Raw genomic sequence first — 142866 nt, 5'->3', positions numbered from 1 at the left:
TTATAATTAGAAGACAAAGTAAAAAGTAACACATGAATGTTCCAACATTTTAAAGAAAATTATTTAAATGTAGCTGAACTTTCAAATTTAACTCTGAATATTTGATTAAATCTTATTAAACATATTTATAAAAATTAAATTATCGCAATCCTAGTGTTTAATATCCATCTAGTTGTCAATATAAAGAATCAGTCCTGTATTATGGTTCATGCATGCTGCAGCTATATCTATGTATTTTCACTTTAAAAGTAATATGAATTGTTTGCTATTGCAAAATATCCTAGTCAGTGTGCAAGTATTGCGAATAGCACGTAGTTCTCAAGTCCCTTCAGGACTATGAGATGGAACGCAATGAGAAGCCCGAAAAGGGATGCTCAGCGCTCCTGGATAATGTACTGTGTTATGCAAGAATCTGCTGCATTCATACACTTTGAGAGGAAGGATTTGACAACTTAATTAGTTTGCCTGTTCTTACCTAGGAGCTTCCACTGCTCAAACCTTTCCAAAGCAGTTTTTGTTCCTAATATCGGCAGTAATACAACCTGTAAAACCTTGTTTTGTTTTGAAAACATAGGGCAAGAGAGGTACAGGGCATTTCTGTGAGTCCTGGGTGATGTTATCTCAAGAAGAAATGTTTAGGGTCATGGGTTGCACTGGGCCATGCTGGATCCCAAGGGCCAGAGGCACCCATATGTTTTGTTTTTGTTTTTAATATATCTTTATTGATTTCAGAGAGAGGAAGGGAGAGGGAGAGAGAGAGATAGAAACATCAATGATGAGAGTCATTGATCAGCTGCCTCCTGCACGCCCCCGACTGGGGATCGAGCCGGCAACCCGGGCATGTGCCCTGACCGGGAATCGAACCCCGGTCTCCTGGATCCTAGGTCGATGCTCAACCGCTGAGCCACGCCCGGCTGGGCACCCATATGCTCTTTAATCAATTTAGTGTGTGCGGTAAACATAGGGGCAGGTCAGGGATCTGGGCCGCCTGGGTCTCAGGGTGGTACTATCTGGAAGTTTAGGAGAAATCGTCCTTAAAAAAACCCTCTGGTGTCCCAGTTTAGAAGCAGATATTTACATGGTAGAAATCCCACTTTACTTAGCAAATTACAAATAACAGTTATGTTAAAATTTTACTTCCCATTTTGCTGTCGCTCCTTTTTTCTTTTTCTTTCTCTCTCCCCCTTACTCCCGCCCCCACGCGTGCTGCCAGCACAAACCTAAGCTGGTCTGGAATCCGTCAGTCGATCCGCATTCTGAATTTGGTGCCAGAATTCTTTCTTTCTTTCTTCTTTTGGGTTAACGGTCTTACTGAGATAGAATTCACATAGCGTATACTTTATTCATTTTAAGTGTACACATCAACTTTTTGGTATATTCACAGAGTTGTGCTGCGATCACCACAACCAACTTTAGAACATTTCATCCCCAAAAGGAAACTACATGGCCATCAGCAGACACCCCTCGTTTCCCCTCAAACTCCTCTGTCCTTCCTCTCTCCCCGCCGGCCCCAGACAACCACTACTCTATTTCTGCCTCTACGGATTTGCCTATTATGGACCTTTCATATAATTGGTATTGTACAACATGTGGTCTCTTGTAATTGGTTTCTTCCGCTTAGGTTTTCAAGGTTCGCTCATGTTGTAGCATGTATCAGGACTGCATCTCTTTTGTTGCTGAATAATATTCCATTGTATGGATATACCACATTTTATTTATCTTTTCCTCAGTTGATGGACATTTGAATTGTTTCCGTTTCTTGGCTGTCACGAGTAATGATGCTATGAACATTCATGTATAAGTGTTTGTGTGAACATATGGTTTCATTTCTCTTGGGTATATGGGTATGAGTGGAATTGTTGGGTCATATGTTAGCTCTCTGTTTAACTTTTGAGGAACTGATAGACTGTTTTCCATTTTACAATCCTACTAGGAAGGTTCCAATTTCTCGGCATCCTTGCCAACACTTGCTATTGTCTGTCTTTTTTTATTACGGCTATCCTAGTATGTGAGAAGTGGTACATCTTTGTGATTTTGCTTTGTATTTCTCTAATGACTAATGATGTTGATAGTCCTTTTTAACTGGCTATTTCTGATGAGAGAGAGAACCAAAATCTTTGTGAATGCCCTCACTCAATGTTGTGCTCATGGTGTTTAGATACAAACCAATTCATAGAACAAAAGTGTTGGAAGGGATCCTATACCCAGGCAGGCTCCTGCTTCACAACATAGCTCACTTGCAGGGCTGGCTGTTGACTCCTTCCACTGTCAGACAGTCCTGATCTTTAGCAAGATCTTTGTGTGTTTTTTAAATTTGAAATTTTTTCTTAAATTTGAAGTCTAGAAATTTTATTCTGATATATTTCCTAGCAATTTAAATATACACATTGTATTTATATTAACAGATGCTCTTAGTTTAATAAAGATTCTAGTTTTATAGATTGGCTTATAAAAGAATTATGAGCCTTAAAAATAAAATCTATATAGTATAGCTTCTTTTGAATTGCAAGAAATGCATTTTTTATTTGTTGGTTTTATTTTTGTTAACCCTCACCCGAGGATGTTTTTTCTAAGAGATGCATTTTTATTTAACTATACATGCAAAAATCTTTGGAGGCAAAAAACTAAGTAAGAAATTATAATTCCAATTTCCTGTGCTCTGGGATTAGTCTAACGCTTCTTCTATGCTCAGATCCCACTTCGTGGCTGGGCCTAGCTTTGCTCTCTAAAGCAAGGGGAGCTCTCTTTCCACCCAGCAGCCTCCTCCTTCACTGGACTCAGTCCATCTGCCTGTATTTAAAGGCAGGCCCCCCGCAGTCCACTACATTGCTGCCTTTTTCCTTTCCCTTTTGAGTTAGTGAAAAGTAGCTTGAGGCTGGTATGCAGATCTGGTCACACTTTCAGACAGCAGGGAATTAGCATGGAAATTCCAGTAGGTCAGAAGGGTACAGACCAAAACCTGGGCAGAGGGCGCATTAGCGACGAAAACATATAGTAACATCCAGAAAACATAAAATAATGAAAAACATATTTCGAAATCACCTTGCTTCGTTTTTAGTTACCATATTTATTTTTAAATTTCAAGTGACTTTTTAAAAAGGGCACGTGAGCCCTGGCTGGCATGGCTCAGTGTTGGCCAGCACACCGGAGGGTCGAGGGTTCAATTATGGTCAAGGGCACGTACCTGGGTTGCAGGTTTGATCCCTGGCCCCGCTTGGGGCATATGCGGCAGGCAACCAGTCGATGTGTGTCTCTCACATTGATGTTTTTCTCTCCCTCCCTCTTCTCTCTCCCCACCCCCTCCCTTCCACTCTCTCTCTCTCTCTAAAAAAAAAAAAGATCAATGGAAAAAATATCCTCAGGTGAGAATTAACAACGACAACAACAAAAAAGGGCATGTGAGTTTTATGTTTACTGAAAGGGAACAAAGTTTAAAAAGGTGCTGAAAATGCAGTCTATAAAGGCCTGGCCATCCTGCTCCCTATCTTAAGAAAAAGATGCGTTTAGCTCATTTCCCTCAACCTGGCACATTCTGAAGAGGCACCCGGCACTGCTGCGTGTGCGTGTGACTGTGAGAGCGTGGCCCTGTCTGTTCACCTGTCTCCCCTGGCCCCCGGAGCACCCGACCCTCCTCTGATTCCCCTGCCTCCACTTCTCAGGCCTCTAAAGAGGATCCTGTCTCCTGCTTCTGCTCAGACTCCGGAACTCTGTGGGCAAAATGTCCTAAACTAATTTCTCTTATTTCATATTCCCAGTCCCCACTCTTCCTCATGCAAGCTGATGATTTCCTCCTGAAGGCGCTGTGCCCTGCCGTCCTTTTCTCAGAGAGTCCTTCTTTTTCTTGCCTTCTGCCACCACCTTTGGAGCCTGGGCCGCTGCACAGGCCTCCCCTCTCTGCCCCACAGGCTCCAGTCTCTTTCTACTCTGTGCCATCGCCACAGGCTGCCACACTGATTTTCTGAAACCACAGACACCCCAGCCCCGTAGGCTTGGAACGGAATTAGAGGCCCCTCATGATCTGAACTTCTCACCTTTGGCAGAGGACATTTGTTTCTCTCTTGGCATGGCTCCTGCCTAGTGACCTAGCAGTTACGAGTGGCCTTCATGAGTGGGTGACTGGAACCCAGGAATGACTCATCGGATTCCTTCTGTTCCCTGGAATGCGTGGAGCTGGTGCTCTTCTCAGGGCCTTTGCACGGGGCTGTTCCCTTTGGCTGGAACACTCTTCCAGGTATTCTCCCCGGGGCTCACTCCTTTTCTCAGTCAGATCTCAGCTCTGAGAGCGCTGCCTGAGATGCCATGTTTTCTGCACCCAGAGCAGCACTGGCCCGTGGCGTGCGCTTAATAAATACTTGATGAAGCAGCTTCTATGGAAAGTACTAGGTTGCAGAAGTTCTGCTCTTCTCTGTTGGGCAAGAAAGGAACTGAGGGATGGACAACGAAAGGAGGCGCACACGAGAAGGGGGGCAGGGAGCTCCCTGCGGGGCAGAGGCAAATGTGCATCCCTGGGGAGAAAGTGGAGCCCAGGGTTCAAGGCTTGCTCTCTACTTCCTCTGATGTGGAAACACTTTCTGCTGTGATTAGAGCAAAAACCATACCTAATGCTCAGGAAAGGACATTTTTGAAGAAGCCAGGAAAGGAGACCCCCAACCCCCATCCCTCCAGCCTCTTTTCTCAGTTTCCAGTTTTCACCTCCAAAAATAAAAATAAAAAAAGGTGGATAAGTGTCAATTCCCACCATATATGAGAGAATTCCTTATACATATTATCAAAAATGGGCCCAAATTCAAGGAACACAAATTGCCTAAGTTGTCTGAAATTTTAAAAAGCACCTCCTTATGTCTAAAGAGCACATTACTTCCTAAGACATTTTGGCTACTCCCTAAGGTGTTTTGTTCACAACGGAGGGAATTATCTATCATGGTAGAAACTGACAATATATAAAAGATGCTCCCAGCTCAGAAGCCCGTTGTCAAACTGGATCTTCTGCTTCCTTTGCCAACTGAAATCAAATGAATGTGTTAGGTCATGGCATTCATATGAAATGGTTTCCACACTTGTTTTTCTTTCTCCTTTCTTACCCCCCTTTTATTACATGTAACAAATCAGACTGTAATTATGAAAGTGAGGAACTGAGGCAGTTCCCTCGAACTCTGAGACTGAGTAATGGTGTTTGTCTTGTTTGGACCTCTCGGTGACAGCCAAAGGGTGTGAATCACATGATTGTTCAGAATGTGCAATCATCCAAGACAGAAATGATATCACCAGAGTGAATTACTCCGAGACCTTGAATTCTGCAATGTAAGATTGGCCAAGTAAAATGAAAGCATTAGCTCTTAAGTAGTATCCTGTACCTAGTGACTTTGGTTTTATGCTGGAGAGGAACTTGGTGTAGTTCTTTTTCCTGGTTCAGGAAGCTGTCATACAAACTAAGTCTTCATGAATATGAAATCACTACCACCTACAATGTTTCAGTTTTTCTTTCTCAGTGTAATTACCCAGTGCTTTAGACCTCTGTACATGCTATGATTTCTCGCCTCTTTGGGTTTTGGTCTATGGTGTTTCTTCCGTCTGGCATGCCCTTCTCCTTGGCCCGCTCCTCTGATCTATCTGGTTAACTGTTCATTGTTTAAGACCATTTCAAATGACTTCTCCTATGTCAATTTTAAGTACATGTAAGTTTAGAGTTGTTATATTTCCCTGATGAATTAAAACTTACATCAAAATGCAGTGACTTGCTTTATCCCAAACTCATTTGTCTGACACTAATAATAGCTACATTAGCTTTTTTGGGGGGGCGGGGGGGATAATACTTGTCAGTTCTATATTTTTTCATACTTCTATTTTCTGCCCTTCTGCAACCTACCAGTTTAACAAGTCTCTTAGAAAAAGTATATCTGGATTTTTATTATTTTTCAATCTAATATTTTCTGTATTTTTATTAGACCAGTTTAACCCATTTACATTTGTTGTGATTACTGATATTTGGATTTATTTTTATAGTCTTATTTGGTGCTTCCTATTTGTACTGCTTTTATTCTACTTCTCCCCTCCTGCTTTTTCCAATGTTATAATGGACTAAAACTCTGTGATCCTTCCTTTTTCACAACTAAGTTTGATCTGCTCTTCTACTCATACAGGAGGACTGAACTAGCAGGTTTCTGTCTTCTTGTTTCTTAGAGTTTCTTCTTTCAACCAGGCAGATGAGAAGCTCTGGAGAATATGTATAACCACTCATTGCATCATTGAGAAAGAAGAATAGCTAAGAGGAGACCTGAAGGAAAACTTTATTTCTTAACAGTTCTCACTGGGGACTAAAGCAGCTTAACAGCCAAGTAGCTAGTTCTCAAAATGATGAGTCAGGATGGTGTGCAATGCTGCTTACAAAAAGATGGAGTCTTTGTAATGTATCTGCTTCCAGTATGAGGATGGTACCCAAGGGGCAAATCAAGGAGAAGTTGGCACACCTATACTACTACTATGTGCTGTAGTGTCCCCCTTGAAAGGCTAGCATGAGATAGGATTGGGAATGCATTTTCCTCTACAAACAGGGAATTATTTGTAGGTGATATGTACCATCAGACCCAATGCTATTAACAATGGGTAAAATAAGGCCTTTAGGACCCACCTGAGATCATAAGCTTTTAAAATAACATGTTTCCTTATGGGAAATGTGTTCTCAGTTCCAAGTAACTGATTTACAAATTAAATATTGCAACATAAGCCATTAGGAAGATGGGGCTGCAATCATTCATGTCTTCAGTGCAGAAGAAGGAAGGAAAATTCCGCAGCCTGCCCAAAGTATAGGAACAGTTGAGTACTGTGCATTTTTTCTAAACTGGACGTCAGCCAGGACAACAGATGAGCAGTTTCTTGCAAAGAGCAATACTGGCTCCTTAGTGATCACCAATGATGACATTGAATTAGGCTTGGCCCCAGATCCATCCCTGTGCTCTTGCTGGATCTGGATGCCTTATTATTCCTTGAAGAGTCTCCTTTAGAGGAGACAAGGCCACCTTCCTTCTCAGGGCTTTCTGAAAGTTTCTGAATATTGCTTAGAGGGGTTTCTGTGCCCACACCCCACCTCTACCCCCAAATCAGCCTAGCTTTAAGCAGCTCTCCAAACTGTTTGGAAGCTCTCTCTCTATCTATCTTTTTGACACTCTTGTCTCTGGTGTTTAACCATCCTGGGCATGGACCTCCCATCAATCAGTCAGTTAACAGGTAGATGCCAAGAACCTACTATTGCTCATGATTCTTCTAGGCTCTGTGGGAGTACGGAAAGGAAAAAGGCAGAGTTTCTGCTCGTAAGGAATTCACAAACTAGTTCAGGAAGCAGTATATCTTAGATCAGCAATTTTCAACCTTTTTCATCTCATGGCATGTATAAACTAATTACTAAAAATCTGCGGCACACCAAAAAATATAATTTTTGCCCATCTGACAAAAAAACAGATATAATTTAAATTTGTTTACTCTGGATGGATATTGTTGTATTGACTGTTGTCATTTTTTTATTTGATAATCCAAGGGAAAAGAGGTCAGTGCCCCTGACTAAACAGTCAGGTATTGCATGTGCTAAAAATTCTTGTGGCACAGCAGTTGAAAATTGGTCTTAGATGTTAAAACACAGGATTCAAGTCAGCCAGCCCTGCTTTGCATCCCAGGTCTACCATTTCTTAGCTACATATCCAAGCCTCAGGTTTTTCATCTGTAAATGGGGATGAATAAAGTAGCTGTCTCACAGAGCAGGGTGAAGATTGTGTTGCAAGATAAAGCACTTAGCAAGGCCTGGACATAGTAAATACTCAGTAAATGTTAGTCCTTATTATCATCACTGTTCAGAAAGTACCAGATGGGATGTAGGCTAGCCTGGGCTATGCAGAAATAAATACCTGATAACACTTTCTCAGTGCTCTCCTGTCTTCTCAGCCCCTGGGAGGAAGCAGTGCTTTGTGGGTCACAGGAACGGGTGGGGATGGGCTGGTAGGAGAGGGGCTTTGGGGCACACTGAGGAGGTGCTGTTGACTTCCTGGCAAAGGCAGTCTGCCTGTCTTGGCTCAGTTTTGCCCTGGGCACCTTATTGGGCTTGGAAACCAAACAACTGGAACTCCCTCTGCCTTTGAAGAATTTGCTAGCTTGGTGGGGCTTCAAAGCATACACACACGATGCAGCCTTAACAGAATGAAGCATCTCAATTAATAAGAACAAAACGATACGCTAAAAACTCAATATACCTATGGTAAGTATTTAGGGCAAGAAATGCTTATGGGTAAGTCTAAATTCTGGACTCTGGGCAAACTGTTCTGAATGTGCTAATACCATCCATAGCTCTGTGGTAATCACAGCAGAGAGGCCCCGTCCTTACCCCCACCCCTGGAACCCTGACTCTCTGTCCCCTGTGTATGTTTCTCTCCCCAAACTAGTCTGGACCAGCCAGGGAAACATAATTCCGAATCCTGCCCACAGCCTGTGGTGACTGTGGGTGAAGGGCCAGTGATTTCTTAGGGGAGCCCCATATTTGTTTTCATGTTTTAAAGCAGGGACTCGTGGAGTGATGAATGGTGAAAGAGCTCCCTTTAAAAGAGCGAGCTTTGCTTTAGGTGACTGCTAACTTGGGCTTCTGCCGAGGATGATGTTTACTTTGCAGGCTTAATGACAGGGCTGGTTTTCTGGGAGTGTTGCAATGAAAGAGCTTCAGACAGAGGCCTCCACGGGCCTCCTCCCTTGCAAGCGGCTCCAGCCCGGCATCGAAGAGGGCCGTTCTATTGAGCTTGGGATTTGGATGTGAGACATGCTCTTGTCAGATTTTTAACCAAATGCCTGTGTGGTTTTGCCCTCTGGGTAAATGTGTGCTCAGCAGCAACCATGTCCTCTTGACTCATTCTCTTTGAAGAAGGGAGGCAAAAACAAAACAAAAAATATGGCTGTGATTCTATATTGGCTAAAAATATCCTTATGGAACTTTTAAAAAGATTTTTAATTGATTTTTAGAGAGGAAGGGGGGAGAGAGAGAGAGAGAGAGAAACATCGATGTGAAAGCGAAACATCGATGAGCTGCCTCCTGCATGACCCCTACAGGGGATGGAGCCTGAAACCCAGGCATCAAACCAGCAACCTTTTGGTACCCAGGACGACACCCAACCAACTGAGCCACACAGGCCAGGGCCCCTTATGGAATGTGAAGGCACCATGAAATCATCTGCAGATGGGACAAGCTGAAGCCCAGAGAAGGGAAAGGCCTTGTCCAAGGTCACACAGCAAAAGGGTGGAACAGCTAAGACTGAAACCCAGGTTTTCAGCTTCTGTCTTGTTCTCTTTTCACTATTATACTCCTGTTGACAACCACGGAGAATTCTTTCTCCTTTCCATTGGACTTGTCTTCCTTTCCAAACCCCGCAAAGAGCCAAGATGATCCAGGAAATCCTAATTCACTTCCAAAGGCAGTTTGCTGCCTGTTGGCCATGCTGCATGGCTTGCTGTTTCAATGAACTTCTTCCATTACCATAGATTCTAAATAAATCCATTTAGGTATTCAGGGTTTGTAAATGTAGGCAGTCTTGCTTTCCCTTTCATCCTGTCTTCCCTGGCATTCTTTCCTCTACTTGCCTCTGTTAAGAAACTTTTTTTTTTTTCAGTTTGGAGAATTCCTCAACATTTTCTTTTTCTTTTCCAATTTTTATATTATCATTATAATGACCAATGTTATAATAATTTAAGTGTTGTAGATTTTTAAAATATATCAAGCTTTCTAATGAAGGCGAGAAGGGGAGGGTGTGGATGGGACTGGGTAGAGAGACTTTTGAAAACGTGGGCAGGGTGTTTGTGAACGTCTGGGCAGGATATTTTTACAGCATGGTGGGTGTTTTGAACTCTCTGGAAACTAACAGGCAAGCCCCACACGTACACTTGATGGAAGCCCCCCAGGCTTTGGACAACACAGCAGCGTTTCAGAAGCCTGAACTACATCCAAGGCAAATTATAGCCCACATGCTAGTGCAAATGGGGGGCAGAGAGGGTCAGAGGAAATGACACTGGCCCGGGACCCCATGGAGCCCCAAGGCCCAAGGCTGTTTCTACCACTGGCGGTAGTTCCCTTGTCTGTCAAAAGGGATATTACAGCTCCTGCCTCATGGAGTTGTCTTGGTGATGTGTGTATTTATTAGTGCCACTGTGACTGAGAGAACACCTCTTTTTAGGAGCGAACATTCTCAGATCAGCAAAACTGAGAGGGACGAAAGCGGGAAGCACCAAGCAGGATCCTTCCCAGCGTTTCCCTGTGAGCAGAGGGGGGAGGGGAGATTGAGGGAGAAAACACAGTGGAGGTGCTTTACACCCCTAAAGGTCTTGCCTGCACTCTTGTCCCACCCCCGCAGGAGGAGCATTTGCCCCAGTGATGGCCTGTCCCACGGAACTGCCCCACCTCTCAGAAAGGGAGAAAACTGACATTTATTTGAACATGTAGGTTTTCAGACAATTTCCCTAGCATTACTTTAGTTAATTCTGAAAAGAACCCCCTGACGAAGAGGCTACTAACCTCACTTTACAGATCGGGCCAAGGGACTCAGAGGGCATAAGAGTTTGCTCAAGGTCACCCATATTCACTGGCAAAGCCATGATTTGAGCTTACGCCCTCTGAGTCCAGTTTCGGAGTCTGTTTTATATTGCAGTTCCACGTTGATTACAAAACCCTGACAATGCTCAATTGCCTGTTTAGGTGTGACGGAGCCACTTGTCTCATCGCAAGGTTTCCTTAACTCCACCTGCTTCCTCCTCTCTCAGCCGATTTTGTCTGCCTCTGCCTAGAAAACTCCTTCTTGGACTTTAAGACTCGCCTCAAATGTCTCATCTCTTTGAAAGTTTTTAGATCCACCACCTTCTGGCTCCAGGTAGAATAAATGTTCTTTTATATATGTTCCATCGGACCCATATACATATGTGCATTACTAATAGAGCACTGTTAATATTCCTGCCTCCCCCGCCAGGATGTGAGCTCATCAAGGTCAGGGACTGTGTCCTATTCATTGTGGCCCAGCTGGGCCCAGGGTAGAGGGTTGGGCATGGGCGCTCAGGTCTGAGCTCCCAGGACAGTCCACCAAGGCTCTGAACCCCAGCAGTACAATCAGACAGGCCTCTGTCTCTTCCTTCCCCTGGCTGGGTGTCCGAGTGACTCATGCTTTTTCCTGGAGGCCATTAACACACCCCTGCCCAGAGGCTGGTGCTGAGCTCTACTCTGCCCCATGGCCTCTCTGATGTCACCCTGCCTGTCACCAGGCGGCCCCCACCAGCCTCCCCCAGACCCCTGATCTGCCCTGCTTCGTCTTGCCTCTGCCCTGGTGACAGCTCTCCTCCTCTCCTCATCCCACTCCTGTCCTTGTTGCATCACTCCAGGGAAAGGCAAACTGGAATCCTCTCCCAACCAAGGTTGCACTAGGCCCTGTTGTGGGCAGGATGATGGCTCCCCGAAGATATCAGGTCCTGAGCCCTGAAACCTGCAAATGTTACCGTATAAGAAAAAAGGGAAGGTGTGATTAAATTAAAGATTTTGAGATGAAGAGATTATCCTGGATTATCCAAGTAGATCCTAAATGCTACGGCAAGGGAGAAAGAGAGGGAGATCACACATGCACACACACAGAGGAGAAGGTCATGTGAAGCCAGAGGCAAAGATTGGAGTAATGCAGCCACAAACCAAGGAATGCCAATGGCCACCAGAAACCGGACAGGGCAAGGATTCTCTCTGGAGCCTCTGGAGGGAGAATGGCCCTGCCAACACCTTGATTTCAACTGAGCACTATTGATTTTGGACTTCTTGTCTCTAGAACTGTGAGAGAATACATTTCTATTGTTTTGTGTATTTTTTTTAATGAATAGTTTATTGATTTTTCAGAGAGAGGGGAAGGGTGAGGGGGAGAGAGAGAGAGAGAGAAACCTCAATGTGAGGGTGAAACATCAATTGGCTGCCTCCTACACACCCCCTACCGGGCATGTGCTCTGACTAAGAATCAAACTGGCAACTTTTTGGTGCACAGGATGACCCCCAACCACTGAGCCACACCAGCTAGGGCCATTTCTGTTGTTTTGTGGCACCAAGTTTGTCATAATTGGTTATGATAGCCACAGGAAAGTAAGCCAGGATGTGGAAAGGAGGGAGGGAAAGTCTTAGGTGTATCCGATTAAAGGCGCTCTGAGGCAGGTAGAGGCTCACTGAGCAAGGCCCACTTTCAGGTGTGTTCTCCATTCAGTCTACCCCCCAGTTTCCCTCACCTCACTCATGCATGGGCTTCTGCCCATTTTTACAATGCCAAGGACAGCTAGCACTTATGTAGTTCCAGTAGTGGGCCCACCAAACAGTGCTCTAGCGGGACACCCCTGCCCTCACTGAGTCCCAGTTGGTGGAACAGCACCAGCCCGCAGCTTGTGTCTCCAGCTCTTCCTTGCTGTCACTCGTTCATGGACTTGGCAGCGGGGCTGCAGACACCGAGTCCCTGACCTTAACCTAGTTCCGTCCTATTTGTTCTTAGCTTTGGCTATTTCCCGGTCCCGGCTCCCCTCCCATCTGCTTCTTTTGCTTTCCGTGGTTGGCGCTTGGCTCCTGCTCTACGCCTGGCCCAGCCTCGCACTTTTGGGTCAGCTGATACTGACTGCTGCACCCAGCCAGCACCCCACCGTGGACCCATCCACAATCGGTGGTTCTGTTTTCTGGCCCGGTCTCTTCACACCCTGCTTTGCCTCCTAAATGGAGCTTCACATTCATATTGTGGATGAAAAGGGTTCTATAATAAAACTGACAAGTCCAGTGACGGAAAGTGACCTCACAGGGTGATCTGGTCATAAATTCCTAACTGGGCAGGTCACGGTGGGTAGTCACACCCAGGCATATAGCTTTGTTAGTAAAGGTTTATCTTTGCCGTAAGCAAGCCCTGTCCCTCTAAGTTAACACACCTTTGAAATGCCAGAGTAACCCTCCTGTTAGACCCCTGAAGCATAACTACCCTCAAGAGAGCACATAATGTTAACTATCCTTTAATTCAATCCCCACCTTGCTTTCTCCCACCTCTACGCAATTGTCCTTACGTTCCTTCCTTAATTCCAAATGCATAAAAGAAACTGCAAATTGTCATTCACTGAAGCATTTTCCTTAGTCTGCTGAGGTCCTGCTTCCAGGCGTATTCTCTGTTTGGCTCAAATAAAACCTTATGAAAATTCTTACAGCCCTAGCCGGTTTGACTCAGTGGTTAGAGTGTTAGCCTGCAGACTGAAGGGTCTTAGGTTTGATTTCGGCCAAGGGTACAAACCCCAGTGGCGGGCTCGATCCCCGGCCCAGGTTGGGGTGCATGCGGGAGGCAACAAATATATGTATCTCTCTCACATCGATGTTTCTGTTTCTACGCCCCCCCCCCCCCCCCCCCCAGAAAAGCAATGGAAAAGATATACTTGGGCAAGGATTAAAAAAAAAATTCTTTACAGATTTGGGCGTTTTTAAGTTGACGGATCTTTGGATTTAACCATAGCTCTTGCTCTCCTGGTTCTGATCCTGAATCAAAAGATGGTAAGTAATGCTTTAGTAATTATTGACCTCCCCCCGCAACCCGGATCTAGGACAGTGGGGGCACACAGAGCAGGTTTAAGAAGGTCATAATGAACTGGACAGGGTTTCTATCTTATTGTGATCTTGAGATGAATGCCAGCCACACCAGCTGACAAACTGTCACAGTGCTTCCAAAGGAGGGAACACTTGGCTGGATTCTTATACATTGCAGTTTAGGTCAGCTTAATAATTCCACTCTGTAGACTTCAGATAATCTTAGTTCAAAACAATCTGTTTATTTTGGTGTGTCTAACACAGCGACCAGCATACACAACTCTCCCATTCATCTTTCACTCTTTCTTGTTTTCTTTCCTAGTGAAGGGTGGGAAAGAGTGAAAGTGAACATTTGAAGTCATTAAACAAAAGGACTGTGTGTCTGAGGTTTTTAATAATTAAATGTATCTCCTTTTAGAACACATGGTGCTAGGGAGCCTTGAATGTATCTTTCTGTTTATTTCTCTACAGTGCTATGTAGCAGAGGATGGGACTGTCGGGGAAGGAAAGGAGACCGGAACTCAGGCATTGACTTAGATACTTTGTAGATACTATCTCATTTAGGGCTCACAACAATCCCCAGAGTCAGGTACTATTATTTCCTTTTATAGATGAGGAAATTGAGATAAAAGTTCACAAGACTTGCCCAAGGTCATGCATTTGGGGGGATTGGGAGCTGGTGCTTGAATCCACATACTGACCTGGGTTTCTAAGAGGCATGGAATAATAAGAATGAAATGCTTTTTAGAAATCAGCTAGGAACATAACTAACACTGTGGTCCAAAACATTTGAGGCATTGTTATCTCTTTATTAGAATAAGAGCTGACACCGGCTTTAGAGACCTTGAATCTCTTAAAGGAGGCTTATAAGTATAAAAGGAACTTGGGAGGCTGCTGCCTACAAGTCTGCTTTTTAAAGACTGTCTTGCATTAATTAACATTCCCAGAGCTCTTTAAGATACACAGATAAGAGGTGTCACAGGCTTGACAAGTATGACTACAATACTGCCCCTAAAGCAAGGAAACATTCCACAGACTGCGCCAGGGCCTGTGGGTCTGCATGGTTTATCTCCCGTGCTTGGAATCCAGCATCTTCCCCTTGGAGATGCACCAACGTGAAATTCTGCAGAGAGATTGCAGTGATTAGGCACAAGGTTCTCACCCCCATTCCAGTATCTGTTACTTTCACCGGAGTGGAAAGGAATTTCATCTTCTGTCCATAGATCAGCTTTGATTAGAGAGGAAGAGAAAACCCAGGGACCTCAGGTGCCAGGGCCTGGGAGGAGGAAGACAGCGGCAGGCTGGAGTTCTACCCAATCCTGCAGTTTGCTTGGGGTTGGTCCTTGGAATAAGGCAATGTTTTAAGTCTCCAGCTAAAGGCCCAGGTACAGGCACAGATTTAGGCACTAACTGCAAACAGGGATTAGAGCCTCAGAAGCAGATGGAAACTTCCAGGGAAAGAAAACATAAGCACAAAGAATGAGCCAAGGGCAGAAAGGCATTCAGAAACTGAGGTTGAAGTGATTTCCTAGGGCAGGGAATGAAAACAGGGAGCCAGAAAAGGAGCTATGAGAAATCCACAAGAGGTGGGAAGAAAATTTAGATCCGTGTAATGTTTTTTGCTTGTCTGTGACAAGACACAGAAAATTCTCTATGTTGGTGTTTTCACCATGATAGACAGCTTTACCTTTCCCACAACACGTATTGTTTTCATTGTACATGGGGAAGCTGAGGTCCAGAGAGAAGTGATGTGTCCCAGGTCGCCCTGTTAGCAGGCAAGACGTGGGATCCAGGCTGTGACCTCACCGGCCCTTAGCTGCTTCTGATCAAGGATCTGAGGAACCAAGAAGATGAGTGAACACAGTGAAAAGAATGTGAGCTGAAGAGCCAGCAGATCTGTGTTTGCATCGGTTCCAACACTCATCTGCTATGTGGCCTTAGCCAGTATTTGACCTCAGCCTTGTTTTTTCTAATTATAGAAGAAGGTCAGAGTTCCGGCCTTGTAGAAGTCATTCATTTCACAACTTAAAATGCAGATGATGGTGATGATGAAACTCTTAATAGTTCACATTTACTGACTAATGACTATGTGCCAGACACTGGTCTAAGCACTTCCCATATATTAAGTTGTTTAATCCTTACAACAGCTCTGTTAGGATCCCCATTTTACTGATGAGGAAACTGATGCACAGAGAGGTTAAGTTGCACAAGGCCCAGGTAGTAAGTGGGAACATTACATTCAGTAGGAGAAACACAGATAACCTTCAGGAGTGGGGTGTGGGGATCCACTGTTTTGCATGGTCTCTGCCACGGTGGGAGCTCAACAGGTAATGCTGGCAATGCTCAGTTTCTTCTTCTAGATCCTGCCTGCCTTGGTCATTTCCCCCAGAGGCTTCTCCATCTCCAGTCTTGATTTCCTCTTCGCTGTTTTTCAGCTGCTGCCCTTGTGACTCAGTTCATCTCTCTTGTTGGACTCTCTTAAGGAGACTTAATCAGACCTTGACCCCATCATTCCTCCCCCCTCCTCCCACCTGACTCTCAGTTTCCTATCTTTGGCTCCTCTGGTTTCTCTATTTCCAGGCACCCCATCACTTCCCTCTCCTCGCCTCCCAGAGTCTGTTTCTGGGAAGCCACGTATACTGGCCTCAGCTCCCTAAACTTAGCTTCAGGAGCACTCAGCCCTTTGGGAAGAGGCTGAGGCTGCGGGGACAGCTTCGTGTCAGAGCAGAGGGAGGGAGGTTGGGTGTGACGGACCCGTGAGAGTCCTGTCTCGGAGCAACTCTCCCAAAGTGCCACAGAGCTGACCTGTGGGGACCTGGTGCAGGGAACAGAGGCAAAGGAATGTGCGCCTGGTCACACGCAGTCGCCAGGCCCTATTAGGCCACGTGGCTTCAAGTTTGAATTCCAGGGTCAAGCTGTCAATTCAAGGCCTTGGAAAGTAAATTGAGTCCCCACTGCTGGGCTCCTTGCTGCAGTGCAACTCCTCCATCCCCATTCTCTGAATCTGTTCTGAAAGCTACAGGTGTTCTTAGTCATTTGATGATGAAATTAAAAAAAAAAAAGTTACTCGGTTACACAGGGCAAACCTGGAGGGGTAGTGATCCAGAAAAGCCCGCACCTCCACGGCCCAAAAACAGGTTAAAAGGGTGACGGCCTTGTGCCTGCACACAGTGGAACGGCGCTGTGCTACCTGGTGTGGGAGTGAGACGCACAGGTGAGTAAGGGACAAGGTGCACACCCAGCTGCCCAGCTGGGCACCTCAGACACAGCCCGGGCCCTGAGCCTCCTCTGCGGTGCTGCTGCGCTTCGAACCCGGGGGCCCCTCCTGGAGGGGGAGCAGTGCCCCTCCCCTGCCGCCCCACAGCAGCCCTGGAAGGGGGGGGTTGGGTGAGACTTGGAGCCTTGGGCCTGGAGGAGGCAGCAACTCCCCCAAAGCTCCTTTTAGCACTGGGCTGTTCCAGTTCCCTGTAGCTTAGCAACCTGAGCCCCTGACGACTGACTTACTGAAAACAAGCTTGACTTTCTCCAAACAGGTTTTCTCCTTCCTTCCTTCCTTCCTTCCTTCCTTCCTTCCTTCCTTCCTTCCTTCCTTCCTTCCTTCCTTCCTTCCTTCCTTCCTTCCTTCCTTCCTTCCTTCCTCCTTCCTTCCTCCCTCCCTCCCTCCTTCCTCCCTCCCTCCCTCCCTCCCTTCCTTCCTTCCTTCCTTCCTCCCTCCCCTCCCCCCTCCCTTCCAAATGATCAGACCTTAACTACAGGCATGCCTTGTTTTATTGTGCTTTGCTTTATTGAATTTCACAGATATTGCTTTTTTTTTTTTTTTTTTTTTTTTTACAAAATGAAGGCAAGACCCCCCACCAGCAAAATTAGATTCGGTGGCCTGGAATGGAACCCGCAATGTCCCCGAGGCCTGCCTATATAACAAGGTCCTTGTGAGTCCCTCCCGGGGATGCTGACTTCACCTTCCTTTGCTTGTGTGAACTTCTGCCTCGACACCAGCCTTCCTCCTGGTCTTCGACCTTAGTCCCCCCTCCAGCTGTAACCAGGGTGAACTTTCTAAAGCCCAGTTATGATAAGCTTTCTCTCCTTCTTAAAGCCCTTCATAGTTCCAGGAGAAATTCTCTCACATGCCCTCCAGCACCCAGCCCTGCCTATCTGTGAAGGAGGGTGCCAGGGAAACAAGGACTGAGAGGCATGAAGGGGGAAGGGAGGGGGAAGATGGGAAGGGAGAGGAACCCGTGTGCCTGTGTTTAGCAGTGTCTGTACACATAGGGCTCAACTTTCATTTGTTGAATGAATGAAAGAATAGAGGAAGTAGAAGAGGTGGGGAGCATGGCAGTATTGGGAAAGAGCAAGGGGACCTTTGTAGCCCTCTGCTGTCACCCTGCTTCAGGGCTCCCGAACAGCTCACCTGTGACAACAGCTTTCTCACTGGGTTCCTCATCACTGCCTCAGGGGACTTTTCCAAAACCACAATCTCAATTGCTTGAGCCCCAATGCTTTCGTGGCTCCTAGACATGTAGTGATTAAGTTCTGCAGTGTCCTTGTGAGCCAAATTCACCTGCTTTCTACCAGGACTCCTCACATTGCACCTCAGGGAACTTCCAAGTCAATGGAGTAAGGGAGGCCCAATCCTAGGTGGAGTGTGACAAGCGACACCAGGCAGGTATAAATTGCAGGGTTGTTTCAGGAGATAAGGTGGAGTAGGAAGGAAGGGGGAGGTAGTGAGTGGATCAGGGAAGCCTCTAGGAGGGAAAGGGCATTTGAGGCTGCCCCGAAAGAGACAGCAGGATTTCAAGAAGTGGAGCCAGGTGTTTGAGGTGGGAGACCAGCGTAGTACTGGGGTGAAGCTGGAAGGGTAAACTGCAGTCAGAGGGGGAAGGGTACTGGATGCTGGGCTGAGGAGTTTAAATAGAAGCTTGGCAGTGGGAAGTTACCATTGAAGTTTAGGGCAGGGCAGCCTGACAGTGACAAGATTAAACTGGCTTTCAGAGAACTCAGAATGGAAGTCCCACCTAGCATGAGTTGAAGTATGGTGTACCCGAACCAGGAGACCTTCTCAAGGCCCCTGAGGCAGTCTAGTGGTGGCCTGAGCTTTTTAAAAAATATGCCTTTATTGATTTCAGAGAGGAAGGGAGAGGGAGAGAGAGAGATAGAAACACCAATGATGAGAGAGTCATTGATCGGCTGCCTCCTGCACACCCCATACTAGGGATCGAGCCCACAACCCGGGCATGTGCCCTGACCAGGAATCAAACCCCCATCTCCTGGATCCTAGGTCGATGCTCAGCTGCTGAGCCACACCAACTGGGCAATGGCCTGATCTTTTGCATTTTCCCAATGGGGACCTGGAACCACCTTGCCATCCTTCTTGCTGCGCTGACACCCACTTGCTGTGCCAGACAGGGCCCCTGATAAGGCAGCTGGGTTACAGAGGCTAGTGTGGTGCCCAGCACAGCTCCGTGGCTGTGTGCCAGGTAATCGGGGATCCTCTCACATGCCCTGACCTTATCCAGTCACTGGGGGTGGGGGTTGGAGAGGGTCAACTAGCTGCACCAGCTCTTCCCTTTCCAGGCGGACCTCCGCTTCAGAACTCAGTCTTTTTATGAGCACCTGATGGTCGAGGGGTCTCCCATCTTTCAGGTTGCTGCTCCTTTTCATTCACCACTATTTGTTTACTCTCTTGTATTAGGGACCGCCTTGAACTCAGGAATCGCATCTTTTCCAACTTTGTATGCCTCACACCACGCTTTGCACATAGCAGGCATGCAATGTTCCTGCCAAACTCAGACCCAACTAAACAAACTCTCCCTCCTCCCTGGAATTATTCGGTCCCATCCAGAGGTGCTCAGACAGATCCCTGCCCCGGGTTAACTGGCGCTACAGGATCTCATTGAGAGGAGACGGAATAATAGCCAAATAAAAACATTCCCCTGGCGTCAGCACTTTCCGGGATAGAAGAGGAATTGTTTTCCTGTGCGGGGGTTTCGTAAAGGTATGGAAAGAGTTAATTACGTCCCTGCCCAAGGGACTTGGACTTGGCCATATAAAGGCATTCCACCCAGAAGGAATGTGGGAGTCGTGCTGGGAAGCAGGTTTCTCTCTAAGCCCGAGCCAAGGCTCATGTCTGGGGCTGCACAGCCCCCCTGACACAGGGAGACACAGGTCCCCTGCCGCCACCGAGCTGGGTGTAGAGCACCCGCCTTCCTCTGCCGGGCCTATGCCTACAGTGGAGGTGCCCACGCGAGTCCAAACAGTGATGTGGCTCCTGAGTGGGGAAGACTCAAAATAGTGATAATCATTACAGCAGCTGCTGCTTGCTGAGGGCTCGCTGAGCGCAGGCCCCCTGCCAAGAGCTCTCTGTATGAGACCTCGTGTCCACTCTTTACTCTGGAGGCTGGTGGCTCTCGAGGACAGGTGTTCATGGCATCCACCTGGAATGCTGGTCCTCCTGGCCTTTGACCAGTCCTGGACCTGGTGCACGTCTCTGAGTTTTGTTCTTGGCTGAATCCCCAGGGCCAGGCACAGAGTAGGTGCTCAAGACGGAATGACATTAGTTGTCTTGCCCTTAACTTAAGCGTGAAGAAAACAGCTTGCTATCTGCCCTCAATTTCTCTGGCCCTGTGAGGGGTGGTGTCATTACCCCTTGGCTTGCTGGGTGGAAATATCTATCCTTTCTCTCCTCTTGGTTGATCAGTGTTTACTTGCTGTAAGACCTCCCTCAAATATTTTTTTTTCTGCAGAGCCTTACTAAATTCACTTGTTCAGATCTCCCTCAATATGTATGTGCATCTATTCAGACAATTGTATTTATATATATATATATATTAATCAAGATGTGTTTTTTCTTCTCTCCAAGTATTTCGCTCCCCAGCCATAACCTCCACCCCCTTCAAGCAGCCAGGTCTTCTGAACCTGTCACCTCAGGGGAGGGATACGACAGGGCAAAGGAGGAAACAAAGCTGCCTTCCTATTTTGTGGCGCTGCAAACTTTATCTTTAGGAGACAAGAGGGGACTCTGGGCATAGACAGGAGGTTTGGGGGAAACACCTGGGTAAGAGCAAAAGAGCTGAGCTTGGTGGTGAGAAGGGGCAGCCGAGAGACTGTGGCCCAGAGAAAGGGGCCCTGCCCTGTGCTTCCTGCAGCAGAGCATGGGGCAGGTGGCAAGACCTCCAGAGGGGATGGCCATGTGGGGGGCTTTGGCCCGCCTCAGAGAAGTTCCTAGACCCAGCGTGGCACAAAATAAAGGACTGAGTCCCCTGCCCTGAGCATGGAGCACCTGCTGGAGGACAGGAACAAAGAACCATGAGAGCAACCCACGTGGGGTGTGATAACTAGGCCTAAATGGGTCAGTGAAGCCCAGACCAGCCTGAGGACCAGAAGTCCTTTGGCACTTTGTAAGCCCCCCAGAACTTGTACCTCAGGGAAAAGGGAAGAGGAATCATGAAGTGACAGAACCTGGGTTTCTGCTTCCCCGAGGAGGGGGACTTGGCATCGAGATGTAGTTCTTACAGAGGACATGTATGTGGTTAAGCACTCAGGCTCTGGAGCCAGGCTGCTTGGGTTCAAATCCTGGCTCCCTCTGTGACCTTGGGCAAGTCATTCCACTTAATTTTTCTGCGCCTCAGTTTTATTGTGTGTGTGTTATTTTTTTCTTTATCTTTAAAATGCTGGCTTTAAAATGGTGGTTTATATCATTTGTAAGGCAGACCTGGGTTCCAGTCCTGGCTCAGCTACTAAGTAGCTGTGTGAGTCTGGGACAGTCACTTAACCACTTTGTGACCAAGTTTCCTCATAACAACCTTTACTTGACCTCATAGGGTTGTCATGAAGTTCACACGAGACGCATGATCTTCCTTTGATGGTGCCCTAATTGCAATTAATTTCTAAATTCTAATGCATTTTATAAATAACATTGATTATGACGATGATTCATGTGACTTGTAAGTAGATAATAAATAACTCCAGGGCAATCCTGATTTTAAGCTGTGCCAAGAAATGGATGTGCCACACCTGTGTCCCATCCTGTCCCCACCTAGCTCGGGGCCCCATCACAGAGACAGCTCAGTAAATGTCTATTATTAATGGAGATTCTTAAGGAATAGATGTAACTTGATTTACAAAGAAGCTGAAAACAGGGTTTGGTTCTGGGGGTCAGAAGACGTCATCTGGTCAAGGATTGCTTGGCAGGGGCTGATAGAATTTACAGTTTCGACTTTGCTCAACTCTGTGACTGGCCTGCAAGGAAAGGGCACAGCTAAGTGGGCCTGACCGTGGGCCGTGGTCCCAGGAACAGATCTACTGGGATCGTGGGGATTTCCCACAGTCCTCAGTTCTCATTTCCCGAGTAGTGCCAGCAGAAGCATATTGATTTTACCTGTGGATCCAAATCTCAACTTCACCCTAGACGAATGTGGCCTTGCTTGAGTTACCTAGTGAAGCCCCTTACATCTCAGTGCTATCATCTATAAATTGTAGCCAGTACTGGCCACTTTTCGGGGTTCCTGTGTGGATTAGATTTGATCCTGCATGCCCAGCCCTCTGTCCAGCACTCAGCACAGAGGAGGTACTGCCAACATTAGTTTCATCTCCTTCCCTTCCCCCTTGGGGAGCTGGCTTAGTAGGAAAAATCTAAAAGCAGGCAGCTGGAGTTTTCATCCTGCCATGAAAGGGGTGGCACACGTGGTTTGCCTCTGATGAGGGCAAGGTTTACTAGGTGCGCAGTTGCTTAAGGGACCTGAAAAGCCCTCCCCCTCCCCTGGGGTCAGGAAAGGGCAGGCTCCTGTTCTGCGTTTGAGAAGCAGGGTATTGTGTTCGGAAGACATTATACACTGTATCAATATTTGATGAGAGCTGGGAGGTGCCTTACGGTTGGCTGACCAACTCTGTTGTGTGGCTACAGGCTGTCCTGTACCTGATGTGACATGCCAAAGACCGATGCCCTCAGGGAAGGAGCAGCGCATGTCCTTTAGGGGAGAGAGCAGGGCTGATCTAGCTCCAAACTGGCTGTTCTCCTTTTCTGGCTGTCCCATGTGAGAGGAAAACACTACTAACACCTAGCAATTGTCACCCCTTATTCCGCGCCAGGCACTTATCTCTTCTAGTCCCCAGCAGGCTCCTGTTACAGGTGAGAACACTGAGGCCTGCAGAATTAAGACACCGTGCAAGGTCAAACAGTGAGTCACGACCCGAAGAGGCCAACTAACCGAAGATAAGAGGTATATGAGTCCACTTGACCTCGAGACTGGGGACTGAAACTCGAGAGACTCTTAGGGGAACAGAAAAAGGGTAGGAAGCCTTGTTCCCCAAAACCTCCGTCTTAATTCAAGAATTGTGGGATTGGCCCTCATGCCTCTTCCCACTACTACCCTTTTTCCCTGGCCCTTTAAGAGCAAATATAATGGAATAGGAGTTTTCAATTGTTTTTGTGTGAGTATGAAATAGTGTCTGAACTGCAGGCCCTCCCTGCCTGGTAGCCTAGCAGGGGGCCTCCATTCTTCCCTGGATCTGTTTCAAAGTGTCCACCTCTCTGCCAGCCCCTCTTAATTGCTGCTGCAGGTGGACTGTGGGTTCCATTGAATCTTGGATGTTCCCTCTCAGAGGCCCTCGATCTTAGCATTGCAATTTTTAGAGTTCATCCCTGGAAGTCTTTGGGACACCCAGCTTGGGCACAGCGCCCTAAACTTGCCTGGCTGGGGAGTGGGTGGAGAGTGACGGAATCACAGATTAAACAAGATCGTGTGTGCAGAAGCACTCACCACAGTGCCCGGCCCACGGCAGCTACTCCATGCATGTTATTGGAACTTCATTTAGGGTAGATTTTAGTTCTGTAAAGGCACTTAAGAATTCTTGGCTCAACCCCCACATTTTATAGTCAAAGAAATTGGGCCCAGAGAGTTAAAATAGGTTGTCCAAAGTCATACTCTGTGGGAGTGATCTGGGTGAGTTCTGAGTTCCTGCATTCAGATTTTACATAACAATAATGCCCTTAGATGCCCTCTCCTACCCTGGGACTTTACAGGACTCCCACTCTGACCCTCCTCTGGCCGTGCCTCTCCGTGTGGGTAAAGAGTCTGCCCTCTGGGTAGGCACAGGCCCTAGTGGGTGAAGTTTGGGTTGGACTCCAGCCCCTGCTTGCCCCTTGCCTGGACACCTTTGTGGTCTGAGCAATCTCTCATCTGAACATGCCCCCCTGGAGTGACTCTAATGGGAAGAATTCCAGGTTGGGGAGGAGGGGGAATTTGGGGGGCAGATGAAGCCTGTAGTTGCCCACAAATCACCTGTCGGTGTCTGTCTACTCCATCTACTCTGACAGCAGGTGCTGTAGGCTGGATTGTGTCTCACTGACTCATCGGGGCTGATTACTTGGAGTCCCTGCTAAGTGCCCCACACCCTAGGAGCACTGATGCCCAGTGTGTGAGTGCCTTTATAGTGGGCCACATTTTTAGAAACATGACCTCACTGGATCCTGTGGCAATTTGGGGAAATAGGGCAAGAAGATTATGCCCATTTTATAGATGAGAAAACTGAGACTCAAGAGAAGTGAAGTGTTATGCACACAGTCACCCAGGTAGTAAATGGCAAAGTTGAAACTGTGATCCTTCAGTTTTACTTGTTCAACAGCTATGCCATGTGGCCTTTTACCAGAACACTCACAAAATCCAGCCTTCATCTTAATTTTCTGGAATCTACAAATCTTTAAGAAGTCCTTTGTGGCTCCAAACTATGGACCACTTGCCCCACACATTCTCTCATGTCCTATCATCCATTTTGACTGTATTCACCTAATGATATGACCATCTGTTTAGTATTTAATACTTTAGGGAGACCTTTCCCCAACCATCTTGTGAGCTTGGCAGGGCATTCTGCTCATTACAGATGAGTGAATGGAGACCCAAGGAGGATGAGTTGCCAAGCTCACACACCTCGTTTGGGACCAGCATCCAGGTTGCTCGTTTTTAAGTCTGCAAGCTCTCAGCTTTGTTCATGCTGCCTCTTTCCCGGAGGGCTCAGAAGACAGAAGCAACTGCCTACAGGAAATATGTTTCACCTTCCTCCACAGACACAGTGTTCCAGGAGAACCAACGCTATGGGAACAGAACGGAGAGGGTGTGTGCATAGCCTTTCTTCTAGGCCCCCTGCGATTCTCACTAGAAGCTGACGAGCCACTGCATCTTTTCATGGTGGGTCAATCCTAATCTGGGTCCTCTTCAAAACAGACCCAAAATATTGAATCTCAGAATATCAGAGAAGAAAAGGAGCCACAGAATCCTCTGTCTAGTCTAATGCCTTCTTTTGACAGATAAGGAAATAGTTTTTGTTTTGTTTTGTTTTTTTCAGCTCTTTTGAGGTAAAATTGACAAATAAAATGGTAAGATATTAAAAGTATGCAGTGTAATGGTTTGCTATATGTATACATTGTGAAAGGATTTCCCCACTGAGTTGATTAACTCATCCCTCACCTCACGTTTATTATTTTATTGTTATTTTTGCTGAGGACTTTTAAGTTCTATTCTCTTAACAGATTTCAATTATGCAACACAGTGTTATCAGCTACAGCCACCATGTTATACATTAGATCCCCAGGCCTTATTCATCTTATAGCTAAAAGTTTTTACCCTTTTACCAACGTATCCCTATTTTCCTTACCCCCAGCCCCTGGCAACCACTTTTCTACTCCATTTTTATGAGTTAGGTGTTTAAAAAAAAATTTTTTTTTTACATTCCACATATAAATAATACCATACAGTATTTGTCTTTCTTTATCTGGCTTATTTCACTAAGTAATAATTTCCTCTATGTTCATCTATGTTGTCGTAAATGACAGGATTGCCTTCTTTTTAAAGGCCAAATAATATTCCATTATTCTAGGAGCTGAGCTGCCTTTTCTAGGCTCTGGGTCTGAACACCATTCCCTGCTTGTTTCTTGAACTCATCTTGGACCTCAAACCTTGATTTATGGGTGTCTCCATGGATGAGCACACCCCTGTGTTCTCCTGCCTGGCCTTGATCACCTGAATTTATCACCATGCCCGATAGATATTGGGGATAGGACACTAAACAAGTCAGACATGGCTCTTACTTTCAGGAATGGATGCTGGCTCCTGGCCTCTACTCTCTAGCCAGGGCTGTGCATGTTTTCCCTGTATACCTGGAACTGCTGAGCACTAGCCTTGGCTCTCTTGTGCAGATTCTGAGTCTTACATGTGTCTTCCCTTTAATCTTGTGGCAGTCTCTGCCCTTGACTAACTTTTGGGTTCATGGTAGCTGCGCATCTCCTTCCCAATGAGCTGATCCTAACTGTAATCTCTGACACGACAGCTTCCTGCCACCATGCCCACCAGAATGACCCACCTCCTTGATCTGTCCCTTCCTGGCCCACTTCATCTCAGGCAGCCCATGGCCTGGGGCTGACTCATCATCATAACAAGCCCTCAATACATATTTATAAATTGAATCACCTCCAGAGTTGGTTACAGAATTTTAGGAGCCTTGGAAAGAATCTAGAAGAGTTGGCTGTAGTCTAATGGTAGAGAATGAGAATAGGTAGTGACACCAGTTAGAATGGACAGGACCTCCCTTCCATCCCTGGTGCTCCAGAAGCTCAGAAGAAGGAGTAGTGAGTCTTATGGTGGGCACGAGTCAGGGTGAGAGGAGGGGAAACTCGCCATGCAGGACTTGTGTAGCTAGGGATAGCTGGCCTCAGGCTCAGCCATCGAGGGGCCTGGACAGCCCCAGGTTGTGGAGGTGCTGAAAACAGGTGCTACCTGGTACTGGTTGATCTAGTGAGTCTTTCCTTCACTCCATACTTCTGCATGACAGGTCTTTCCACACAGAAAGCAGAAACAAAGCTGGCCTGTGAGGCATTTTGTTTTCTTTGAATGCCTCTTTAGATTTCTGCATGGGCTGTTACTCTGGATTAGAAACCTTTGTTGGCTTCATGAACTTTCTTTCATAGCCACATAAGGTAGAGGCAGACAGTCTGCTGAGCACCAAAGCTAAAGCCCTGTGAGCAGACAACCAGACGCCGGCTGATGGGCAGCCAATGGGAATTAGTTCTGCCATCTGGCTCAACTCAGCCACCATGTCACTAACTGGAGCACACTCTGGTCCCTGCTTAGAGTGAGCTTAGAACTTTCCCAAATTCTTATTGTCTCAATGATCTCATGTCCAGGACAAGAGAAAGATTTTGCCTTCTGAAAGAGTGGTTGAGCCTTTCTGTCCTGATAGGCAGGCAGCCTCTGAGGTGGCCTCAAATGACCCCATCTCCCAGTATTCACACTTTTTTGTAATTGATTGGTTATAAAGACTGTGGCTTCTGAATTGGACATTCACTTGTCTCTCCTCTCCTCTTCTCTCCTCTCTTCTCCTCTCGGCCCCTTTCTTCCCCTCCTCCCCTCGCCTTCCCATCTTCTCTCTCTGTCTCTTTCATCATTCACACTGGGGTAAGCAAACCCCCGTGGCGTGAACAACTCTATGGAGAGACCCACCTGACATGGCAAGAAACTGAGCCCAACTTAGCCCAAAGGCCCATGAGGAACTGAAGTCTGCCAGCTTCTCTCTGGGTAAGCTTAGAAGTGAATCCTTCAACCCCAGCTGAGTCCTGAAATAACTGCAGCCCCAGCAACAGCTTAACTGCGGCATCATGAGCGCCCCTGAACCAGAACCACTCAGCTAAACTGCCCCCGATTCCCAACTCACAAAACTGAGATAACCAGTGTTTTTTGTTTTAAGTTACTAAATATTGGAGTAATTTGTTATGCAGAATAGATAATCAATACAGATCCCCCAGAGGAGCTCCAAATACATGGCTTTCATTTCTTCACTAGCTATTTATAACTTCCTTTCCATCCGTCTTCTGTCCCCGCCAAGGCTGCTGCTAGCCCATAAGATGCCCGTGTGCCAATCAAGAAGAGGGACTCGTTCCCTAAGACACTTTTCTCCCTCTGGCTGGAAAATTATCATGAACATTCACTCTGTGATGACCAGAGTGGGAGCAGTGCCTTGCCCGTGGCCTGTTTTTGTACCATGGGCAATCCACACCACTGCATGCAGTGACCCTGTCCCACTCCTGCAGAAAATTCCCCTTCCAGCATCACTCATGATTTGCTGTTTTGAAATCTGACGAACGACATTTTTTCAGTCTTCCTTTCCTTTGATCTCTCTGTTTTACTTGACACTGTGACCCCGCCCCCCCCTTACAACTCACTGTGAAGGATCGAAGGAAACAGACCGAGACAGAGTAAGGACAGAGTGGTAGCCATCGAGACGGACTGGCCATTACAACAGCCCAGCGCAGCCCAGCCCAGTGCAGCCCAGCCCAGCCCAGCCCAGCCCAGTGCAGCCCAGCCCAGCCCAGCCCAGCCCAGTGCAGCCCAGCGCAGCCCAGCCCAGCCCAGCCCAGTGCAGCCCAGCCCAGCCCAGCCCAGCCCAGCTGTGCGCGAAGCCGGTCCTTTCTGGTAATCTGCCCCAGATGTTGCCCCGGGTCTTCCTGTTCTCATTCTCGTGGTCACCTCTGGTGCCAGCTTTCTGTCTCCAAAGAGTCCTTGTTCTCTGCCCTTACCGCAGGCCTCTCCCTTCATTGCTGCCCTGGTGTTTGCCAACAGGGAATCCATCCTTTGTTCTTTATGTTTCACCCAAACCTCCCCACTCTAATCCAGTCTGGGGAAACAGAAGGAGTATGTTTTCATTTCAGAGTCCCAAGCAGTGGACTGTGAGGCCCCTCTATTCTTACAGGTTCTTTGGAGACTCTGCAGTCCTGCTAGCCCCCCCACCCCCTTCTCTCACCCCTATGTGGAGGTAGCTCTATTACCTTTCTCTTTCCTTAGCTTCTCTCCTGCCAACCTATGCCTCCAGTCATACCTGCCATCTCGAGGTTTATAAAGGTACTTTCCTAGGGGAAAAGTTTCCTCCCGGAGAGGAATTCTCTTTCCCGATATTAAGCTAAGGGTTGTTTTTTGTTTTTCACGTGCCTCAGTCAGTCCTTAGTGGCTCCGGATGGATTGGGTTAAAGGTCACCTCCCCAGATTGACTCAAAGTGGAGTGAGCAGTATTAAGACAGTGAAGATTCATTTAGGGAATCCCTCCTCTCTCCGTCTCCCTTGCCGCTTCCCCAGCATGTTACAGGTAATTTTTATTCTGTATTTCTCAGTTTCTACCACAGCTCAGAAACTGACTTTGGATTTGACGGGTTCTCCATTGTATTTCCCGCAGGCCGCCTTTTACTTTGACAAGGATCACAGTGGAATGAATGGGCGCCTGTGTTGTCCCTCACGCAGGCCCAGGCATGCTGTAATAACATTTTCTCTGACCAGCTTTGAAAAAATCCAATTTAGATGGTCACCACCTGCAGTATCAATCTTGCACTCAATGCTAATGCAGACATACCTTTGTTATCAGAACAATTTGACTAGACTTGTTGAACAATCTCTCTCTCATGGCTACTTTCCAAAGGTTTCCTAATCATGTCATAAATTCTCTCCCTTTTGGATTTTGTGACATAATGTCTTTCCTCCCTCTCAAACCAACTGTCTTTCTTTCGATGAGCTTCCTTCCTCTGCTCCTGCCGCCCACTCTGTCTTCTTCCCAGGAAGACTCATCTACTTTTGGGGTTTCAGCTATTACTTTTGAAAAAGCTACTAGATATTTCTTTTATTTATTTATTCATGCATGTATGTATTTTAAAACTATTTTAACCATTTTTAAATGTACACTTCAGTGCATGAAGTACATCCACATTGTTATGTGACCATCACTACCATCCATCTCTAGAACTTTTTCTTCTTCCCAAACTAAAGGTCTGTCCCCATGAAACACCAACTCCCCCCCCCCCCCCAGCCCCTGGGAGCCAGCATTCTACTTTCTGTCTCTGAATTTGATGGCTCTGTGTAGCTTACGTGAGTGATTGAATGATACAGTATTTGCCTATCTCAGCAGAATGTTCTCTGGGTTCATCCGTGTTGCAACACATCAGCTGTTACTTGCACGTGAGTGAACCTCAATCTGTGGCTCCAGCTCCTTACCTCTCGCTCAAGATTTGCTTTGACACCTGCAGCCCCCCTTTTGGACTCTTTAGCATGGAATCATTGTTGTCACCTCAGAGTCCACAAGGCTAAAACCATGCTCATCACCCTTCCCTCCAAGTCAGAGTTCCTCATTTCTGTCAACAAAGTAAGCTTCCCCAGTCTCTTTGCCTCTTGGGTCATTTCTACTCCTTCTTCCTTCATCTCTCTGTATCAAGTTACTCTACAGCTTATAAAGAGTTTATAGTGGCGGTGCCATCGGCAGTCCCCAGGTCTGTCTCTTGCTTCAACAGTGTTTGGACAGAACAGGCCCGGGGCACCCCTTCTTCCAGCCTCCAACCGCGCTCCAACCTTTGTCCAGTCACCACCTGGGGAGCCCCCTCGGCCGTGCTCAGCCTCTGAGACCAGCCACCACTGATTTCAGACCTTAACGCCTCGCTGCCCAACAACCACGCGCTCCCGGGTTTCAGGGTGACCCCCCCCAGGCGGAGGCGGCCGTCGAGGCCCCGCACCTACCTCTCTGGGCCGTTTCCACCGCGGCGATGTGGCTCCGGGGGCGCGGTGCTGGGCGGCTCTGAGATGTGAAACCAGCTCGTGGTCACATCATCTTCCAGGGTGACTGGGGCAAAACTCGGGGCGCCATGGAAGCCACTGCAGCGTGGGGAGGAGCCTGACCCGGCCCTTTGGGACCTGCAGGCCCGGGTTCTGCGCGCAGACCCTCAGCTCTGCGGCTCCTGGAGAACCGCGTCCTGGGCGAGCAGGTGAAACCCCTCAGGAGATGGGCGACACCTGACTCACCCGCAGCTGGCCCTGGGCTGGGCTCGGGGAGTCTCCCAAAGGCTCCCCCTCAGGCAGACCAGGAGCCTTTGGAGCCCAGAGGCAGCTGAGGGGCCCCCCTGCCTCCCCCTGGTGTCTGGCTTTTGCCTGGGCCTCCCCCCAAAACCACTAGCCATCCTTTTAACCACCCCGGAGCCCTCTCCCGTGCATCGGACCAAATGGAAACAATAAAGCTTTTGCAGAAAAAAAAAAAAAAAAGTTCTTTATTGCCTATGTAATGAAGTCCAAAGCTTTAGGTCACTCATAACCTGGTCTTGAATTAGTTGAGATTAGGCTCAGTTATATATGACAGTGGCTGAAAATGAGATTAAAGTGTACTTTCTTTCATATAATGAATTCTGGGGATAGACAGCCAAGGACTGGTACACAAAGCTGGTAGGGATCCTGGCCGTTCCTTCCAGTTTATCTCTCTATGATCTCAAGAACATCTCTACCCTCAGGGTTTAAGATGAAGATGGAGCTTCAGCGATCACATCTGCATTCCAGGCAACGGGATGGAAAAAGGGGTAAGGGGAAAGGGTAGGTGCCAATTGCCATGTAGGGAGGTTTCCTAGAAGTATCCCTAGACCATTCTCGATAACGCCTCATTGGCCAGAACTTAGTCACATGGTCATACCCAGCTGCCTGGATGAACAGAAAATATAATCTTTACTCTGGTGGCCCTACATCAAACTAAAAATTGGGAGTTCTGTCACTGAGGAAGAAGAGCATAGATACCGGGTAGAAACTAGCCGTCTCTGCTGCAGGTCTCGCCTGGGCCTCAGCATGACCTCTGCACACCTTTCTATCAACACGTCCTGCTGGAATGAGGTTACAGGACACTTGTCATCACTCCCACCCGGCTGAGAGCTCTTTAAGGCTGAGAATCTCATCAGCTTCATTTTTGGACTATGGTACTTGGTGAAGTGCATGGCAAGGGGAAGGGGCTCAACAGTGTTTGCTGAATCAACAGATACCGCGGGGAAAGTATAGGAGGGAGGGGCTCTGGGAAGTGCCCCAGCACAGGGGAGGAAGCTGCCTCGGGGTAGATGGCCCTGCTCTAGAAAAAAACCCCATAATAGTAATAAAACTCAATAATATAGAGCATCATGATGCCATTTGTGTAACCCTATGAATTAAACATGACAGATTTTCCCCCCTCGACAGACAGTGATGAGCAGGCCTAGAGCCTGCAGTCCTCCACTCCAAGCCCAGGGTCTCTTCCCTAGAAGTGGGAGGCTGGAGCAGGCTGCTGAATCACCTTACCTCCAGCACACGGAGCCCCATATTCTTCTGTTTTGTAAATGAATGAAGTCCTGGAGTCCTTTTTCAGGAGGAAGCAGCAACTCTGCAGAGGCCCCAAGAGGAACTTGAGAGCTGCCTTCCCCAGGCGGGGCTGCCCCCCATCAGGCTGCCCCTCTGGCCCCTGTCCATTGCCAGCCTTGTAGGTAAATGGGAGACCCGGAACCTGGAATCTGCAACTGCTTCCATTTCAGTAAGAAGTTTGACTTGGGGCCCATCCCACAAGGTGTGCTATTAAAGTACCATCACAGTCTCATTTGTCTGTTGTCTATTGTCCCAAATTAGGAACTCAAGGACACTATTAGAGCCAAGCCTCTGCCCAGGGTGAACAATGTCTTATATGGGATGAGAGAGTAGGGCTGATGATGTTGCTTCTCTGTCTAGTTCCATCTTGGACTCATCACAGCAAGTTTTGTAGGAGGGTGAACCTCTGGTGGGCCTTCCACTGATTTAAAGCTCTCTCGGGCAATCACTTGCATCGTGGTTCTCCAAAGGTGGTCCTGGGACCTGCAGCATCACATCACCTGGGGATTGTTAGAAATGCAAGTTCTTAGACTCCCTCCAGGCCTACTATGTTAGGTGGATCCCCTGACAAGCTCTCCAGGAGATTCTGAAAAACACTTGTCTCGCAGGCGTGCCTAGGTGAAAGTTGAAAAGGGTAGTGAGCAAGAGCTGGCAGTCTCTCTGGGCTGCAGTGACAGTCATGAGGAACCTGTCTGGGGTGTTGGCTTTGAGGAGGCACTAAGGCATTTTTCCAGTACATGTTGTTTCTTGGGAGGAGAAGGCCCATCCAGGAGGAGGAGCCATGGCCGGCCAGGAGCAATAGGTAAGGAAACAGGAGGAGGCTGGAGCAGCCAGCTGGGACAGGCCTGGGGCGGCATGCCAATGGCCAATGTGAGGCCAGGCCAGGCCAGAGCAGCTGGTCTCTCGGCCAGCTTTCTCTCATACTCTTGTGCACAGGCCAAGGATTCTGGCTGCCAGCTGAGTTAGATGTGCTATGTTAAAAATCCATACATCACTTTACAAAAAGTTATTGATGAAAAACTATTAATTGTCCAGTGCCGTGATGAAATCCTCCGTTTTACCCTGATAGTGATAAGGTAGCAGTCCTCGCAGCCACAGCCCGTTGCTGGGTCTGTACCTGTGAACAGTCGTGGCTCAGGTGGGCTGAGCTGGAAGGCATGCCGGGATCTTAGCAGGGGAGGTGGCGAGGAGGGAGGTACTGGGGGAGAGGGGTGACCCACTTGTGGAGTTGGATTCTGAGGGAGGTGGCCAAAATTTCCTGTGTCCACATCAGTAATTGGGTTTGACAAATGATGAGGGTTTGCTAGGGACCAAGTGTGGGACAGAGAAAGGGGAATCTCTGGCAAAGGTGGGTAGCCACCTGAAACATTATCAGGTTTGGAGCTGGGGGTTGGCGAGGGCAAGGCTTTATGTCAAATAAACAGGGGCTCCAGGCTAGAAACAGGAGCTCCTAGGAACTAGGGTGGGGACTGGATGGCTCAAAGAAGGTGGGTGGAGACATGGGTGTCTGTTGCAACAGATGTGTGGCCGAAAGGGTGAGAGGCTGCACACCTGCCAGGACTTGCTTTGGATGACGTCCTGCAGGAGGCAGGATGGTCAATGCCGGAGCCCAATTCCACTGCCAGGAAAGAACGTGACTTATCAGTTAGATAGTTTCCAAGGATGTCATGGATTTTCCAAGCTTTAATTACACATCTACCTTCCACACATATGGCCCTGCCCCCGCCCTCCCTGGTGGAAGTTTCTGGAGCTTTGCTGGGTTCCTGAACACAGCGGGCTGTAGAGGAAAGCACTGTGGAATCAGGCCAACAGGTTTTGAATTCTGGTTTTGCTCTGCGAATCTGGGTATTTCAGGAGTTTCTCTTCATCTTGCTGAGCTTCAGTTTCGTCATCCCTGAAGTGGGGTTCGTCACGCGGTCGCAATGTTACCGCAGCCATGAGGGTGGAGGGGCCAGGCACACCTCCGTCGTGGAGAAGGCTCTGAGTCAACGCTAGTTTCCTCTCATCTTCCCCACTCCCTCTCCCAGCCCTCGGACTGTACAGATGACTTGAGTCCCTCTGTATTTTGAAAACCCAAGTGCTTTGGGTAAACACTCATTAGCCTATCTACGTCAACTCTGTTGTAAACCGGGGCCTGGGGAGGAGGGAGTTTCTCTATATTTCTTTCACTTAGAAAGCCAGAGGCAGTTTTCTTCCTTTCTGTTTAGTAAGAGAGAATCTATGCTGGATATTCTATCCTAGAGATCAAGTTCAGTCTTCCAGGCACGGAGTCACACAGTATCCACAGCAGTTACAGGGAAGGTTCGCCTGGGACTCATCCACAACGCTGATCATGGGCAAGGAGTCTCGCTGGTTGCACACTGGGGAGAACCAGGGTGCGGTGTTTGGACAGGCCGTCTGTTCTGTGCCACCAGGTTGGAACAACCCAAAGCTCTATTTCTCTCTGTAGGAATGAATTTCAGAATTCCTGCTTCATAGCCGAGAAGTGAATTTGGATTATACCACCACAAACAACCCTGCTTGCTCTGCGTTCCCCTGTCTCCCCAACTCGCCGCCCCCCCCCCCCCCCCCCCCCCCCGCCTGGAGTTTGGGCTGTGTTTGCTGCTATTAGCAGAAGAGAGGAGGTCCACTGGACCTTCAAAATGTCATCCAGCTTCGGGCGCCTGGCACGGCAGAGCATTACAGCTGCATTTAATCTTCTGGAGGCTGGCTGCTCCAGCGTCCCGGCGCCTGTGGGCGGGTGTTTTGCTTGCTCCAACTATGCCTTTGAGCTCAAGAGTCTTCAAAAGGGAGAGTCACGTTACAAAGCCGTAGATGCTCCTAAGTGCTGTGGGTCAGAGGTCTGTGATGTGCACATGTCATCCTGGCTCAAGAATCACTTTTGAGAGTTGTTGGGTTTCCAGTTGTTTTTGCTGCACAGACTAGTGAAACGTACATGGACATTTTGGGAAGACATAGGGAAAAGAAAATGGCAGGAAAGTACAAGGGAGGCCTCTTCGGAATGATCTGGAGGGAGGAGGGGAAGGAGAAGGAGAGGGAGGTGGGCAGGAGAAAGGAGTATCAGTTCGCACAGTTGAGCAATTCAGTTCTGTGTGTGCACAGTATGTCCCTACTGTAAGCCAGGTACTAACTCCAGCACCTGCAGCCATACAGCTCACTGAGCTCTGCTGCCAACAGCAAGGCGAGGTGTCTACAGGTGTCACAGGACTGTCCAGCGCTATGGGCAACTCCCCGAATGCAGTCAGGGAAGCATCTGCCCGGGAAGGCTGGCCATGGACTTGGCCTTTTCCATTCCTTTGGAATATATCACTGTAAGCTCTTTTAGGACTTAGACTGGACCGGTGCTGTTTCACTGCCTGCCCCATCTCCAGGGGCTAGCGCAATGCTTAGCACAAGGCAGGCGCATAGCAAATGTCTGATGAATGAAGAATGAATACTTAATTTAATACTGTGAAAAACAACACCAGGCGACTGTTAGCCCAGACACGGTTCACTACACCAGTGCCCCTTAAATTTATTTTGAAAGTTGTGCTGCTGTCTTTGATGATGGAGCAAGAAGTCTAGAGCCAAGGATACAGGAGCACAGGTCACGTCTACAAGCTGGAAGAGGCCAGGAAGTGGATTCTCCCCCTAGAGCCTCCAGGAGGAATGCAGCCCTGCTCACACGCACATGCACACTCATACTCACACTACATATTAATCTCCCGAGAATCTAGTTAGAAGGTAAAATGCAGATTCTGATTCAGTGGGTCTGGGGTGGGGCCTGGCACTCTGTTCTTCAAAAAGCTCCCAGATGATACTGAGCTTCGGGCCACTCTGAGCAGCCCAAGAATCTTCATTTTTCTTAAGAGCCGCTGGTCGTTATGTACTTGACAAAGGATCCCTCTAAGCTCAGAAGTAATGCATCCTCACTGAATGGTTGTTAGAAAGCCTGAAGCTACCTCACCAGGAAGTGGAAATTTGCAGGTTGGAACTCAAAAAAAAATGTCACTCCCAGCTTTGTCTGCAGCCTGCAAGGCTCTGTCACCCGGTGACCTAGGACCAGACCAAAAGAGAAAGCATTTCCACTCCTCCCTCTGCTGGTACCCTGGGACATCCTTACAGCAGACAGGCCTGTGCTCCACAGCCTCACTGAGCACCCTTGTGACCAAAGCCTTCCAAGAGGCCAGGAAGGTGGTCACTAGGATCCCGTGGGCAGGGGAGGCCTAGGACTATTTTGTTCGGGGTCTTTGCTATGGTCGAGGCCCCTTGAGGTTCAAGGTTCTCTTTTTAGCTTGAATCTTTTTCCTGGTGATTTTGGACAGAACTTCTTCTTCTATGGAATCCAGTCCAGCTCTACACCACTACCATTGCCTCCTGCCATCGCCTCCGTCTCCACCCAAATCACTGTCGCCTCTATCATTTCTGCTGTCACCTCTCCATCATCTGTCACATCAACCTGTGGATTAAGCATCATTATCTCCATTTAGAAGTATAGGGGACAGGGAAACAAAGTTCTGTGTCTGAGGTCTCAGTGTTAGTAAGCAGCATGGCTGGGATTAAACGTCATCTGATTCCAGAGCAAGTGCTGTCCCCACTGGCCAGTGTCTCCTTTGAGAGGCTCTATATGCCTCTTCCCCTCCATTCTCTGCAGCAGGCCTGTGCGTTTCACCCTGGCAGGGAGGGCCTGCTCTGTGGAGAGATGCAGATTCATCCGACCCTGGGCACAGTGCTTACCCAGACAGGGACGAAACTCTGGTCTACCTGGGTCCAGGGGCCAACCCTCCGGTTGATGGTCTTGCTTCTGTGCCAACACAGCAGGCTGAATGGGTCACTTTGCTCCAACTCTTGATTCAATGGGGCGGAGGGGGAGTGGTCAGTGATTCACTGTCACTTTGTAACTTAAGTCTGCAAAGTCAACCTTTGAAAGACATTTATTTGTTTTTCAAAAAAAAGGGCAACAACCCCCCTCACCCTGCCCCCATCCTCAGCCTGTGATGTGGGCAAAAGACTCTAAGTATAAAATACAGATAATAATGCCTTACATTGTTATAGCAATGCACACTTTCAAAGAGCCCAGGGACTTTATTGCATCTTAATCCTCTTAATGCCTCCTTTGAAGGTAGGCAGGAAAACTGAGGCTCAGAGAGTTCAGGGGACTTGCTCAAGGTCACAGATCTAGTTCCAGAAAGCAAACTGTCTGCCCCCAATTCCGGTGTTCTTTTGGTCACATGCACATGCTGCTATGGTCCTCTGTCTTGGACACACAGGTCACCATCCAGCAGAGACTTCAGGTGGGCCACTTTGTCCAAGCTCTGGCAGATTTATTACCAGAGACTGTCATTTCTTATTTTGTTACCAAAAATTGCAACCCTTTGGAAAAACATCTGAAGATTAATCAACAAAGTGCTCTGAGAGTCAAGTTGGCATCCGAGTGAGAACAGGGCATGGAACACCCAGGGGAGGGGCAGGAATGCTTCTAGAGGGAAGGGCATAGGTACTAGAAACCAGCAGATCCAAGGTCACGCCCAGGGATAGCTGATGTGGGCAGTGGAGGGCAGGGGTGTGCTCACCCTTCCCTGGTAGGCAGTTCAGGTCTGGAAGAGCCAGGGAGGCAGGAAGTAACCAGTCAGGCCCAGAGTCTGAGTTTTAAGAACCCAGACCCAGAATTCTGGAGAATTGTTAAGGATTCAAGTCTGACAACAAACAGTCTGGGCAAAAAAAAGTGTCTAGGCAAGAGACCAAGAAAACCTGACGCTAACTCAGGCTGCATAAAGCAGAGGCTGTTCTTAGGCTTCCTGTCCAAGACAGAACTAGGTGCAAGTGTTTAGGTTGGTCTGAATCCACAGGGGAGGGCAGGCGGGCCAGTGGACCATACGGGGAGAACCAGGAGGTGCAGAGCAAGGGAGTCCCCGGCACACAAGTCTTGCACAGCTGTGTTTCCCAAGCTGACATTCCTCAGAACACTGTTCCTTACTGTGCTTCTGAGTGTGGCGGGAGGGGAGGCTGTGTGTTCAAGGATGGGAAATAGCAGATCAAATGAAGTTAAACAGGTTCCTTTATTTCAGGGGTTCTCAGCACCTTTAATATGCAAATATGCATGTGAATTTCCAGGTGAGAGCTATTGAAAGCAGTTTTCCAAACGTTTTGAGCCCAGCCCCCCTTTAGTTTACCTTGACACATATATTAACATCTTCTGGAACACAGTTTGGAAACTCAGTCCAACCCTCCCTCAGTTGGGCCAATGACCATACCCGGGACACTTTTCTGTTTCCCACACCCAGGCCCTGGTCTTTTCCCTCATCAAGAGTGTGCTGGGCCCTGGCTGGTGTCACTCAGCTGGCTAGGCATTGTTCCATTCACCGAAAGCTTTCCAGTTTGCCCTAGCTTGTTTGGCTCAGTGATTAGAGTGTCGTCCTGCAGACTGAAGTGTCCCGGGTTTGATTCTGGCCAAGGGCACCTGCCTCGGTTGCAGGCTCGATCTCCGGCCCCTGTTGGGGAGCATGCGGGAGGCAGCCAACGTGTCTCTCTCACGTCGGTGTTTCTCTCTCTCCCTTCCACTCTCTCTGAAAAGCAATGGAAAAAAATACCCTTGGGTGAGAATTCAAAATAAAAAAAGATTTGCCTGCTGCTAAAACCCCACATATACTCTAATAGAATAAATCATAGTCCCTTCCAATAATTTTTTAAAACAGAGCTTATTAACTAGAGGTGGCTGAGTTCCTCAGACCAGTTGGAAGCAGAGGAACTCATGGTGCCATCATAGCCTTGTGGGGACAGTATGATCCTTTTCAGGAGTTTTATTTTATACCACATTTGTTGGAAAATTGGCCTGATTCACTGCTGGAATCATCTGCTTTATGCGTTGGGGTTTTTCTCTACCCTGGACACTGGTCGTCATTTTGATGAAGTCCCATGATGTAATGAAAGTATAACTCTGGGCCAGTTACCTCTTCTCTGAGGCTTGGTTTTTCTCCTCTGTAAAAAGGGGATGGTAACAGGGATGTAGAAATTTTAATTATTATGCACCATAGTGTAAGCCCTCTGTCAGCTCTTATTGGTACTAGTTTTCTTTGTACAACCCTTTTCCCAATAACATTTATACTCCCAAATCAAATGCAGTCTGCTGTTACGACCGTCATAACAACACAATCTCTACTAACTCCTTGCCCTTTCCATAGTGTCCCCCTAACCCGCTGTCTCTGGCTCACCCACCCTCATTTCTTGCCCCCGATGCACACCATGCTCATTCATCTTTCCACCTAATGGAGCTTTCTCAGTCTCCACAACCGTTTGAGCCTCTAACTAAATCACCTCTCATCCTTCAGAGCACAGTTAAAGTCCCATGTCCTTTATGAAGGTTTCTGACCAAGTTAAATCCATATGAATCTCTTTTGAGTTCAAAAAGCTTCTATGGCGAGAACATGGACTGTAGCTTTCTCGGGATTTGATGGCTTCACTCATGGTGTGGCTGTGGGTGTCGTGCTAATGATACTGAACATTTTCCTACAGGTGAGGGACATGGTGTGCGAGCAATGTATGTATACCACCACCAGGTTCAAGTAGGTGCTCGCATATATTTTAAAACTGTGGCTTTTTAGCACATATTTGGTGGGAATTTGGGGTCTGGCCTGTGTCCCTCCAGAGAGGACTTCTCTTTGTTCCTGTTGCCTGGTCTCCGGTCGGGGACCACTTTTTTGTGGTGGTGGTTTAATTTTTCAGACTGGGAGCTCCTGGATTACTCAGGTAGTGTAAATTCCAACCTCAAACCAAGCAAGGGAACTCATGGTTAGGAATTCTGTGACTTTTTGGTGTGGGAGCTATTGGAGGAATGGAAATTTGAGGGCAAAGGTGGGGGTGGGGGGATGAATTCTTGGATTTAGTGGGCTCTCTTTGTTGTTACACTGGGGTAAGCCAGGAGCACAAGGTGTGATGTGGCACTTCTTTAGGACGTGTGTAATTCTGTCACTAAGTTTTTCGGTCCTTAGAAAGAAGTGGAGCAGGTATGCTGTCCTTGTTGCACAGAAACAGAATTGAAGCTAGCAGAACACTGGGACCAGACCTAGGTCCCCTGGGCAAAGAGATAAGATGGTGAACCTTCATGGGAGGAGGGCAGTCAGTTTTCATCTGTACATTATTGCCTGGTTCCCACACCTGTCTCTGGACCTCTCCACCTCCCTGAGTCTGGACCCTATCTCAACTCTCCACAGAGTAGAAAATAACTCATTTTCACGTGTAGAGTATTGTAGAGTTACAGAGCATTTTTATATACATTTCTTGTTTTCCAGCGGTGCTGAGGCAGGCAAAATGGGTCCTCTTAGTCTGCTTTTATAGCTGAGGTTGCTGAAAAACTGGGGTCAGGCTGGTGGTGGGGTTTACTCTGAAGGCCACACATTCAAATGGTATATCTGGGGTTTTGACTCACATTTTTTGTCATCCCCAGCTATGGGATCAGAGAGATACATAAAATGCAGGTGACAACGGATTTGTTTGCTTTTTATTGAGGTAAAATTTACAGGACATACAATCAGCCATTGTAAAGGGAACAGGCCAGTGGCATTTAGTGCAATCAAAATGCTCTGCAACCACCATCTCTATTTTCAACACTTTCCATCATCTCCTCCTTTCTGGGTTTTTGTGCAGAATCAAAGGAGTAATTTGGGTAAGGCATCCAGCCAGGGCCTTGCCCCTCATGGTGGGGCTTGTGCTATCAGACTCTCTAGCTCTCTCTCAGCAACCTGGTGACATAGAAAGAGCAAGTCTTTCCAAATTTAGTCCCTTGAGAAAAATCAGGTTGAGGATATGTGAAGTATTCATGTCCCGATCTTTAAATTTTTTTGAAATGACATTTCTAAATTGCCCTCTCCCAGGAAGCTTTGCCAAGGGGAACTCTTCCTCGTCTTGAGAGCAGTCGGACACGTTTACCTGCCAATGCCCCTGCGCTGAACTGCACACTGTCACGGAGCTTCTTGTTTTTTGAAGGAGTGTGTCTTCTGGGCCAGGTACCTCACAACCTCGGAGGCACCGCAGTGCTCTACGTTGTCCTGGGTGCAGAACAACGGGCAGGTATGTGCTGGATTGCACTGGGTGGTGGCCAGCCAGCTCCCAAGTTCTAGTCACCACCTGGTGATCAGTGTTCTCCCCACTTTTGAAATAGTAGGTTTGGTGACAGGACCTGTTCCTCTGGCCCTGGGCTAGAGCCTGACAGGGGTTGGTCTGGCTCTGGTCGCCATCACTTGGGCAGCTCTGGCTGCGCCAACACGAAAGGCTCTTGCTCCCACACCTGCATCGCACAGTGACGCAGGTGGAAGGCGAGAGCTCCAAGCAGGTTAACCAAGAGTAGAACAGCTTTGGCCTTTAAATTTGTCAATTCCAGGAGCATAGGCCCCAGGCCTCAATAAGTGATGATGGTCCCTTTGGCTTCTTATGTCACCAAGTGTTGAAGCAGGTGCTCTCTGTGGTGGTCAGGGGCTGCTGAGGTGGAGGGCTGGTGAGGAATGGTGTGGCCGGGGCATTTAGGATGAGCGTCCACATGGCCAGTGGGCCTACTGGCTCTACTTTGGACTTTCCAGGTCCTTAGACTTTTTCTTCTGGAACCTTCTTATACATGCTATACATGCTAACGTCGTACAAACGCCAACTAAAAAGCCACATATTGCTGCCAATGGCACAGCCCAGTTGATCGCCTTGACAGTTTTCTTGGTCTCGGTCTGTTGTTGTTGTTGTTGTTCTTTCTGCGTCTGGCTATTCTTCAGGGTGAAGAGGTAAGGGCTCTCCTGTGGAGGAGGAGAGGGTCAGGGGTTAGAGGCCTCTGCAAACCATCCATCTGCCCACCATAGGCTTGCTCTGTCCTGTCCTAGAGATGCTACCACAGCCTTGCACATGTTCCCAGCTTATCATCTGCAAAGCTCCTTCTTCTCCACTGTGCCCAGATCTCCTGGAGGACAGTAGCCAAAGTGGTCAACGCCCAGCTACAACCTCCTTGTGTGTCTCATCAGTATCTCTTTTCCCTGTCTCCCTGATTTTGAAAGATTGGGAACTGACAGGTAACCAGTGGAAGAGTCTTGGGAGCTGGCAGAGCCCCCAACTCTGGGTCACTACTGGACAAGTGTCCCCATCCTCCCATCCATGGGTGCCTGGGGAGCAGAGAAAGTCAGTGTGGAAGGACAGCTGGCTCTGCATATTATGCAACCAGAACTGAGAGGGGCCAGGAGAGGAGGTATTTGGCCGGCCTCCCTGGATTCCTTCCTCCCTTTCAGCGAACACTAACTGAGTGCTTGCAGCATGGAGCCCTGTGCTGGGGGAGCTGTGAGAGTACCTGAGGGCTAAGATGTGACATCTCTCATTGCCCAGTTAGGAGATAAGATAAGACAATCACATCACAAAGGAGCCTGTCAGTGTCTTATGAGAGATGTAAACAGGAGAGAGAGGCCAAGGCAGGTGCTTGAGAATCGTAGGGTAAGATAACAGTATCCCAGATAGGGCCTGAAGGATATGAAAATTTTCTGTAGGTGGAGACAGGGGTTGAGCCCCCAGGAGGAGCAGAGCACAGACACAGGCAATCGTGGGGCTTGTCTGGGAAGCTGCTTCATTTTTAGGAGCAGAGAGTGTCTAAGACAATTGAATAGTGTCTAGGTGCCTTCCTTCAATGGGCAGAGGGAACCAGGGAAGGGTTTCAAGTAGTCTTGACAATACTAGAGTGACTTCGAGGTAGGCTTCTCAGTGTCTGGCAGTGATTATGCGATGGATGGCGAGGGAAGAGAGGAGAGCTGGGGAGCAAGTTCGGGACTTTGTCAGTGGTCCAGGTGAAGGCAGTAAGGGCCTGGGAAAGGCAGTGTTGCCTGGCCTGGGAGAGCTCCTCCGCCTTGTTTAAGACAGAGCATGACTCAGACCCCTCAGGGTAGAGGGTGACTCAGGTTCTGGCCAGTACTGTCTGCCTCCCCTGAGTGACTCTCCCCACTGCAGTCGGGACCTGTTGCTTTCTCCCTCCCCTCACCCAGGGCTGCCCACCCTCTGAGGAGCTGGAACTCCATCAGGGGCAATGAGGAGAGGTGAGATTTGAGAACAGTAGCAGTGAATGGCCAGCACGATGCCAAAGCCACCCTGGGGATTTTTGTATCTCCAGGTGGCTATATCGCCCCCACCCCCACCTCAGGCATCTGTTCCATAACGGACGGGTGGGACCTTTACTCACAAGAGAGGCACACTTGAGTTTGGTTCGGCTGTAGGTGAAGTTGTTGGAGGTTGTCTTATTGCCCACTGGTTCCAGCTGGGGAGAGAAGAAGGAAACCCTGATTCCCTCCAAAGCTCTGGCTCACACCAGACTCCCTCCCTTTGCAAGGCTGAAACCAGCGAAGAGGCAAGACCCACAGCAGATATCAGCAGCTCCGGGGCCAGAGCTGGACCTGGCTCTCGCTCACTGAGTGGCAGGTCCATCAGAGCAGGGTGGGCCCTGAGTCTGTGTCCTGTGTTTACTGACGCCCAAGAGAGACTGACTAGTCCAGAGGTGACAGCAAGTGGAGGTCAGGGCCCAAACCTCCATTTCCTGCTTCCCCTGTGGGTGGCTGTGATCACAGACACTTTGCATTTCCAGTTTGTCAAATGGCGATGGTCATATTTACCAACTTTTTAAAGTACATGGGGCTAGTCAATTTCAGGAAAACTTCGAAGACACATTGGTTACCATGACACCATTACTACACTCGGCTTGTCAACCTTAAGAAATTGGGTTTTCTCACTTGAGCATCTTTGTATGTTTTTCCCATAGATAAAAAGGTTTACTTGAACCATTCCTGGGAGCAATTGTGGTTCAGAGAGGTTCTTTGATACTTTTGATACTGGGACCCTTTGAGAATGAGCTGGAAGCTGCTGTACCCCCTCCTCCCAGCATCTTTAGCCAGTGGCCTGTCCCCTGATTTGTGGCCAGCTCCAAGAAGGATGAACACCTATTCAGACTGTCCTGAGCATCTGGCCTCCATCATCGTTATCATCTGTGTCCTTGCCTATTCCTGACCTCATCAGTTCCTCACCCCCTAGGTACTGTCTACGAGGTAAGGGAAAGTACTCTGTGCCAGCTAATGACCACAGCTGGCTCATGATCCTGTTTTTTATTGACTTAAAGCCTTTATACCTGTTCCTTAGTAACACGGTTAGAAGAGGAAGGGCTGCTCTGACCCTGGGAGAGAAGCCATGGTGACTGGACAGAGCACAGTGGGCACATCAGCTGGGGCCCTGGCTCTGCTGATAAAGACCTGTATGAGGCTAGGCTGGCTCCCTGAAGTGTCCCAAGGTTAAGGGCAGGGCATTAAACCCTGTCCTGACAACGCCTGAGCAGGAGGCCAATTACATATGCAAGGCCAATTACATATGTTTCTATTTAGCACTATTGTAACAGAAACACTTAGTGACACATGGATGCTAAAGGCCAGGTTGGTTGGTTCCCAATGATATTCCAGGCACCAGAAACTAAGTGGTGCAGAGGAACATACTGATCATTTGGGTTTGATGATTGTATGAGTTTCTCCCTTTTTACTGATTCCTTGCTATCAGAGCATAACCTACTCTGTTTGCCATCTTTTAACTGCCCTCCCCTTGATCCCACATCCCCTCCAGCGACCTCTGCCATTACTTCTCATACTCTAGGAAGAGTTGTTTGTAGTCACTGACTGTATTTCCTGGTCTCTCCTCTTCTCTGACATCCATTCCAACCAGTCTCCGGCCTCCTCATTTGACTGGAGCTCTGGTCAGAGTAAGAGTCACCAATGGCTTCTGTATTGCCAGGTCCAATGATCACTTATTATTATTATTATTTTTGCGTTTGGCTTTTTTAGCAGCATTTGTTAAAGTTGATGCCTCCCTTTCAAACCACTCACTTCTCTGGCTCCCTGGAGAGAGTGCTCTCCTTGTTTCCCTCCTCCCCTCCCCCATCTTTCTGAGGCCAAACACACAAATGAAAAGCCAAATGACAGGACTGGGCCAGGGTACAGTGGGGTTGGGTGGGCCCCTAGACTGCCCACCCAAGGCTTCCTGTGGAAACTGGCACCAGAGTTGAGTGGTGAGGTGGGTAGGAGTCAGGAGCAGCAGGTTGGAAGGGCAGCCAGGGGAGAGGCAGACACAGTATGGGTGGTGCAGGAAATTTCACTCCTTATTAGATTGCCAAATACAAGCCAGAGGGTGGCAGAGCAGCTGCCGAATAGGTTAACTGGGGTCAAGTCCCAGGAGGCCAGCTGTGCCTGGCCTTTCTTCTTTAGGGAGGGTGGGCCTTGGAAATTTGAAAGCAGGGTGTTACTTGGTCAGATTTTCATTTCTGCAGACTACTGTGGTTGTCCTGTGGTGAGTAAATCTCAGGCAATGGTTTCCAAACCCTGTATAATAGTCACCTGGGTGCCATCCCAGACTAAGTCAGAATTTCTGGGTACGAGGCCCAGAAATTTTTGTTTTCTTTTCAGTAAACTTTTTAAATGAAGCTCACATAGCTCACATACATATAGAAACAAGTACAAATCTTAAGTGAGCAGCTGATAATTATGATGAAGCGAATATACCCATGTAAGCAGCATTCAGCTCAAGGAACAGAATATTACCAGTATCCAGGGCCCCCTTGCCACCTTCTTCAGGATAATTCACCCCCAATAAGACCACATATGAATTTGCTTGTTTTTGAAATACATATATCACTGCATGTTGTTGAAGTTTGTTTCTCATTGTTGTAAGGTATTCCATTGTATGAATGTGTGTCAGTTTGTTTATCCATTTTCCTGTTGGTGGACATTTGGGGAGGTTCCCATTTGGGGATTATGAATAGTGCTGCTGTGACAAGTCTGCATCTTGTGGTGAACCCACATGTTCCTTTCCGATGGGAATATACTAAAGAGTGGAATTGTTGGGTCACAGGGAATCCATATGTTCAAAGTGGTTGCTGGCATAAACTGATTTTAAAAGTCTCCGGCTGATTCTACTCTACAGTTAGAGCTGAGAACTACTGTTGTAAGGGCTGTAAGCTTGGAGACAGGGATGCCAATCAGGGGGCTGGGTTGTCACCCTGGGCCTGGGAAAATAGATGCAAATAGTAGTTGAAAGTGGGATTTGGCCAGGAGGGAGCAGCCAGCAGTGAAGGACTAGGCATCAGAAAAAAAGATGGAAAAACTTTCTAAGAAGACAAAAGACTAAAAAAGAAGAGAAAAACATTTCCTGGTACTGCTAATATTTCTGGCTTTGCAAGTCTCAGGAAGAAGTAGAAACTGTTCAGAGAGGAGGGGCAGGAGATGAAAAGTTTAAAGTGTGCTTGCTGCTGCAGTAGGGCACCCTGGGAGCATCAGCCAAAGCCTGCAGACACTATGTCATAGGACTCTAATTTTGAGACATGAATTCACTGGATACATATGTGCTTATCTGGTTGGGAGTGGGAAGGCCAGGTGGAGCTGTGTCCAGAACACTAGGCAATTAGACCTGGGTTCCAACCCCTGCTCTGCCACTAACTGGCTGTGTGATCCTGGGCAAATTGCTTCATGTCTCTGTGTTTTAGTTATAGAGCATTCTGGCTAAATGACCCCTCAGAGCCTATTATTTATTTTATATCGCTCTAGGGGTGAAATGCCAGTAAGAAAATACTCAAAAGTTGGCATTGTGCAATAGCTTTATATCTGAGATGGTTTTGGATGAAAACACTGGACTATATAATTATTTACCCAAGTTATATAGCATAGGATAAAATAGTCTTAGGTGATTTTAGTTCAGTTTTACTTTGCTTTTGTTGTTGCTTTTTAAATTTGAAGTATGGCTGGGACAATGATGGGTGGGGAGCCATGGGTAGCCTTGTAGCGCTATCAGGAGCGCTCTGTGACAGTGTGTACCTTTTGTTTTCACATCTAAACCCCTTCCACTTGCCTTTATGTATAAAAAGCCTCTCACTTGGGTGAATGGGGAGGACCACTGAGCTGCTTTGGAAGAGGGGGCCAGAACTACATCCTTAATTCATGCAGAAAGAGACCAATGGGCTCTGTCATTTTTGAATCATCAAGTCCCAAGAGACTCCTGGCATTAGGCAGGCTCAGAATGCCACCAGATAGAAAGACCATACCCTGATGGAAATGCTGGGAAGGAAAGGCTATGGGCTTAGCATGCTGGGCCCTTCTTGGAATCTGGATCCCACTGAGCTTCCCCTATGCACAATAGTATAGGGGTAGCTCATTCTTGGGGTAAGGGGAAGGGTTTTAAAAGGAATGAAGCTACATGACTCAGCCACTGAAGGACAACTGGACTTTGATTCATTTCTTTTGTAGATTTTTGTTTTAGACTATACAAACTTGGATTTAAAAAAACCCACTGTGTGGAGGTTGGGTGGGAGGGAGCTTGAGAATGTTTTGATTGAGGTTCAGAGTCCTGGGCTTAGAGTATGATGAAAGGGTTAGGAGTGGGCAGAATGTGACGTCAACAGGGGGAAAACAAAGGTAGAGGAAGGCTGAGTCTGCGAAGGAGGAGGCCCAGGGTGAAACCTGCTTACAGCTGTTCTGAGGAGAGGAGATGGCGTAGCTAAGGAGAAAGTCAATATTGTGAGTCAGCCGGGTAAGATAGTGGACCTCCTGGATGAGCTGACAGGTGTGGGGATGTTTGCACAGCGCTGGTTGGCAGGGACACCATGGGCCTAAGCTGCAGTAAAAGAGCAGGTGTGCAGACTGTTTAGGCACCATGGGAGAAATGAGGGAAAATGCACGAGGGGGCGGGGATTGGGTTACCCACTGAGACTAGATCAAAAGAAGCCAGTGGATTGGAAAGGCATTTCATTGCTCTGTGCAAGAGGATACAGCTATTGGGGTGGCAAGCTCTGCAAATATAGCTGATTATCCAGTCGTGAGGAGCCAGGCATAGGGTGCAGGGGGAAGGCCAGGGGTACCTGTGGCCCCTGAGCCAATATGTTCATTGCATAAGGTCCCCTTTACCACCTTAAGAAAGGGTGAGACTAGGTGGCAGCCTGGGAAAACAGGCTGGGTGGCTCTTTTCTTTTTGCCATTTTAAGAAATAATAGTCGGGAATGCGTTGAGACTGGAGTGATGGGGCTGACATTTGCTGAATGTTAATTACTGTGCTGGGTGCTGGTCACACATCACCTCAGATTTCTGAAATCTGTGTCATTTTCACTGTTTTTACAGGTGTTGATACAGATGGCCAGAGAGAGACCATTTGCCCAAGGTCACACGTCAGGGGGCTGAAGATGCTATTTTCATCCAGCCTATCTGGTTTCCAAATGATCCCCCCACGTACTGGGGCATTACTGAAAGGATCAGATCTGTCAGGACAAACAAGGTGCTCTGCCCTGTGGAGCCCTGGGGAGGACGGCGCTCCACCAGCCAGCAGGCTTTTGTCGCCCACATCCCGGGGCTGCCCCCTGCCGCGAGCCCGCCAGGCCTCGGGCGCTCACCATGTTGTTCCAGAGCGCGATGGCCATCTCCGCGTGGCCACGTTCTGAGAAGTGGAAACAGTCTTCAGAGAAGAAGGTGAGGTCAGCGGCTTCTCTCTGTGACCAAAGGCAAGGGGATTAGCTTCCTGGGACAAGGGCATTGCTACCTGCCCCACCCCCCACACACACACCTAGCAGGTGACCTGCGCAGTTCTCCTTTCACCTCTGCTCACAACTGGCCCAGATATTGATGGGGACATTCCCCAATTTTTGAATTTTAATTTTTTTAAACAGACATGAATCATAGCCACCCACAGCCCATCTTTTTCCTTCAGCATCTCTGCCCGAGTAGTTGAATAAGAATAACATTTGTAGGAAGATTTCCATTCCATCCCAGTGCAGCACATAGCAGGGCCAGGCCTCAGAAGCACGGTCAAGGCTGACTTTCCCCTTTTCTTTCCAAATGCACCTGGATTCCCCTCATACTCCAAAAATGGGGGGAGGGGAAGCAGAAAAAGCCACTTCTTAGGAGCCCTCAGAGAGGGAGGGTTAAAAAAAGCCCACATAGAGAAGAAAAGACATGGTTTAAGATATGGCCCCTTCACACGTGCCTCCCAGAAATGCCCGCAGCTTACGTGGTTCAGGGGGACGATAGTGTTTCGGAAGAAAGGCTGCACGACCACCGCGAAGTCCTCACGCTCCAGGTAATGCTGCTGGTTAGAGAGCTGGAAGATGCCGCTCTGTGGACGGGGAGAGAGGCCGCTCAGCCCCCCTGGCTGGGACAGACAGCTTCTAGTCCTGCGGCCTCGGGTGGGTCATGATGGAGGTCAACCCATCCCAGACAAAGGGGACCGAAAGGGGCTGCTCCAGGGTGCAGGCAGGACTACCACCCAATTGCACTCTGAAGTCTCTGCAAGGCTGGGTCTGGGCTGCTGAGCAGACTGCTTGGGCCAAAGGCCTCCCCTGTGCTCACTGCACGAAGAGGTGAATTAGAACACGGGCTCTAGTTCAAATGGGGAGCATTTCAATGCCAGCTCCCCTAAATACTTGTGAACTTGGGAGGGGGGATGAGCACCCATAGTCTTTGGATTTAAGTGCCAAAACGTGGACTCTAAAAGAGACAGACTAGATGTGCTTCTTCTTAAGGAGCTTCTACTCCAGCTGGGAAAGTGAGATGAGACGTGAGAAAACCACGAGAAGCAGGCGAGGTGAGGGAAGCACGGGCGGAAGGTGATGTGGGGAGATGTCCGAGGGTGAGGTTTGCTCAGGGGAAGCAGCTCAGAAGAGGTGAGACAGCCTTTCCTGAGCATGAGATGGGTAAGCCGCAGGAAGGCTCAGAGTGGGCGTGTCAGCGGAGGGGACAATAGTCAGGTGGGGCTAAGCCTTATGTTCTTAAGAAGGGAGAGAGACCCCTCCCTCCTCTGGGTAGGCGATGGCGGCCATCACATGACATCTACTCTGGCTGCTGGGTGCTGCTCGCCTGCCCGGGGCAGACCCGGGGCTGGGAGGGGGGAGTTCTCTCAGCTTCCCTCCTGAGATTCTCACTCCCTTCCCCTCGCCAGCCTGGTGCTCAGTTCACCTGGGTACATATTTCAGGGGCTGCGATCTCCCTTCAGGGAGCAGCCTTGTTCTCAGGAAAGCCCTGCTGAACACACACTGGACTTTGGAGTCCTTGCTCTGGAGTAAAGGTGCCTCCACCTGGGGCAGGAAGAGGAGGGGCGCAGGTTTACCTGAAAGTCCTTGTTCACTTTCTTCAGTTCTAGCAGCTCTGGGGGGTTCTTGGGGGAGTCTCTGAAGCAAGTGCACTCGCTCCTGTAAGGCAAGGAGTCCTATGCTATGGAGAAGCTCCTTGGGGGCAGCCTGGCTCTGGACTCTTGGGAGGCTGACCCCCCTACCCAGAGGAAGCTGCTTCTCACAGGGGCCTGGACCCTGCGCTGCCTCACATGGGAAGGTGATGACACACAGGTGCCTCCATAATATAGTCTTGCTGACTCATGGACCCAGGTCACAGAACCAAACCTAAGGTCACAAGGTCCAGCAGGTACCTGGAGTTTGAGAGAGAAGGTGGAAGAGTTGGCACCCGAGGCCTGGGTCTCTGTGTAGACAGGCTGCCCATTCCCCATACTATCTGACTGCTCCATCCCAATCTTGTGGCTTCTGGGGTTTGTCCAGGGAATGACCAGGTAGGCAGGGGGCTGGAGTTGGGGAAAGACTGCCATGATGGCTCAGTCTTTCTCTGTCATGTTCCCGAGGCCTCCCTTTTCTACCTCCAGCTGCTTGGGAGTCTCTCTCAGGGCTCCAGAGTAGGGAATCACTTGAGAAGCTAGGGTGGGTCAATCAGCTTGAGATACCTTGACAAGGTGAAATGTAAGACCAACAGATGCTAGAGGAGCCTGTCATAGCCCCTAGCCATGGGCTGCTCCACCTGGGGGACTAGGTTCCTATCAAGAATGGGAACTAGCTTGTCATCTTCCCAGCAAACCCATTTGACCCCAGATAGGACCCCTCAACCCCCTACAGAGTCTCCTCCCCAGATAGCAAAACTCTGGGAGACCCTCTGGCTGGCCTCAGAAGTTGGCAACTTCCTGCCAGGGTCACAGCTGAGCTTTAAATAAATTCTAGCCCCCAACAGAAATTCTCATCTTTCACTGGCTTTCAAGGACAGTCATATCAAGGACATTATAAAACCTACTATTTCCTGAGAGCCTGCCCCACAGTGGCCAAGTACTTGACATGCATTTCCTCTAGACCTCCCATCCACTTGGCAAGGAGATTTTACAGGTGAGGAGTAAAAGGTACAGAGACAGTTAGGTAGTTTGGGCAAGGTCCCACAGCTCCTAAATGGCAGAGCCAGGATCTGAGGCCAGATCTAGCCCATTGCCCTCTGCTGTCTCTCAAACATGGGACAACTCGCTGGAGTTGGAGTTTGGGATCATCGACAATGTCAGGAGGCTTTAAGGATCATTGGGTCTGTCTGTCTCACTTTACAGAAAAGCAAACTGGGGTCCAGAGGAATGAAGTGACTTGCATCCAGTAGGCACTCAACAATGTAGAGCCTTTCCAAAGGATTTCCCAAGTGCCTGGCTAGTTGCCTTCTACCTAGGACTGTCTGCTCTGCCTACAATGGTCTCATCATTGGCATTTGTGAGCCCTGCTTCCCCAACGTGCCCTCACCCTGGGACCAGGACCATGTACTTACTGAGCTCCCAGCGGCATTCTACATCTCCCTCCTAGGCCCTGGTGCAGGCCGGTCAGCTCCATGACCTCCACCACATTGATGAAAACCCTTGGAAGCTGTGGGGAGCAGAGAGATGGGCCTCATTAGTCTCCAGGCAGTGTGTGTGTGTGTGGGGGGGGAGGGGGGCAGAGCACTAATTACTGCTGGACTGAGCCTAAGGGATCATCTATAAGCCAATATCCCCCCTCCCCAATTTTACCAATAAAGAAATTGAGGCCCAGAAAGGAAACATGACTTGTATTAATCTCCTTGAATCTTCTCTATTCGCCCCACTTTCTACACTGAGAAACTGAGACACAGAGAAGTCACTTCCTAAAGTCACATTGCTAATAAGCCATAGCACCTGGCTGCAAACAAGGCCAATAGGCTCCAGAGACAAGCTCTTTGCCACCAACAATACAGTCTGATCCAGTTTCCCCGTAGAGGAGGTCACAGCCACATCCTCCATCCGTCCCTGTGCCTGCTCACGGCGGGCTCTGCTCAGCGTGCATCTCAGGAACACAACTTGCCTAGATGCGCCCTGGGAGCAGCCCAGTGAGCGAGCAGACAGGCAGATTACCGGCAGCAACTGGGACCTAGGACATGCGGCTGCTCTTTCCTACCTGCTCATAGAAGATGTCCAGGGCCTGTTGGATGTGCTGAACATATTCCATGACTGAGTAGTTCTTCTGTGAAGAAAGAAGGGGCTCTCCTCAGCCCCACTCTCAGAGGAGGAGAGTGGTCTGTTCCCAGCATAGGAGGGCCCTGGGGGCCTGGGATGGTGGCAGAGGGGCTATGAGGGCACTGGACGGGCTGGGAAACACAGTCCTTGTTGCTGGTGGAGAGGCTCTTGTAAGAAGTCTTCCCTAGACCCCTAGTAGATGCCATGAATCATCCCCACCTCACCCTGCTTCATGGTATCTCAAACCCACAGGCAGCCCCTGACAGTGCTGGGCCCCACCATTCCTCTAGTCCCATACGTCACCTTCTCCAACCATGGTGGTGCCCCTGATGGCCATGCTGGCCCCACTGGCCCCCTAACTCCTACAGTCCCCTGTGACTCAGCTCGAGGGACTCCTCCTCTGACCCATCTTCCAACTGGAGGCTGGTTTAGCCCCTTCCTAATTAGTCCTGAGGGTGGCAGTCAGGTCCTTTCCACACAAAAAATGTTCTTAGGACTATAAACCTGCTTACATGGGGGACAGGCATTCTGGGGCTAGTGGAGGCACTTTCCTATACCGTGTTCACAGGTGGCTCTGGGGATACTTCTGGATTCCTGGACTCCCTTGAGTCCAAGATGCAATGACATTTTAATCCCCATGAGATTGTGTTACTTCTGCCTCCAGGGTCTGCTCAGTGAGGCTGAGAACAGAGGGGAGGAGACCTGGAACAGCGAGCCCCTGTGAGGGGGAGGGGGGGATTCTCATCAAGCCTCCGGTGGCGTCTCTCTGAGCCACAAGGAATGATAAATGCTCCCCCCCATCCCCCTGTGACTGTCAAACATTCTATCACGACCTCTGAGTAATGGCCGTTGTCCTTTTCTGGCCAAATAAAATACAGGACGTCCTCAACTTAGAACAAGATGTATTCCAAAAGTTACAACTTCCCAACGTTTGTACGTCTGGACGTGTTTCCCCACGGATACAACAGGACACAACATTAGAAACAGGGTGGGTTCCCAGGCTAGCTAGCTGAGGCTGGTTAACTCACAGTGTCCCTGAAGTGCAGCAAGCTATCCTATCGGGACTGGTTCAGTTTTATCCAACCCCATTTATGACATTGTTCCAGTTCCTCCTGCACACCCTCCATCCCCAGGAAAAACCACCAACAAACAGGGCAGAGACTGCAAGCAGGTGAGGGGTGGGCCTCGCTACTTACCCACTGGTTCCAGAAAACAGTGTGTGTGTGCATGAGAGAGGCACCCCATCAGCAGTGCCTGAAGTGTGGGTGCTTCCAGACACTTCTGGAATCGGGAAACCAGTGAAGCTGGTCTCCCAGGGGCCTCTCAGCAGTAGGAAATGCCAGGCCTCATGGGGCAAGCGTGAGCCAGGGGCTGCCTGGGCAGACTTGGGCGCCTGGGAGAGCAGGCAGCCTGACTCCCCGAAAGGAGCTCAGGGCCCTGGGAACGGACAATGCTGCTGGCCAGCAACTCAGTTCTCAGGGCCCCGACGGGGCTGGTCAGGGGCCTACCGGTTTATAGCAGTGATGACACAAGTCGTTGCTCCCAATAAAGAGTGTGATCAGCTTCCAGTCTTTCTCCAGGTTGATTTTCTGAGGGGAAAGAGAACCTAGGATTAGGGCTTGGTGGGGGGTACATTCAGGTGGCGCTTCCCAGGCCAGACAGCCCCACAAGTGTCTCTCACTCTCTCTGTATCACAATGGAGAGAAGATGCCTCACCCTCATCTTGGTGCTGGAGCAGGGAGCTCAAAATGTGTGTGTGTGTGTGTGTGTGTGCGTGCGAGTGCTCACACAGTGCAAGGGCTATTTCCCTTTGAAATCCTCTCTGGAAAGCTGCAGTCCCATGTGAAGGGTGTATTAACACACCCTGAAAATGTGATCTAAAGGACTTCAAAGGAGCCAAGGGCAAAAGATGCAGCTAGAAGCAAAGCCCCAGAGCTGCCTCTGGGAGAGCTCTCCAGGTGTGGGACCAGGGAGGGGACTGGAGGGGGAAGCCTGCATGGACTGAGAGGTGGGGTGGGGGCTGGGAGGCCCTCCAAGGAGCCTGCTTTCCACTCAGCCACCACCATAATAGGAGTTCTGCCAGGAGCTGAATTTCAAGGCATAAACACAAAGCATTAAAAAAAAAAAAAAAAAAAGTACTAGTGAGAAGGTTGAGAGGGACCAGGGAGGAGGGACTGGAATGAGGAGCCTATATTTAGACGCCAGCATTCATAATAGGGCTCTGCACAACCAGCCCGGGTGAAGTGAGAAGCTGCCAGAGGCTAGTCTCTCCATCCATCTCCATCTCTCTGCCCCATCTCTCCCCTCTGCTGCCGGCCCTGGGGATGAGGGTGCCCGAGCCGGAGCCAAGGGGACAGTGGAGAGGGGGCCTTTGTGGTAAGGCCTGCTTCTTATGGCTCTTTTGGCCCCTCTTACAGACAAGCCCTGAGCAGCAGCTGCAGTGGGGCTTAGGGGCTCTGTTAGAGCCACTGTCCCCATCCCAGCCGGAGACCTGGGGGTCCTGTACTCACAGGGTCCATTTTCATTAGTTCCACTAGGGCCTTGGCCTGGGCAGGCATGTCCCTAGGCAGGAGAAGAGAAGGGGATTGTTAGAGCCGACTCAGGAGCAAGATCTCAAGCTGTAGGAGTTTGGCTGGCAAGGATGTGTTTCAGGAAGACTAATGCTATGTTAGGTTTATTCCTTCAAAATGTCCTGAAATATTTGATTCTCAAGAAATCTCAACCAAGTAATAATCAAAGGTCTGCCACGGACCTCAGAGTCACATGGATCAGGACCCTGCCAGGGGCTAACCTGCCTCCCACCTCCTTTCTGCAGGCCTGTGCTCCTGGGCCACTGGGGTGGCATCTGCTCAACCTTCCCATCAGGGAGGTTCCCTTACATTTCATCCAGCTCTTTCACTGCACGCTGAGTCTGTTCACTTCTTATTTGGCTGCCCGTTTTAAAAATAGCCTTTTGTGTATTTGAAAAAAAGCCACAGCCCTAAATTACCCCTCAGCTTTCTCCTTTCCGGGCTTCACGACTCCTTTAACCTTTACTTCTAAGTCCCGCTCTCTGTTCCTTTAGTCCTTTCATTTTTCTCTGTAATTACTCTGGATTCCCACACCGTTCTCCAGCTCCTCTTTCCCCGCTCCCATCAGAGCAGGATGGGGGGACGGAAACGGGCAGGGCTCCCTTCATCTCCCCGGCATCTGCCATGACTTAGGAAGCGAACAGTCTGGACGAGAGACCTGTGTCAGCGGAATCCTGCTCAGCAAGAAGGCTGAGCGGACTGATAACCTGCAACGGCACGGGTGCATCTCAAAAGAATTTTGCTGGGTGCGAGCGGTTAGGCAAGAAGTGTACATAGTATTTGATTCCATTTACATAAAATTCTAGAAAATCAAGACTAATCTATAGCGACAGAAAGCAGGTCACTGTTTGCCCAGTGTGGGGTAGGGGAGAGGAAGGGGCAAGGGGGAGAGATTACAAAGGTGCACAGGGGAATTTTGGGGGGTGATGGATGTGTTTATTGTCTCGATTGCAGTGATGATTTTACAGGTATATGCATGCATAAAATGCATCAAATTGCAGACTTTTAATGAGAGTGTATTGCATGTCAGTTAAACCTTTTTTTTTTTTTTTAAAGGTATGTATATGAGAAATTATGTCAGCAAAGAGATACAGCCGATAGAGGTTTCCTTGGAAGAAGTTATAGAAGCAGTTGCTGATATAGGATGGCCATTTAAAATCTGTGCATGCCCACAATGAGCCGGGCACACGGCCAAGCACACAAAACACCTTCCCTGCCCTCGCTTCTCATTGACACATCCAGGATCACACCCATGCACTACTGCTATTGATGGGTATCGGAAAGCTACAAAGAACGCCTGTGCTGGGCAAAGGTAACACAGAAGTACCTATAACCTTTTAATAGGTTCAGGATGTGATAGGGGAAATTCACGGGTGATAAGCCCACTTCCTCCTCTCTTCCCAGCCCTGTTCCTCAGGCTCAGAGCAAGTCCCACCTCCACCTTCCCTTTGAGCTCATTTATCCGCGCTCCCTCTTTCCTTTTCTATCCCAGTGCAAAGAGCCCTGCTCTTGGAGTTATGGGACCCAAGTTCTCCTTTCAGCTCTGCTACAAACTTGCTGTATGAGCTCATCACCCAAGTTACCAAATCCTCCTAGGGCTGAATTTTTCTCACCTTTTAAATTATAAGGTTGGGCTAGGTGATTTCTGGGGTCCCTTCTGCAACTGCATCTGTGCTGGGACTGCCTAGCTGTGAGGACTACACTTTTCTGTTCTCTTGGTTGTACTCCAAAGTACAAAATCATTTCAGTCCGCAATATTGCCATAAGCAACAGTTTTCCCCCAAAGTTATTTGTTGGTTTAGGCTCCTTAACTAGACAGCAAGCTCTTTGTAGGGAAGGAGTTCACCTTTTGACTCTTTTGTATCTTTTAGTAACCAACTCTGGGCTCAGCCCTTGGAAGGTGTTCAATGAATTCTTGCTTATTGGCTGACTGAAGGCAAGTTAGATGTTTAATACAAATTTGAAACTAAATACCCTAATATTGACAAGCTTTTTTTTTGCATCCATATTATATACTGTTCTGAGTGCTTTCCAGGGATTATTACCTCTTAATCTTACCACAGCCCTGAGAAGTGGGAACTATTATTATCCTTATCAACAGATAATGAAACTAAGAGTCAGACGTGCTAAGTGACTTGCCCAAGGTCACTTGGGTAGCAAGTCTGAGAGCTGAAGTCTGGACACAGATGGCCTGACCCCAGATCCCATTGTCTTAGCTGCTCAGCTGTAGTATTTATCTTTCCAATGTGGTGAACAGATCCTTATCTATACGCATTAAACACAGAGTGCAGGTAAAGGAGAGACAATTCTCCAACCTTGCTTATTAAGTCAATGGCTTAGTCTCCTTTCCCTTAACATGGGATATCAGAGATACTAACAAGAAGCTGTGTGTCTGGGTTACTTCCCCCTGACACTGATTTGTTCTGGTGGAGGCATCGAGCAGCAATAAAATAGAAAAGACAGTAAGAGAAATGAAGCGAGAAAGGGGCTTAATGTCAACAGACTGAGGAATCACCCCCTGGCTAATGAAGCCTGGGCTGTAGAATAATAATGAATTAACAATGATGATGATGATGATCCTAATGACAGCAGTTAGATGTGGACATTAGGACCCCATGAAGCCCAGGTTTTTGCAAAAGAATTCGGTTTTGTGCTTAAGATGTTGAAAAACTGACATGGCTTCCTGTGGCTCGGAGCGTGGGGCCCTCCTTACCGAGTCTGAAAGGACCGCTCCCTGTAAACACAATGAGTCAAGACAGTGTCGTTTCCTTGGTGATCTGAGTGCAGCAATCCTGCTGCAAAGCAAATACCCAGCACGTTCGGTGCAGAAAATCAATGACCTCTGCCAGGCATTTCAGCTTTAATTATCTGAGTTATTGTCAACAACAGAAATCTGAGTGAAAACAAACCAGGGCCATGCTGTTCCAGGGGCTGCACTCTTAACTCCCTAATGTCAAAATAACAGCTTTTTCAGAATTCAGCACTGGAGGATCTGAGGCGAGGGGGAGAGAGGAAGGGTGGTCACGTGCTGAGTTCCTAAGCCCCTGAGAAGTGCCCTGAAGGGGTGACCTGAACCTCCGCTGGGCAGGGAGCTGGGATCAGTGGGACAGTACTCAGGAGGGGAGGGTGGCATGCTTCCTGCTGCCCCAGGAGACAGCAGCCACACCCTGGGCAACACAAAGCCCTGATCAGCCAGGTCTGATCCTGGCTCTTTTGATAACTTTCCCTGATAAGCTTGGACCGTCTGGGAAACTTTTAAGCCTCGGTGTGTCCTCATGCTAGTGCCCATCTTGAAGGGTGTGAGGATTACATGAGATGACCCATGTGCAGGGCCAGCCTGGGGCCAGACACACAGAAGTGCTCCATGCACGGCAGTGATTACTGCTCATCTGAGGCCAGGCTCCCAGATCCCACCCTCCTCCCATTTCCCACCGTGACCTCCCAGCCCGTCCCCCCCCCCATACCCATGTCCACTTACTCAGCTTTGGCCCCTTCCACAGCAACATTCAATCCTGCTGTCTCCTTCTCTGTGCCGGTGGAGAACCCGATGATTTCAGGATTGAACATCTTGAGAATGTCTTTTAAGAGGGAGAAAGCAGACAGCACAGGTGAGTGGGAGATGGACGTGCAGTGTTGGGGTACAGGTAGAGGGCAGCACTGTTTGGGGTCTTTTCCGGGCTGGCTGACTTCCCTCCTTGCTGATAATCTTCTCTGCCACCGCTCAGGGGGCAGGCCCTGGCTCAGCGAGGGGCTGCTGTGGCCACAGTGATGGTGCCCCTTCATGTTGCTACTTACTGGGCAGTGTGGTGTGGTTCTCCAAGACCCCATCGCCTCCAATGCTGGGGAAGAGACAAACATTTGCTCAAATCCCCCCAACCTGCTGCTCCACGTGTCGTCATATTTCTGAGTCAGAAGCAGAGAGTCTGCTCCTGGTACGGGATTTCCATCGCCCTTAGGACCAGCACGAGCACCAGGGCCTCTCCTTGCATCTCAGTGCTGGGCCATGGCCTCATCTTGGGAGGGCTGAGAGGAGACACCACTCTTGCCCTGTTGGGGGAGTGTCATCCATAGAAAATAAATGGAGAACATCCTCACCTCCAAGAGAGTCCCCTCCAGGACCCGAGCTTCTCATTGGGTTTGCTTGGGCAGGCTCCCACTGCTGTCTGCGAGAGGAAAAGAGAAAGAAGGCTGCAGAGCTTGGCTGGGCCCAGATGCAGGCTGAGGGCCCTGGGAAAAGTCCCTGTGCCCTTGTGTAGCAGCTGGGACCTGGATTTACCTTTTCTGAAAATAGTACCAGCTTTTCTCCAGGCCACTTAATCTTTGAGTTGTCCTGACTCCCCAATCCTCTACATATAACCATAACCAAGTCTTAGAACCAAGGTTCTTCCTTTCCAACCTCTCTAGCTCCCAACTCTTTCTTTTTGTTCCCTTTGCCATATTCTGAGGTGAGGCTGTCATCTTGTCACCATGGACAACACTTTGACCTCCTACCTGACCCCACGGTTTCCAGTGTCAGTTCCCTTCTCACCAGCTGTCTGCTTGCTCTTCTGATCACGCCTTTTCTTCACACTTCCCCTTGACTCTGACCTTTCAGTGCGTCTCCCTTACCCACAGGGCCAAAGCCAAACCCCTTTACCAACTCCCTGAGTTCACCATAATCTGGTGTCCACTTTCCTTCCTTTGTTCACCCACTTCTGTTCTGTACACACAAACCTCCAGGTCTAAGCAAATTGATCTGAAACATGAAGGTCTTCAACTAGTGTTGAATTCATTCGCTAAGGCCTTTGTCACTTTTTGCCTCTCTATAAAACTTTCTCGAAATGCCCTAGTTCAAAAGAGAGAGAAATCCCTCTTTGAAACTTACATTAATAATATATACCATAAGTAGTGAAATGATGCAAAGATTTTTAAAAAATTAATAATATATCCCTCCTTAATAATCTTGCCTTATCCCCTCCTGGCCCCTGACCCACATATACACGCCAACAAAGCTAATCAGTGGTGAAGAGCCTGGTGTACATCCTTCCATAGCTTTCTCCACATTCATACCAACATTAAAACACATTCACACACCTATGGGGAAGTTGTTTGTTTTTACAGAAATGAACACCTGATTTTTAAAGTCCTGTATGGCATCTATATGACTATGTGGCTCCTTTTGTGTGTTTCTTATAGTCCCAGCTGAACACATTTCTTGAGGACTATGACTATACTTCTTTCCCCTCAGGATTGCTGGCAGAATGTCTTGTGCACAGCAGTAGCTAAATATTTGGCTAATATGATTCACTTAGTAAAATATCTATGTGCAGGAATTGGGCTCCCTCTTCCCCCAAAGAACACATCTTTAGATGGGGTGAGGGGTGCTGGGTGTGGGTAAGACCCACCACTCTGTGAGTCAAGTAGATGGAGATGAGTTTCCTGATAAAGGCAGGTAGACTTGGATGAGTACCACAGCACACAGACAAAATGCTTGGGGACAGTGGGGGAAGGGAGGTAGATAACTTCTACCTGGGGATAGAGGTGGTGCTTGAGTGGGACTGTGGAAGGGCGGGAGGGGGGCTTTCTAGATTGCCTGGTGATGTCTTGTGGCAGCCTGGCTATGTTTCAGTGCCTGATACAGGTAGGTTCTCACTAGTGTCAGCTAAATGCAGAGCCAGTACAGAGGAAGAGTTGATTCTGCATGGGGTTTGGCTGGTGCTCATGTCTGGCCAGTTCAGTGCTTACAGTTAGTGAGTCACCCAGGGCAGCCACCACTTTGATGTCTGATGGTCGGAGCTCATGGACTAGGATAGACAGGTAAAAAGATGGATGGTCAGGGGAGGCCTTTCTTTTAAATCATAAACTTGACTAGAAGTCTGAGATTCTGCTGTAGTCCCATAGGTCCCCATTTGCAGCCTAGGGCTTTAGCAACTTTGCCTCTTACATCTGTTTTGAGCAGGGGTGGGGAACGTCCAGCCCATGGGCCATATACAGCCAGTGAAATCATTTGGTCTGGCCCTGCCAAGGCCTCACCAAAGAGAAGCAGTTCCAGCCATCACATTAGGGGTGACTTAATTAAATGTTTGACCAAATATAGCAGGCTAATTTTTGAGCTGATAATTTTTGTATGCCCGAGAATGATGTTATAAATATCCAAAAGGCCCTTGGCAGGAAAAGGCAGAGATGACCCAAATCCCTGACTGTCCCTACCTCCCAGGGCAGGGAGGCCTGAGGGACTGCCATTGGGATTAAGTGGACATGAGAAGTGTGCTTTGTGGAGAGGCCTTGGGGCCCAGCAGGGGTTGCAGGCCAGCTATTGGTGGTTGTACCAGTTGTAGGTCTGCATTGCATGGAAATCAGCAAGGCCTACTCAAGGATCCAAGGTGTGTTTGTAGGGTCTCCTGCCACCCGGACACTTAGCAAAGCCCTTAACTGAAGAGGGGATGGCGTTTTTCACTCACCTGAGGTGGGAACCGTGGACAAATTATTTGCCGCACACAGGAAGTCACTGCCCCAGTTCTACATCAACAGGAGGAAAGACACATGCTCAACACTCACTGTGCAGGGAAGTTAGCTACAGCCCAGGAACTAGCTAAGTAACTTTTGGTGGAGGCTAAAACTATGTCACTGTAGGGGATCGTGTGAGGGTAAGACCTCTTCGTTATAGATGGACTGCAATGGAAATTAGGAGAAAATGGGTGTCTGCCCTTCCCTATGCACAAAACACATACTGGTGGGTACACACATGACACTCACACAGTCTTTCCCATCTCCACTATCTACACTCTTAAATGGAGCTGGCAGTCCTACCAAAGCAGGGGGGGAACAGTGCAGTCATTCATGCTACAGGTGGTCTCCCAGAGGACACAGACTTGGATGCCTAATGAGAGATTACAGCTGGGTTTTGGTATTGTTTTTGACATTAAGCTAATGGACACTAATTACAATGCTAGGATATTAGTTAGAATATTTTTAGGAGAGGAACATGAAATCTTTACAATTGCTTAATTCCTGGTTTCTGCATATTTTCTCTGTATGTGAGTATATCTTTTTGGATATTTAACTTAATAGCCAACCAAGTCCTTGTATATGTTAAAATTAATACCTGTAACCCTGATACTTTTCGTCAAATTCCTTCATGTCTAAAATACGGAGCACTTTGCTCTGACCGGGTAGCTCAGTTGGTTAGAGCGGCATCCTGATAGGCCAAGATTGTGGGTTTGATCCCCAGTCAGGGCACATACAAGCAGCAACCAATGAATGCATAAAAAGTGGAACAACAAATCAATCTCTCTCTCTCTCCCCCTTCTCCTCTCTCTCAAAAATCAGAAATGACCGGTACCAGCAAGCTGGGGGAGAAACAGAAGCTCTTTCCCAGAGTTGCAAACACCTGCATATCCCCAAGATGGCCTGAGGGACAAGCCCAGTGCTGAGTGCCCAGTAGGGGGCTCCACAAACAGGAGCCGACTGGTTGGCGGATCCTCCGCAGAGGTTTTGGAAGCTCTTCTGTGTTAGTCAGATAAAGATGAAGACAAGCCTTGTTAAAGCACTCCTCTCAGGAGGGAGCAAAAATGAAACTTCTTTTAAATATTATTTGCTTAATTTGATATAGTTTATTCCAAGGACTTGTTCAGTTCATCACAATGACGGATTCCTTCTTCTGTGTGGATGTGCTACTGAAGTCAAGAATATACTTGAGATTTTTCCACTCGGCTCCACCTTTCAGGAAGCCGGTGGCACCTCAGCCCCACTGTCTCCCCTTCAGCTCTGGAAAGGCTGAGTTGCCTAATCGGAAGTGTTGTTTGTACAAAGGTCAAAGAAAACTGATCCATGGGCACTTCCTCTTGCTGGTTGCTGATGTCAGGTAACCACTTGAGAACATGTTACAACAATCCTGGGACTTGTGGTTCAGGCAATTTTCTCTTTTTTGACATTCTAATTTCCAGTATGTAAAATGGGTACATTTCTGCTTAAGCTAACACTCTGAAACCTGCATTACACCTCAAGTCACTGGCAGGTGGAAATGGCTTGTCCCTGGGAGAGGCATCAGGAGTTACCTCGATGGCTGGCTTGGTGGGGTATGTGTAGTTACTGTTCTTGAGAGTTGTCAGGAAAGGAACATCCTGAGAGAGAAAAGAAACCACAGGGAGGGGTTATCTGATGATAATGAATGTTGTTTAGGAAAGAATCCTGTTCTCTAGATTTATTTAACATGACTTTTCGGCGCTCAAATAGAAAGAACTGTGTAAACATAATTTTGTTCATTCCCTAGAGGGTTTTACATATTATCTTTGGCAAGGCATACACAATGAAAGGACTAAAAAGCATTCATGTATGTTTTACTCAGGGTTCTGTGCTTCTATTTTCACCCTAGCAGCTGAACATCTACCTATTCATCAAAGTGATCTGTTTTCTTTCCTTTATAATTTCTTTAGCAAGGGATTCACATTATAGCATTTTTTTCTTTTCTAAAAAGTGTTATGATTATCAATTTATTATTTTTTTATCTTCACCCAAGGATATGTTTATGGATGTATTTTATTTTATTTTTTAACATTTGTTTATTATGAATGTCTAAAAGTGATTTTAGAGAGGGAGGAAGGGAGAGAGAAAGCAAGCGAGAGAAACATCAGTGTGAGAGATACATTGATTGGTTGCCTCCCTTCGTATGTGCCCCGACTGGAGATCGAACTCACAACCTAGTTATGTGTCCTGACTGGGAGCTGAACCCACAACCTTTTGGCCAAAGAGGGGAGACTGAGTCAAAGGGGTCAGAGGTCAGGGAGACACTGGAATTTGGCAGGGAGTGAGGCCAGAGCAGGAAAAATAAGAACAGGTCCAGGGCAGTGGCAGACAGGTGGCCTGGGTTGCCCAGAGCTTGTTTTGTTGACCATAGGCCACATGGTGTGTGCATGAGTCAGAGCGGTTTGAAGGCCTGGACTTGAGCACATCACGGAGGAGGGATTCTGTCAGTTAGTCTGACTGGCTCTCTTAGGCTCCGTTTGTAGCACCAGTGAGTAGAAGGTGAAGCCCATTAAATGCCAGTACCAGGAAGTCTGTGCAAAGATGGTGTGGCCTGCCTGGGGGTGGGGGCAGAGCCAGGACAGCCACCTGATATGAGTCAGCACCATGAGTCAGAGGCTTCGGGAAAAGGTCATGTGCATCTTGGCTGTGTCACTAGGTTTAAAGTTCCACAGTCAAGGAGTAGAGATTCTTGTTTTCTGTTCTGTGCTGCTCGAACCAAAGCAGAGTGTACAGGCAGGTCTGGGCACCCACCGAAACAGGGGCCATGTTCCAGGGAGACATATCTACTACATGAGACAGGGTTTTTAAGGCTGGCTGAGATAAATCGTTCAGGGAACAGTGGAGAAGACTCAGGGAAGGGCGGTGGTGGTGGTAGAAGGGAGGAAGACCTAACAGGCCCTGACCTCTGACATTCCATTCCATTCCAAGCCTGCTGGTTCATGACCTACTAGGCTAATTCCACAGCCTGTTAATGGGTAGCCGCTTGGCAGTTTGAAAAGCACTGCCTGGAGACTGTAGAAGTGTAAGCGGATGCTGTGGTGATGCCTTGGGAGGGATGTGGTAGAATAATTCACTTATTCTATGAGATTTACATCAATAGGACACCAAGGCCCTCCTGCTGAAATCCTAAGGTTCTATAATTCTCCGTTGTTTTATGATGCGAAGGTAAGGCCAGGTAACCTTTAACATACAAAGTGCTAAGGACCTGAACGAGGGTGGTGGCAGTGGGAATGGAAGGCAGGGGCAGGCCAGAGGGGTACTCAGAAGAATCCCATCGGATAGGGCTCCTGCCTGGGGTTCCATGCCTGTGGAACTGTGGAAATCAAATACTAGTGACAGAAATAGGAAAGCCCTAAGAATCACAGAATTTGGGAAGACAGATACTTAGTTCCTACTTTAACACTCCATACTCAAAAATTATGTTTTGAATGAAAGTTTGTTGAGTTCAAGGTGATGGTGAAGTCAGGTCATGATTAGGACATTTGAAGTCCAAAGCATTCAGAAGCTAAGTGTCTGCCACATGTAATTCAAAATACAAACACCAGTGAACAATATGTATAATGGAATCCAACAAACCCCTACTTTTCCCAAAGTAAAAGACTGGTCTCCCTCTTTCTCTGCCTCTCTGTCTCTCCCTCTCTCTTTGCATCTCTTTTTGGTTCCCCTGCTGTCTTAGTACCCTGATCATTCCTTTAAGCTGCCACCTGAGTAACCTTATACCTTCTAGGGCATCCAAGGGGAAAACAGCTCTGAAGGGTTAGAAATACAGAGGTGGAGTTTGGGGAAGAAATAAATGAAGACACAGATTGTGGAGCCTGGTGCAAAGAATTCTAACAGGAAACCCTGGAAATGGACAAATTTCAGAGTGAAGGGATGGAGAGAGAGAGAAGAGAGAACAGGGCTGAGACACAGCCGTTGGAGAACATCCACCTTTTTTTTTTTAACCCTCACCTGAGGACATTTTTTCCATTGATTTTTCAAAGAGAGTGGAAAGGGGAGAGAGAGAGAAACACCAATATGAGAGGGGCACATCAATTGGTTGCCTTCCGGGGATTGAGCCTGCAACGAGGTACATGCCTCGAACCCAGGACCCTTCAGTCCACAGGCCAACGTTCTAACCACTGAGCCAAACCGGCCGGGGCTGTCCACATTTTTGCGGCTGGAAGAAGAAAGAGGGTCATTAAAAGAGACCAGAGCCCTGGCCAGGTAGCTCAGTTGGTTAGTGCGTCATCCCCAAACATCAAGGTCGTGGGTTTGATCCCTGACCAGGGCACACACAAGAATCAACCAATGAGTGCATAAGGTAAGTGGAACAGCAAATCGATGTCTCTCTCTCTCTTCCTTTCTCTCTCCAAAAAGCTAATAAAATTTTTAAAAGAGAGACAAGAAGGGGCAGCAACTAGAAAAAATAGAAAATTAAGTGCTTTTGCATCCAGGAAACTCAGGCAGGAGGTAACTGTCACATGCTTGGATGGTGCAAGGTGGACAAGAACTTAAAAAGGCCTGTGCTGGTCTTTCAGCAGCTTTCTTCAAAGCCCGAGGAGCCACCACCCTCTGCCTGGGTTAGGGAAGGAGGGGCAGAGAGGCGATGAAGGCAGGAAGGGGACAATAGTCACAGTCCACAGAGCAGCTGCTCAAAGGTTGGCTGTAAAATCATTTGTCCAACCTGAACCGAGCTCCGCGGAGTGTTAAATGCACGACCTGGCTGGGCAGAGGGCACCCGCAGTTGACTGGGGCAGGGGTAGAGCAGCGAGGAGGCCAAGAAAGCCCCCCAGTGCTCGCATCCCCCTCGCCCGCTCCCCCCACTGGGTCCTGCCCGAGGCCTCTATGTTTAGACACGGCTGGCACTAAAATAAGCGCTGCCTGGCCCCCGTCAGCTCACACTGCCATGCTGGTGGACTTTATATAGCTCCGGCACACGGGAGGAGCAGACGGGACCTGGGGAACACAGAGCGCTAGTCGCCTGGTGTGGGAAACTGGGCTGGCGGACAGATGGAGCCTTCGCGAATGGGCCTGGGGTTGCCTGGCAACCGCTTCTTCCAGGCCGGGCTTCTGCGGGTGCAGGAGGCTGGGTTTGCTCCCCCGTGCTCACTGGTGGCTCAGTCAGGCTCTGTCCGGGAGGAGGGACAGAGCCCACCGTGGCTTGAGTGTCCTTGGAGCTGCAACCCTGTCGGGGCTCCTTGCCTGGTCCGGGGCAGAGAGTGGTACCGGTCACCTTGAGGCCCATGGCGACAGGGATCTCCTGACCCAGTGCCTAGGCTCCAACCTGGTATTTAAGGAACATCTGTGGGGAGGAAGAGCAATGACGGCTCCCCGGAATGGGTTATTACTTTTACTATCGTATGGGAAGTTGAATGGGCACATTGGCGAGCTTTCCGCGGCTGATGTTCAGCATGGCCCTATGGGCTGTAAAACTATTGAAACACTCACCTCCAGTGTGGTTACAGCCTCTGCTCTGAGTCTCCAAATGCCCCACTACAGGGGTTGTCTGGCTCCTCCCCTAGAACCCTGTTGGCCATGCTCAGGATTTAGCAATTAAACCATTACACCCGGCACAGTAGCGTCCTCTAGGCCTTTGCCCCGTCTTTTGGCCACATCTGACCTGAGTGGAGGCATCCATGGCGCACTGGTTGTTATATCATTGGACTATCTCCTTTGCTGCGAGCCCCAGGCCCAGCAACTGAGCCCTCTGCTGCCACTGGCCTCACTGCCACATCCCTTCTGCCACCACTCGTGTTCTCCTGATGAGGCCGACGGCACACAGGCTGAGCCCGGTGCGGATTGTCGTAGGGAACGTAGCACACAGGGCTCAGGGGTCCCGGAGGGCTGCCACCCCCTCTGGAGCCCTCACAGTCACACAGGGGAGCTGCAGGGCCATTCCCTGCTCGGCCTGGAGGGTGGGAGCCAGTGGTGCAGCGCAGACCCAGGAGGGAAACCCAGCATCCCAGTTTGGGTCAGGCCCTCCTGCTTTTATTGCTGCTGAGGGCCCTTGGGCCTCGGCCTTATTTGGTGAAAAAGTCATCAGACAGCGCTTTGAAGGGAGAGCTGGAGGCGGTGGGAACATGAACCTGCTCCCACCCCTGGGCCTGAAGTCAAGTTGAACACCACTTACATTTTCCTCCTTAAAAGGAGCTGAGTCCTCAGCAAGGCGACCCCACTTGCCCCCCTCCACACAGCCCCGGGCTGTCCTCTTTGACCCTATTCCTGCTGGAAGCTCCCACTGAGTCTCTACCGCCACTAAGCACAGCTTCTGGCCTGCTGGCTTCCCACTGGGCCTCCACCTGCAGCCTGGCTTTCCTGTGGGTCCCATGTGCCGCTGCTGAAAAGAGCCTCCTTGTCAACCTTCTGGCTTCCCGACCTCCCGCTCGAGCACCCACCTTTCCCACCCTGATCCTCAGCCTCTGCTTGGGCCCAGGCCCCCATCCCACTGCCTCTCCCCTTCCCATCCTCACCGACTTCCTTCCCTCCCGCAAAGTCCACCTGCTCCAGGGCCGGGCTAGCTGGGCGGGGGAGGCGCGAGGGGAGAGCTCCGGGCTCCCGGAGAGGAATGAGCGGGTCCCCCCTTATTACCTTAGTGGGGCAGGAGAGGGATATATTTGCTGCCAGGTCCAGGGTATCTGTTTTCTTTCCTAGCGGTTCGAGCTGGGTGGAGAAGAGGAGAGAGACAGGTGCGCTCGTTTGTTTCTGCGGATGTGAACATCCCCGGGCAGCATCCTGCCCTGGGAAAGCTCCCAACTCAGTTTCAGGGGTTTTGGCTTCCGCTCCTGGCTCTGCCAGTTGCCAGCTGTGGGATGTTGGGGGAGTCTCTTAGCCTCTCTAGGATTCAGCTTCCTCAGAAACTCCTAACACAGCAGGGCTGTTGGGAAGCTTCAATGAGATGACATGGCTTAAACTGCCTAGCACAGTGCCTGGCACACAGAAAATGTTGACTCTACGTGAGGGTTCTGCCTTGCACTCATGTAAAGTCCATCATCAGAGTTAAAGAGCAGAGGAGAGGATGTGGTTAATCCTGGGATCTTAAGGACTCTGTATTTTCAATTCTATAGCTGTCTACAGATGTGCCAGCCACAGCTCCTCTATATCTTGCCGGCAAAGAGCAGCCAAGAACAAGCTCCATTTTATGGGGGCTGGTGCTTTAGTCTAGACTAGAACCCCAGAGAGACAGGGGCACCCCACTTATTTTACCATATTGACCCAAAGGGCTCTGGAGAGCTGGGAGTGGAAGTTCTGATTTGGGTGGATGCAGTCTGGGGCGAAGAAAGATAAATCCGGGTGCCCATCCTGGAGGAGAGAAATAGACTTCCTCAAGATCCTGTTGGCGTAGAGGGTGGAGAGAAGAGCCACAGCTGATTGGCCCGACCCCTGGCATTGACCCCTCAACACCCTCCTCCCCTGGAGGTGCTCTGAGCCATTGGACTTCTATAGGGCCTGCTCCCCTCAAGAGGGAGATCAGAGCAATCCCACAGATCAATAGCCTTGGGTGACCCCAAGCCCCCACCCTCTTTATGGCCCCACAATTTCCCTTATTTAATAAAAAAAAGTGCCATATTTGTTTTGAGGCACACTAGTGTGATGCCCTAGCCCATGCCGTGGTTGGGGAACGAGATCTAGTCCTTAAGGAAGTCTTGGCCAACCAGATGGGAAAAGCTACTTCCTAGCCATTAACCAGATGATCCCTGTGGTCTTGGTGGGGAGAATGGAGCCAAACCTCAGGGCAGGCCTGGGCAAAGCGGGAACAAAGGCAACGTGCCACCCTCTTCTTTCTTGAGGCACTCAGGGGTGCCTGAAGCTCCCCAGGTAGGCGAGGCCCTTAGGATGGAGGCCCAGGTGGACAGAACCAAGTCCCCACCCTGGTTGATTCACAGAGCTCTCCTGCTCAGAGTAGGAGTGTCAGGCACAAAGCAAGGCCCAGGGGTGGAAACTGAACACCCAGAGCCCTCCTTCATGACTACAGTGTGGTGTGTATGTGGCAGAAAGGGAACATTCTGGAGCTGGACATGTTCAAATCTCGCCTCTCTGACCCGTAGGTCCTATGTGATTTCAGGAAGGCTGCTTTGCATTTCCGAGCCTCTGCTATATGGGGGTGATAAAACTCACCTCAAAAGGTAGTGGTGAAGATTTTATGTATGGCAAGCACAGTGCCTGGCACGCAGTAGATGCTCAGTAAAATGGGGGCAGCTTTCCCACATCAGGCTGCCTCTGAGGATGCAGCTCAGATGTTCAAGAAGGCTGCATTCACCAGACCAGCACCTGGAGAGCTGCCTGTGTCCTTCCCCCTTAAGTCATACCCTGGTGGAAGCACATGGCATTTCTGCCTTGACTTTCCTCTTCCCTGAGGGAGGGCAGGGCCATACCTGCAGGGTGGGGAGCTGGATGTTGCTGAAGAAGGGCTGCGGCACCACGGAGAAGTTCTCCCGAATGTCATAGCGGCCTGACTCCACCAGCTCACGCAAGCTGTTCTGGGGATACACCCATGGGTGCCTTTAGCACAAGCCCTAGGTAGGCCAAGAGCCCATTGGGCAAGGGTGGGAGTGGCGGGCAGAGTCCCCACCTCCCTGAGGAATGGAGGAATGCTGACTCAGCCCTTCCATTAAGCAGGAAAACACACCTGATTGCAAAGCTCTTTCCAGAGAATTGAAACAGGTTAGGTCACCTTTATGTTTTGTTTTAAGTGAACTGCAAGCTCTGAAGGGCTAGGCAGGAAGTCCCACAAGCAATAAAAACCTGGGAAGTCTCCAAAGAGCCCCCAAGCTCGAGACCTGCAACCTCCCAACCTGTTGAGGAGGTGGGAGGGGGGGCAGCTGGGCCCCCAGGATGCAGGGTACTGTCCTCTCAGGCCAAGCATTGGGGTTAAGCCACCATGGGCAGCTGGGTCAGGGGCTTTGCCACCTAGATTCCTTTGGAATGACTCCAACCAGGTGCCTGAGACACCTCCACAAGGTGGGGCAGAGGAAGGGGCCTAGATGGGGAAGTCCCCATTCAAACCCTGAACAGCTCTTCCCTCTCCTGTGTGTCTCCCCTGGGGGGCTATGGGCTAGTGTGTTCACTGAGTGGGGGGAGAGCACACCAACTGGTGCCCTTTTTGGTCTCACCTGGTAGGCTTTGGTGACGGCTTTCAATTTGGCCAGCTCTTCAGAGTTCTCCAGAGGGCTCAGAACGCAGTTACACAAAGAGCTGCACAGAGAGAGGGAGGCAGGAGGACCCGGAGCCAAAGCTCTGGTCAGGGGCTGGCTCTGCTGCAAGGGGCAGCCCTTTCGAGCCTGGACTTAGGAGCATATGTACCTGAGGCTCTGACACAGGTGCCCAGGGGCAGGTTTCAGGCCTGACTCAGGGATTGGGTAAGTGCCCAAGGGTGCATTCATGTGCACTCTCTCATGTTAGCAGAGTACAAGGCACTGGGCCTGCAGCCAATCACACTGAGCAAATGAATTTAGGCAATGAAAATGCAATGTTTAATTTTTAAAAATAAAATAAACATGCATCCTCTGGTATTGGAGCTGGTATTTGGGGGCCTCCCTTACTCATGCCCTCAGATACCTCCTCAGTTGCTGCTAGTGCCCACTGTGTCTTCTATTTTCTTATGAGTTATTTCATGCCCATAAAATATACTTCATATTCAAAGACATGTTATCTTAAAGCATTCAGGACAGTGCCTGGTTCACAGTAAGTTCCAAAAAAGTATTTGTTACATAAATAAGAGTACACATGAGGCATGAAAAATAATAAAAGACCCCCATGTACCTCTCACCCAGCTAAAGAAACAAAACTCTCCCAATTTGAAGTTCCCTCCCCAATTCACTTCTTCTGCTAAAGGTGACTAGACTGTGTGGGTCATTTATTCGCCTCTGCTTCAGTGTGACTGTCCCATGATGCCCCCTCACAGGCAGGGCCACAACATCCCTCAAGCACTAGGCTTTGCCCCAGCCCTGGCCTCTCCTCCTGAGTTCCCCCATATCACAGAGGTTCTTGCTGACACCCTGAGGTTGGATAAGGGGTGGGGCATGACTCAGACTTTCCAGAAAGGGGTGGTCTTGGCACAAGACCCCCTTTACAGACTTGGGTACATGGATAGACCAAGTCACAAACACCCCAAGGGGTTACAGCTACAGGAGCCGGACCAGGGCGGTGAACGCTCCTCCAGCTGAGGGCAGCCAGCACCCGCCTACCTGGACTGCTTCACTGGGCACTTGTTTGGGTTTCCCAGGAACGCCTGTCGTATGATAGCGGGGTTCATGAAGTCCACAAGGTTGACCAGGGTTCTGGGTACCTGAGGGCAAGGCTGCAGGTAAGAGAGGGACACCAGGGGCTCCTCCCTTCAGCTGCTTTAGGGCCCTGAGAAGTGGGAACGGGCTCTAGGGTCCCCGCAGGAGTCCAGCTCAGATGTCCCTGAGTGGTATCTGGGGAGGTATCTACACCGGGCCATCACGTAGGACCACATGGGCTGCAGTGTGAATGACACCTCCTGGAATGGGACAATATGGCAGACCCAAGTCTAAATGCTGCGAGTTCAGCTCCATTCAGCCATCAGTTAGTGAACCCAAATCTATTAGCTTTGAATTTAGTGGGATAACCCTCCATTTGCCAGGACATTAGCCCTGGATCATTTCTCTCTAGCCCAGCCTGTACTAACTGCTGAGCAGGCCCGGGACTCAGCCACCCAGGGAACCACCTGGTGGCCAGAGTATAGGATTGGCTTGCCTATGCCACATGTGGGGACAGAGCACATGGCTGGGCACAGGACCAGGGAGGGACTTGCTCTGGACACACTGTATGGCCCAGAGTGCAGTGCCCAGCCTGGGAGCCACCCAACTGCTGCCACCAGGGAATGTCCCAAGTACTGGTGGTGGGCAATTAGTGCCCACACTATCTTCCCTTCTTCAAGCCTGAGATCCTTCTGGGCTGATTCTAAATGCAACGAGGCTTCCCTGTGGGCAGGCCCCAACCTCTAGAGAGGAAAGGAGCCTTCACCTTTCCCCCATCCCCCCTCACAACCTCCAGGCTTGAGCTGTTACCACCCACCTCTCTATGTAGGATGTCCAAGGCATTGCAGAGGTGCTCATAAAAGTTAACTGCAGAATAGAGATTCTGGGAAGAGACAGGAGGGAGAGGAGGAGCTGGTTAAGAGGAGAGGGCCACAGGGCAGGCATAGGCCCCCCTCTGGCTCCAGCCCCAAGGACTTGTTCCCCCTCTGGCTTCCAGCTGTCACCAGTTCATCATGTCAGAATCTGAGGTGATCAGTTGACCACTCGCTGTTATCAAAGATGGGCCTGCAAAAGACTGGAACCTTCAGCCAGAGCTTTAGTTCAGGAGTAGAAAGTAGAGAATCCTCCTAGCTGCTTGGGGTTTTCAGTTTTTTTCTTTCTGAATTATCAGGAATTGTAAGAAAAGGGGGTAGAAGCACCATCGATCTGCCTCCTGCTACCTCACACTACCTGGGACATGGAGGTAGAGTCAGAAACCTGAGTGTCATGAGGTAAGAAGTGTGTGCATACACACATGTGCATGTGCCTGCACACAAACACAGGTGTAGTTGTACAGTCCTAGGGGTTGATTCTAGGAACTGTTCTCAAAGAGGATCTCCAAAGCCTACAGGTCGAAATCAGGAGCAATGAGCAGGCCCGGCTCGCCTCCCTTACCGAATCCGTGCAGTAGTCACATAAGTCACTGCCTCCAATCATCACCGTGATGATCTTCCAGTCCGTTTTGAAATTTACTTTCTACACAGAGGGAGGAAAATGCTTGATGGTTTCCAGCAAACAATAAAAAATACCCCAGCTCTAAGACTTCCTTGCCCATTTGAAAGAATATAATCAGAATCTCAGCTGAAAGAATTTTAGGGGTTTATTTACAGGACACAGAATCTTAGAATCAGGAGGGACTTTCAAGGTCATTGTGATCAGCAACAAACCTCTCCCCATTGACACAATCTCCTCCAGAGGGTCTTTAACAAGGGCTTCCCTACTGCTGCTTGAATGCCTCTAGTGACAAGGGGCTCACTGTTTTCATAGCAGACCAATCCATTTGGGGACTTTTGTGGAAATTAGTGTTTAAAAGTAACCATAAATCTGACTCACATCATTTTCTTTCATCCTCTGCACCAGAGTCCAGACTTGGCCTACAAGGTCCCTAAAAAGAAGAGGAAGTCAGTCCTGTTCAGGAATAGTTCCTGGATTTTTCATCCTTAAGGGCCTGTACTGGAGGTTCCCATGGCATTATCCCCACTGCATGAGCTGGCAGAGACTCTGAGGCTCAGGGACAAACAGCTCTTTGCCTGTTCTAGAGAATTATTACAACAAATAACCCTTTGAAAAGCCAGCTGTGTGTTTGTCTGAAAGCTATAATCAAAGGTACTGCCAATTATATTTGCTACTCATGATCCCCTTTCCAGAACCACTTGTGCAAAGTGTCTTAGGAGTCTATGCTAGGACACCATTCACCACCTTTGAAGGCCTGGCGTAGCTCCTGAAATCAGCTCTATGAAAGCTTTAGCATGCTTCCTCTTTTTACCCTGGCTGCTGGGAAGCTGAGAGTTGGACACTCAGGCACAATAACTATAAAAATGCTCATATTGACAGAGTTGCTTCTCCCCCGCCCCCAGTGGCTGTGATTTTCTCTTAAGTATATGTTAATTGTGTTATTTTTAAAAATAAACTTATCTAAATGCTTCTTTTAGAAAGAGGTGGAGAATGAATACATACTGCACACGGGCCTGGGTTTATAACTCATGGAAGGACTGGACCTCAGGCATCCTGAGTTCGCCATTAGTTCAGGGTCCTGTTATAGGTCTGGGTGGGATGGATCCACAGCATGGTGATCTCCTGGGACCCGACAGTGGGCCCATCTGTCCCCAGCTATTTCTATTACCCAGGCTGAGTGAACAGGTCTGGGTGCTGTGCCCATCAACCAGAAGGGTGGGGGCCTGAGCAAGAAGATGACAGTGTGACAGAGGCTCAGATGGCTGGGCCTCAACAAGGGAACCCAGGCTGCTGGGACCTCTAGGAGCAGGATGGGGGGCCTCCTTGGGTATTGGCCCTGGGAGGCTGAGCACTTCAGCTTCAGCTGTCTCCGGCTTCTCGGGCACGCTTCCTGTTCGCTCCGCAGTGAGGCTGCTGACAAGATGTGGCTTGTTGCCCCTGAGGCCTCTAAGGAAAGAGGTTCTGGCTTGTCCGTCCATTTGTTTGGCCCTGATCTTTTGGGGGGAATTGCCACTGGCCAGGCTTTGGAGACCAGTGGCACCATCATGGGAAGTTTCAAAAACTGGATAAGGCTGGTAGTTAGTCAAATGATTAGACCACGTTATGCATGAAAGTAAAGTCAGGAGTTCAGCCTTAGGGCCCCAGTCCTGTCCAAGCTCCAGCCTCGCTAGCTTAGTCACAGGGTGGCCAGGGAAAGGTGTGGCCAAGAGCCCCTCAAGTCACTACTGCAAATGCTTAAGTGTCCCCTTGGCACACGGAGGGCAGGATTACAACCTTAAAGGGAGCGCCTCCTACAGACCCCTCCCCAGATGCATACTTGGCCTTTGCTCCAGGAACAGCCTGATTGAAGAACGCTTTTGTGTCAGTGGCGTCACCTGTGCCCAGCGCGTAGCCCTTGAGATGTTGGTTAAACTTCCGAAGGATGTCTGGAAGAGGAGGGGGCGAAGGGGATAGGGAGAGCTTAGGGTGGTCAGCCAGGGATCTCTGCTGGCCTGGGGTCCCTAGAGTGGGCTGCATCACCATTCTCACGCAGCCTGGGGAGAGGCGGCATGTGTGCCCCCAACAGGAGTTGGTGCCTCTCTGAGTTGAAATGACCTGATGACAGCGTGGCCAAGGCAGCGGAGCCTCTCAGCTTTTTTTTTTTTTCCACAGTTCACAGAGAATTGTGCAGAGAATCTTTACTATCTCATCTGATCGTCTCCTCGCGCTCTGGGCCAGCTGAAGAAACCCAAGGCTCAGAATGTTTAGTGACGTGCCCTAGGTCGCCTGGCGAGCACATGGGAGGGCCAGGGCTCGACCCCAGGCCTCTGGGCTCTGGATACAGTGTTTATTCCACCCCCTTCAGTGGCCTGTCTACAGGCCTCTCCTCTCTCGTTTTGTTTAGTTTACTGAAGTATTAATTCAATGTTTAGTTATTCACAGATTATCTCCATGGAGTTAATGGAGTTCCAAGTAATGTGTTTAAAAATGATCGCAATGCATTTACATTGGCAGAGAATAACTTCTACCCAGACAGGACTCTTAGTGTATTTAGTTGTCAACAAACCTCTCCTCCCTTTTCAACGGTAGTCAGAAGGAAGATGCTATTTCCTCCTTTCTTAGCTGAGAGGCATTTCAAGAAACCTGGGGTCAGAGGCAAGGAGTGGACAGACTCAAGCCCCTGGTGGTTACGTACTCGGTAAGGTGGTCACGTACTCCAGGATGCCGTCTCCTCCTGAACTGTAGGGAGTAAGCCAGAGGGACTGAATCAGTACATAAGGGTTTTCTTTGGCACCCATACCATCAGCACCTGTAAGATGTGTCAGACCTGTCTCTTTGTGTTTGAGGGATCCTCAGAAAAATTCGAATTCCCCAATGGGTTAGTTCCCCCAAATCCAGGATTTGAAGGCAAAAGACAGCTGTTTCTTTTCTCTTCCAAATCAGGAGGGAGAGCACTTAGCCGAGTATATACTATGTGCCCAGCCAGGAACTTGACTCTCTACATTAGTTATCTCACATCTCCCCACATCTCTAAGCTTATGATGTAGATGCCACTATTTCCACTTTACAGAGTAGGAAGCTGAGGAGCATAGGGGAACACTGACTTTCTAAAGGCCACTAAAAACCATAAAGGTAACAAAAAACCAGCTTGAGCTGGAAACCTTTAGAAAATGGATACGCTCTTCTCTGTCCAGGGGTGAGGTCAATCCCACTGCCGCCCAATCCAATTTCACCTAATCTAACAGAGTGTTATGGTCCTCAGTCTAACCCTGACACACTCAAAATTTCCTTTCCTTTCATGCATTCAAATTGGATACATTTGGGGAGCAAGGAGAGAAGTATTTCTATTTTAACCAAGTCCAATGTTCAGATATACTGTATTTACTGTTATTTTCCTTCTGCATCTCCTTTCTCAAGCCCAGCATATGAGTCTAGGCCAATAGATTATGAGAGTACAGTGTTAGCATCCAGCCCATCAGTAGAGGCTTCCAAAGGACAGGCCATGGATCAAAGTCATGGCTGTTCTTTATTCAAGGAATGCTTGGAATAAGTTGACTATTTCATACCAGGGGGGTCAAGGGCTTAAGCCAAATACTCAGCAGCCCCTGGTGGTGGAGAGAGAGAAGCCAGGTAAGCTCCACCCTTCTAATCTTACTCAGGTATTTTTCTCCCACCTCCCCCAAAATGTCTCAACTTAACTTGGCCAGTGGTTGGGCATTTGTTTGAGCTCCCAATTCTTTTCCAACTCTGCACAAAGCCACTGTTTTAGCTGCTTCTGATCCTTCTTTCTTTGGACTAGAAGCACTTAATCAGAATACTCCACAATTGAAAGGAAATTATAAATCATGCACCTGCTCTAATCACTGTGTTCTAACCCTGCTTCCTTTTCTCCTTCAATAAACATGGAAACATAAACACAGAGACAGATGTAAACACATACATGTTAAGTACTTTCTACTGGAAGAGGTATCTTTGTTCTAAAATAAGTGCTGTGGCTGACCAATAGGCTATGAAAATCTCTCTCTGAGCCCATTTTAGAGTGAACATTTCCAGGAGAAAAGAGAATTACATGAATAAATATGGGACAGAAAGTTTAAGCTCTCATTTTGATCAGAACTCTGTGAAACATGAAAGAAGACAGATCCATATGAAACAGCTAGTCTACAGGAGACCTGCAGATTCATGTAATTTGTATTATACCATGAGCTCAAGATTACACCATGAGCTCAGCCGCTGGGCTTTGTTCCTTTGCTGTCACCACCGTGCAGAGAAATACAGAGTAGATGCTCAGTAACATTGGTTAAAGGAGTTTTAGTAATGCAAGATCGAACTCCTAATTAACAAGACAAAGAAATGCATTTTTTGGTAAGTAAACTTTATTTTGGTCCTCTGAATGGTGCCAAACAAGCAAACATATTTCAGCTAAAGAAAAGGCAATGCTCTGAAGTCTAGTACAGCGATTTTCAACCTTTTAACCCCGTGGCACACATAAACTACTGAAATTCTGTGGCACACCAAAAATATATTTTTTGCTGATCTGAAAAGAAAAAGTATAATTTTGATTCACAGTGGGTGGCTATTGTTCTGTTGGTTGTCTTTTTAAAAATTTTATTTGATAATCTAAGGGAAAAGAGGTCAGTGCCCTTGACTAAGTAGTCATGTACTGCATGTTTTAAAAATTCTTGTGGCACACTGGTTGAAAATCACTGGTCTAGTATGTGAACAGTTCCCAGGGGATGCTAATAGGTATATGAACAAAGAAAGTGTTCTGGGATTCAAGGAAACACTGGGTTAAACAGACACAATTTTAAAAAAAATTTCTTCATTGTAGGTATTCTCATAGCCTTTACTACGCTAACATGCATGTGAATTCCCCAGAGGAAGGATATGGTAGGTAATGTTTCCCCTCAAAATACAAAGAAGTTTGCCCTCTTCAGGAACATGGCTGTGGCTAGTGTTCCACGGAACACACTTTGAGAAACACTGTGTATTCTACCACGTGTGAAGCTGTCTCTCAGAATCTGACCCAGAGTTTCCATCCTAAACACATGGGGATCTGGGGGCAGGTGAAATGCTCTGAAACATTTAGAACAAACAGTTTAAAGCAATAACAGCCACTGAGTATACGAGGCCTTGGAATGACAACCGCAAGACAAGCATTAGGCTTTACTGGCCCTCCCGCGTAGGAGTAACCGGCGCAGACACTGGAGGCTTCCGTCGCTGCAGGGAGGACGTTTAGCAGAGGTTAGCCTGTTTGCATGTGACTCTCAGAACCTGTCCAGTTGACCTGTTTGTGAAACTGGGAGGATGCCCCCCCGCCCCCCGGACGGCCCTGCTGGGCCTTGGCCTTCGCTGGCTAAGACGAAACGCAGCTGCCACCACCTCATACTTTTTTCCCCGATTGGAATAAGCTCTGCCTCCTTTCCTCCCCTCCACGTTCCTGTTTCTCGCAGCTGCAGTAACATTTGGGGCGGGGGGGGGGGGCTCTGTCTTGCTCCAAGGCAGCCCGTTAGAGACCACCTCCGTGGCTGAGGTCTGTGGAAACCCAGGGAACCTCAGGGGCTGGGAGCCATTTCCCTAGCTCTGGGGTGCTGTCCTCCTGCTCCCCATGCCCTGGATCCTCTCTGTGGGTGGCTACAGGCTGAGTGAGGACACCTCTCTCACCCAGGAAAACCTTTCTCTCTGAGACGTCCTCAGGGTTGACCAGAGAACTGTCGCAATCCCAGTCATCCCAGTGTCCCCTCTCACTTGAACCGAAGAAACCTTCCTTTTGGATTCCCTGAAGGAAAGAGAGGCCAGCCTGCTGCCGGAGCCCAGCTTCTCGTTAGCGCTCTGCCCTCTGGCGGCCCCCTTTTTTCTAGCTGTTCTGAATTCCGAGCTAATTGCCAATTACTGCGAAGCAAGCATCCATGCGAACTTTATTAGGAAAGAAACTTCAAAAGGCCCACATCCAACCGCTCCCGTCACCTTGAGCTTTCCTTCTTCTGTGTCTGGAATGTCCTTTCTCACCCTTTCCACCTCCCTAATTGCTAATCCGTCGACCTGACCGGGGTCCCACCCTCTCGGAGAGGGGGGGGGGCGGGTCAGTGATTCCCCCTTCTGCATCCCTGCAGCACTCAGGCAACTGCTACTTCTACAGAGCACTTGCTGAACGGGCGTGAGCATCTGCTTGCGCTTCCCAGGCACCCCCTCATTCCACGTGCATTGCTTGTGATTTTGTTTTGGTTATCTCCTCCCGAAGTGTGGAGTTTTCTGTACAGATGTGAGCATACATGTAAAGGCAGAAGTGTGGCTACAGACCGACATGGGTAAATACACATAGACAGTAAACAGAGACACGGTGCACATATACACACAAATGGGTGGGTGAAGGCTCAGAGGTTTGGTGCTTTTCAGGTGCATTTCATGTTGGATTTTCTGACCCAGGCGTCTGATAAGGACCCTGGTTTGCTTTTTCTGCACTATTTAAAAAAAAAAAAAAGAGAGAAAGAAAGGTCACCAACAGTAAAAGATCTCTCCACTCACCACATGGTCACATTTTTGAAGACATACATAGGTTTTTCTTCTGAAAGCCCCTTCCAGACCTGGTCCTTGCTCTTTGGTATTTATGCGTTTACAAGAGACAGGCCCCCCCACCTAGTCTCTGGGGTGAAGATGAGATGGGAGGGGGTCAAAGGGTTAACATTACCTGTATGATAGCCCCCGATACTGAGTGGTGAGATTAGGAAGTTCGCTTGGTTTGGAGCGGATTCCACTGCCAGCCTTTGAAAACATACCAAAATCCACAGGAAAGTCAGCAAGTCAGAGAAAATGCAGGCCGTGGGTGGGCAGGGTGTCTGCAGGTGGTTCCCAGCACACTCATCGCGCATGAGCAGAACGCTGGACCGGGAGTCAGAGAACCTGGGCTCACATCCCTCGAACCACAGCTGCTTCCTGACTTCCCCGAGGACACGCCTTGCTCATCTCACAGGGTTTTTTGATGACCAAATTGAATCAGTTGTAAAAACAATTTGGAAGACTCTAAAGCGCTTTACAAGTGTGAGACCCTGTTATGTGATTACTATCAGCACCAGGCTCCTAAGTTCTTTATAAGCATTGAAGGAGGGGCTCATAGATTTGAGTGGATTGCAGTGGGCAGGCTTCTCATAAACTTTACATTTCTCTTCTCTCCCTCTGGGGCATTCTGTAAGGCAATCTCATGGCGTTAGGCATGCTGCCAGAAAGTGGTCCTCTGGGCTGGTAAAAGAACTTAGGAGCAGAGGTTTAGCCACAACTCTGGAGTCTTTGCTACTTTGTGTGCAGATACAAAGAGGAAACAGGTGGGAGGGTCTGAGCTGCTTACACAGCAGCATCCAAAGGGAAAAGAGGACCCACACAGATAGGCGTAGAAGGTTTTTTCAGTCAAAATGACATTTTTGTAATTGTTAAAAAAGTGTTGTGAGGTGTCAAAAACCTCCATTATCTGAGATAATTCAGTTCACTCCTGAAAAGACTTCTCTTTGCACACCTGAGTGAGAAAGTGGCTGCAAAACAAGCCTTTGCCATGTTCTTGGACTGACAAGGCCAGAATAGAGAGGGGGGTGATGCAGGGGTCAGGAGCGCTGCCCTGGAGTTAGGACTGGAACTGATGCAGCCACCCGCACACCACCCGGGGCCCAAGAGTCCTTACGGTCAGAGAATCCCCCAGAGCAGCCACAACTTGGATATCTGCAGGTCTCACGGCATGCACTGGAGAGACAAGTGGATACACTTGAGTCTGCGGGAAGGAAGCTGCGGTCTGAGTCTAGTGCTCCTTTAGCAAGAGCAGAAACACCGCCACAGGTGCATTTGGCTCACGCAGGACTGAGTGTCCATAGTGCCCTGGAGGCAGGGGTTATATACAGACAGACTTTCCCCATAAGGACATAATAAAGGAATCCTGGACCTATGGGGAGGGAGAGGTGCTGAGAGAGAGGGAGAAGGAAAGGGAAAGGAAGGAAGGAAGGAAGGAAGGAAGGAAGGAAGGAAGGAAGGAAGGGAGGGAGGGAGGGAGGGAGGAAGGAAGGAAGGAAGGAAGGAAGGAAGGAAGGAAGGAAGGAAGGAAGGGAGGAAGGGAGGAAGGGGGGAAAGAAGGGAGGGGGAGGGAGGGAAGGCAAGGTGGGATCCCACCACTGCAGTGCCAGCAGTCACGTGGGATACCAGCTGTGACCCAGGGCATAACCAGATGGGCGCTGGACCATTGGAGATGAAGTTCAGGGCCCAGTGTACAGACCATTTAGAGCTGGGTTCTGGATTTCCACCAAGAATCTGGAAATAGTCATATCAGACCTTTCTGTGCTCCCAAGTGTCTTCTGAAGACTCCAGGGAATTTTGCAGCCCTGCGGGCAGCAGTAACCATAGAGCCTAGAGCCCCAGGACAACACGCAGAGCTGGCTTCCTCTTGGGACTCCCTTGGTACCCCACAGCCCACCTCTGGGCCTCACTGAGGTCACATCACAGGGCTGGGTCACTGGATGGGGAGGTCACATGGCTCCTCCACTGCGTTCCCTTTAAAGGGCTGATATGGCAGGACAGTGAACAGTCCCTGGCCTGGACACCTTGGGGCCTGCTAGGTAAGATATCTCCACAGGGCAGAGGGAGACAAATCAGGGACTTGTCCCAGGAGACCACCCAGACAGGAAGCAAAGCACTGGCAATAACTGTGGCATTGAGTTACATATGAAAAATGTCGTCAGAATATTCACTGGCTCCTGGGTCTTGTGGAGAGGTCCTGGCGTATCACGGAGGGCTTACCTGAAGTGGGCTGTGTGGGTGAACTGGCCAAGTCAGTGCAGGGCAGCAGGCTCCCGTTACCCTAAGGGCATAGCATGAATCTCAGGGGTGAAAAGAACCAAAGAGGCTGCCCGAGCGTCACACACGCCGAGAGCTTTAACAAACACAGCCCCACCCCCGCCCCCACCCCAGGAGGAGCCTAGAAGCCTAGAGGGCATTTGAAGAAGCTTCCCTCGGTGATTCTGAACATGACCCACTCCCGGGATCTGCTAACCTAGTTGAGAGTTCGTTCCCTCCAACTCATTTGAGAATTGGGGCATTAACAAAACAACCCCCCCCCCACCCCCCGCTTCCACAGCAGCTCTATGGGGAGAAGAGGCTCTTCACCCAGGTCCTCGCTGAGGCCGTGATTTGACTGGCTGGGCCCATCTGGGCTGCTGTTGATGGAGCTCACTCTGCCCTCCACCCCACCCGAGGTGTAGGAGGGTGACTTTATGAAAGAGTATGAACCCCCTGTTCTCACCCAGCCCGCTGGGCTAGTCCCAGCTCAGGGGCCGCCCACTGCACTGGCTGGTGAGGTGAAAGAAAGCAACAGGAAGATACCTTCACGCTGTTCTTGAAGGTGCTCAGGTACAGCCTGTCCTGTGAGGAGAGGGGGGTGAGCAGTCGCAGTGAATCGGGCTTGCCTTCTGCGTGGCTCTCTGCTCGCCCACGCCCAAGAGGTGCTGACCTTGGCGTAAGCACTTGAAACACCTTTGCCTCCCCGCTCCACACTGCAAGCCCCGCCCTGCCATGCTGACCCTGGGGCTCCTTCCCAGGAGGCACTGGGGCCTTCTCTGCAACCCTGACTCAACCCGAACCCACAGGAACAATTAGACTAAACCCTGCCACAGCTCCCGGGAGGGTTGGCTTCTCACTTCCCACCCAGCTGGCTGGGGTGGCTGTGTCACCCCTTTCTCAACCCTGTCTCCTCCCAACAGAGCATCACTTTCTGCTAATACAAGTCCGGTCCCTACTCCCTAAGCCCCCTTGCCACCCTCTGCCCCTCCTAAGCAGTCTGAGCTCCTTTCTACCCAAGCAAGAGAAGTCAGGCCCTCTGAGGTCCTGCCTCATGCAAGCCCAGCTCAGTGGAACTCCTCTGGGAACTCCTCTGAGGAGTTCACAGAGGTGAGGGAGCAGCTGCAGAGGTCCAAGAATCTTGCAACAATATGTGAGTGAACACGGGGGCCTGGATCTGCTTTGGCTTCCTGGTTAATGTCTGCTTTTCCAGCTCCAGCTTCCAAACGACCACCCTCACCCCTGTTGGCAGATATTATTCTGGGTCTCAGTTCCTCGACCCTCCCATCGTGCCACGGAGACAGTGGCTAAAAGGAGACCGAGTGTCCTTGTGTCCCAGCCTGCTCTTGACGTTCTCCCCACCCCCTAGCCTTCCAAATGAGAGCTGGATGGAGATGTGTTCTTCTTTCCGACTGGAAAGACCTGCACGTAGCCCAGACTTGTGCTAGGGCTCATTGTGACATGAAGAGATGGAGGAGCACTATAGGGCCTCCTGGCCACCAGGGGCTGTCATCCATCACAGTCCAACCAGACAGGGTACTGTGGATGGTTAACTGGCATCAGGAATGAGTGAGTAGGTGAACAGAGCTGGGGTGAAGGTGAGATCGTGCTATGCAATGAACTGAGAAACCTTACTGAGACTTTAAAAGGCTTGAAAAGATGCTTTAGGTGGAGCCGCTGCTAGGAGGTGCTTTTCACTCTACCTGGCTCGGACATGTGATGTTGATGTCGCTTTGAAAATCATGCTGCGTTGCCTTCTGGCCGATAGGTTCCAGCTAAACCAAAGCAGAAAGATGGGGCGTGAGAAAGGTGGCAAGAATGGAAGGTCAGGCTGTGGGTCAGGGCTGGAGAGGGGAGGGAGGAACAGAGGGAAAGGGTTTATTATCATTGCTGTGCCAGGACCCCCACAGCCTGAGTGATGGGCCTCTGAGGCCCTGCAAAAGCTTTCTGGACTCTTTGTCTTTTCGGAGGGAGGAAGATTCTTCCTCCCTCGGTCATCTTACCATATTGTTCCAGAGCGCAGTGGCTGCGTGGCCGTGAGTCTTTTTGCTGAAGTGGAAACAGTCAGGAGCAAAGTAAGAGCTGTCGGGAAGCCCCTCCTGGTCCCAGGGCAGACAAGAGGGGCCAAGTTAGGAGACGTCAGATAACATAGATAATGCTCAGAAACAGCTGGGCACTCTCTGTGCTCCCCATTTATCCATGATGCTTGTCTTATTTACCTCGGTCTTTGGTATGTTCACTTTTTCAAAGAATGGCTGCACAACCACTGTAAAATCGTCCTTCGTGTCGTATCGTCTAGTGTTAACCAGCTCGTGAATCTTCTCCTGCAGGAGGCAACAGGACAGGGGTCATGGGGGCTTTGTGTCTGCTCGGCCTTTGTGGGATCCCTTTCTCTGCCATAGAATTAGACAGAGCCTGACCTTTGAGTGAAATCAATCTGCAGCAAAATCTCAACTGATCAGGAGCCAGTTAGTACTTTTTAGATCAGCCTTTATCTCAAACCCTGGCCCCAGCCTCCACTGCCATTGCACACCTTTGAGCTAGGCTGTGAGAAGAGGAACGTAAGGAAAAACCTAAGTCCATCAGTTTGATCCCCTTTAAAGCTTTTGATTTAAATTTGGGGAGAGGTACATATTTGGTTAAGTGACTGTCTGGATAATCCCTTCATTTACTTTATTTCTGTCTTACATTTGTTCAGAAAGTCAACGGTGTATCCACAATGACATATAATGCCTGTTTATATCACCTGTGCCTGCACACCCCTGTGAGACTCTCAGGTCTGTCCAGGAGGGTAATGAAGCTGGTACTCTCACAGCTTCCACTTGGGCTCAGTTCCAGGAGGACCAATTAGCTCAGTTCTGGCTCCCACTCGGCCAGATTGCCATCTTACTGCTTGCCAGGTTCTCACCATTCGGGGCCATTGCCATCTTACTGCTTGCCTGGCTGGAGAGGGAAGTCAGGTTTGCATACCTGAGGACATTAGTGTGGTCACTGCAAAGATACCTTGCACTTTCTTTGCTCAGGGCCAGCCAGAAAGAGAGCCTCTATACTGGGAATGCCTCAGTTTTGACTTCCCAGGGGAGTCTCCTTGTTACAGGCAGAGCCTTGGGTAAGCAGAAGGTGCGATGCCACTAACTAGCTGTGTGACTCTCAGCAAGATGCTTTTCCTCTCTGGATCTCTATTTCCTTATCTGTAAATGGAGGATGTTTGGCAAGACATGGACCATTCCTTTAATCCTTTCTAATGCTACTGGTTACTCCATGGACCAGACACAATGGCTCACAGTGGCACCATGCATGTAGAGAAATGAAAGAAAGTGTCTAGAATGCCTGGCACCTGGTGGTACTATGAACAATGATCGTCTCCAGGGAGAGTGAATGGGAACCATAGCTTTTGCAGAAAGTAGGGAGTGAGAGGATTCTGAGTGGGCAACGATGGCCTCAGGTGGCTGAGCTGTGAGCTCCTCCAGCATGCTCAGTTAAGGTCTCAGTGGTAACCCAGATCAGACCTGGAACAGCTGGCCAATCTAGAAAGGTTGGTGATGGCAATTCAGGCGAATAGTTCCTTTGGTCTACCCAGCATCTGAACCTGCTTCCTATGTTTGAAAAATTCTGCTGTATGAAGAGCAGCCTGCCTCTCACTGTAGAAGGTGGGGACGTGCCAAGGTCCCCAGTGGATGCTCCCACCTCGGGCTTGGGGTTGGAAACTAGTGGTAGAAAGATGAAGGCACACAAACTCCATTCTGTTGAGGGTGGCAGCTGCATCCAAAAATGGTGTCCACAGTGTCTCCCCTGGACTAGTTCTTTGGCCTAATTTTGATTCTTAAGGTTTGGCCCCTAAAATTCCATGATTCTGGTGGCTTGGCCTCTGACCCTAGCTTTCTAGCTCTTCCAGATATCCTGCTTAGAAAATTAACCTGCTTAAATTAACCAGAATGGCACAAGCTTTTGTTGCTTGCATCCAAGAACCCCACCTGGACAGGTTTGCTCTCATGGCCATAACCTTGGCTGCCTTCCCTCTCCTGGTATGGGCCATGGGGGCACAGGCATCTGCCCACAGAGAAGGCAGTGCAGCTGGGGAGTCACCCAGAGGGCTGGGCCATAGTATCAGAGCATGATAAATAGTGTCATTCTCCTGGCAGGTATGGCCCCAATACCCCTGGCAGGTATGGCTGCCCCCAAAGAGTCTGCAGAGAAGTGGTTCTGCTCTAAGGAGTCCTTAGGACTTGAAGGATGAATCCACTCTGGAAGCTGTTTGCAGTCCATTCTAGAAGGGCTGGAAGGCAACCACTGACCTCTTGAGTGACAACGCAATTCATTTGGGGGGAAACTCAAGATAGAGTCTGGGGAGTCAGCTGCTCTGGTCAAAGCTTTGATGAAGAAAGGTCTAAAGTGAACAACCCACAGGCTGGAGGATACCTACTGACTTTCTTTCTCCTCGTGCTCCCTAATAACACCTGTTCCCCTGGGAGGGAGGGCAGAAGGAATGCATGTCACCTCATGGAATCCTCAGACTCTCTTGGGTGGAAAGGGCTTCCCACTGGAGTCAGAGGCTCATACACATTCCTCATGGACAACTGGAAATATTCTTCTCTGTGTAAGGTCAGGAACTGAGACTTGGTGATGTGTGCTCAGTGACTTGACTCTATAGCTTGACTAGAATAAATGGAACCACAGTGTCTGATGCCTTGCAGGGTGTCTTCAAATTTGCAAACTGGTCAGAAGTAACCTCACACCCAGTCAGGGGTCAAAATAATGTAGGCGTGTGTTCATTTTCCACCCAGAGCAACCAAATCCCGCAGTGGCTCCCGCGCAGCCCGGGACCCTTCCCCACTCACCTGATATTTCTTATTTATTTCGATAAGTTTAGTATATTCCTCTGAGCCTTCTTTAAAGTTCAGGACACATAAACACAGATTCCTGCAGAACAGACAAAAGAGGTGCCCCACCCCACCAAAATCGCTGTCTGAGTGCATGATGCAGAAATGGTGGCTTGAGATTCAGAATCTGTTTAACTTGGAGGCATCAGGAGTCTGTGCTCGTGGGAGCCCTGGCTGGCTAACCTGTCAACTGTACCAGATGAAATGGAAGGAAATTTCCCAGACCTGGATTTGCTCCTGAAGATGAAACAGTTACTTCTGACATCTACAGGAGTGATTTTTTGGAGCTGAGTTATCTCATGACTGTCTGAGGACAGTCCAGTGCAGATAAGGCATACTTCCTTTTAAATAATGACAGTGACAACACCAATAATGATAACAGTTAAGGCACATGGAATACTTACTGTGCCAGGAGTTGTGTGGGTAGTAGCCTGCCCAGTCCTCTTTAGCTATTCTAGAAGCTGTATTATCATTACCCCCTTTTGATAGATGAGAAAACTGAGGTTCAATGTGGTCATTTTCTCAAGGTCACAGAGATCCTAAGCATAGGAGCCAGGACTTGAACTCAAGTCTGTCTCGTCTGAACCTGAGCTCTTACTTGCTGGTTAAACTGCTTCTGTGCAGCATGTAGCTCTGACCTGGATGGCCATCTTGCACATCTGGGATTTTGGTCCAGGGGAATAAGGTGATAATAGTGTGGATGGCTCAGTGTAGACTTGGTACTGCCACTGAGACAGAACAGCAGAGGCAGGGCACGCAGCACACTGGACAGGTCACAGGACAAGGCGACCTTGAGCCCGCCTAACCCACAGTCAGTGACTTGGCCATTTCAGATCTGAAAACGAAATTGGCAAATGCCTACCCTGAACCTTAACTTTCATTGTCTACAAACCCTGCAGTGATTGGCAGCAAGAGACTCTCAGTGAGCTGCTCTGAAACAGAATGAAGCATGGAACCCCGAGTGGCCCAGTGACAGGAGAAAGTGGGAGCCAGGGGATGAGTCAGCAGCTGAAAATAGCATGCCTGGCACCAGCTGCATTGATAGGCATGTGTCACCCAGCAGCCATCCTCCTGCTCTCAGCACCCTCAGGCCTCCTGAGGGGACCTGCGCAGTCTGGGCCCCCAGGTGAGGTTTGGCATGGATCTTCAGGGGAGCAGCCAAGATACCCCTTCATTTCAAAGAGCAAACCTGGCCCTTGTGAATTACTCATTCAGCCATTCAGCCCCTATGCTGTGCTAGCAGTGACTCAGACTGAGTTGAGGGCTGTGGGGAGAGGCACATGAATAATTACCATGTGATATGCTTGGGGCTATGGTGTGGGGGGCTGGTGCAGAACTGGGGGGATGGGCATAGCCACCATGACCTCAGCGAATGGTCCAGAGGAGGCCTTGCAGGAAGCCGTGCTGCGTGAAATGTTCACGCTTGGGTTAGGACACCTTATTCCTGAGTGTCATGGAGGTGTGTGATATTGAAGAGGGAGCCACCTTCGTTTGGCTCTGGAGACTGGGGATGAAGAAGGCCTCCCAGGGGCCTTCCAGGACCAGGGATCTCTGTTCTCCCAGGAATACTCCATCCTCTAGACTCTCCTGGTTCTGATTTCACCACCCTCTCCTCCATCAAGTGACAACAGCCCTACATTTGTGAATGCCCAGCTTGGAGCACCATGCCACACAGGGGTTCCCTCTGTCCTAGCAATGGGCCCCTGGGAGCTCTAAACACACTTAAAAGTAGGCCCTGCCCGGCTGGCTGTGGCTCAGCGGTTGAGCATCGACCTAGGATCCTGGAGATCGCGGCTCGATCCCCAGTCGGGGCACATGCCCGGGTTGCTGGCTCGGTCCCTGGTCAGGGGTGTGCTGGAGGCAGCTGATCCATGACTACTCTCTCATCATTGGTGTTTCTCTCTCTCATTCCCTCTCCCTTCCTCTCTCTCTGAGGTCAATAAAGACATATTTGAAAAGGGGGGGAAAAAAAGTAGGCCTAGCAGAGGCCCCTCCGTTCCTCATGCTTGGCACCTCCCTCCCTGGGGGAATGAAGGGCGTCCTGAGCTGCCATAACCGAAGCCTGTTGGGGCTGCAAATGCATACGGTGCGGGTAACAGATCCACTGCAGTCCCCAAAGCCTCCTTCGTTAGACCTCGCCAGGTTAGAAAAGGGGGCAGTCTCAGCACTCCGCACGCCTCTGCCCTTGGGTTTTCTAACTCGGCAGGGGCACTTTCTGCTGAGGGGCTGCGGCCCTCTCGGGCCCAGGAGGAGAAGCTTACATGAGGATCAGCCGTGGGCAGTAGACTCTGTTGTCGTTGTACAGCTCCTGTAGGCTGGAGATCTCCAGCACATTCACCAGGTTCACAAACGCCCGAGGAACCTGAGCAGAGACAAGGTTAGGCCCTGAGAGGACTGAGGCGGGCAGGTCCTCCTGCCAGGTGTCTGGGCATGGCCTCCCCTCTGGCCCCATCCGCTTCCTTCACCCCAGCCTCCCCTCCCACCCCACTCCCCATCGACACCTATGTGTTCTGGCTGCTGGGACCAGGACTGAGAAAAGGGTCATGCTGGTCTGCAGGCAAAGGCCACCTGATAAGGAGGCCTCAGCCAGAAGCTGGAGCCACCTCCAGGCTAGTCTGAGGCCCAGGGAGAGCTGTGGCTGAGCGGCTCAGAGGTCTGTGACCCAGTCTCTGTACCTCAGCATGGAGGAAGTCCAGGGCACGCTTAATGTGGCTGATATAGTTCTCGGGAGAATACACGTCCTGCAGGAAGAGGAAACATCTAAGACCATTTGTCACCCAATCTCTAGGCAGGCCAAGGCCACTTCTTCCCTTGGGTCCCCTTTTTCTTGTATTTCAGCCAGAATGGGCAACACTGAAACACAGGTTTGCCTTAGGGCTCCCAGCCTCCACCCCGACGCCCCCGTCCTCAGGCTTGTCATGGCTGTGACCCTTTCTTCTACATGTGGCCTTCTCCCGCATGGAGCTATGGAAAGCTCTAGACCCACTTCCTGTGAACTAGATGCAGGGCCTTAGCTAAGGCACATCCCATCTCGGGGCCCCTCTCTCATGGGGCGTTGGAGCAGAGGACCTCTAAGATCTGCAGCTTGAGCATCCCCTGGTCCTCTGCCTTGATCTCTCTGCTTAGAGCCTCACGTGCCTGGGACCCCACAGCCCAATCAGATCACTCAAGGAGACAATGGAGGGAGAGAGGGTCCTGTGCAACTCCTCTCCCCAGCATAGGCACATTCTGATGGTTAATTCTCTTGATTTTGATATTTGTGGTTCTTAAAGTTTTTTAAAGCAGTGGAACCCTTTCTGAATGAATTCTAACCAAGAGCCCTGCTCTACCAAACGAATCAAAGTTGCAGGAAGAGGGGGAGGACCCATGATCCCACCCTCCCCCCACACCTGCCCCAGCAACCCCAGGGCTCCACTGTGGGCCCCTCACATCAGAGCTTGAAAACCCCAGACCCTGGTGACTTTGATGCCAGGAAAGTAGAGGTCTGAGGGCAGGGTCACCCCTCAGGACAGGCGCTCACAGGCCACAGCAAGACTCACCACTTCCTAAATTTTGCTCAGCTGGTCCCTTTCCTGCCTGACAAATGTCCTAGACTTCAAGTGCCAGTTGGAAAGTTTCCCACTCTGTGAAACTTCTGACACTCCTCCCACCCCCACGCCAAATTCCCATGGCAATAATCCTGACTTCAGACCGCTGTGTGCATCACCAGAACCACATCATGTTATGGTGAGCTGGCTGTGTCTCCCTCCCCCGACAGGGTGAGTTTTTTGAGGACAGAGCCTGGGTTTCACTCATCTGCCTAGTTCCCAGTACCGTGGCTGGCATATAATATGTGCCCAGCAAATGACACTAGCGGTAAAAAACATCCTGTTTATCAGAAAACACTCTAAACAAAACTAAATGGAAGACAACAAATAGGCAGCCTATTTGACAAAGGGTTAGTATACTTACTATAAGGGTTTTTCATAAATCAATAATAAAAAGGTAAATACCTTAATAGAAAATGGCCAATAGGCACAATATAGAATTTATCAAAAGGAGAGATCCAAACAGGGAAATAAAAATTTATTCCTACCTAGTAAGTAAATAAATGCAAAATTTGAAAACGATATAATATAATTTTTTCATTCATCAGATTAGCATTTATTAAATAACATACATTACCAGTTGGAATGTGGGGAAATAGGCATAATTGGTATAATCATTCTGGGAGCAGTTTGGCAATATGGATCCAAAGCATTAAAAATGCGCAGAGTCACCCTGGCCGGTGTGGCTCATTTGGTTAGAGCTTTGCCCTGTGCACTGAAAGGTCGCCAGTTCAATTACCAGCCATGGCACATACCCAAGTTGTGGGTTCCACCCCGGCTGGGGTTTGTATGGGAGGCAACCGATCCATGTTTCTCTCTCACATCAATGTTTCTCTCTCCTTCCCTCTCCCTTCCTCTCTCTCTAAAATCAATAAAAACATATTTAAAAATAAATAAATAAAATGTGCAGAGTCACCAAAAAATAAGATAGATGGGTAGATATGTGTTAATACAGCACAATATTAACAACTGTAAAATCTAGGTAGTGGGTATATGGGCACTTACTACACAAGTCTTTCAGTTTCTCAGTATGTTTGGAAATTTTCATAATAAAACAATGGGGATGTATACACACTGTTTTGCTTATAAAGCTTACTGCTTAGAATATAAGGTGCCCCCCAAAATGTATACACACTTTTATAGCTGATAACTCACTTAATTTTGAAAATGAACTGTATGTTAATAAACACTGAATTTGTAATCATTCAAAGCATGCATACATTTTTTGAGACACCTTGTATATACCAGGAAACAATTGTGGATGTACATAAAGATGTTTGTTTATCCTGGTGTTATTTATAATTGGGTCTTTAGCTTATGTTGTGTATAGTAGTAATGTAAGCTAAAGACCCAATAATTGGGAACAGTTAAGTAGATTATAGCCAATCTGTATCATAGGCTACTATATAGCCATTAAGGATTATTTCATAGAAAAATAAACATTGATATAGGAATAGCTTCCCAATGTGTTGCTATCAAAAAAAAAAAAAAAAGAAAAAAAAAGCAAAAAAAAAAAGCAGGTTACCAAATAATATTTTCAGGATGATGCCATTTTTAGAAAATAATAAAGCATTTTCTCCACTTTCACAGGTAACGCTAGACATTTATCTAAGTGTTATAACAGTGGCATTTCTGGATGTTGTAATTAGGTTACAGAGAATATTTCTCTCTCTGTACTTTGATGTGTTTCCTGTGTGTATTACTTGCACAATTTAAAAAAACAGTATTTTTTTTTTTTTTTTTAAGTAAGCTGAATTGAATGTAGAAGAGACATGCCCAGCATAGGCAGGACTCAGGAAGGAGATTTGGGCTTAACACAAAGAAACACCATAAAATAATTTACACCTATTCAGGACACTAATCAGGGCTATCTTACAAATTAAAGAGCAACTGGAAATGTTCAACAACTAGATTCTACGCAAGGATTTTTGTTGTGGGTGGAGGCTGGTCAGGATGGCTTGTGGGTTTTTTTCCAACTTAGAGAATCTGGAATCCGGGAAGAAGCACCGAACCTACAGGGCAGTTGCCTGGCTCTTGGTTTCCCATCAGCCCAGAATGACTGGGCTCTGAACTTTGCCCAAGTGCCTGTGTTAGGAAATCAACTTTCCCATACAAGTGACAGCAGAAAACTAGAGATGATGAGGCAGTTGAACATTGGAGAAAGGAGCTGACTTATAATGATCTATGAAGATGTTGAGATCATTGGAATGCCATCTTGGTTTCTAGAAGGATATCAGGCTCCCTTGATAGAAAACCTAATCAGGGTTAATCTCATCGTCACTTCTGCTTGTCTGTTGAATCTCCTCCTGGAGGTGAATGCCGCCTTGGTCTTGGCATTATTCCGAGGCTGGATCCATGCCGGACCACAAGCCTCAAGTCCCAACCCAGCTGCACTGCTCCAGGAACCTAGCATGGAAATCCTTTCCTGGGGGGAGACTTGAGTTAAGGCCTGGGACCTACCATATTTTTGCAGAAATCACAGAGGTCGTTGCCTCCTATAAACACGGTTATTATCTTCCAATCTTCCTTAAAATTTATACCCTGAGATGGATAGAAAACAAACAAGTAAATGCCTTACCTCAGAGTCAAGTCAAGAAAAATACAAAGTACTGAACACTCGCAGGGATGGGTCCTCACACACCACAAGGCTTAGAGGACATTGACATTTTCTGTTCTTTTGGTTTTGGGGTCCTGAGGTCATAGATCACAGGTCATAGGTGCTAAATCACTGGAGGTTGTATTTTTTTTTAAAGGTGGACTCTATGGGCTTCCATGTGGCCCTGTCCTCCACCAAAGCTGACTGACTATGTCTCCATGGATTTCTCCTGCCCAACCCTGATCTGGGAAGTCCTACCTCAAGTGGTCCCAGGTGGCTCCTCCCCAAGACTTACCGTGTGATTCTTCATCAGGTTCACCAGCATCATGGCCTCACCAGGTAAATCCCTGCAGCAGACACAGGAAGAAGTCATTTGAGGAGCAGGTATGAAGCTGGGGCTGGTAGGGGACTTAGCAGAGAGAACAGGAATAAAATACGTAGCAGGAAAGTTGTACCTAAGGCCATGCTCCTGTCACAGAGCTGGGGGTGGGGGTGGGAGTCATGCCTACGCCTTGGGAAGAGCAGAACACTCCACATATGAGGAGGTAACTGCTAGTGGAACTGTTTCCCGACTGGTGTATTTGATGACATCCTTTCTTTCTCTCCCAAGCCAAGCTCGTTCAGGGCAAACAGGCTGCATGTGAGTGTTTCATGTCATGCATGGCTCATGCCATGACCTCAGCCTCAAGGGGCCCTCACTGACATCATTGAGTCAGACATGGAGATAAACCCCCCATCTTAGAGGGCCATTGGGAGCAGTAAGTGAGATGGGCAAAGCAGCCCATGGAGTGAGAGCCCTTACTAGTGCCAGACAGCATAGGCTTGAATCCTGGTCCCACCATGACAAGCTCTGAGACCTTGGCAAAGTTCTTGACCTTGCCCACTCTCAGCTGTTTCCTTTGTAAGACAGGGGTGGTAAGCATACCTTCTTCACAGAGTTGTTGGGCAGATTAAGTAAGGCGCCCACAAAGACACATGGTAACAGCACAGGGTAGCACCCATATTATAAAGAATCCATTGAACTACTTGTGCCATCTTTACACCATTGTCATCAGTAAAGTCCCTGGCACAGTGCCCAGCAGGAAGCGTTAGCTGCCACCCTCTTCCTCTCTTAATGATTAGCCCAGCTGGTCTGGTCGTAGTCACCATAGACTAGGTATCAGTTAGCCTGGGTGGGAACTCTGGGTAAGCCACGTAACCTCTTTGAGCCTCATCTGTACTTTTGAAGTTATCAGAGCAGTTGCTCTTTCTATGGGCCAGAGTTTTGGGATGATTCATCGACCTCTCTGAGCCTCAGGATCATCATTAAGAAAACATGAGCCCAGCCAGTGTGGCTCAGTGGTTGAGCATCAACCTAGGATCCAGGAGGTCATGGTTCGATTCCTGGTCAGGGCACACGCCTGGGTTTTAGGCTCGATCCCCAGTAGGGGGCGTGCAGGAGGCAGCCGATCAATGACTCTCATCATTGATGTTTCTCTCTCCCTCTCCCTGCCTTTCTCTGAAATCAATAGGAAGGAAGGAAAGGAGGGAAGGAGGGAGGGAGGGAGGGGGGGAGAGAGAGAGAGGGAGGGGGAGAGAGAGAGAGAGAGAGAGAGAGAGAGAGAGAAAGAGAGAGAGAGAGAGAGAGAGAGAGAGAGAAAGAAAGAGAGAGAGAAAGAAAGAAAGAAAGAAAGAAAGAAAGAAAGAAAGAAAGAAAGAAAGAAAGAAGGAAAGAAGGAAAGAAGGAAAGAAGGAAAGAAGGAAAGAAGGAAAGAAAGAAAGAAAGAAAGAAAGAAAGAAAGAAAGAAAGAAAGAAAGAAAGAAAGAAAGAAAGAAAGAAAGAAAGAAAGAAAGAAAGAGAGAAGGAAAACAGAAAACATGGGTATCTGACCGTCTGCTTTGCCCATCTCGCAGTTACTGTAAGGAACACAAGGAATTAATAGAAACAAAGGTACATGTATGAGGGGTTATTATGGAACTTGGGAGAAAGCCTGCAGGGCACAAAGCCAACAGACACGTGGTTGAGCTGACACATCTGTTCAGGCCACTTTGCCTCTCTGTGCTACAGTTCCTGTGATATGGGAATAATAATCTTTAACCCTTCCCTACAACTCAGGATGTGCTTGGACAAATGAATTACTTTCACGAAAGAGCCCTGAGGCCTCAGGGAAATCAAGGAAGAAATCCAGGACCATATGAATCATACTCCTTTTTGGTTACTTTTATGACTAAGGTTTCATTCCAGGATGCCTTCCTGACCTAGTCATGCTTAGAACTGCCTCTCCTCTTACACCACCGGCTGACATGTGCTTGGAAAAAAGCAAAATTATGTAATATTACAGTAAACCAAACATTGAAAGCAGGAAATTGGTAGTAGCCTTTCACCCCTGGGAAGGTTCACAGCCAGCCCATCTCTCAGAGGCTAAGGCTTAGAGAGGCCAGGGAGCGGGGGAGTCAGGACTCAGACTCAGGGACTACTGCTCTTCCCATGATCCAGGAAGGATGCAAAGTCTAGAGCCTGAAAAAGCTGCCTGTAAAGCATGTCTGAGGAAGGGACAGAGAAGAGGACACGAAAGATAGAGATTAGCAAGACAATAAAAACCGAGTCTCAGAGTGAGCCCTCTTCTGGCAACTGTCTTATGTGGACATGACATTCACAGACAAAAAAAGGTAATTTGCTCAAAGCATATACCTGGCACCAGAGTCAACTGTGACTAGTTCCTGGGGTGGAGTTGGGGGTGGGCTAGCAGCTTTCTGTGTCCCACAGCAAGGGAAACCCCCAAGAGAGCCCATCTAGTCCAGTCTTTGACCCTTAGACCCTCCCCTTGGACCAAACCCCCCAGCCCTCAGCCATACGTCCCAGTCTAGGCCAAGCCCCCAACCAGGTCCCCAGAGGACCTGTGCCGTTCCCCTGGGGCTCCCCTGCTCACCTAGATTGGGCTCCGGAGACAGCCTGGTTGAAGAAGGCACCAGCACTGTTTTGTTTCCCGGTGCCAACAGAGAAGCCCTTCAGGGAAGGGTTGAATTCCCGGAGGATGTCTGGAAATACAGGAAGAGACATGCTTACTATACCCCAAAGCAATGTTCAAATTCCTTTAATAAGCACCAGAGGGTCTTCAGGACCAAGCAGAGCCCCCACCCACAGCCCTTCCCCTAACTCTCCCCCCAGCATAGAAAGACTGTCCAGCAGGCTGATGCGTAACAGCCTGGACAGCATACCAGGTACTTAATGAATTATTGTTGAATAAATGTGAGTCTGAGTAGTGCTCCTCTCATGCATTTTCCTTTCCCCTCCTAAATATAGAATAATTTCATTGAGAAAATTCATGTACCATAAAATTCACCATTTTAAAGTATACCGTTCAATAGCTTTAGTATAGTCACAGAGTTGTGCATCCATCACCATAATTAACTTTAGAACATTTTCATTACCCCAAAGTGAGACCCTGTTCTAGCCACTCTCTCCATTCCCTCCAACCCATGGCAACCCTTAATTTATTTTCTCTAAATATACTTATTTTGGGCATTTCATATCAAAGGAATCATACAATACAGTATGTCTTTTGTGGCTGTCTTCTTTCAGTTAGCATAATGTTTTCAATGTCCACCCATGTTCTAGCATGTGCCAGGACTTCACACTTTTTTATGGCCAAATAATACTCATGGTACAGAGAGACCACATTTTATTTATCTATTCATCAGTTGAAGGACATCTGGATTCTTCCCATTTTTTTGGCTATTATAACTAATGTAGGTATAAACATTTATGTACAAGTTTTGCATGGATTTTTCTTGGGTGTACACCTAGGAGTAGAATTGCTGGATCATCTGTTTAACCTTTTGAGGAACTTATAGAGCTTTTTCCAATGCAGCTGTACCATTTTATGTTCCCAACAGCAGCATATGAGGGTTTCAATTTCTGCATATCCTAATACTTATTATTTGTTGTCTTTTCATTATAACCATTCTAGAGGACGTGAAATGGTATCTCATGTGGTTTGATTTGCATTAACAGTCGCTGATATTGAGTATTTTTTCAGGTGCTTATTGGCCACTTGTATACCTTTTTTTGAGAAATGTTGATTAAAATACTTTGCCCATTTAAAAAAATTGTAGCTGGCTCAGAGGTTGAGCATCAATGTATGATCCAGGAGATCTCTGTTCGATTCCCAGTCAGGGCATCGAGTTGTGGGCTCCGGGTTGTGGGTTCAATCCCCAGTTGGGGGGGTGGCGTGCAGGAGGCAGCCAATCAATGACTCTCTCATCACTGATGTTTCTATCTCTCTCTCCCCCTCTCCCTTCCTCTCTCTGAAATCAATAAAAACATATTTTTTAAAAATTGTAGTAAAATACACTTAATAAAATTTACCATCTTAACCATTTAAAAGTGTACAGTTCAGTGGTATTAAATACATTCATAGTGTCGCCTTTGCTCATTTTTAATTGGATCATCTTTTTGTTGCTGAGTTATGAGAGTTCTCTATATTTTCTAGATACAAGTTTCTTATCAAATATATAACTTGCAAATATTTCCTCCCAGTCTTTGGGTTGTCTTTTTTCTCTGAAACACAAAAGTATTTAATTTTGTCCAATATATCTATTTTTTAATTTTGTCACTTGCACTTTTGGTGTCATATCTAAGAAGGCTTTGTTTAACCTAGGATCATGAAGATTTGCTCCTTTATTTTATCCTAAGAGTTAGTTTTATCTCTTACATTTAGGTCTATGTTTCATTTTGAGTTAATTCTTGTGTATGGTGTGAGGTAGGGGTCCAACTTCATCTTTTGCATGCAGTTATCCAGTTGTCCCAGTACCATTTATTGAAAAGACTAAGTGTGTCAGGAGGGTCCACCTGAGGGGTGACACTGTCTCAGTCCTTTGCAAGTCACTTTGGTGAAAGCTCTTGAGCCTGTTGATTTTCATTTGTTACTCATGATAATAGTGTGGGAATCAGAGAGCTCAGCAAGCTATTGTATAGGCCAGGCCAGCTCACAGCCAATCAATCACACTTATAAAAGCAACCCAAACTATCTCCTAGCAAGAGGGGAGCGTATTAATAGCTCTTGTGTGTAGACCTAGAATAAAGAAGACAGGGACTACTTGTGCCACAGAACTGTACCTACTTAAATTCAACAGGATTTGCAAATAGCAAAAACAGGTAACAAATACGAAATCCAATCAGCTCTGCCTGTGCGGAGATTAAGCAATCCCTATCACCAAATTCTTAGTGAGAGCTCAAATAACTTCCTAGCTTCTAAAGATATGTTACAAAGGGGTATATTACAAGAAGAGTACGTGAGAATGGGATCAATGAAATTCCTTTCAGGTATAATTATTAGCTGTAATATTTTAAGGGGAAAGAATTCCATTTTAAGACAAGATTTTCAGAGAATCTAGTCAGGCTTTAAAAATCCTTGTCAGTGAAATAATTTAAAGAAAACTTCAAGCTCCAAATACGACTGTGTTTGCACAGCCTGAACAAAGATAACTTCTTTACTGTTGCAATGACACGTTTCCTAAAGCGACACCCAGGAAGTCAATGTCTTTGTACGCAGTGGTGCTTAATGCTGCCCAAGCCTAGATCAATGCCTCTCAGTAAGGTGCTGCTCAGAATGACAGGCATCACAGAGACGGTTTCCTTTCCTTTTTTCTTGAATCATTTCTTAATAATGACTTGCACTAAGATTTGGCTTGAGACCTCTTTTTCTCTCTTACTCTCTTTCTTGGACAAATACAATTTCTCAAAAAAGAAAAAATATCTCCCAGGCTTTTATCACTCTCAAGAAGCAAAGCAGGGCGACCACATCTGGGAAGCAGCGCCCCCTGCCGAATGCGGCTGCCTCCTGCCGCGAGGTTCCCTGACAAGCCCTCGGCCGCCGCCAGGGGGTGCTGCAGAAACGCGCGGGGTGACTGCGAGCCGGCCCAGCCCCAGGGAGTGTGTACTCACTGGGCAGGGTGATGACAGAGCTGAGATCCTCATCGCCGCCAATGCTGTGTTGTGGAAACAAAACAAACACAAACAAACAAACAAAATGAAGGTTGAAAATGCCTGCGACACCAAAACACCTCAGACACTACCAAGACTGACCTTTCTCCCTTCGAGAAACATCCTGGGGGCTTGACCCTGCCTTTTATTTATTATTTCAGTAAAAAACAAAATGAAAAAACCTTGAAAAACAAACCGGAATACAGCAACTCCTCTCCCCTCTCCCCACAAGCCTGAACATCCAAACAAGAAATGGTCATGGCTGACTTGGTTGATTTGGGGCAGGGATCCAAGTGGGCCCCCTTCCCCCCAACTTCCAAAGGAAAGTGACCTTCCTTCATGCAGGGTGCAGCCCTGCCCCAGCTGTGCGCTGCTATTATTAATACGCTGAAGACACAGTGAAAACGGTTGCCCTTGCTGTTCCTCTTGGGCCTGGACAAACCTATTCCCCAGGGGTGCCCTCTAGAGCAGCCCATCTTCCAAGCCACTTCTAAAATTCCAAGGAACTCAAAGCTGGATGGGTTTCTAGGCTGGAAACATGCACCATTCCAGAGCTCACTGGATTCCCTGCTTATCCGTGTTCCTTCTTTCTCTGCCAAGTACATCTGGGAACATTTAAAAGGCTCTCAAAGGGTCCGGGGTTTATCCCGTACAGCAGCATCACGAGGGAAAAGGCCAGGGATTCAACAGTGAGATGGTGCCAGAGCGGCCAGATCCCAGGCCGAGGAGCCACCAAACCTGCCCTCTCCACATTCAAAGCACAGAGGTCAGGTCCTGCTCGTGGGATTTGATAACAGCCAGAGCAGGAACAAGCCTGCAGGAAGCAACACGCAATGGGGGAAGCCACCAGGTTAGGTGTCAACAAGCACCTACTCTACGACTTGCTTTTCTAGCATCTTGGACAGGTTACTTGCCTTCTCTGAGCTTTGCTTTCTCAACCAAAGGCCCTTTAATAATGATGCCAGCTGCCATTGATACCTACTTTGTGTCAGGCACTGTGCTGGGGTGCTTAAACTCTCCCTAGTCCTCACGACACTGCTTACGCAGTATTATTATCCCCACTTCAGATATAAGGAGACGAGCTCAGAGAGGTTAAGAAACTTGCCCAAAGTTGCACAGAACTGGGCAGCCAGGGTTCAGACACAACTCTGGCTCCAAAGGACACCGGCTCCTTCCAAGATTACTTCCGACGGGGAGAAATGGAAGCTAGACAAGCTTTTCCAGTCCAAAGTTTTATGTAGTTTCTCCCCCAAACTCCTCCTGGTCCCAGCTCCTGTTTTGGGAAATACAGTGGTCTGGGGAAGCTGATGAATACCTTCCTTGAAGTAAACCCAGAAGTTTCTCATGAAAGGTACTAGGTGGCTCATCCCTCTGCTAGAGGAATGGTTTTCTATGATGTCCAGGGGTCCTCCCAGCCCTGCCATGAAGGGGTCTTCAGGACCTTACCACACCCTCACTCACCTCCAGGACAGGCCTCGATACTCAGTTAGGACGTCGAGGATATCCCCAGTCTTGGCCCCAGCCCCGTTACCTGCCTGAGAGGGAGAAACAAGGTGGTGAGTTTCCCTGCCTGCTGGTCAGAAGGCCCACACCTTGCTCTTGCCGGGATCGCTGGGTCACTCTCTAGAATCCGGAGTCCAGGCAGCACCCTTTTCAGAGCCCAGCGAGAGCCCCTGCTGGGAATCCTGGCCTGCCCATAGCTTGGCTCACCCTAACAAACCCTGCCGGAACCAAGATCAAGTGCCATTAGTCTAGCAAAAGTGCTTTGAAAATGAGACTGCAGTGTCCATTTTCCTAAGAACACATTTCAGACCCTGGTTCCTTCATTTTTAAAAAGGTGTAAAATCTGTCATAAAAGGAAGCACATCACGATTCTTTTATATCACTGTATCTCACACCTGGACAATTTAAAAGGTAGTCATCGCGTGGAATGCCAAGTACCTCCCTCTCAGCTGATGGAAGAGCAGGGTCTTTAAAACCACCATCTGGACCCTCTCTGCAGGTGCACATCCCTTGCCTAAAGCATGTTATTTCTGAGCTGGGCAGTGCCAAAGGGCACACTGAAGGCTGGCCTCCCAGGCAGCCTGGGGAGGAGGGTGGGCCTCCCCAAGAGCCCCCCTCAGGGTGTGATGCCTGCTCTGGTGCCCAGTTCCTCTGCCACCCGCCAGGTATGTCACACTCGAAGTGCTGCCCTTTAGGAAATCCTGAACAGCTCTGCTGATTCTCCAAGACTCCTTATGCCCAGAGGGTCTTCAAGGACCAGGCAGCGGGGGCAGGTGATACCGGCCACACCTGCAGGCAGTGGTCGGAGTAAGCGGTGCTAAGCACCAGCCTGCCCGACCTTCCCGGAGGGTTACGAGCAGGAGGGCCACAGGGGTGAAGAGTCACTGAGGGGTCAGGGAGGAGACAGCTACAGGACAGGGGTCAGTACAGGACAGAGTCAGGACCCATGGGTTCCAGTCCTGGTCCAGCAATTACAAGCTGTGTGGCTGTGGACACTGACTTTGTTTCACCCAGTTTCCCCTTTATTGGTTAAGTTTAAGGAGAGTCGGACTTCACGGGATTTTGGTGAGAATATTGAGTGAGTTAATACCCATGTGACCAGGCCACAGACACGAAAGGTGCCAGCTGCTCTTTGGGGAACATTCAGCTGGAGGCCCTGGATGCTGCTGACCAGCTGGACTCTCTGTAATGAGCCGCTATTGAATGGAAGATTCTGTCTGGGAACCTCCGGGACACCCCACCCAGGCTCTCGAAGGGCTGAGTGAGCTTTTCATGGGTCCCTCTTTGTAGGGCCTGGGTTGTCATCAGGGAGAGGCTGCAGAGAAGGGCTGGGATCATTTTTAGGAGCTCTGACTCTTCCATTGACCTGGTTTCTTCCCTGTCCCCCCATCAACACTTGCTCCAGTCTCATCACCTCTTTGCCCCTCCCTTAACTTTCCTCCATGGACAAAGCAGCACGTCCTTGAAGGAGTGCTGCTCCATGGGTGGGAGACCTAGTCCAATTCTGCTGTGTGATTGGGTGGGTCCCTTCTGTCATAGCTGCTTCCTCTGGGATCCCCCCGCTTCCTGCTCTCTCCCTTGTCCCAGTGCTGGGAGAGGAATGGTGAGCTTAGGGTGAAGGTGGGTAACGGAGAGGCCAGGGTGGGTGGGTTCCAGGGTGGGTGGGAGGGAGGCTGTGGAGGGACTGGTGATTGGGACCGGAGATGGCAGCACTGAAGAGCTAGGAGTGAGGCCTTCTCCCCCCAGGCTTGCTCATGAACCCAGATCAGCCCCCCTCCTGCCTCCTCCCTCCACAATCAGGGTAACTCACCGTGATGGAGTCGCCCAGGGCTGCGACCACTTTGATGTCTGCCACCCTCAGCCTGTGAACTGAGAACCAAGCGGGAGTGAATAGAAGATCCGGTTCCTATCTCCTCTGAACACAAATGAAGATCTCCCAGGAAAACGGATGGAAAGTCCATTTGTAACAGCAATTCAGCTTGGACAGAGATACTAAGAGCCTGTCCTCGTCATAAGATTCAGCGACAGCAGCCGTGAGCCTGACCGCCGGTCTCCTCCCTGGGGCACCTGGCCCAGGGCTTGGAGCTGGAAGGTGGGCCAGCTTTCAGAGGGGAGGCTGCTGGCCTTGAGGGAACCTGAGGCCACAGGTGAGCAGTCATCCTCAGGGCATTTAATAACCCCGGATAACGTATGCGGGGCTAGGGAAGGAATTGTGGCCGACTCACAAGCAATACTTAATCTAGTCTCGGATCTGGTCATATTTGGGATAAAGTATTGTATCATCTTGCTAAAAAGTTAGCTCAGTTTCTCTACAGTGAAAAGGGAAATGCTTTCATACCACTATTTTTAAAAATCAAGGTGAAGTTCATATAGCATAAACTTAACCATTTTAAAGTCAACAATTCAGTGGCATTTAGTGCTGTTTTCACAGTGTTGCACAACCACCACCTCTATCTAGTTCCCAAACATTTTCATTACTCTCAAAGCAGACCTGTACCCATTAAGCAGTCTCTCCCCATTTCTCCCTCCACCGCAGCTCCTGGCGACCAGTAGCCTGCTTTGTCTACAGACTTGCCTGTTCTGACACCTCACACACATGGTATCACACAACATGTAGCTTTTTGTGTCGGCTTCTTCCACTTTGCATAATGTTTTCAAGGTTTGCCCATATTACAGCACGTGTCAGTACTTCACTCTTTTTTTATGGCTGAATAATATTCTATTGTATGGGCATACCACATTTTGTTTACCCATCCGTTCATTACTTGAAGGACGTTTGGGTTGTTTCCACCTTTTGGTGATTGTGAGTAGTGCTGCTATGAACATTCATGTACAAGTATGTATCTGAATGCCTGTTTGCCATTATTTTGAGTATATACCTAGGAGTAGAATTGCTGGGTAATCATAATACTATGTTTAGCTTTTCGAAGAACCACCAAACTGTTTCCTACAGCCTGACTCTATTTTTTATCTCTCGAGTTTAAGCACATGATGTGGCTAAACAGCTGTCTACTCGTATGACAAACATATTCAAACATATTCAACACCAAGCAGTGGCTGGGTGCCCTGGGGACTACACAGTGATCAGAAATGCCCAATGCTCTCAAGAACCTCTCAGGCTAGGGAGGAACGGGAAGCACCCTTACTCATAATAACTGATAGGCTGGTAAACACCCTGAGAGGTACGCAGTGATATGAAGTTCTGGAGCCGGGGGATGATCTCCCCTGGCTGTGCGGTGGGGGTGGTTCAGAGAAGGCTTCAGGGAGAACTAAGCCCCCAGGCATGAGATGAGGTAGAGGGAGAGCCAGGGCGGTGAGGGAAGCAGAAAGGACCGATGTGGAACCGCAAAGCATGTGATGTCTCTGAAGCATAAGCAGTTGTAGAGTTTGGCTTACGTGGTGGACACAGAAGGAGACTAACAAAAATAAGGTTGAAAAGTGGCTTAGGGCCAAAGGTCTTTTATGCCTGGTGAACATGAATATTGCTTTACAGGGTGGGGCAAAAATAGGTTTACAGTTGTTCATATAGAAAATACAATAATAAATAAATAATAATACAAGAATAAACTCTCTGTTTCGCATACTAGCAACTGCAAACCTACGCTTGCCCCTCCCTGTCTATATAACTTGCATGCGTACACCTGGACTGTATTTATCTGCCCCTTCACCTTAGTCACAGGAACGTGAGTCCAGGTGCATTTTAGGGACCACACCTAAGATTCTTTATGCCATATGTAGCTCTGTCCTCTCAAATCACAAGCTCTCCTCCCACTCCCCCCAATATCTCCCACTCCCCTAGTCCCACAATCACCCTGACATTGCCATAGCTCCTCTTTCCTTAGATGTGCCTCCCCTCGTCTCTAGTGGTGTCATGTTGAACTAAATTGTCAAATCGCTCTCAGGCCGTGGGAGAAGGCCAATATAACATTTGTATCAGGGAGTGGCCACTCCCAGAGAAGCCCTTCATTCAGTGGGCCATTGCTTAAGCTGGATAAACTGAAGCTGTGTGCAAGGAAGCCTTCTCGACAACTCTTCTTTGCCAAGTCACTCCACAAACATGCAGTGACACACAGAGAACAAGATGCTTTTGGCACAACTGGACTACTATAGCCCGCTTCACTCACCAGCATCCAAATCATGATTGTATACGCGTGGAGGAAGCAGTGTTAACACCCAGTGGAAACAATGTCCTGTTCCTTCCATGGAGACACCTTGTCTACCTGATTCCCATGCTCTCTGCAGACAGGGAAGTCCCGCTTCCACTGAGGAACTGCTACATTGGAAAAGAGAAGTCCCTGACTCTTCCTATGACAGCATGCAAACTAACACACACATAGTTGTGAACGTGCATATGCGAAATATATAGGTTCGTGGTCCTCAAATTTGAGCACGCAGAGAATCATCTGGAGAGCTTGTTAAAGCACAGATGGCTGGGCCCCACCCTCAGAGTCTCTGATTTAGTAGGTCTGTGAGGGGCCCAAGGATATGTGGTTAGAAAACCAATATCAAATCACAAAGCCAGCTGCATGCATTAGCACACATCAATGGGGCTGAATCTAAGAACTCTAAAATGACCTCTTCTCAAAGAAATCAGGCTGTGGGTAAAAAAAAAAAAAAAAAGGCAACAAAGACCCCTTCCCCTCAACTTTAGAGGGTTCATTTTAGCTCCTGGTGATGACAGTCAGTCACCATATTCTTCTTGCCATAATGTGTAATACAGTGAATTCTGTGAACACTCTGGGGTGTAAAGGTTAGGGGAAATCTTTGGGGCTGATACATGTAGAAGAAATGGATATCTTTGCATAAAAAGCACATTATAATTTGATAAAGAGGCAGCTGACACTGGCCATTCCTGTCTCCAAAATTTGTAGCAGACAGAAAATACACCCATACACATGCATATGTGTGTGTATATATGTGTAGAGAGATTGATTTATGTGTGGTGGGGGAGGCGGTTTCTCCTGTTGGTGGTTCTAAAGGATTTCCTGCAAGAGATAATAAAGCCAAATGAGCTGAGCCTAGATGGGAGGAGTTTAAATATCTGTAGGCCTTGATTTGAGCTTTGTTAATAACATCATGTATGACAAAGACACAGCCTGGAAACACAGCAAAGCACTTTAGCAATTGCTCTCCTTGGGGAAAGAACTATTTAGAGATAAGATTAAATGTGTGGGAGCTGATTAGCTAAACATTATCTGGTACAAACTGTGCACCACCTTGAAAGAAATTGATAAACACATCATTAACTGATCAAGATTTCTTCAGAGGGGCCCTCTTATCAGAAGGCCATCCACACGATGATGAAATATGATGAGTAGTGAGGAAAAGGGTAGGCAAGAGTAGAGAATTGGGGAAGCCACCCTCTATACATGAAGAGTTACACCCAGGAGAAAGACTTGGCACTTTGGAGTTTTGTCTTGTGTAACCCAACAACTTAACCAAGTGGGGACATTCTGAAACACAAACGTTCTCTTCATTGTCAGCTAGGGCAGCCTAACCCATAAGCCGTCTGATTTTAGGAACATATGTAAAGACGTCTTCAGTGGTGGTACACTGCTAGAACAAGAAGGGAGCCTTGATTCTGCATTTGAAGTGCTTCAGTGTGAGTTTATACAAAAGATATGTGCCTGGCACAAAGTAGGAACTCAAGAAATGTGTTAAGGTAAATGACAGCTAAGTAAGGAGCTCTGTGTCAGGGACTTGACAGCTTTCCAAGCTTAAAATTATAGAAACTACAGGGAAGGGAAACACTTACTCATCCAGACGTCTTGGGGTGAGTTTGAACTTGCTTAGCACACTGGTCCCACCTAGGAACAAGCAGGCTGGTACTCCCCGTGGGGCATCATGACTTCCTAGTCACAGGCTAGGTTAAGTTGCAAGACCCCTGAGCATGGGGTGACTGCAGAATCAGCTTCAGGGTCTACAGTGGACATTAAACTGCTGGTTCACAATGAAGTGATACCCGTAGTGATCACTCAGTGCTGTAACTTGGGGCATTTTTCATATCAGCTTTTGAGTAGCTCGTCTTAGTCAAATGGGTAAAAGAAATAATATCAGGAACTTAGAAAGAAATCAATGGCTTAAATGAATGAACTGTTCTGATTCATACTGTTGGTGACAGTGGCATATAATTAGCTTTGTAGATCCCTATTTTCAAATAGTATAAATTTTCCCATCTGCATGGAATTAGCAGCTTGACTTTAAGACAACCAGCTTCAATAGATAGCCAATGAGCCATGAGATAGCGCCTAGCAAACTGCACATGTGAACTGGCTGGGAGGAAAAAATTAGAGGCTTGCATTCATTCATTCATTCATTCATTCATTCATTGGCTACCAAATACCAACTAGTTATAAAAACTTACATCAACCCTATGTATCTCATCCAAAGCCCCATAGGTCAGTGGCAGAAGTTTATCACCTGTGGGCTCCGATGGAATGAGACTGAGGCACCCGGGCTGCCAGGGGCCCTGGCCTGCTGATGAAGACAGTATCCTATTTTGAAATGTCACTTTTGGTTAGCTAGGTGTATCTGTGGATTGGTTTGAGAGAAACACTAGAAAAGGGAACTAACAAAGAAGGTTTCTGTAAATAACTCTGAAGATAAACAGTTATTTTACAAGAAAAATGGTTTGAACAGAAGATACTTTGGTCTAAGTTGGTTTTGAAGGTCTTTTTGCACCCTGAGAATTGTTGATTTGCTGAATTAGAAATACTCGTACTTCAGATTAATTCAGCAAACATGTATGGGCTCTTACCAGGTGCTGAGTCATTTGGGAAATAAAGATAAGATAACCTGTTCTTATAAGCATGTATCAGATGCTTCATCTCAATTAGGAATTGCAAACATGATTTCCAGAAGAGGGAATCACCTCGCCAGAAATAGAATTATTGAGGGAAAGCAACAAGGTGGCCCTGTGCTGAGCCCTTTTCCTGTCTACCCCCGCAGTCATAACTATGGTTAAAATGTCCACTCGTAGATCATGCACAGTAACGAAGTGTGTTTCTCATTACTGTCCCGTTAGCGGTGGCCATTGTCTAAATGACACTTCTCTGGCAGGACCCAGATGTGCAGGCCCAGCACTGACCTGTGAGAGGGAGTGTTGGTCCCACGCCCACGTGGTTAGATAGAACAGTCCTCAATCTATCCATCTGCTTACTCAAACAGCCCCTATCACCAGAGTATCTCAGATCTCAAGGTCTTGAGATTTCTGGCACTTACATCTTCAAGTGCAATAAACAACAATCTTCAGGGTCAGGGCATGAAGAAGAGGTTCACATTTTATTTGACTTTTAGATGTTGAGATATGCTCTCCTCGATTGGTTGGTTATCATTGACATGACAGGGACACTATCTAGACAGATTGTGAAATGCTTTATAAATCATTCTTTCAGAATGATAAGATTAAAAATAGGATGGATGTTATTTCACGGTGAAGACTATGGCCATTAAAACCCTGAAATTCTCCCTCTCCTCTTCTCTCTCTATACATAGGCGTGCACACACATATATACACACACACCTTTGAGTTTTTGCTATAGGAGGGCCTACAGATGAAGCTAGTCATTTATTTCTGCTGCTAAATCCTGCTGGTAAACTAACCAATAGGAGTGTGTTGTCACCAGGTGTGTGTGGGGGAAAGTCAAAGACTAATGGTGTGTGTGAGAGTGTGAGTGTGTGTGTGTAAGATCTTGATCACCTATGTTCTGCAATGTAGAGCAAGAGCCACTTCTACACCAAAGGCTGGGGGAGACTTTCAGCTCCCCAGTCGTGTGGCTTCGAGTGTATAGGGCAGAGACGTGTGTGAGAGGCAGGCTAACAGCCAGGGCGTTTATTTATTCTACTAACATGCAGCAAAGGGAGGCAACCTGACTGCAAAGATTTGCGTCCCTGAAAGGTTCCTGCTAGGCACTGTGGCATCTCCAGACTTAGTTTTCTATCCTACGGGGCACAGAGGAGGCACTCGACAAGCATCTGATCAATGAATGAACAAGTGAACCAATCAACAAACGAACGAGTCACCCCGCAGGACCCCATCTCACTGCTGCAGAAATGCTCCCGGACTGATGCTTCGAGTTGTGTGGGTCACCATACAGGCCCCCCCACTCAACCACCCGAGAGTTTCCATGGGCATATGAACACAACCATCACTCCCAGACTGGCTGGCCTGGAGAAGGCTCAACCCTTAGGCAGCCCCTCTTTGGCAAGGTCTCTGCCTAGAACATTCCATGACTCTCATTTTCATGGCCCAACAACAGTCATTTCGGAAACAGCAGCGGTAAAAAGGGCACATTTCTAAGGCAGTGTGCTTTCCTGCTCTGTGTGGGGGTTGAGTGCGTCGCACGGGGCTCTGACCGGGAGTGTGGACTGGTTCCTTCTGCTTCCTGCTCCCAGGCAGTTTTGCTTTTTGGAGGAATGCTAGCCTGGCATAAAGTTCATGCTTCAGAAATGCTTTCTGATCATATCATATCTCATCACATCATAGCACGGCCTATCTTATCACATCATATCGTCGCATAGCTTATTTCAGTTAAAGAGCAATCAAACACAGGCATAAACTTCCAGATAAGCAGGCAGACCTCGGGGATATTGCGGGTTTGGTTCCAAACCACCACAATAAAGTGAGTTCCTTCTGCTTCCTGCTCCCAGGAAAGTGAGAGCAAAGTGAGTCAGCAAAGTGAGTCATCACCTTTTTCGCTGGTGGAGGGTACTGCCTTCAATTTGTAAAACATGCAACATCTGTGAAGCGCATTAAACAAGGCTTGCTGTACTTACAGAGCTGTCTCCACTGCCCTTGGCAAGCCTCTTGGGTGTATCTCAGGCTGTGTGGAAAGCCCTGCCATCCTACGGTTGCTCTTACTTTGATGAGTTCAGGCCTCAAATGAGTTTAAAAATCACTTGATTCGAACATGTACCTGAGGTGGGGATCTTGTCGGAGGGATCCTTGTTAGGGCACTGCAATGGCATGGTCAGTCCCAACTGAAATGAGACACACAGAGAAATAAGGAGAGATGGAACACGTGAAATTGGGTGAGGAACGAGGTCTCTACTTTGGAAAATATCACTGAATATAGCAACCTAACCCTCCTCTAAGATTTCTCCCTCTCATTCGACACTCAGGTGTCCGCAGCAGCCTTTCCAAGTGCTCCCAAACCCATCCCCTCTTCTCTGGTCCCTCTGCCTCAGCCTACGTCCAGGCCACTGTTTCTTCCTGCCTGGAAAATTGCAGTATTCACAGCATTGCCTCCTTCAGTCCCCTGGGCTTCCTTCCCAGCTTCTGAACCATCCAGGGGTCTCTCTCTCAACATAACAGAACTATGTCACTACCTTGCCCAAATTCTCAGGGAAAGCAGGGATTTTTGGTCTGCTTTGGGTACTATTGTATCCCCAGAGGCTAGAATAGTACACAGTAGATGCTCAATAAATATTTGTTGGTTGAATAGTAAATACATTTCTATTCTGTATTAATATCAACATAAAGCCCATCTTTCTTAGCATGGCCTAGGTGGCCCTGCCATTCTAAACCATAAGAATTGACCTGACTCTGTGCTCTCCATGGCCCATGTCTGCGCCCAAGCTCTCCCGCTACTCACCCTTTCCCTTCCCTCCCTTCCATTTTCCCGCACCCTGTACACCTGGCTCGGCCTTAGTCCTCCCTCAAGGCTGAGTCGTGGGCACTCTTTGGCGCATCTTCTTCAACTCTCTCCTGTCTCAGTTAGCTGCCCTGCCTCTGTGCTCCCTGAAAACTCCATGGAAACTTGAATGACAGGAATGAATCCATGGTGCAAGAACCGCTGGTTCACTCCACTAGACTGAGTTCCTCAGGGCAAGAAAGTATTTCATTGATGTTTTTACCTCCTATGCCTGATATCCGCCCTTCCTCCCGCCTGCCCGTTTAGCTCATTCAACAAATAATGATTAGGCGCCTGCTCTGAGTCCCTGCGCTCGCTGCCCGTGAGTCCTAGTGGCGCAGAGCATGTGGGTAATCAATAGCCGTATCCTGCAGGAATGGATCACTCGCTCTATCATGGAATAACAGTGACACTGATACACAACTCGTAGCCTGCCGGATACTATTACACATGCTTTACACCTATTATTTATTATGATTTCATAACAATTCCATGAGGTAGGACTATGACTTTCACCACTTCCCATATGAAAATAAACAAAGCACAGAGAAGCTCAGCACCTTATCTGTCCAGGGACACAGAGCCAGTAAGTGGAAGAGCCTGGATTTGAACCCAGAGCCAGTTCTCTCACCTCACTGTGCCATGCTGCCCCTCAGATGTATCTTCATTGCTTGGTGTTAGTTAGAAAGTGTGCGGGACAACTTGATAAATAAAAGTTTTCACAGTGTGTCCCTCGGGCTTTGGGGTGCAGGCCCAGGTCACCAGCATTGCCCCCACCTCCTGGACTAACTCCCACCCTTTCATATGATAAGGAGACAGAATTTGTTGCAACCCACATGGGTCCCCAGTCCTCTGAAGAGGAGGACATCGACCTGCAAGTGTCACTGGATTCCTCAGAGTAGTGCAGGGTCCCCTATCTAATCTGGACAGAAAGTACCAGGGAGAGTCACCAGATGAGCAGGGCACCAGCGTGCGAGGTGGCCCCTGAGGCGTGGGCCCACTTCTGAGCCTTCTGGTCTCCACACTGTCTGGTTTCAGAGCTCACCATATTTCTCAGCCCTTTCTTGACTTTCTCTTCAGGTTAAGGCCTCAGATGAGTTTAAACTGACAAAGTGGGAACAGAGGCATGGGTACAGGGAACAGACTGGCAGCTGTCAGAGGGGAGGGGGCACTGGATGAAAGAATGTGACAGGATTAAGCAAAAAACTCTCATACGTAACCCAGAGACACAGACCACAGCGTGGGGACAGCCAGATGGAAAGGGGGTGGGGGTCGCCATGTGGTGGGCCGCAAAGGGGGAGGAAATGGGGCTGGAGACTTTTTTGGGGTGATGGGTGCAGGATGCAGTGTGCAGATGATGTTTTATTGAGCTGTGCACTTGAAACCTGAAACTTGTATGGTTTTGTGAGCCAATGTCACGCTAATAAATTCAACTAAAAAAAACAACAACTGCAAAATTGCTATACTCCAGAGTATTTTCTCAATCCTTGGAGACTGGAGTTTTCTATTAAAAAAAAAAAAGGACTTGTCCGAGATTGGGGAAGGGCCCAAAGAACCTTGCCTTAGAGTAGGACAGACAGGGAGCAGGCAGTGCTGACACCCAACACCTCCCATGAAGCTGCAGGATGCTGGTTGCCAGGCTGTTCTCAAGGCAGAGGTGGAGGGCAGGCCTGCTTCCAGCACCACGGAGACAGCCACCACCTACCCAATACTTTGCCCATCCCAGCCTGCCCATAAAGGATGTAAAGAACCCCGTGGAAGCTTCTACAGACTCAGCAAGGTGTACAGCCCCCGGTTCACTTACATATGTGTCAACCACAGAAAACCCCTCCATACCTCAAGCTTCTCAGTAGGTTCTGGCAACCTGGGCAGGTAGTTGCTGTTTCTATAGGTGAACAGATACGGCATTTCCTGCAGAGAAAAGTAATGTGTTGGAACCATGACCCAGAAATCTGTACCCTTTAATCAGGCTTTATCACCCAGCAGTGCCTTTGGCCAGTTTGGAACATTCATGCCATCATTGAAACGAAAACCATTCTCTGGCTTTTCTTCTCTGTACTGCCTGTGAGTTCCCTGCCTAGGAAGGAGTCCGTTAATGCTTTAAAATTTTCCATTTGCAATTGTCAGCATCTCTTGCTCTCTACCTGTGGGCCCATGCTACCAGCAAAGTACATATATTTCCATGAAAAAAGAACATAATCGCAAGCTTCCTGGCAGCCAAAGCAAAGAGGGAAACAGGGTAAATTACATTGTTCTTATAGCCTAGCAACAAAAACTTACCAATTCATCAAGAAAGCCCAAACTTTGACTACCATGAAATAGTAAAAGGAATTCTACTCATTTATGTTATTTTCCCATCCATTTATTCAGCAACATTAATTACATGCCTGTTACATATTTGGCCCATATTTAAGAAACCCATCTTCACATTTGGGACCCTTGGGGCCAGGTGAGATATGGCTTTGCCCCTATGCCCTCCACAGGTGTGGAAGGGGCCATGATTCTACTGAAATGGCTCTAAAGAGGCTAATGTCTCAGCCAGAAGATACCCACTTCACAGCAAAGGCCGCTTGGTGACCCCACCTGTCTCCCAATTCAGCGAGAGATTCCCCTGCCTCCCCTCTCCAGTCCTTGCCTACCTGAGAGGGACATTTTATGAACCTTTTCACATTTGTACTGAATAGCTCGATTTTCTGTCCTGCTGGCTGCATCTAGAAAAGAAGGTGATCTTTAGAATAGGAAAGTCATGCACAGGTGTCAGCATTCCAGGTACCACTGAGAAAGACTCGTTAGTCCAAAGCTTGTCAGAGTTTGACCCTGGACCAGCACCATCAGCATCACCGGGGAACACATTGGAAATGCAAATTTCCAGCCCCCATCCCAGACCGACTGAGTCAGAAACCCTGGGGTGGGGTCCAGCTCTCCGCATTTTAACATGCCCTGCAGGGAACTGTGATGCCCGCTCACGCTGAGGCCCACTGATTCCGGGCCCACCCCTCCTGATATCACAGGAGAAACCGAATGCCAGGGAGGCTGGGCTGGGACTAGGACATCGGGATCCTCGATTCAAACGGGTGTCTCTCAGTGAATCACATTGCTTCCTACGTCTATCGAGTCAGGAACGAGTGCTGGTGGCATCGGCTCTGACACAGGCAGCTCCTCAAATGATAACCCAAAGCCCACCTGACAACCTAGATTAAAGTGCACCGGGTGCCAGCAGGTGTGAGCATTGAGGGAAAAGAGGAAATGAAGGCCGTTGAAGAACTTGATGGGGGAGCAATTTTTAAAGTTCCTTTTGTTTTATGCCCGGCCAGGCGTGGCTCAGCGGTTGAGCGTCGACCTGGGATCCAGGCGATCGGGGTTCAATTCCCGGTCAGGGCACATGCCCGGGTGTGGGCTCAATCAGCGACTCTCTCATCATTGATGTTTCTATCTCTCTCTCTCCCTTTCCTTTCCTCTCTCTGAAATCAATAAAGATATATTTAAAAATAAATAAATAAATAAATAAAGTTCCTTTTGTTATTTTAAAATGTTCATTATATGTATGTAAGCACTTCAAAGAAAAACATAGTGGCCCTGAGAGGTCATGGATGTTCTGCACCATCTTCTACCACGGATACACTGGCGTTTGCTGTCAGCCCCGCTTCCACAGGTGCTAGGCTCCCGTAACACCTTTGTCCCTCGCCTTCCCTCCAAGGACCTTGACAAGGGACACAAGCGACAGGAGGCCGCAGGATGAAGCACCCCGTCTGGCTCAGTCCCATGCTCTGCCAGCCTCCACGAGGCTTTTAGATTCTTAGTGAATATCTTATCCCAGAATCTGTGCTCACTAAGCAACAAGCAGGAAAGAATTTTACCCTTCTCAGGGCTGGCTCTTCCCCCAGATGGACAGGGTCTGATAAGAGGGTATAATTAACCTTTTGGAAAAGGAGTGGCAACCCTTTAGCTCAGGGCTGGAGAAGGAACTGCGGTGCCTTCTTTCCATTTTATTCTGAAAGGGAGGGTGAAGTGGGCCTGGGTGGACGGCCCGGTGCCAATCTGGCCTGCCTACTTCTCTCCAGTCTTTCAAAAATGTAATCAATAATAGAGGCTGGAAGGAGACATCAGAAGAGTCCCATCTTAATGATTCTGGTAGAATGGATATAGCAGAGTCTATTTTTTAAGGGCCTCAAAGAAGGGAAATTCACAAGTTTTTCCAATAAACGCATTTCCATTAAGAACCTTGTCCTAAATGTCTCTCTATCCGTCACCCACATCCTTCCTGCTCCCACCAGCCCCCTTTACACCCACTCTGACCCCCTCTCCTCAGGGGATGGAGAGTGACGTCCTCCATCAAATGGTCGCCTGGGCCCTCCTCCAGCCACCCTGTGCAGCACATCCCAGGAGGACCCAGCGCTGCCCGCGGGGCTCTCATGCCACTGCCCAGCCCTCTAACTGCCCCCATGGCCTCTGCTCAGCTTCCCTGCCACCCTGACGTTGCCTGCAGGGTGGGAGAGTGACCTTGGCCACTCTCTCCAAGGAGAATTCCCGCTCACTGTGAGCAACTCCTGAGTGTTCTTGTCCTGCCCTGTGGCGCTAACACCATGCCCAGGGCTCGGCACAGGGTGGGGGTCAGTGATGGCTGGAAGGACCTGGGAATCGAGTTCCCCAAAGGTGGGTCTCTTTAAAACTACTGTGGTAGCATTAAAATGATCAGAAGTTATTGAGGAGAAGGCGGGAAGAGCCTAGGGAATGACTCACATCCCCAGTACAAGAGGCCAGGAGCTCAGCTTCAGGTCCAGGGGGGGCTCATTCTGTTGGGATGATCCCAGGTGTTTTCAGGAGCAGGTCGCTCGCCACCCCTGAGTACAAGTGTGTGGTGAGGGTCATTACACCCCTTTGTCAAGTAGAGAAAATGGTGACCCAAAAAGGCCATGTGATCCATCTCAATAAAACAACGGAAAGACACACCTGGGGAGACCCCACCCTCTTTGCTGGCCTGGCTGCAGGAGCCCTGAGAACTCTCACCAGGAAACGACTGGTGATTGGTCAGACAGGTCCGGAGAGAATGGGGGAACTGTCCGCCCAGAAAAGCTACCTCTGCCTCCTTGGGGCCCTTGCGACATCTACTGAGCCCCGGTTCTTTGGCCTTGATTGTGGGACCCTCTGTCCTCGATCTCACCCTCCAGTGGGCTAGAGGGCACTGTGCGCCTGCTTGAATGGACAGGACGTCACAGGCTCAAGGAAGGCAGTCACCACTGCTGCTACCACCAGCTGTGACACTCAACAGCGAGTTGGAGGGAGAGGGAGCCCTTTCTCCCTACCTGCTCTCTCCAGAGTCTCTCTGTCTGGCGATCAAAGTGCTTGCTTCATTCTCCGGGCTCCTTATCACGTTTCCTGTCTTATCAGACCAGCTTCTACTGCCTCCTGATGATAATGCATTTGGCTTTTTCTTCCCCATGCCCTTCGCTCACAAAGGTCTCTTGCCTGGAAAGCCCGCCCTGACCTCCTCTGACACCTACAAAGCCAATTCCAGTCCTGCCACTGTGGGGCTCTCCTGCCCTCCTGCCCGTGTCGCCTTGGGATGCACAGTCCAGTGCATCACTGCTGGCTGAGTTCAAGTCCACTCTGTTCCTCCGAGTCTCCTGACCCTTCCAGCTATAACCCGGGCTCAGCGAAGGCCAAGGCCAAGGCCATTTGGTGTGTGTTTTTTAAAACTCTTTGGACCCAGGACAGGTCAGGGCACATGATAGATTCTCTTTCATCACTTGGGAGAGAGGTGACGTAGAGGGGAAGGAGATAGGTTTGGCTGAGCTGGAATAACCAGCCCTTCTCCCCAGAGAGAGGGTGCCCTGCGGGGGACAGCCCTGCAGGAGGGGTCAGGTTAGTGTCCTCAGCCCTTCACAGGAGATCAGCAGCAAATGGTTTCCTGCGGGAAATGTTCCACCCCAGGGTCAGGTCCAATAACAAAGAAATCAGGTGCTTTCTTCAAGGAGAGTGTGATTCTGTTGACAAGGGCTTCTGGGGCCATCCTGTGCCCCCCACCCCTGCTCTGTCTTGTTGGCTAATGCACGCTGAAACATAGCTGCCCATGGCACTCAGCACAGCACTTAGTCGAAAAGATGGAGAAAACATTTTCTAATCCAAGGAAGAGGAAAACCAAGTTTCTGTCACTGGAATTCTAAAAATAGGACCGCTTGCATGGGGAAAATATCAAAGGCTAAATCAGGTGTCTGCCTGGTACCTGGGAAAGGCTCATGTTTTGACATTTCATTCCACCCACTGCCGAATCCCAGGGAGCCCCAGGGGCCTCAGAGGTGCGGGGAAGCCCCGCAGAAAACAGTAAGAAGTGTCCGCATGTGCTGAGTACAGGCTGTGGGCAGAAGTGAACTACACACTTGACATGTCCTGGGTCAGGTGTTAGGATCTGGATTTTGCAGAAAGGGAGTGGAGACCCTCAATTCACACCACTTGTGAGAGATGGCATTAGGATTTGAACCCAGGTCTCCATCACTTGAAAGTCCACATTCATCCCAGGTACCACCCGGGGCCTTGAAGCCACGTGATGGCACTTAAGTGTCATGTGAGGGAAAGCTGGCCTAGAATCGCAGCCTGAGCTGTTCCCTAGGGCCCTGCTCTGAGTGAAGTCTCCCACACAGACTCTGAGGAAACTCTGGGCCTCTGGGAAGAGCGGTACTGAAGGTGTCCAGAGAGCCACGCATGCTGCCAGGGCTGCATCCCAGCTCTGGGGTGAGGCGGTGAAACTGGGGTGGTCAGAGCTAGGCCGTCCCCAGACGTGGGAAGGCTCCCTGGCAGCCAGAATCATTGTCCCGGGGTCCTGCTGGAATCCCGCAGCCCCTCCATCAGAGCAGAAGGCAGAGTGGGTGTGGCAGTGGAGCCCCAGCTCTTTTATAGGCCAAACCCCCAGGCTGGCACCGCAGCCTCCCAGAGCCCCCCGCAACTCACCATGATGTTCCAGAGATTCAAGGAGACCGAGAGTGTGGTGGGATCCTGGTGTAGCAACTCCTTCTGAAAGAGAACCAGGTAAGAACCCCTGTATGTCCCCAAGGATGGGGTGGACCTGCCATGTACTCTGAAGATGACCCTGGCAGAGCTGGGGTGGCCCTGATTTGCCCAGACTCTCAGCCCCTTTCCACATCAGTCATGGCCCCCCTACAGGCCCGCTGTCTGGGGCGAGGCTGGGAGGTGAGGGCCTACAGGAGCAGGTCACACCCCTCGTCAGCGTGAGGTTCCCCACAACTCAACCAAACCGCAGAAGCAGTGGTGACAGGAAGTGATTCATGTGTGGTCTGAGTAGGGGGTGGGATGGGAACGAATCTTCTTCTTCCTCCTTTTAAACCACTATTGAAACATCAGTTAAGTCCTGGAGGGGGCACAGTGGCCCCAGCAGGCAGGAGCCAGGAGCCTGGAGGGAGGGGCTGTCCCAGGCACACAGTGCTGGAGCTCAGTGGTGTCAGAGACACCCTACCAAGCACATGCGGACCCACCACCACGCTCATGGGCTGGGCGCCCCCTGGGGCAAGGGCGTTTGCCCAGTGACCTGGGGAATGAAGGCCACTCACACTCCCCTCCCTCCCAGGGGTGGATGTAGAGAGCCTGCAGAAGGAGGAGGGTGACGCGGTACCCTAAAATTCTGTCCTGAAGAGTCACTGTAGCTGAGAGGTACTGAGGGCTCCCCAAGCTCCTCACATGTGTTTACTCATGAGATCCTGACAACCACCCTAGAGGGTGGGAATATTAAAGATGGCCCTGATTTCACAGAGAGGGAACCGAGGCAGAGTTCCAACAACTCACCCAAGATCACACAGCTGGCCCACGTCAGAGCCTGGAGCTCAAGTCCATGCTCTTTACCTCTGGGCCACTCTGTCTCTAAGAACTTGCTTCAAGGAGCTCTCCAACCCCATGGGGAAATCGTCCAGAAAGTATAAGAGAGTATTGCAGCATCCCCCCCCTCCAGGGTGCATATCCCAGGCTCAGTGATCCCCACTGGGCGGGAGTGGCAGAGGGGGAGGGCCAGGCTCCTTACGGTCACCTCACTCACCAAGTGTGGTGATGAGGATGTCTCGTAGAAGAAGGGCTGGAAAACCACTGCAAAGGAGTCCTCCTGATTGTACTTGCTGGAGTTCAGGAGACGTTCCCAATTTTCCTGAAAAAGAGAGCAGAGAGGTGTGCACCCAGGAGCATGGGCGAGGCACAGCCTGCCCCGTCCCCCTACCAGGGCGTTGTCAGCAGCCCCTCGGTCTGAGATGGATCTGAAATACGTTCCCTGGGAGCTGGAGTATACGCCAGCCAGGGATGCAGCCAGGCCCTGCCCATGCTCTGTTCAAAGGCTAAGTTCTGGAGAGGGTAAGCCATTAACTATACAAAACATGTCACCTCTGGAGTGAGAGAAGTGCCACACGGCTTCATACATAACTTTCTTCTTAAACCAAAATACTCATGTGAACACACATCAATAGGTGCCGGACTCTGAGCTGTTTGCTGACAGGGATGGTGACTCCCACTGAGCCATCCTCGCCCTCTTGGGGTTTCTTCTCTAACCCAGAAAGCATATCTTCGGGACCTCTGAGTTGCCCTTGGGCAGAACCACCTCAGCAGCCATAGGTGCAGGGGTACAAGTCGTGATGATGACCACAACCATTTCTGAAGGGACCTGCAAAGTCCTTCACTATCTAAAGTACCACCACTGTCCCTCCCCAACCTGCCCGTATTGTTTTCCGGGCTTTACCTATAGGAACATCAAGTCACCACCAGGGAGTGAACCGAGAGCAGCTCTCTCTGCTTCCTGACTCGGTTGGAGAAGCCCTACGGTGGCAGACTTACACCCTAATTGTCCCTACCCCCCTGTTCTCCTCCACGACCCCCGCCCCTGCAAGCTGCCAGTCTCCCGGAGAGGGCTCACCTGATAGGACCACTGCATCACAGTCCTGGGCAGCTTTGAGGTCATCTCTGAGCACTTGCAAGGCTCTGCTTCTAGGCTGCAGGTTAAAATAAGTCGGAAATGAGAGCGTGGATGGAGTGGGGCCATTCAGGCCACCCCATGGAGCAGCAAGAGGGCTGGGGGACCTGGGCGTTGCTCAGGGTCTGAGGAAGGAGAAGCTGGAAGTCTCGGGGTGCAGAAGGAAGCAAGCACACACTGAGGGGAACAGAGTGGAAAGGTACACTGTGATCTGCTCCCCGTCTGTCCCTCCACCGGGGTGGGGAAGGGATGTGGGGACATCTCCCTCTCGCTCCATCTCCCGATACGCTGCCCCTCATCCCTTCCACACCAGAAGCCCACCTCCAGTTCTCCCTCCCCTGCTGTGTGTGTCCTTTCCCTTCAAACCCTCCTTTCCTCTGGGCACCGTCCTTTCCATTGCCCCCACCTCCAGCTGTCCCTACCCTGACCTTTGCTGCGTGTACTTCTTTGCTGGGTGTAAAGCCAGAAATCTCAGGATCTGGGGTCAAGGAGTTTAGATTCTATCACAAATTTCAGAACTACATGGGAATCAAATTCAGTGAAGACAAAATACGTTTAGGCCAACTTTTTTTCTTTCCCATTTCTAGAAGTATCACTCCTGGCTTACGGATGTTTTGCCAAAACTGCTTTTTAAACCCTCAGATCATTCTGGTGGGGGCAGGTCATCCAACCAAGTCCACCAGACTGGACAGTTCCTCCTTTGACTCAGTCCCCAGAACGATGTTGTCCTCCCGAGCTGTGTGATCTCAAGCGTGTTGCTTAGTCTCTGGGCCTCCATCCCTTAAGTCTCCCTCACCAATTAACATGTGAAGTGCCCCGCCCAGTGCCTGGCAAAGGGCAGCCCCTCAACAAATGCTGGTCCCCTCCCACTTCCCTTTTTACCTGAGCCCGTTCCCTTGGTGCCCCACAGCCTCAGAGAGGTCCACTATGTTCACAAACACTTTAGGGACCTACAAGGAAACAGAGAGAAGATGAACATTTGCAAACATTTGCAGGCACCGTCCTTGCCAGGGGTCATCCACAGAGTCCTTGGTTTGAGCCCAGCTTGGGGCCTGGTTGAGCACGAGGGACCTCTTTGGGAGAAGTTTTGTTGGGGTTGGTCCAAAGCTGCCAGCCTGTTGGTTATGCAGAGGCATGTCATTCACCATCCCTCCTGGTGGGCAGGGCATCCCCCCCACCAGGTGTAACAAGAAAGCAGGACCATGTTGGTGACAGGACTCTAGACCCTCTGAGACAGGGAAGCTGCCTCCCCATGAGTCTCAGAACCTGCAGTGCTTGCTCATCAAGGTCACTTGACAGAGGGAAGCCTTGAAGGCTCTCAAGGACCCCACAGGTCATCACTGCCCCACACTGTTTAGGAAAGAGTGGGGTGCTTGAGTCCCTAGGGAGGAGCTGATCTCCCTCAGGGGAGGTCTCCCACTACGACACTTTTTTTAACCCAGTAAGGCAACTTGAGAGTAACCAGAACCTTCCCTGCCAGCCCTTGGAAAGGCAGCTCTCTCTTGTCTGGGGAAGGCAGATGTGAGGAAGCTCCAGGGGTGTGGTCCCATGGAGCTGGGGAAGCTGCAAGCCTCACCTCCTGGAGCAGGTAGTCCAGCATTCTGGTCAGCTTGCTCATGTTATCTGTCACCAGCTCGTCCTGTGAGAGGAGAAATGTGCTGAGTGTAGGTGGGGACAGGGACCATAGGGCCAAGGATGCCTAGGCTCACACACACACCCTGCCCCCTCCCCTCTCCAGTCCCCACCCTCGGCTGAGATGATAGTGACAAAGGCCCTGCTAGACCCCAGTTTCCCACAAACACGTGTAGAGTTCCCAGAGCTCCCCAGGCTTTTGTTCATTCTGACTTCCCCAACCCATCCTCCCCTAGGAAAACTTTAAGCTGCCCCAGATGAGAAGTTCCACGTCAGGAAAGGACAAACTCAAGGTCAAGGAAACTCTACAGCTCCCACTGAGGGATAGGAGGCAGGACTTACTCCCAAGGGAAGAACACAATTCCCCTTGGACTTACGGACCCAGATGGGCCTCAAGACTTCCATGTGCCATTCTTTCATCAGCCCTGTCCCAGCCGCATTTGCATTTGCCCCGAGTTAGAAGAGGGCTGCTCTTCCCCAGTGTTTGAAGACAGCCCCTTCCCACCCAGGGCCTTGCAGGTAATGAAAATGAATAACAAATGAGAGCACCCCAAAAATATACCCTGGTTTACCTCTTCAGGGTAAAAAAACCAAAAACCAAAACAACACCAAACAAAAATAAACTTTACAACGAGACAAGCTCCTTAGCTGTCTGCACACTGGCTGTCCCCTGAGGGGACTTGGCTCAGACAGGAAGACAAGGCAGGCCTAGGAGCTGTTCTGTTTCCTGGGGGAACAGCAGTGATGCTGGAGACAGCTGCCAATCACTCAGGCTGAGACTGCATTGGGCGGTGTCCCCACTCCCGAGTCCCCGCTTCGGTGTGAGGCTGTCCTCTGGAGTCAGCTGAGCCACAGCCAGCAATAAACCCACTGTCTCATTTTTTTCAGTCTAAGTGAACCTCTCCCTGAATGTGACCTTAAGCGTCTCACTTTTCCTTCTAAAGAGCCTTGGGAACTCGCTGCCCACATTCAGGGCATCGATCTTCCACAGGGAAACTGGGGATCCCTGCCTGGTTCTCCCCCATCAAGGTGCTTATTCATGGCCACAGAGTGAGTGGGGCCCAGCCAGTCACTCAGGTACCGAATGCTTGCCACTCAGGCACCAATTGTCCCTGTTCTTTAGTGGAAGACATTACACGCGTAAAAATGTCCCTTGTTTACAAGGTAACACATAATGAACTCCCCCTTGAACCCAAAGTGAGGAAAAAGCTTATTTTTTTCCCAATGAAATGACACATTTATATATATATATCTTTTGCCCTCAGAGTCAGAAGAAATCTCTATGCTCAAACATGTGCCTGAGACAAGATTTAACTTTTTCTAATAAACTTGGGATTTATTCCAAGGAGTAGAATTATTCAGGCAAAAGATGCAAACACTTTTAGGTTTCATGAATCATCCTGCCACTGTAATCTCCAAAATGTTGACACCTGCTTCTAAAGGCATTTGCAACAAATGCATGTGTAGATTTTCTTGCAGTGTCACTGGCTTTGAGGTTTATTTCCATTTTTTTTTCTCTTCTTTTAACTGACTTTTTTCATCTTACTCATCAACAGAAGTAGACTTTAACTAGAGAGCAGTACAGACCCTGGAAGCATCTCTGTTTCACTGCAATGAATCAGGTCAACCAGTTACCTGTGCAGCACCTGCCTTTGAATAGCTGGACCCACCATGGCAGCTCTGAAGAATCAGCATTGCTGCCTAATGGACAGCTCCTGATCTTACTCTCTTATGACTCTGGTCTTAAGAAATCCCCAAAGAACAAATGTGGACACAGGCCCTTATCTACTCCCCACCAAAGGAACCACCTTAGAGGTGAAAATTTCCAGGTCCTAAGTAGGGCAGGACAGGGGTTTAGCATTTCCTCTTAACAGTGAAACACCTATTCTCATATGAACTACTTTGGGAGACTTGACCTATGACACAGGGAAAGGCAAAGATGCTCTTACCTTCCAACATGCAATCAACTCTAATATTTTATATTTTATTCTATCTTATTTCTATTTGTGTAATTTTGGTTGCAATCTTTAAACTTAATTTTGACCCACTAATCTATCTCGATCTGTAATCTGAACATCACTGTATTTAGAAAAATGCAACATGTTCAGGTAAAAATGCAACATGTTCAGATAGCTCATAAACTATCTTGTTTTATGAGAGTGAAAAACTGGAAATACCTAACTGGTTATCAATAGGGAAATGGCAAAATAAAACTTACTAAATTTACACCGTGGGATACTAGTTAGCAAGTCACTGGAATAAACTTGATCTATGTGTATCACATGACCAGATGTCAAAAACATTTGGTTAGTGAAAAAAATTGCTCACGATATAATACTATTTGTGTTCAAACTCAATCAGTCTCTCTCTCTCTTTCTCTCTCTCTTGCACACACACACACACACACGCAAAATACTACTAGGATTCATAGATATGTAAGAAACTTGGAAATAAAAAGGGAGAGAGCTGGAGGTAGTATTTTAGCTTTAGCTGTAATGTTTTAGTTTTTTGAAAGAAGAAAACATTTGTGCATTGTTGATCTAACTAAAATTATTAGCAGTAAATGAATGGATACATGCAGACATAGGCATGCATCACATAGTCAAGAACGCCTCAGGGCATAATAAATGGAAGAACGAGGGAACTCACACAGCAATGCTTGAATGTGAGAAAAGAGTATAGAAAAAAGTCCTGAGTGAGTGTAAGCATCCACGAATGCATTCAAACATTTAAAAAATCAAACAAAAGCCAGCATGGACATAACTCATCGTACATACAATAGCACGTGCCTCCATGAAAAAAGAGAAAATGAATTTATCATGAATAGACAATTTATGGATGGGTGGATATAGAGGAATGCAGCAATGCCTAAATGCTTGTTTGAGCACTTTAATGCATGAACAGGTAAATTTGCAAAAAAATTTTGGTGTGCATATCAGCAAAAAGAGGGGCATAGAATAAACAGAGCTGTGAATTTCACCTGGCATGGGAGAAAAGAGAGGGTGAAGTAGAAAAATAAACCTTCGAGATCTACAAGCCATAAACCCACGAGAGCTGGCCGGGCAAGGTGGGCCTCCACAAGCATTCTCCCAGGGCCCAACATCACTAAAGGAAGGGGGTGTGGGTGCTGGGCCAGGAGCCAGTGGGAAAGTGGGGCACTTGGAAGAAGGCCAGAGTACATGCCGTGGGAGAAGGGCACAGAACAGGGGACGGCAACAACTCAGGAAACTTCACCCATGCCTGTGCCATGGCCTGGCAGGGCTCTAGAAGGGGCTGAGAGGACAGGGGGCAGGTCATTACATAAATAGCAAGGCCAGCTCGGTGGCCACCAGCCTTCAGGCCCCTGGAGAAGAGAGTGTGCCATTTATGTCATCATAGCCTAGATCAACTGATCCTAACCTGGACCATCTCCAGTAAGGACTGAAGTCCTAGATAGTCACCTATAGAAATAACACATGAAGCCACGTGTTTTGTGTCCCGCATCCAGGAACTCTACTGAGCCTGGAGGATGGTCTGCGTATGTGAACAGTAGGCTTCCCGTTACAACCAGAGTTCATGGTGAACTGCAGTTCAGGAGGTGATGACAGAGTACATGTCTTGCTTTATTTCCTAAATTCAGTGATTAAATGAAATCAGAGTTAAAGAGACAAAATGATTTTTAACTAGGAGGCTGAATTTTCTCAGTCACAGAATGATCACTGACTCAGCTAATGCGCATCTCAATTTCCTTTACCTGATATGAAAGCTGGTAAGTTAAAACACCTGTCCCTGTATATAGTTCCTTGAGACCTTAGATATTCATCCGTCCATCCATCCACCTATCTATCCACCCATCCATCCATCCGTCCATCCGTCCGTCCATCCAAACTCTGAAATAGATGCACCAGGCCCAGCCCAGGTGTAGACCAGGCAGGTTTAGTTCATTCACTCTGCACCTACCCCAGCATTTGCAATTCCTCTGACCCCCAGCCTGTGGTTTACCTGTTGGGCGGAGGGACACAGGTGACACAGGTTTGCATTACTGAAGAGCACATTGATGAGCTTCCAGTCATTTTGAAAGTCAAGTTGCTGAAGAAAAAGGAAACAGCACCAAAAAGTGAGAGTGGTAAGACCTGGTACCAAAAGAACTTTCTTTTCATATCTTTCAATTTCATATACCCACACCCATAAAATCATACTTAAAATCTTTTTGTCAAAAAAAGAAGTATAAGGTGGGAAATTCAAATTGTGTAACTTCTCCAGAAGACAGTTTGGCAAAATGCAGTTAAAAAAAGGTTAAGGGCATACTCTTTTACCCAACAATTCCATTTCCCAAAATGTATTTTAAGGAAATAAGGATACATGAAAGATTTAGCTGCAATAATGAAGCTTTGTTTATAAGAGTAAAAAACTGAAAACAACATAAATATCTAAAATAGGGGATTGCCGCACAAACTGTGAGTCACTCATAAAATGAAACACTATGTAGCTATTAAAATGATGTTGGAAAATGTAATTGTTGTAATGGAAAATGTCATATTTAGAAAAGCAGTTTATAAAAAGTGTCTACATATAACCTCACCCTTCTTTTATAAAGTATACACATGTGCTTGGAAAAAACACAGAAGGGGATGTATACTGAGATGTCAGCAGCAATTATCTCTGGGTACTATTCTTTTTGTTTATCTGAGTTTTCTCATTTTTCTATAATAAACATGTGTCACTTGTGGAACAAAAAATAAACATTTGTTTTGCCCTTTAAATGTAGCTTGAGCCTTGGCCAGGTGGCTCAGTTGGTTAGAGCTTTGTCCCGTACACCAAAAGGTTCAGGGTTCAATTCCCCGTCAGGGTACGTATCTAGGTACAGGAGGCAACTGATCGGTGTTTTTCTCTCTCTCTCTCTCTCTCTCCCTTCCTCTCTCTAAAAATCAGTAAACATATCCTTGGGTGAAGATTAAAAAAACACACAAAAAAGAGGCAGCATGGTGAATCAACACTTTAGACTTTAGCTCTAACCAGCTGTGTGAACTTGGACCGGTCACATGAATTCCTTGGACTTCAGTTTCCTCATCTGCAACATTGTGGGGTTGGAGTCAAGACCTCCCAGCTGTTTTCCGAAATGTTGGGATTACTCTAGAAACTCCGTCAGTCTCTTGTTAGGGGGGAAACCAGCTCCTTATGGTGCCTCGCCTGCCTTTGTCCCTACCCGTGAGTGACCGGCAATGACTGGCTTTAACGCCCGAGCTCTTCAATGAACCCATGACTGGCGGAGACAGCGGCTGCCCTTGGTTCCAGCGGTTCGGGCTCAGCACTTGGTTAGAGCCAGGTGGCTGCCAGGGCCCCGGCAGCTATGTCACAGAGGCCTCCGCCTCAGAACTAAAATGAGCACGGTAATGAATAACAACAACGGCCACTTCAACAACAGTGGCAGCTGCGGGCTTTCACCGAGCACTGCCTCTGTGCCAGGTACGTCCAACACCTCAGTTAATCCTTCCTAGGTCCTGTGCTACGGCCTCTTATGATGCCCATTTCATAAGTGGAAAAACTGAGGCTTAGAGAGGTTAAGCGCCTTAACCAACATAGGTAGAAAATTCAGGATTCCCATTTAAACTGGTCTCCCTCTGAAACCAAGCTTTCAACCACCGATGTGAGAAGTCGTGCAGTCCACCTGTTGACTTTTGGCAAGACCACAGGGAATGCCGCTGTGCATGTACGAAGTGGCCCTGTGTTTTAATGGCTTCCAGAAAGAGCATTTGGGGAGCACCCGGGCCACCCTGGTTGCTGAGTTCAGGGCACAGTGGCTGTGCGCCCACAGCTGCCTGGTGTGTTTGGTCCTACTGCCTCGCAACAGACGCGGGCGGGTTCTTACCTGGTTGTTTTTCATGTTCTCCACCAGTTCTTCTGCCTGAATCCACAAGTCTCTGCAGAGAGGGAGGGGAGCAGAGAGAAAACCAGTTAAACATAACTTTGTCCAGGGCTGGACGCTTGCCCCTCGGCCCAGCCCAGGAGCCAGTCTCTGAGTTCAAGGCTACACTGCACCACCCCTGGCTTCTGGAGGGCAGACCGTGACCTGGTTTTTTAAATTAGGCCCATCAGACACACTTACATCAGCGCAGGAGATGCACTTCGGCTTTGACTTAAAACAGACCTCTATTTTTAAACCTCTTTGACTTTGCCAGCTCCCCTCCCCCAAATCCTCCTGCCCAGGCGCCCGAGACCAAGAGGAGTACACAGCCCTCGAGAGAGCCAGGAAAGGGACTTACTCAGCACTAATTTGGGGTACCACTTCCTTCCCAGGGATGCACACAGGCTTCAGAACAGAGGGATTGAAGTGTCTGATGATTTCTGAAAAGGCTAAAGAAAGGGAGAGCTGGTTTGAGAGCTGTGGCTCTGACAGATGGAGGTCACCTGTAGAGACTGACCCCTCCGGGGTGAGTGCCCAGGGTCCCTGGCCCTGTTCCAAACCAAACCATGACTTTCACACCTGCCTTAGGCTGTGAGGTGGACCTCATAGCAGGCTCCTGGAAGCGAACAGGGGAACGGAGCTAAAAATTAACATCTGTCAAGCGCTAGAGCAGGCCCAGCACTAAGCACCTTATATGTGTGAAGGGGAAACAGGCCGAGGGAAGCTAAGCAACTCCGGGGAGTCCCCAGGCTAAGTGGAGTCGTGCGCATTGGACACGCTGGGAGTGCGCTGGGCCAGGGACCGGGCAGGCTGTCTCCCAGCCCCTCTCTCCTCCTGAGTGACAGCAGGGTGGGAAAGCTCCTGGGAACAGAACATGTCCCAGAGCTGACAGCCAGGGGATCGCTAAAAATAGCGCTGCCAAGGGCACTCAAGTTGTGTCTTACTCCCAGAGAGAGGAGAGGGCAGAGCAGGGAGAGTGTCGTGGGAGGGAGACGCCTCCACCCTCACCCTCAGTCGTCCTTTCTCTCTGCCCCCACCTAGAAGAGCCGGGGGCTGCGTGGGAGAGAAGCCAGAAGGCAGCTTCCAAGGCTCCCTCCGAGGGAGCCAGCACTGTGCAGGTGGCGGCCAGGGAAGGGGTGGGAGTGGGAGAGCTGCTCCCGAAGCCAGGAGACTGGCCACTCAGCTTTGTCAGCTTGGGCAGCCACCAAGGTCGTGTGTGGCTCAATCTTCTTCACCCTCAACCCAGACTAATGAGTGTCCTTTTCTAAGCCCTGACCAGCTTGCAGAAGGAGCCCATTCACGAGATGAGAAAACGGAAAGCTCTGTGGCCAGAGGACGACTGCGGACGGTGTGTGTGCCTGTGTGTGTGAGTGTGTGTATGTGTGTGCATGTGTGTAAGTGTGCGTGTGTGTGTGTGCATGTGCGTGCATGTGCGTGTGTGCATGTGTTTGTATGTATGTGTGTGCGCGTGCATGTGTGTGCAGGTGATTGCACACGTGTGCATGTGCATGAGTGTGTGCCTGTGTGTGTGTGTATGTGTGTGTGAATGTGTGTGAGTGTATGTGAGCGTGTATTTGTGTGTGTGTGTATGTGAGTGTGTGTTTGGGGAGCTGGGAGGAGAACACTTTTCCTCCCTGGCATCAGGGTCGTCTGTGAGGGCGAATGACCTATAAGGGGTATCTGATGTTAAATGAAAAAAGGTAGCATATCATAAGCACATTCATGTGTAAAATAGCCAAAATATTAACAAGGATTATCTCCAGGTAGTGGGATATGGTTGATTTTCATTCTCATTTCACTTTTCTGAACCCAACTGATCTATTTATAGGTGAGGGAGTCATCACAAAATGAAGTAAGCTGACAATTAGACCAGGTCTTCTCTTTGAGGGGGTTGGTGAATGGTGGGCAGATGTTCCCCAAATAAAGTGCTACTGGTCCAGTTCTGGGGTCCTGGGGGGGGAGCCTCAGGACCCTGGCCCAGACAACCCCCCCTCCATGTCCTCTAACCTACCACAGCCACCTGGTTTCTCTCTGCTCAGATACCCTCAGGGACATGTGTCACATCCCTCTTCTAGGGTGTGTGACTACATATCCAGGTTCCCTGCCTGTCCTCCCCTTTTCTCCTCAGGCTCCGAGACAAAGTGACCAATAGAGGTACCTTCTCTTTACTTTTTTTAATTCTCACCAGAGGATATTTTTTCCATTAACTTTTTTTAGAGAGAGTAGAGGGGAGGGAGGGGGTGAGAGAGAGAGAGAAACGTCAGTGTGAGAGAGACACATCGATTGGTTGCCTCCAGCACGCGCCCTGACTCGGCCAGGGATCGAGCCTCCGACCTAGGCACATACATGCCCTTGACCGGGAATCGTCTGGGAATCGAACCCACGACCCTTTGGTGCACAGGCCGATGCCCTAACCACTGAGTTAAACTGGCCAGGCAAGGGCACCTTCTCTTCATTTGCCAAAATGCTTCTGTGTCAGGAGGGATGGGGACAACCTGGAATCTGGCCATGAATGCACAGGACTCACCTGTCACCACTCCCATGCACGTCACACGTGGCCTTTTTCTTGCCCTGCAGGTAGAAGCAAACATGCAAGTGTCAGACTGTATTTGTCACCTGCCAACACCCCTTCCCTGGCTGCCTTGTCTATTTCCTGACAGGCTTCAGCTCAGCCTGGCTCCGCTTCTTAGATTGTCCTTCCTGGAGCTGGAGACACAGCTCAGATGGCAGTGGAGTCACCCAAATGGGGTGCACAGCTCCACTTGGGCCCTTCTCCCCATGTCTCCAGTCTGGCCCAAAGCTGGAAGGGGCTGCGGATCCTGGTGTAGAATGAGATGGGCCCTGGTCCACCCTGCACGCTGCCCCGAGCAGAGCAATGAGCCTGGTTGGGGGTAGGAAGCGAAAATCCCGAGTGTGGCCTTTCCTGCTTTCTCTCCCATGGGATTCACAGGCACAGGGAGTGTCGGGCAGGGAGGCAGGAGGCTGGGTTCTGTCCTAAGGGGGCCTGGAGCAAGGCCTTTCCTCCCTGGTTCTGGGGATTCCCCATTAGCGAAGCCAGGAGAGCAGATCCTCCAAGGCTCAGCCCAGCTCACCGCCCTGTGAGCCCAACATAGTTACCGATGCTGCTTCCCAGTGCCCACCATCCTGAAGTCTGGAAGCTGGAAAAGATAGCAGGTGTTAACCCAGCCCAGGAAGGCGCAGAGCCTGTCCCCGACACCCCCGCTGCCTGTGAGACAGCCCTTCGCACTGATTAAAAGGGAACCATGGATCTGGAGAGAGGTTGAATTGCCTGTGCCAGCTTTTCGGGGGGTCAGAACTCAGCGAAATAGAAGGTGTGTGTGTTCCCTCCGACCCGAGAACAGGGGCAGGAGAGCTTAGATTTAAATGCGTCATAAAGTCCTATGAATATTTTACATAGAAACAAAACCGATTGTTAGACTGTGGCTGTCCATACTCTAAAATTAACTTTGTTTATTGTCTGTCTCCCCTGAAGAGCATGTAGGCACCAGGAGAGCGAGGGCAGGGGATTGTATCTGGTTTGCTCTTGACTATCTTCCTTGGAACTAGAGCAGCGCCTGACACATCATAAGCATTCAGTCCATATTTGTTCAATAAATACTTGTTGAATGAACAAAGTAAGTTTCTGATTTTCCTCTTGGTAAAATGCTGGATGACACAGGGCCCTCTCTATTGGTGTTTGGAATCCTGCTCAGCACACAGAAAGTGCTCAGTACACGGGAGCTATTGTCAGTGCTATTATTTTCAGAGATTTTAATTCCTAGAAGACGGTGTCTCCAGGTATGGTGGAGACAGCTGTGCCCACACTGCCCACACCCAGCCTGCTGCTGCTTCCCCCAAAGGCTGTCCTTCCTACCCACCCAGCTCAAGTGACAGCCAGTCTGTAAAACCGGGTCCCTCTGAGGGAGCCCTCCCGGGAGGGCAGGCTGACCACGACATTTCTCTAACTGGGAATGGAGTCCTTTACCCCAACTCAGCAAGGAGGAGTGTGAACAGCAACATTTCCAGGGAAGGGTAACAAGTTAAATAAAAATCACACTAAAATGCCAGTCAGGGCTCATGAACAAAGATGCCAGCAGGCGCAGTCATGAGGGAGGCAGGCCTCCCGGGGCTGAGGGCATGCGGATGGCTGTGTTGGACCAAAGCAGAGCTCCTCCTGAGAACAAGGTTGATGGGGGGTAGGGGGGAGGTGAGGAGAGGAAGGAAGGGGGGGAGCAAGAGGAACAAGGCTCAGAGTGGGGAAGGGCTCATGGGAACGGTAATGGGGCAAACCCAGCCAACCCCTGCGTCTCCGTCGGGCCTGTGGCCAGGCACTGCCTCTCCACACTCGCACGGGCCCGATGCCTGCCTTGTGGCAGGTCCTATGCATGGCGCTGGAGACACAGTGAAGTCAGACACAGGCCCTGACTTCACGGAATTTCATAGAGTGGGTTGTAACCTCTCCGGCATGGAGAAATGTCTATGACACTTAACTAAGCAAAAACCAATCACACATAGTCTATCACAAAGAGACCTCATTCAGGTTACACAGACACACGTGCACACACGCACACACAGCCTCTTTCCCTCCCCCCTCCCCAAATGTGCGCTCACACGTGCCCTGAGGCAGGGGAGTAGGAGATGTGCATGGGGTCTCCAATATTTTACACTATATGCATGTGCTGAGATTGAGTTTTACTCATATTAAACATGAATCGCAAGTGTTATTTGAAAACAATTTTTACAAGCATTTACTAATCTGATATTTAAAGTTCTATGAGGAAAAGGGAGTCCAGAGCGATTAAACAAGCCAGGGCTCGTTCCTGCCACAGGCAGGGGTGCCTTGGTTGCAGAAAGCGCCAGGAACTCAAGGCAAACGGCATCCTGTTGTGGACTTTTTCCATTTTAAACTCAGCTTTATTCTTCCCAAGCCTGACTTTTTGTACACCGGGCTAAGCTCACAGCAGCCGGCTCCCCCTGCATACAGAGGAAGGCGGCCTCCTCCGAGCTGGGCTTCCAAGTGTCATTCTGAAGGCGGAGGGGCTGTCAGTGTGATGAAAATGAGTCTGGGCTGGGAGACCACCCTGGACTGAAGCTGGTTTCTAGCGCGGGACCTGGGGCTCACAGGAGAAAGGATGGGCTGAGTGATAGGCAGGAGCTGGGGGACTGAATAATTCAAGAGTGAGGAGCTCTTTCAGAGCTGGGACCAAAGATCGGAAACCTGACTTGCAGTGGAGACCTTCCTGCAGTGAATTTCCTGCCCAAAGTGGAAGACTACGAGTCCTCCACACATGCCACACATTCCGGGCTCTGGACTGTGACCATCGGCACGCAGGGACACACGGGCTCAGCCAAGTCAACACACTATCCGTGACATGAAACCTCTTTTCTCGTTTATTCCCATCTCCCCTTTCACAGCTCTCCCAGCGGTAAACCTCCCACCGTCACCCCCTTTGAAATACTCACAGACTTCACATTGCCAATGGCTGCCACAAATTTAATATCAGAAGGCTTCAGAGTGTGGACTGTGAAGATAAGAATCCAGGTCAGAAGGTCAGGTCTCCATTCCCCGCAATATGGGCCCAGGACGCCAAACGGGAGGGGCAGGCCCATGGTGCTGAGGCTGGGTCTCTGGCTATGGGAGTGGAGAGCTGAAGGCCAGGTGGTTGCTGGGAGCCCTAGGAACTTGCTCAAAAGAGGCTCGCTCCTCTCTGGAGGCCACACTGTTAACTGAACTCAAGATCCCCAAAAGGTGTCCTATGGAAGGTCGCTTATGGCCCGTGAACACACGTAACCATGAGACGCAAGCTGTATGCAAATAGTACAACAGGAAGCCTCCTTGACCCACCTGGGCTACCAGCATTTTTAGAATTCAGCCTCCCTAGAAACCACTGACATACTCCCTGGTCATGTTATGGGCTCCCAAAGAAGCCATTTCCTAAGAAATGCATTGATTTCCTTCTGTACCTACAGACTCCTTATGTGACGGCTCCCATAACCCCACCTGGCCACCAGGAGGGGAGCGTTCCTGGGGCTGCCCTCATCAGCCAGGCCACTGTGGGGCCACTGGGTTTATCTCTGACCAGTGTGTCAGTCTGTGTTCAGCCACAGAAATAAATGAGGGAGGGAAGGAGAAGCTGTGAAGGGCTAGGATGGGAAAGAGGAAAGACTTGAATGGTGAAAGGTCCAAGAGAAGTAGGGCGGGAGCCTCTGCTGACCACACCAGAGTCAGGGCTCAGGGGTCACATACCTGACATAGCTGGCACATTGGATTCTGACTTCTTTGGTTTGCACGGGAATGGAAAAGCCCTCAGGCTCCGCAACTGAAACCAGACATCAGAAACATCAACTGTCTTGAATGGAAATACTGCAGGTCCCAAGAGCCTGGTGTAGAAATGGCCATGTACTGGTTCTGTCTAGGCTCGAGGTCCAGAGGCAACAATTGTCCATAGTCATGGTCTTATTAATCCCATACCCAGTTCACCTAGTACAAGGGGACATGTGTCTTTTGACAATGATTTTAGCATGTGGCAAGTAAGGATGCCTCCCCACTGTGAGATGGAGGGGGCGAGAGAATTAAAAGCAATTCTTGGGATGCAGACCAGATTCTGGAGGTGGACAGTAATGAAGACTGCCCACCAATGTGTGTGTGCTTAATGCCATTGAATTATGCATTCAAAATGGTTAAACTGGTAAATTTTATGTTATATACATTTTACCACAATAAAAAATAAAATAAGAAGCGACCCAGTGTGCCTAGAGGGAAAGATTTTAAAAATCCATTTATGCTATGTTTATTTGTACTATCTGCTTCCTCTCTTTTAATTTGATTATTTACACAAAAGCAGGTATTTGGAAGCGTACGTTGATGTGCTGCTGGAAACGGAGTAAGCTTGAAACTGGAGACTTATATCTCCAGTTTGGCCTGTCCTAAGCCCAGAGGGCTGCTGAGAGCAGAGGAGGGGCTGGGAGACCAGTGCTCAGGTCCTCAAGGCCACTCAGGATGCTCACGGGAGTCCAGAGCAGCCTTTGCTTCTGTTACTCACATGAATGGCTTTGGGAAGGGAGATAGTATGTTTTCTCCCCAGAATTGAGAGTAGAAGAGAAAATACAGCAGGTCCTTCAATAAAGTCATTTCATTCAACTTCTAACATTGATAAGATGCCGTAGAAGCTTAACTCTTGTTTCTAGCAGTTGGCCATGGAAAAAGTGGTTTCATTACAGGTTGTTTCACCGCAGTTACAAGAACCTATCAACAACATTAAGTGAGGACTCACTGTACTCCAACAGGGGGAACAGTGCAGTTAATGAGTTCCTTGACCAGATCTCTCACTATTATAAGACACCAGTTAATTCCTCCTGAATTGCTGATTGCAGTAGGAGATAAAGCATTTACTCTCAGCTCTTATCTTGTGGATGTTCTAGGAAGACCTTACCCAGATGCCTTCAGATAGCTCACGGCATCTGCTTCAAGGTTCATGGAGATAACAGTCCATTTATAACTCCCTCTGGACACTCCTGGGAACCGCCTGCTCAGTCTTCAGGAGTGCTGAGCCCCAGGTTCCAGGGGATATAGTCATGCTGTCTGTCCTGCCAGGCAGCCAGGCTATCCCTGGGGAAGCAGCTCGTCCAGCCCATTCCCTCATGTATGGGATCTGCCAACTTGAATTAAGACTTGGATTTTCCCACTGGAAGAGACCTCACTACCCCTCCAATGAGGACAAAACTCTCACCTCTGGCCATAGCTGCTCGTCCAGTGTATTCTTTCCAAGAAAGGTATGAGCCTGGGTGGGCCCTAAAATAAAGCAAAAATAGTTCAGGTTATTTAGCTGAAATGAACTCCCACCCAGATTTGTACATTCCCTGCCCTTCCTCCCAGCCTTAACTATGTGCCCAGCTCAGTAACATCCCTTGTGTTAGGAAAGTCTAGATTCCATTCCTCCAACTATCACCTCCATTATTTGGAACATCATACTTCCTTTAATGCAGCCTATTAAAGCAGAATCCCCAACTTGAAAAGCAGAAGTGTTATCTGAGAGGGGTCAGCAATAACCCTATACCATGCACAGGCACATCAGTGCAGATTCCGTTATTAGTTCCTTAGCAAAGGGCAGAGCTCTTGGGGAAGGTGGTGTTGGACAAACAGCCGCTGTTGTTTGGGGAGCCAAGACACAGCAGGGGAGGTGAAGGGCATTCTGGAATAGTCTGACAAGTGATGTGAGCTTCAGAGAAGAGCCACTCATGGGATTCCCAGCAGCCACAACTGCACAATAAGGCTGGACAGTGGTTTCTCCAGGTGTCTTGCTGAATGTAGGCGAAGGGGGAGACAAGGCAGGTAGGGAGATGGTAAAGGTACTGTCTTCATCCCAGCTTACTTTGGGCCAGTCTTTTAAAACATTTTTTTTACTCTTAAAAATATATCATTTACATACAATAAAATAGACCCATTATAAGTGTACAAGTTGATGTGTTTTCCCATAAAACATTAACCTTTTAAACATACAAATAATAGTATAGTACAACTAACAGCACCCTAAATAAAGGACCAAAAAATAAAAATCACCCACAGTGCCACTATCCCTACAACCAAAAGCGATTTCATTTGTTGACGCTCTCATTCCTGATCAGGGTGGCACACTTTTCACTCCGTTGTAATCAGTGTGGCTGCAATTTCGTGTCCTTCAGGCTCCCTGTAATGTTGCACCTCGAGCATTTTCCGTGTTGTTGCATAGTCATGATACACGTATGATACTAACGTGGATCAGAGGTCCAGGCCCCTTGCTTCCTCGGACTTCCCCCCACCCAGTTCTCTGCTCCAGATCCCAGGTCAGGTCTTAGCATGTGAGACCCCGACAGCACTGGGCCGTTCCAGAGGGAGGCCTGACTGGGGGGAGGGGGCTTAACGTCTTTCCACCCGCCTTCTTCTGCAGCTTTACTTTCTGACCCTGAAAACAAGTTCTCTGGACTCTGACGAGGAGCGAGAGTGTAGTGTTTCCATTTCACGCCCGCTGGGAGGCCAGGCGCTGATTTCTACGTAGGAGCCCGTAACAGGGATGATGGCCGTCGCCTGCCCTGAGATTCCAGGGACCCTTCTGAAACTCCCTGAAGAGAGCGTCTGGGCAGAAAGAGCCACGGGATGGGAAGGCGCCGAGGTGTGGACAAGCAGAGCATGGAAAGGCTGAGAGAGGTTTGTAACTGGACGGGGGGGGGGATGAGGCTTCACAGACAGAGAGCAGGTGGCGCTGCTAGTGCCAGGCCCCTCCACGAGCGACGGACGGGGCATGACCCGTCTTTGAAGAGATGGGCGTGAAGGTGCACTTTAGGCTGATCATCGCTCGTAGTGAGGGAGATGAATTAGCGGGGCGGAGATTTGAGACTATTTTGGTAATAATACTCTTTTGATGCCAGGATAAAAGCCTGTATGGTACCCAACCCTTATATGCAGCTTCTACGTGCCAGGCACCGTTCAAAGCACTTACATGAAATAATTCATTGATCCCAACAACCCTATGAGATAAATAGTATTATCCCCACTTTTCTGATAAGGGCCCAGCAAGGTTAAGCAGCATTTTGAAGGTGATACCATTAGCAAATGGTGACGGCAGGATTGGAAAATAGGCAGGCTGGCTTCATGGGCCATGCTCATAAACAAGCTAAGTCACAGCCTAACTCTAGACCAGGGCTCAGCAAACTTCTCTTGTAAAGGGCCCAACAGTCAATATTTTAGGTTTTGCAGACTATACGGCCTCTTTCACAATTACTCAGCTCTGCTGTTGCAGGGTGAAAGCAGCCATAGACAATATGTAGACAAATTAACCTTATTTATGGAGACTAAAAGTTGAATTTCAGCCCTAGCCCGATTGGCTCAGTGGTTAGAGCGTCGGCCTATGGAGTGAAGGGTACGGGGTTTGATTCCGGCCACAGGCACCTACCTTGGTTGCAGGCTTAACCCCCGGCCCTGGTCGGGGTGTGTGCGGGAGGCAACCAATTGATGTGTCTCTCTCACATTGACGTTTCTCTCTCTCTCTCTCCTTCCCTCCCCTTCCACTCTCTCTAAAAAGCAATGGAAAAAATGTCCTCAGGTGAGAATAAAAATAATAACAATAAAAGCTGAATTTTGTAAAATTTTCATGTGTCATGAAATACTCTTTTTTTTGGTCATTTAACCAACAACTCAGAGTTCATGGCCTCTCCCTCCTCCTGTAGGAAGAAGGGAAGGAACACATCCCACCATGTATGTGGGTCCTGACAGAGGAAATACGGACAACTGAAGCCGTGACAGAGGGACGTGCAAATCTCTGGCCCACAGCCCTGCTGTGCTCCAAGATGGCCTTCTGGGGGCATTACATTCCTGTCTCCTTGTATCTTTCCTCGCCACACTCACTACCCAAGGATCCCTTGCACTCAGTTCACTGGAACAAGCCTTCATTGGACTTGCACAGAACCCCTAGACCTATCTTCTCATCTCACAGAGCATTGGGTGCAAGTATTGAGCAGCTGAAAGAAGTAGGAATAGGCCTGTGCCAAGCCAGTGGGCTCTGCTGGTGGTAAACCCATAACCAGAAGGAATCAACTGGCTCCGGGGTGCTCAGGGTTGAGCTTGTTTAGTTGCTCCTGATTCTGAGTCAGATTGATTTGGTAGCTAAGATACCCGTCTTTCTTCTTCAAGGGCTCAAACACCTTAAAGAGGCCTCGTACAGATCTACCCAGAGCTAAGGTAGAGGACTCACCTCTGGCAGGTCCAATCAGATAAAGACATATTAGCAAGAGAAACTCCATCTGGATTCTGGGAAAGAGGGAACCCTGGTATAGCGCACCCAAGAGCCACGAAGAGCAACTGTGAGCAGAAGCTCCTAGTGGTGAGTCACTGCTTCTGGGAGTTCTGGAACCTCAGAATAAATCCATGTTTGCTAACAATGGGGCGTGCCCTGAGGTTCTCAGGTTGGCCCTCCAACAACCCGTCAAACTGCGCCAGTGCAGGCTTCTCTGCCCTATTTTTTTTTAAAAATCTTATTATCAAAATAACATATAGGCTTTGTAATAAATTTTAAAAGCTATATCCTTTCTTTTTCAAGTGTTCTTGACAGTGAAGTGTGGATGGCTGGTTATTTTCTGCTTGGCCCCCTAAATCAGCCCTTTTTTGGCCTTGTGCCCCCAGAAGGCTGATCTCTATTGACTTGATGCCATGAGCGCTGGTTGGGTTTGGGTTCAGGTTGGGTTTAGCCAATGGAAGGTTGGAGTGAGGAAATGGACACACACACACACATTGAGGGAGAGGGAGAGAGACAGGAGAGAGAGAAACAGGAAAGACGAGCAGGAGGGGAGAAGAGAGAGATTGAGATTGAAGTACTTTTGTTCCTATTCCTGCCAGTCTGACACTGGCTGGGTCTTTCCATGATGGAGCTTCTGCCAAGTGTCCTCTCCTCCATGGCTCCAGCTCTCAACCAGGCTATGGTAACATGCATTTCTTCCCCTGCCCCTTTAGGCCTAAGGAAGACGATAGTTTCTTGCTGTGCTAAAATCTGGATGCCCCAACTCCCTCCCTCCCTCCCTCTTTAAAAAATTTATCTTTATTGTTGAAAGCGTTACAAATGTCCCCCTTTTCCCCCCATTGATCTCCTTCCCCCTGCACCCCTCCTCCCAGCCAGGCCTTCACCACACTATTGTCTGTGTCCATGGATTATGCATATATGCACGTAAATTCTTAGGTTAATCCCTCCCCACCCACCCGCCCACCCACCCCTGCCTTCCCGCTGAGATTCCTCAGTCTGTTCCATGGCTTCTATGTCTCTGGATCTATTTTGTTCATCAGATTATTGTGTTCATTAGATGCCATCTATGAGTAAGATCATGTGATACTTGTCTTCCTCTGACTGGCTTGTTTCGCTTAGCATTAATACTCTCCAGGTCCCACCGTGCTGTCTTATAGGGTCAGGGATCCTTGTTTTTACAGCTGTGTAGTATTCCATGGTGTAAATATCTGAGAAGATGCTTGATATGATTTCAATCTTCCTGAACTTGTAGAAACTCGTTTTGTGTCCTAACATGTGGTCTGTCTTTGAGAATGTCCCATGTGCACTTGAGGAGAATGATTATTCTGCAGCTTTGGGGTGAAATGTTCTGTAAATGTCAATTACATCCATCTGATCTAGCGTGTCATTTAGGGTCACTGTTTCCTTGTTGATTTTTTGTCTGGAAGATCTATCCAGTAAAGTCAGTGGGGTGTTAAAGTCCCCTCCTGTGACTGTGTTGCTGTCGATCTCTCCCTTAATGTCCTCAAGAAGTTTGGTTTGGTTTGGTTTGGTTTGGTTTGGTTTGGTTTGGTTTGGTTTGGTTTGGTTTCCAGCCTGTGTGAGTCTTTTGCTCTGAGTGAGTCCCTTGTAGACAGCATATATCTGGGTCTTGATTTCTTACCCATTCAGCTACCCTATGTCCTTTGATTGGAGCATTCAATCCATTTACATTTAAGCCCCTTTGAATGCTGCTCATGCACTTCTGCGTTTCTGAGCCCTGACTCTTCAAAGTAAGCTGAAGTGTGTCAGCTCAACAAATGGCCAGGGGTAGGTAGGCTGGTTTCAAAAGCACAATTAAAACAGCTTATACCCTCTTCATTTATAGATTTCCTTTATGGTTTCCTACTTAGGCAGTGTCCAGAGCACAACTGTCCACCCCGGCCCTTCCTTGAGGAAAGACAGTCATTCTGTGACCTTGATCAAGCGTTATCCTCTCTGAGCTTGGACTTCGTCATCTATAAAGTGGGGAGGAGACTGGACCCCCTGCCTTCTTCATGGGGTTGTTGTGAGGATCAAAGGAAAGGAAAGTGCTGTGTGAACAGGAGAGGGCTGGACACGTGAGGGGTGAATCATCTCCCTGGATGAAAGGAAGGTATTTGCCCCGGGCAGTGGGGAGAACAGAAAAGGCATTAAAGCAACTCTTCAGTGCACATTAAATTCTTGGGCTCTTTGAAAAGTGTGTAATGTCCTCACAGCAACCCGGAAGAGTAGGTAGAAGCAGGACTTAGGATCCTGTTGGCATTTTTTGACAAGCTCAGAGAGGCTAGGTGACTTCCAGCAGCTCACATGGCCCAAGGGCAGGGGCAGGCCTCACAGCCTCACTTCATCTAAGCAGTGAGCTGTCCTGGCGAGCTGGGAAGGGGAGAGCCCAAGCCCACCAGTGTTTGTCCCTGTACTGTTTTGAATTGTAAGCCTCCGGGCTTTAGCCGCCACCCAGGCAGCATGTCATTCCCACTCGCACCCAGGGCCTGTGGGCTGCTGCCGGCCACCTGTGAGCGGGCACGGCACGGGGCCGCCTGTGGGTGTCAAGCCACGAACCAGGAGTCACGCCTGGCTGCTGCTCCGACACGTGGTGCTCTGAGGAACACCGGATGTTAGCCAGGGGAGTCACATGCCACGGTCAGCGCAAGGTGCCACCGAGGGCCAGGGAAACTTTCTGGGGTAGCTAGTCCGACCTCTGAATGTTTGTTGTAGAATTCTGGAATGGCCGAGGTGGGCGGATCTTTGAGATCATCTTGTTTTAATGCCTCTGGAGACTAAGACCCAGAGAGTTTAGCGAACTTGACAGAGACCATTCAGCAAATTACCAAAAGGGCCATAAGACTCCTTCACCGACTCTGGCACGCTTTCCTTGAGACCAAGGTCTTTTACAAAGTTATAAAAAGGCTTGTTCTATAACCCGAGTTCCCAGCATATGGAAATTTATTCTGTGGCCAGGTCTACCAGGCCAATATTTGCAGCTGCCCTTGCCTATCAGTCCATCTAGTTTTATCATCAGAATGCCAAAGGGTGATATAGGATTTACACTGCCACAGCCTCTGGGTAGACACGACCTCTAGTCTGATGAAATTACAAAAACATTAAAGAGAATATGGAAAATCCCACGCCACCATTCTCTATATACTCCGTGTCCTGTGCTGACCACCACAGGGAGACACCACTGCCCATTACAGATCCCTTTCCAACCAGAGACCAGTGCACCCTCCCGTCTTCATCTGCTGATGCCGCCCAAGACCCCACACCCACACCCTGTGCCCCTAGACCAGCAAGGAGGCTCCAGGGAGCATCCTAAGAGGAGAGAACATTCCAGAAGCTGACTTGACTGACTTTATGACCTCAGACAAGGACAATGCTTTACTTTTATTTTTGATTTTATTTAAATTTTTAAAAAATCCTCAACCGAGGATATACTCATTGATTTTTAGAGGGTGGGGGAGACATAGAGAGTAGATAGAGATAGAGACAGAGACAGAGAGAACAGCAATTGGTTGCCTGCCATGCATGCCCTCACCAGGACTCGAACCAGCAGCCTTTTGGCGCATGGGACAGCGCTCCGGCCGACTGAGCCACCCCGGCCAGGGCAGGGATGCTTGGCTTTGAGACTGTATTTTCCCCAGCTTACTCATGGGGCCAGTTGAGGCAGAGCCAGAGTCAGGAAGGAACAGGCTGAAAGTGAGCAGGCGGTGCCTGGGCGGCGCAGGCTGGAGCCCGGCTCCCCCTGCGCTAACATCCTCCGTGGCTCCCAGCTGCAGCTTCCCCTCAGCTGCCTGGGCCAGAGCGTTAGAGGGGACCAGGGACCCTCAAAGTGGGGGGGCACTGTAGTGATTAGTGAGCTCCTACCAGAAGGGACTCTCAGGGAGCTGTGCGGGGGAGGCACATGGTGTCCCCATCAGAAGGCCTCCTCCCCAAATGAATCACTTAGGAGGCCTCGCCTCTAGTTAGCCGACCTCCAGCTTCCCCATGGCAACAGCCTCCAACCAGAGCACACCTGAAGCCTTTTCACTCTCAAACTTTCCCACTCCCCCACCTGCCCTGGAGTCTCTGCCCAACACAGGGACAGTGGCTGACCCCCTGGCTATAGCAACCTCTGAATAAATAGCCTCCATTTGTTCTCATTTGGGAAGTTTTCATTTTCCCCTGAATTAAGGAATTTGTTCATCTAAAATCTCCCTAAAGAGAGTGGAAAGCTTCAGAGTATCCGGTATCTGTGGTGTTTATAACCCGCAGAGACAGCGCACAGCAGATATGAAAATTCCTGAAAGTCAATGAAGAAAAGACAAACCATAGGAAAATGGGAAACACGCTTGAACAGGTACTTTATGAAAGCGGAATTCAAATGGTCAACAAACATTTTTTTAAAAAGCACTGCAGCCTTGTTAGCAATTAGGAAATGCAATCACCCTGTGCAATAAGTATAGCAGGCGTTACATCCCCCCACCTCCACCCCGCCCGCCTTGCACCCCCACCTAAAGCCTGCCAACCTTGCACACACACTTCCCCAGACTCAGAGGGTGTCTGACTTGTCCAAGGTGAGCAGCAGGACTGGCGCTTGGACCCCCAGGCCAGGCTTCTGTCCCATGCCCCCTTCCTTCCCTCTGTGGCCTCCAGGGCAACACTCTGGGCCCAAGCCCCTTATCTGCAGAGGCTAATATATCGTCTTTAAGGCCCTCCTCAGTTTAAAGGATTCTGCCTTTTTAAAGAAAGGGGGGAGGGAGGAGCCAGGGGTCGGATGACGAAGGGCAGAGAGGGACAGTGGCAGAAGCTCAATCGTCTCCTAACTCTTGGAGTCAGGAGAAACTAGCCCACTCTCTCCCATCAGGGTCAACAGCCCTGGAGAATGTGGCAAGCCTTTAGAATTTATCATCGTGAAACCTGCCGTCCTCTGTCCTTTTAGCAAAAATGAAAATCAGAAACAGAATGACCCAAACGTGCATATCGCTAGTAACGGCGTTTTCATGTTAAGGATGGGAAGGAAAAACCCAGGCCCAGGGAGGGAGCACTGCCCCAGGCCACGCAGCACAGAGACTAGAGTCCAGCTCCCTGTGGCTCCCTGCACCATGGAGCTGCTGCTTCGTCCTACCTGCCCCAAGACCTGCCTCTGGCCCCACAGCCCTGGGCAGCCTGCAGCCTGCTCAGGCCTAAACTGTGCATTTCGTGCTGATGAAAAGGGCACATTCCTCCCCCAGGCTCCATGTCTTACCAACTTGGGCCCCCAGCAGGGATGACCCATGGGCAGACTTACCTGGGCCCAGAAGCAGCAGCAGCCCCAGGAGGAAAAGGTGTGGCCGCAGCCCCATGTCGGAATCTTCCAGGTGTCGCGGGCCTGGGATGAACCGTTTCGGCAGATGGACGGGCTCTCGTGCCTTCTCCTTTTATACGCCTCTGTTGTCTGATAACGCGCCTGTCATAAATGTTACTGGGTTCACCTTTGAAAGGGGTCAGTGGCCGGCTGCAAATGATAAACATTAACATTTAGGCAGAAGATTTCTCTAGGTGGATGGGTCAAAGGTGGGTAGCATGTTCTAGACAAAGGCACCAGAAGACCAGGCCCACACAGTTCCCTTCAGATGGCCTCCCAGGATGGTGGGTGCCCAGACGTTGCCACTGTTGGGACTGGTCTGCTGGGGGGAGTGGGGCCTGGAAATCCAGGTGCGGGACTGGAATCCCAGACCTGCCCGCGCTGTGAGAACGTGGGTGCGTCCCTGAGCGTGGCCTCAGCTGTCAGTTGTAAGCGATGGAAATAAAAGCCTTGAAAGGAGTGGAGCTGCTTAGTAACAACTGTGAAGCATGAAGCCACTTCCAAATGTGAGATCTCATCGTATGACATGTGTTCCCACGGTGTCCCCGGAGCGCCGCTGGGT

At 48.9% G+C, this 142866-nt stretch overlaps 1 protein-coding gene across 1 annotated transcript; it reads right to left on the bottom strand.

Moving 5' to 3' along the window:
- Positions 1-33996: 33996 nt before the first annotated feature.
- Positions 33997-142302, bottom strand: PLB1 (phospholipase B1). The gene is made up of 60 exons (XM_087823909.1): positions 142248-142302; positions 133946-134007; positions 132463-132535; positions 131679-131737; positions 131175-131240; positions 129333-129373; positions 128743-128786; positions 126574-126664; positions 126180-126231; positions 124313-124399; positions 120276-120338; positions 119582-119649; positions 118643-118718; positions 117782-117886; positions 116686-116742; positions 112380-112451; positions 111577-111651; positions 109024-109087; positions 101919-101977; positions 100067-100140; positions 98567-98610; positions 95550-95658; positions 92936-92987; positions 92505-92585; positions 89133-89198; positions 88719-88819; positions 86416-86497; positions 83797-83901; positions 83581-83676; positions 83281-83352; positions 82124-82162; positions 81542-81602; positions 80439-80497; positions 79458-79531; positions 75465-75508; positions 74607-74715; positions 73169-73220; positions 72731-72811; positions 72114-72179; positions 71261-71361; positions 70187-70268; positions 69449-69553; positions 68280-68375; positions 67665-67736; positions 62627-62692; positions 61031-61088; positions 60315-60373; positions 58686-58753; positions 58386-58429; positions 58069-58168; positions 54531-54582; positions 53529-53609; positions 51962-52027; positions 51321-51415; positions 49852-49933; positions 48757-48861; positions 48143-48238; positions 42920-42994; positions 41357-41501; positions 33997-34106 (listed from the first exon to the last, which is right to left on the bottom strand). Exons 1-60 carry the CDS (start codon positions 142300-142302, stop codon positions 33997-33999), a joined length of 4494 nt encoding a protein of 1497 aa, XP_087680035.1.
- Between the last annotated feature and the right edge of the window lie 564 nt (positions 142303-142866).

This window comes from Miniopterus natalensis, chromosome 13 (assembly GCF_054644295.1).
Source record: "Miniopterus natalensis isolate mMinNat1 chromosome 13, mMinNat1.hap1, whole genome shotgun sequence".
In the NCBI taxonomy this organism is placed as follows: Eukaryota; Metazoa; Chordata; class Mammalia; order Chiroptera; family Miniopteridae; genus Miniopterus; species Miniopterus natalensis.
The sequence above is the reverse complement of the archived record's forward strand: the minus strand, read 5'-3'. Positions and strand labels throughout refer to the sequence as shown.

Bases quoted from the DNA above. Each gene is read 5' to 3' on its own strand.
- PLB1 (XM_087823909.1), bottom strand. From the start codon at position 142,302: ATGGGGCTGCGGCCACACCTTTTCCTCCTGGGGCTGCTGCTGCTTCTG. The intron at 131,738-132,462 runs GTATGTGACCCC...TTATCTTCACAG, and splicing joins CAATGTGCCAGCTATGTCAG to TCCACACTCTGAAGCCTTCT. The intron at 83,902-86,415 runs GTGAGTGGGGAA...TGCCTCCTGCAG, and splicing joins AAATAAATAAGAAATATCAG to GAGAAGATTCACGAGCTGGT.